The following is a 144,179-nucleotide window of genomic DNA, read 5'->3' as shown; positions in this document are numbered from 1 at the left end:
TCTTTCCTTGAATTCAAGGCCTATTTCATTTATTTGTCTAAGAGTTGAAGATTTGAAATGACTACTGAAAAAGTGAGGATGAAATTTTAAAATAATTTATTTCTTTATTTCCAGTTCTCACTGATTTCATTTCTCACATACACTCTAAGAATTAAAGGACAAAGTAGGAAATTAAAGTACATTAATAAAGACATAGCAGTGTCTACAACACACACCCACGTTATCACATCCTCTTGTTATGAGCTGTATGTTTCCCATGTTCAGGCTTCACTAGAAAAATTCCGTTTGAGTCTAAAAAAGTAAAATATCACTCTGTGGTCTAATAGATGGGTGAAAAGAATATTTTTTTGCATTCCCTGGGGACCGGCCAGGGTTACATACTGGTTGAGCCACAGCATCCAGGCTGCACAGGTGGCCCATGGAATCCTGGCAGGGAAAGGAGAGAAAGGGTGAGGTTGGGTGGGATGCCAGAAACCAGAGCGATGAGGTGAAGGGTTTCCAGGAAACCGCTCCCGAGGCCGGGAGTCCCCACATTCAGATGCCTGTGAGATTAATCCCAGTGAAGGCTTTTGCCCCCAGAGAAATCACAGCAGTTGAGAAATTCTCAGTATAATTGTATTAATATTTATAAAGCACTTACGCTTTGCCTGCCATTGTCCTCTCAGGCCCCGTTTCCAACCCCGGATTGGGTGGACACTCTAGTTCAACTGCGAATGGTAATGAGAAGTCAGGCGCCTTGGGAAGTCGCCAGGCTGGAGTTAGGAAGTGACGCGAGCCTAACCGCTGCAGGATCTGGCCGCAGAAACGCCCCACTGCAAAAGACAATCCCTAGTTTCCTCTTGTCCGGGGCCCCAGCCCTCTGGCTGCAGGTCAGCTCTGAGGTGGGGGCTGGAAGTCGGGTTTGGGGCGAGCAGGAAGAAGGGACACGCCCAGGAGAGTGCCTGAGGGCGACGGAAGCTCTGCGCTCCCCGAGGCCAATGCTTCTAGATGCGTTTGGAGCGGCGACAGGCGCTGGGGGCCGTGGAGCAACGTGAAGGTGACTGGACGGCTCCACAGATGGACTGGAAGGGCCAGGGCCAGGGCGAGGGCGCAGGAGCGTTCGTCGGGCGAAGTGGAGTTCCCAGGGCTGCTGGCCGCTCTTTGCTGGATGTCTCGGAGCCCAGCACGTGTGACCCAGTTTGGCAACACCTATGCTGGACCCCTGGCCGCCCGGTGTGCCCAAGAGACCCCACCGGCCTCCCCCCGCCCAGTAAATCAGGGGACTGAGGGTCCCTGGTGAGAACTGGCACCGGCCACCCCGCCCCTGCGTCAGGTCCTTCCCCAAAAGCCAAAGTAAGAGAGAGAAAGGCGTTGGCATTTGGTATAATTTATTAAGTAAGCGAAAGAAAAATTCACAAATGTCTCTGAAGACGAATTCTTCCATGATTGCTAAACGGAGAGGTGTTATTGTAATAACATCTGTCGCAAGGGATCATCCAGTGAAGGATCTCAGCGGAGATGAGGGCTCCTGGGTCCAAAGGCGGCGGGAGAGGCAGCCCAGGGTCTTCCCGGCCACTGCGTGTAGGTCCGCGGCCAGCAGCTTTGGGACGTCCGGTGGTGTGTCTCCAGGCCAGGAGGAGGGCGATGCTCCGGAAGGGTCCCCGCGGTCAGAGGTCTCGGGTTCCAGATGTTGGGTCCCCGATGCCGCAAGACCCGCCCAGGGAAGCTTTGCGTGTGGGCGGCGGCCCCAGCTCCTGAGGGCGATTGTGGCTCCTGGCGGGTCGCGGGCGTCGTGTCCGGGGCGGGCGGCCCAGCGCCCAGCCTGCAGGTGCTCTGCGCTCGGGGTCCGTGTTTCGGGCAGTGTGGGTGCAGACGCCCGCAGGCGGTAGAAAGTTGTTCCCCATTGAAGTCCTCGTCGTCCCCAGAGAGCTGGCCCAGTGTAGGATAGAAAGGGAGCTGCCATTCCTCAGGGTCCGCTAAGCTCAAGATTTGCAGCATCTCTGGTTCCTGGGACTCCTCTGCGGAATCCCAGGCCTCGCGCATGCAGCGGGGAAAGTTCAGCTCCATCGCTTCAGCCCCTGAGAGGAGGAGAAGTTTTCAGGGATCCCTTCCTTGAGAATTTATACCTTCTCGTCCAACTTTTTAGTTGTCCAACCAGAGGATATTAGGATGGGTGGTGTCGTTTTTCTCAGGTTTCTAATTGGTTCAGAAGGCAGGACCTGAGGAGATTAAGGGAAAATCCAGTCATCTTTGATGAAGTTATTTAAGTTGATTTTGTAGATTGAGAGAATTAACGTTTTTGTGTTGTTTGTTTTTAAAGGAACAACAGGTACAGGGCTCTGTCAAGACAAGCTATTTTGGAAGGTTACTCCTTTATGAAAAGTATCTTGTGTGGCTGACACTTTTAGGTAACTGTAAGTTCATTGATTCTCAGGGCACTTCTGCTTGAAAAGTACCATCAGATTTTACCCAGATGATCAGAATGAAATGTTGGTCATCTTTGCATGAAATCACGCTGCTGGTCAGTGACAGAAGTCAGACTCCCATCCTGGTCTTCTGTTTGTCAATTTATAAGTTAAAATAGTTTCAGAATTTCAGCCAACATATAGGAGGGGAGGGGTCAGGTCTAGGGACCTAGATGTAGACTGTTTGGGTACAAGTTCTATTATTTCTGTATGACTCAGCTAGTTACCTAACCTCTCTTGTCCTCATATTTTTACCTGGATGATAGCTAAACGTTAACATTTTACAAAGTAGCTTGTATGATTAAATTGAATAACAAAGTCAAGTAATTAGATATCAGAAAACATGTTATTCATTTACAATTATTATTATTTTCATTGTCATTCTTAGTGATATGATCCTGGATATTAAACATAACATCAATGAATAGCAAACTCAAAATGTTGTCCTTTTGTGTGTATTTAATCTGAGTGGATTGCTTTTTCCTTCTGTGTCAGATCTATAGTGAAATTTCATCCCTTTACATCCTTCCTCAGATGTTTCAGACTTTCTGTTGGCAAACATGTCAGTGCATCCAAGCACAGATTTCCTCTATCAGTCATTTATCTTCAATGTAACAAAGTTAGTTTAATTCAAAGAGTTTTTAACAAGCATGTTTTGACAACCTGCCAGGAGCAAGGTGCTGTGATGGTGCTGTACATACAGAGCTGTAGAACTGGCTCCTGCTTTGGCAGAGCTGAATTTTAAGGGAAGAGCAAAGTCACAGGCAAGAGACCATGAAGACACAGCCAAATCTTGTTCCCTATGGTAGCTGATTCTCTGCCCGAAAGAAAACGCTAATGTTTGAGATGACTCCCACCAAAGCCAGTCTTTTTGCATGAGGTGAGGAAAAAAGACAATGGTAGGATAAATATGAGGAAAGGAAACAGAGAAAAGAAGGAAGACAATCAAAGTGAAAAAAAATGAGAAGTAAGGAAATAAAGAAAGTGGATGAAAGTGTGGACAACAGAAGAAGTAGAGGGTTGGAAGCTCTAGTCAGGCAGTGGTAAACTGAAGGGGTTTATTGGAGCAACATGGAATTTTTGCAGCTGACTTGGGAGAATCTAATAAAGACAGAAAGCTCTGCTGGCCAGGTTTAAGGGAAGGACAACAACACTATTCCTTTGAAGACATGGAGCTATTTAGCTCTGGTGGTGTAGAACCTTCCCAGAGAGTTGTTTGAACCCCCGTGTAATTTCCCCCAGAGAGGTTAGGGACAGCTAGCCTGTGTTATAGATGTATAGCAAGAAGCCACTACAGTGAGAACCAGCAATGTGGTCAGACTGTGGATGGTCAATATCAGTCACCAATGAAGTGGGGATCACCTGATTTCAGACAGTGTCTACCCATTATTACATGTAGTTGGGATGTCTTGATATCTCTTTTAATCTGTAAGAGTTCCCATTCTCTTTTATTTTTTCCCTTTCAATTTTTGCAGAAAATGGTATGTCAAGTACTATGTCCTACCTGTTTTTTAAAGTTTCATTCATAGATGACTTTTCTGAGCATCAAGAATGGGAAAGTTCCGCTGACCCTGTAAGCCAGCGTGAAGCAAACTAACCCTTCAATACTGGGCACGTGAAATAGCAAGATATCTACCAGGTAGCTATTTTCTCAAGACAGGAACGAGGTGATTTCAAGAAGGGAAGGCAGAAAGAGTATTTTATAGATTCCACAAATAATCATTGAAGTGGATGTGAAATAATGTATAGATGGACATCAGAATAAAATAAGTGCATTTCTTTTCCCACCTATAGCAAAAATAAGTTTTGGTCTATTGTTAGGGAAAAGGGTGTCATGAAAGAATATAGATAGATCTGTGAGAAGAGTTAACAGGGACATTTGTAGGCAGGGATTGCCTTCTGGTGAGAGAGTCAGGGACAGTCTTAGTGTGGGGAAAATATTCCCAGGGATCCTAAGTATATGGTTCAAGAAGTGGTTTCCTTTTCTTGGGGGTTAGGATTCCAGTTTGGGGGTGAGGATGCCTTGCCTGTTGACTGCCTGTATATTGATAATCTTTATGCTTTTGAGAAAGAAGTGAAACAAAAGGTAGGCTCCTGAAGGAGGAACCAGTTATGTCTTTCAGCCCTAGTAACACAAGTAGGTGACAGCTGTGGGTCCACGTGATTTAAGGGAGCAGTATGATCTGGAGAGTCTGGGAAACCTGGTTGGCACTTTTTGGTGTGTGAGGTCAGTAAATATTCTGATTCTATTTTTTTTTTTTTGGAAGATTTTTAATCACAGTTTCAATTTCAGTGCTTGTGATTGGTCTGTTCATATTTTCTATTTCTTCCTGATTCAGTCTTGGCAGGTTGTGCATTTCTAAGAATTTGTCCATTTCTTCCAGGTTGTCCATTTTATTGGCATAGAGTTGCTTATAGTAATCTCTCATGATCTTTTGTATTTCTGCAGTGTCAGTTGTTACTTCTCCTTTTTCATTTCTAATTCTATTGATTTGAGTCTTCTCCCTTTTTTTCTTGATGAGTCTGGCTAATGGTTTATCAATTTTGTTTATCTTCTCAAAGAACCAGCTTTTAGTTTTATTGATCTTTGCTATCGTTTCCTTCATTTCTTTTTCATTTATTTCTGATCTGATTTTTATGATTTCTTTCCTTCTGCTAACTTTGGGATGTTTTTGTTCTTCTTTCTCTAATTGCTTTAGGTGCAAGGTTAGGTTGTTTATTCGAGATAGTTCCTGTTTCTTAAGGTGGGATTGTATTGCCATAAACTTCCCTCTTAGAACTGCTTTTGCTGCATCCCATAGGTTTTGGGTCGTCGTCTCTCCATTGTCATTTGTTTCTAGGTATTTTTAAATTTCCTCTTTGATTTCTTCAGTGATCACTTCGTTATTAAGTAGTGTATTGTTTAGCCTCCATGTGTTTGTATGTTTTACAGCTCTTTTCCTGTAATTGATATCTAGTCTCATAGCATTGTGGTCGGAAAAGATACTTGATACAATTTCAATTTTCTTAAATTTACCAAGGCTTGATTTGTGACCCAAGATATGATCTATCCTGGAGAATGTTCCATGAGCACTTGAGAAAAATGTGTATTCTGTTGTTTTTGGATGGAATGTCCTATAAATATCAATTAAGTCCATCTTGTTTAATGTATCATTTAAAGCTTGTGTTTCCTTATTTATTTTCATTTTGGATGACCTGTCCATTGGTGAAAGTGGGGTGTTAAAGTCCCCTACTATGATTGTGTTACTGTCGATTTCTCCTTTTATGGCTGTTAATATTTCCCTTATGTATTGAGGTGCTCCTATGTTTGGTGCATAAATATTTACAATTGTTATATCTTCTTCTTGGATTGATCCCTTGATCATTATGTAGTGTCCTTCTTTGTCTCTTCTAGTAGTCTTTATTTTAAAGTCTATTTTGTCTGATATGAGAATTGCTACTCCAGGTTTCTTTTGGTTTCCATTTGCATGGAATATCTTTTTCCATCCCCTTACTTTCAGTCTGTATGTGTCTCTAGGTCTGAAGTGGGTCTCTTGTAGACAGCATATATATGGGTCTTGTTTTTGTATCCATTCAGCCAGTCTGTGTCTTTTGGTGGGAGCATTTAGTCCATTTACATTTAAGGTAATTATTGATATGTATGTTCCTATTCCCATTTTCTTAATTGTTTTGGGTTCGTTATTGTAGTTCTTTTCCTTCTGTTGTGTTTCTTGCCTAGAGAAGTTCCTTTAGCATTTGTTGTAAAGCTGGTTTGGTGTTGCTGAACTCTCTCAGCTTTTGCTTGTCTGTAAAGGTTTTAATTTCTCCATCAAATCTGAATGAGATCCTTGCTGGGTAGAGTAATCTTGGTTGCAGGTTTTTCTCCTTCATCACTTTAAGTATGTCCTGCCACTCCCTTCTGGCTTGTAGAGTTTCTGCTGAGAGATCAGCTGTTATCCTGATGGGGATTCCCTTGTGTGTTATTTGTTGTTTTTCCCTTGCTGCTTTTAATATGATTTCTTTGTGTTTAATTTTTGACAGTTTGATTAATATGTGTCTTGGTGTATTTCTCCTTGGATTTATTCTGTATGGGACTCTCTGTGCCTCCTGGACTTGATTAACTATTTCCTTTCCCATATTAGGGAAGTTTTCAACTATAATCTCTTCAAATATTTTCTCAGTCCCTTTCTTTTTCTCTTCTTCTTCTGGAACCCCTATAATTCGAATGTTGGTGCGTTTAATGTTGTCCCAGAGGTCTCTGAGACTGTCCTCTGTTCTTTTCATTCTTTTTTCTTTATTTTGCTGTGCAGCAGTTATTTCCACTATTTTATCTTCCACCTCACTTATCCGTTCCTCTGCCTCAGTTATTCTGCTATTGATCCCATCTAGAGTATTTTTTATTTCATTTATTGTGTTTTTAATCGATGCTTGATTCATCTTTAGTTCTTCTAGGTCCTTGTTAACTGTTTCTTGCATTTTGTCTATTCTATTTCCAAGATTTTGGATCATCTTTACCATCATTATTCTGAATTCTTTTTCAGATAGACTGCCTATTACCTCTTCATTTGTTAGGTCTGGTGGGTTTTTATCTTGCTCCTTCTCCTGCTGTGTGTTTTTGTGTCTTCTCATTTTGCTTATGTTACTGTGTTTGGGGTCTCCTTTTTGCAGGCTGCAGGTTCGTAGTTCCCGTTGTTTTTGCTGTCTGTCCCCTGTGGCTAAGGTTGGTTTAGTGGGTTGTGTAGGCTTCTTGGTGGAGGGGACTACTGCCTGTGTTCTGGTGGATGAGGCTGGATCTTGTCTTTCTGGTGGGCAGGTCCACGTCTGGTGGTGTGTTTTGGGGTGTTTGCGGACTTTTTATGAATTGAGGCAGCCTCTCTGCTAATGGGTGGCGTTGTGTTCCTGTCTTGCTAGTTGTTTGGCATAGGGTGTCCAGCACTGTAGCTTGCTGGTCGTTGAGTGAAGCTGGGTGCTGTTCTTGAGATGGAGATCTCTGGAAGATTTTCGCCGTTTGATATTATGTGGAGCTGGGAGGTCTCTTGTGGACCAGTGTCCTGTAGTTCGCTCTCCCACCTCAGAGGCACAGCACTGACTCCTGGCTACTCAATTTGGGATGATTTGTTGTCTATTCATGTATTCCACAGATGCAGGGTACATGGAGTTGATTGTGGAGCTTTAATCCGCTGCTTCTGAGGCTGCTGGGAGAGGTTTCCCTTTCTCTTCTTTGTTCGCACAGCTCCTGGGTCTCAGCTTTGGATTTGGCCCCGTCTCTGCGTGTAGGTCGCCGGAGGGCGTCTGTTCTTCGCTCAGACAGGACAGGGTTAAAGGAGCAGCCTCTTCGGGGACTCTGGCTCACTCAGGCCGGGCGGGAGGGAGGGGCACGGAGTGCGGGGCGAGCCTGCAGCGGCAGAGGTCGGCGTGACGTTGCACCAGCCCGAGGCGCGCCGTGTGTTCTCCCAGGGAAGCCGCCCCTGGATCCCGGGACCCCTGCAGTGGCAGGCTGCACAGGCTCCCGGAAGGGCGGTGTGGACAGTGACCTGCGCTCGCACACAGGCTTCTTGGCGGCGGCAGCAGCAGCCCCAGCGTCCCACGCCCGTCTCTGGGCTCCGCACTTTCAGCCGCGACTCGCGCCCGTCTCTGGAGCTCCTTTACGCGGCGCTGTTAATCCCCTCTCCTCGCGCACCAGGAAACCAAGAGGGAAGAAAAAGTCTCCTGCCTCTTCGGCAGCTCCAGAGTTTTTCCGGACTCCCTCCCGGCTAGCTGTGGCACATTAGCCCCCTTCAGGCTGAGTTCTCGCCGCCAGCCCCAGTCCTCTCCCTGCGCTCTGACCGAAGCCCGAGCCTCAGCTCCAGCGCCGCCCGCCCCGGCGGGGGAGCAGACAAGCCTCTCGGGCTGGTGAGTGCCGCTCGGCACCGCTCCTCTGTGCGGGAATCTCTCTGCTTTGCCCTACCCAGGTATGTGGGGAGTTTCTTGCCTTTTGGGAGGTCTGGGGTCTTCTGCCAGCGTTCAGTAGGTGTTCTGTAGGAGTTGTTCCACGTGTAGCTGTATTTCTGGTTTATCTGTGGGGAGGAAGGTGATCTCCGCGTCTTACTCTTCCGCCATCTTACCCGGAAGTTCTGTCTGATTCTATTTTGAACCGTAATTGTGCCCTGTAAGTGGAATTCTAAAGAGGTTCATCTTCTATAGTGAGTCATAGGGTACTTTCAGTAATGATAACTTTAAAAAGAAAATCAATATTTAGTTTAATTTTCTCTCTCTTGATGTGTAATTTCCTTCAGTTACCTCCATCCTTCTGTAAAAATCGATACAGCTGTTCAACCTTGTGTGATGATACCTGGTGGGATTAAAGAATGGGCAGTAGAGGAAATACATCCTGAAACAGTAACCCTTTTTTGGTACCAGTGCACAGAGAGCAAGCAGTGTGCTGTTAGGGTGACCGTGTCCTGGCGTCCAGGGGGAAAGAAGCAGTGATGCAAAGTTTTCTTATACAGGATCTGGGAATAGTGGAGTGGACCACTGTGAGGACTGTGATGTAATGGCTGTGTGAATGATCCAGGAAGAGACATGAGAAAATCCCTTTACACGTAGACTTGAGAAAGATAACAAGAAATTGGGAGGGAAATTGGCACCTGGAGTACATGTTCAGATCAAATTGTAAGTCCCAGTTGCATATTCCATGGTAGGGACTTCTGACTTGGCTTGGGTAAGATGCCAAGACCTAGACCATCAACCAATAGCCAGTTAGCAGAAAGGTTAAGCCTTAACTTGCCTACTTCTGCAGACATATGCATGGGGAAGTGGGGAGCAGTTGTTAAAATGGGAGAGGGTTTCCTGCAGATATATCATAATTAATTTTTTCCAATCCTTTACTGAAAAGCATATTTGTTTGGTACGCGGGCCTTTCACTGTTGGGGCCTCTCCCGTTGCGGAGCACAGGCTCCAGACACGCAGGCTCAGCGGCCATGGCTCACGGGCCCAGCCGCTCCGTGGCATGTGGGATCTTCCCGGACCGGGGCACAAACCCATGTCCCCTGCATCGGCAGGCAGACTCTCAACCACTGCGCCACCAGAGAAGCCCGCACATTTGTTTTTTAAACTATCATTCTTTGCTTGTAAGAAGTGGAATTCTGGGCCAAAGAGTATACATATTGAAATGCTTGATGTGTATCTGCATACAGTATTGCCTTTCCAAAGATCCTTTCAGATTCATTCCCAAAAGCTGTGTTGTGGGTTACTACTTTACCAACATTGGATAAAATGAAAATGTTTAATATAGGTCACTAAGGTAGTCAGAGTTATGTCGTGGTTTCACTTTGCATTTCGTTGATGTTAATGAGCCCTGACTTGAGTCCCTGCTCTCCTTTCAGGCACAGGCCCACCTGTACCACTTCCAGTCCTGACTCCACACACCCAAATCAATTCCACAGGTAGAAAATAAGGAAACAGGCTTTAATCATTGTGCACAATTGGAATACATAAGAAGCATCACGACTCTGAGTACGAGAAAGCTCCTTAAGATAGTATGGATTCCCTGAAGAGGGATTTCTAATTGAGAGAGCTGTCAGTAATCCAGGAAAGAGGGACAAATAAGGACTGGTGTGGCCCACAGAGTCCTCCAGGCTCATCCCAGAGCAAGGCGGGGCCCAGGGGAGAAGTCCAGCCAGGCAGGAGGAGGCCTCCACTGGGGTGACTCAGGCTCCAGGCCAGGCCATGGGTTGAAGGGGCGCCGTGGGCCGGACAGAAGGCTGCGACTCCTTTCCTTGCCGAGTTCCACAGGGTTTCAAGCCTCCACAGGGTTTCCGCAGCTTCGGGGTAGGGAATGGGGATCGTCCTGGGCTCCTGGAGGCCATCTGGCCGCGTGTCTGTCGGCCTCCGCTGCTGCGGGCATCTCCTGGCTGTTCAGGCCCGATTGTGCCCTGCGGTGTGTGGCTTCGGCCTCTTCTTGACGGGACTGTCGCTCCACCCCGGGTTAGCCGTTGGCTCCTGGACTTGTGGGTCTCGCCAGCGTTTGTGGCCGCTCTCCGCCTGGGGACGGTGTGCGTGTCCGGGGCAAGCGCGCCGCGGCAGCCCACATGCACAGTAGTGCGCGTCCTCGCAGAACTGGGGGCTTTGGCAGGAGGGGCGGCTCAGCGCAGGGAAGTTATCCAGGGCCCAGGCCCAGGCCTGTTCTCGGTTGAGGCCCGGTGGCATGTGGGGCTCTGGATGCGCCCTCCTCCAGGACGGCTCTTCCCACGTGTAGTATGCGTGCGGTTCCATGGCTTCAGCCTCCTTCCAGGCCAGACGCGTAGCGTGTCTAAGCAAAGGGGCGAATGATTTAGCCCCATGCTGAGTGTGCCTTTTATAGGGTCTGCCTAGTACAGGAGATCGGAAACCCCCGTCCAGATAAATGGGGATAGACACTCATTTGTCTTGCAAATTGCCTCGGAGCCTCGTGAGATTAAGGAGAAAACTGCATCTTGCTGGGAGGGGTTTGGAAATTCCGAGTGGTTTTGCTGATTGAGTTAAAGGAGAGGGATGGGAGGAGAGGAAGGTCCCTGAGGAGAGAGGCCCATTCCTGGTCGTTTCCATTCACTCTCTGCTTGGGAGGCACACCTAAGCAAAGTCACTGGGTTGGAGTGGGGACTGCAGCGATCACGCCCCTCCCGAATCCGAGAGCGCTCAGTCCATCCTATCAGGGCAGGGTGGCTGGTCTCCCCGGCCGCTAGTCCAGTGTCGTTATCCCCTTGGCTTCCACGCCAGCAATCTCACAGCAGGTCAGCTCGGCCAGTCGCTGGCAGGCACTGGGTAAGGGGGTTGCGGGGGGTCGGAGGGGTAAGGGACACTTGCTGGGATTTGGTTAGCGCCTGAGGAAGCCTGAACTTCTGGGCAAGTTCGGGAAGGGGGTGGGGGGAATGCGGTGGAGGCGGCGCCAGAGCCCTCTGCAGATGCCTGGAGGGCCCTGAGATGGACTCGGGGCCAAAAAGGGCCAGGGCCACGGAGGAGGGACGCTTCCCGGGCGAGTGGAGTCCTCGGGGCTGCGGGAGCCCCCTCTGCTGTTCTTGGAGGCCCAGCGTGTATCCGGGAATCACACGAAAGGCCACGCTCCACCACCCCCGGCTCCATGTGCACAGGCGACCCCAGCATCCGCCGGTGCCCAGTAAAGCCGGTGACCCAGGATCCCGCCCGGGAACCGGCAGCGGCCACCGCTGCCCGTGAGCCTCGTCTTCCCAAATAGACAAACCGGGGACTCACGGGAGGAATAACAGACTGTGACATCGTTTTTCGTCATCTTTACTGACTAGCGAAAGGAAAATTAAAGGAAAGGGCTCTGAAGACAGAGCTTCCATCCTTGTGGAGCAAAGGCAGAGACGATGCTGTAACATAATTTGTCCGCGGAGATGAGGGACTCAGCGCAAATCTCGGGGCTCCTGGCAGCCCTGGGTCTTCCGGGTCACTGCGCGTCGGATCCGCTGCCACCAGCCTTGGGACGTGCGGCGGGTCCCGGGGACAGGAGCCGGGCGATGCTCCATAGGGTCCCCGCCGTCAGCGTTCTCGGGCTCCGCTCGTCCGTCCGGGAAGCGGTGCCACCCGCCGAGGGAGGCTGTGGGGGCGGCGGCCGCCTCTCCTGGGGCGCCTCTGGGTCCGCGTGGGTCGCGGGCGTCTGGTCCGGGGCCGGTGGCTCTGCGTCCCGTCGCGAGGGCTTCGGCCTCCAGCAAAGTGTCTGTTTCGCGAACGGTCCCAGCGCAGAAGCCCGCCGCAGGGACTGGAAAGCATTTCCCAGTCGAAGTCTGGGCTGTCCCAGGAGAGCTCGCGCGGAGCGGGGTAGAAAGGGAGCGTCCAGGGCGCAGAGTCGACTGAGCTCGGGGCTGGCGGCGTCTGGGGCCCCGGCACTCACAGCCGGGAAAGGGCTGCGCCATCGCGTGGGTCTCACACCGGGCGATACCGAGTGTCTGGGATTCGGAAGCCCCCAGCCCGCGAGTTGTTTTGCTCCTCTGGCCTCCTGACCAGATAGGGGGAGTTTGGGTGGTGACATTAATCCTACAAGATAATTGCATCAGAAGACCTGATAATATATTAATACAAAAACCAGTCATCTTGGATAAAATTATTCATGGTCAAATCTCTTCAAGATACAGATTACGACTGAAAAGGAAAAGTATTAGCACACTGGAGGGGGAAAATGTTTGGGCGGACACTGGGGTGTAGAAAGCTCCAAATTGCTTTCTTGGAACAGAAACCAAAACCCAGATCTCCAAGCAGAAGAATGCTTTAGGGGGGAGAGAGGCGTGTGTCAGAGAAGGGGGCAGAATCCCAAAGGCGGATTTTCCAAGTGAAATAAGGGCAAGGGTGGTGACCCAATTCTCAACTTGAACTTTCACTCTCCTAATGTTGTCTTCTGGTAAATTGCTCAATTCAAAGGAATTAAGAGTGTGTTCAGACCAGTGTGATGGCAAGAAGCCCCAGAAATGGACTGCTTGGGTGCAGGGGCAGTTCCACCCCTCTCTGAATGAGTGACTCTTAGCAGATTATCTCCTCTCTCTAGGCCTCCTTTTGTCACCTCTGAAATGGAAGGCATTACAAGGCAGCTTTCATGAATGTATTCAATAATAAAAGTAAATAGGATTACCTGGCAGAAATTTATTTGCCCAATTATTATCATTATCATATTAACGATATCATCATGGATACAATTCCAATGTTAATGAGAATAAATGTTAGACACTGCCTTTTTTTTTTTTTTTTTTTTTGCCGTACGCGGGCCTCTCACTGTTGTGGCCTCTCCCGTTGCGGAGCACAGGCTCCGGATGCGCAGGCCCAGTGGCGATGGCTCACGGGCCCAGCCACTCCGCGGCATGTGGGATCTTCCCGGACTGGGGCACGAACCCGCATCCCCTGCATCGTCAGGTGGACTCTCAACCACTGCGCCACCAGGGAAGCCCTAAACACTGCCTTTTGAGGGGAGTTTTTTCCTTCTAAATGGATTTTTTCCTAGGCATATCATATCTATGGTGTATTGCACTGTAATGCATCCTTTTCAACCTGTTGAGAGAAGTATAAGTGGATACATTGTAGATTTCCTTGACTAGGAATTTATTTTACTATGATAAATTATAGTCATTCCTAAGACTTAGGAAGCACATTTTGATGTTCTTCCCTGTACCGGGTGCTGTGATTGGAGCCACACACAAAAAGATGAAAATCTGGGGACACAGGTTCAAGCCCTGGTCCGGGAAGATCCCACATCCCACATGCCACAGAGCAACTAAGCCCTTGTGCCACAACTACTGAGCCTGTGCTCTAGAGTCCGTGAGGCACAACTACTGAGCCCACGTGCCACAACTACTGAAGCCCACACGCCTAGCCTGTGCTCCGCAACAAGAGAAGCCACTGCAATGAGAAGCCCATGCACTGCAACGAAGAGTAGCCCCTGCTCGCCGCAACCAGGGAAAGCCTGCGCAGCAATGAGGAACCAATGCAGCCAAAAATAAATAAATAAATAAATAAAATAAATTTTAAAAAAAGATGAAAATCTGGCTACAGCTTTCAGTCCTTACATCTTAATGAGAGAGCAAAATGGCAGTCAAGAGACCATTCAAGAATACAGCAAAGGGACTTCCCTGGTGGCAAAGTGGTTAAGAATCCGCCTGCCGATGCAGGGGACACAGGTGTGCGCCCTGGTCCTGGAAGATGCTACATGCTGTGGAGCAACTAAGCCCTGCGACACGACTACTGAGCCTGCACTCTAGAGCCCGCAAGCCACAACTACTGATCCCGCGTGCCACAACTACTGAAACCTGCACACCTAGAGCCCGTGCTCTGCAATAAGAGAAGCCATCGCAATGAGAAGCCCAAGCACCACATGGAAGAGTAGCCCCTGCTTGCTGCAACTAGAGAAAGCCCGCGCTCAGCAACAAATACCCAACGCAGCCAAAAATAAATAAATAAATAAATAGATTAATTAATTAAGAAAAAAGAATACAGCCAAGTCCATGAGCATTGCCATAGCTGATTTGATGACCAGAAAGAAACATTCTAAATGTGATGCCTCCCTTCAAAGCCAGATTTTTTTTGTTCCCTGTCCTATACAGTAGGTCCTTGTTGAATATCAATTTTATGTATAGTAGTGTGCATATGGTAATCCCAAACTCCTAATTTATCCCTCCCCTCCAGGCTTTCCCCTTTAGTAACCATAAGTTTGTTTTTGAAGTCTGTGAGTCCGTTTCTGTTTTGTAAAGAAGTTCATTGTTATCATTTTTTTAGATTTCACATATAAGTGATATCATATGATATTTGTCTTTCTCTGACTTCACTTAGTATGATAATCTCTAGGTCCATCCATGTTGTTGCAAATAGCATTATTTCATTCATTTTTATGGTTGAGTAGTATTCCATTGTATATATATATACATCTTCTTTATCCATTCGTCTGTTGATGGACATTTAGGTTGCTTCCATGTCTTGGCTAGTGTAAACAGTGTTGCAGTGAACATAGGGGTGCATGTATATTTTCAAAGTATGGTTTTTCTCTGTACCTATGCCCAGGAGTGGGATTGCTGGGTCATAAGGTAGTTCTATTTTTAGTTTTTTAAGGAACCTCCATACTGTTCTCCATAGTGGCTGTACCAATTTACATTCCCACCAACAGTGTAGGAAGGTTCCCTTTTCTCCACACCCTCTCCAGCATTTATTGTTTGTAGACTTTTTGATGATGGCCATTCTGACCAATGTGAGGTGATACTTCAATGCAGTTTTGATTTGCATTTCTCTAATAATTAGTGATATTGAGCATCTTTTCATGTGTTTTTTGGCCATCTGTATGTCTTCTTTGGAGAAATGTCTATGTAGATTTGTCCATTTTTTGATTGGGTTGCTTGTTTGTTTTGTTTTGTTTTTGATATTGAACTGCATGAGCTGTTTGTATGTTTTGGAGATTAATCCCTTGTCGGCCGCTTCGTTTGTAAATACATTCTCCCATTCTGTGGGTTGTCTTTTCCTTTCGTTTATGGTTCCCTTTGCTGTGCAAAAGCTTTTAAGTTTAATTAGGTCCCATTTGTTTATTTTTGTTTTTATTTTCATTACTCTAGGAGGTGGATCCAAAAAGATATTGCTGCGATTTATGTTAAAGAGTGTTCTGCCTATGTTTTCCTTTAAGAGTTTTATAGTATCTGGTCTTACATTTAGGTCTTTAGTCCATTTTGAGTTTATTTTTGTGTATGGTGTTAGAGAATGTTCTAATTTCATTCTTTTACATGTTGCTGTCCAGTTTTCCTAGCACAATTTATTGAAGAGACTGTCTTTTCTCCATTGTATATTTTTGCCTCCTTTGTCATAGATTGATTGACCATAGGTGCATGGGTTTATTTCTGGGATTTCTATCTTGTTCCATTGATCTATATTTCTGTTTTTGAAAGCCAGATTTTTATTGTTAACTTCAGGGGGAAAAAGGTCATAGTAGAAATAATAAATGATAAGTAACAAAACAGAAAAATCAAACAACAGAACAGACAGTAAAGATGGCAGATGACTGAAAGCTCTAGCTAGTTGAAAGTTTTATGAGGGCAGTTTAGGACACTCGCAGCTGAGGTGAAGATTCGGACAAAGATACTCAGAATAGAAGAGCTCTGCCTTGGTGGATGGAGGATGAGGCCAACTCAGAATTGTTTGAACCTAGTCAAAGCTGAAATCCAAGGCAGAGGGGAGGCACAGCTAGTTTGTGGTGTGGGTGCACCCAGAAGAAGTTACTACAGTTGAGATCCAGCAATGGCGTTCGTCTGCAGATGCTCAGTATCAACAACCAACAAGGTGCAAAGTATATGACAATAATAGCAGGGCAGAAATGAAGAGGTATCTGGGCACTCTAATATGTGATTGTTATATGTCCTGAAAATATTCACGTAGTACACTACCAAAAATGGTTGTAAGGAAGGATAGTACACGGAAACAAGAAAAATTTCTATTCATTAGATTACAGACTGGGAGACCGTAATATCAAAGCCTAAAATTCAGAAGTACTTAATATCTATGTACAAGCAATGTCAGCTCTGCAAATCAAAATGATAAAGCAGGCAACACAGAGGAAAAATGTGAAAGAAGGTCGCAATAGGCAATCCATATTTGATCAACATAGAATGTCTAAAACTTAAATGGAGTCTGAAAATCATTATATGTAAGGTAAATATTAATTAAAACTATGAAAGCATCAAAAGCGCAAAAATTAGAAATGTAGATTATGCAAAGAGCTGGTGAGGATTTGCTGTGAACTGACCTCTCAAGAGGCCTGGTGTTACTATTAGTTCTGAAAAGCAATATGGCAGTATTTGTGGAAGTTATGTAGGCTTTTGTTCATTGTCCCTCTAAACCCCCTCCAGCATCTATATCCTAGAAAACATCTCATACAGGTCCCTAAAGTACACACATAATGGTGTTTATCTCAGTATTGTTTGTGATAAAGGGGAGTTGGAGGCATCAATGATGTGTATGTAAAATGCTGTGTATTCATCCTATAAAACATTCTGCAGCAGTTAGATAAAATAAACAAGTTTTATATATATAGCTACATTGATTAATCTTAAAATTATAATCATTAGTGAAAAATTAAACAGAAAGAGACATGTGTCAGCGTACCATTAAATACATTAAAATGCATTCATACACTCAATATAAATTATATATGGAGACACATAATTACATTTAAAATCCACTAATTCAATTAGTTATCTCTTGCTCTGTAACAAATGACTCCAAAATTTAGCAGCTTACCAAAAATATTTATTATCTCACGGTTTCTGAGAATCAGGAATCTGGAATAGCTTAGCTGGGTGGTCTTGCTCAGAGTTCCTCATGAAGGTGCAGTCTGAAGCTTTGCCTTGGGCTGGAGGATCACCTTCCAAGCTCCTTCTTGACTAGAGGTCTCAATTGCTTAACACAAGGGCCTCCCCACAGAGCTATTCATGATGTGGCAGCTGGCTGCCTCCAAAGGGGATGATCTAAGAGGGAGGAGATAGCATGGTAGAGTGATCAAAATGGAACCAGTAGCATCTTTTGTAACCCAATCTCAGGAGAGACATTATCATTTCTACCATATTCTATGGATCACACAGACCAACCCTGGAACAATGTGGGAGGGGACTGCACAAGGCTGTGAATACCAGGAGGCAGGGGTCATTGTTGGTCATCTTAGAGGCTGGCTACGAAGTCACTTTAAAGTTTAGTCCAAAGGAAGAAAATGTAGTTGCAACATAATTCTCAAGGGTGATAGATAATACCATTAATGCTGCAAAAACACCTATGAAGAAATTAAAAAACTATGCTCACTTTCCCCAAAATCAAAGAAGTGGAAAAAACAGGGATATACATAGTTTGCCTACCATAGATATTTTAAGTTGGTTATAACCACTGCTATTGAGAGTAGGGCAGTAGACATATAATTCAAGTAGGAAATTATGGCTGCTATATTTTGAAGAACATTAAATTATATAAGTTAAGTTTATTATGCACAGAACGTTATACAACATAAAAATTTCACTTCTAGCAATGTATTCCACCAAAAAACTCCATAGGATGGAGATTATTTGAGCCAAAACGTAAAAACAAGGAAATGTCTAATATAGGAAATTTGAAATAGAATATTTTTACACCCACCAAAAAGGTTATATGTAGTTGTTGAAAGAGAGAATTTCATTACATAGTCATTTAAAAAATTGGCCAGGATATTAAGAGGAGAGAGTTAGTTACATAATAATGTATATATCATGATTTCATATTAATATGTAACTAGGAAAAATACAAGTCCTCAATATCTTTTACGAAATATAGGGTAGATGTACTTTAGGATTCAGAATATAGAGGATTTTAGACAGATTAGAAGGTGATATCTTGAGATAATATAACTGCGACCATCCTGGTGTGGGGTAACATTCTTTAGCGTGTCATGGTGTGGAAAGAATGAGTATTCGTGCTAACTGGAGTAAAGAAAGAGCATAATATACATTCAACTAAGATCAGACCTGTTTTGATATCACATAGTTTGGGGGCCAAACTGTGATCTACAAAAAGTAGATTGTAAGATTATATTGTAGATTATATTGGACTTTAGAACTATTGCTAAGAAATTGTACTGCAATCTCTGTGTTATTGGCCAGGAGGATTGTAGAATACTGTCCTCTCTAAGTACATTCAGGGACTATGTATTCTCTTTTTATCTCCTCTCTCCCAGTGATTAGTTATTAGCTTGGAAAAAAGAAACAAATGGTAGAGTTAAAAGTAAAGATAGAATTTCTGTCAATCTTTTATCTACAACAATTTCTCTTTTTTATGTACACTTCTTAGAAATAAAGACCAAACAAAAAAATTGAAGTATTTAAGTAAAGGCACAGCAGTGTCTGCAACATACCCCAATTTCTCAAGTGGTATAATTTATGTTTCACAGGCTAACCCCAACTGAAGGACTCAGAATTGATTGAAATAATAAGAATATCGGCCTGTGGTCCAACAAATGGACACAGACAATGCTTTTTCAATGTTCCATGGAAAGGCCTGAGTAAGTTACAGCCTCAGCTCCAGTGAAGGTGGCCCAGAAAATCTCGCAACAGGAAATGATGGAAAGGGTGGTGTGGTATCTTAGAAAGTGAAGAGGTGAGGGGCAAAGGGTTTAGGAAATAACTCACAGGGGAGAAAGTGTAAACTTTCAAGAGCCACAGAACTAGTACTGGTGAAAATCTTACTCCCCAAAATTTCTAGAAGGGAGCAATTAGAATAAAATTCTAGTTAACATTTTTGAGTTTACATTGCGTTAGGTGTATGCCTAAGGGAGTGTGGCCATTAAACATTGATATGGTGGGTTCCATAATTATACTCCATTTTCTTAGGAGGAAAATAAAGCAGAAGGGATCAGCTCACTTCTAGAAGTCACTACTGAAATTCTGTGGGTTTTGGCAGGCAGAGGTAGAGAAGGGGGGTGAGAAGTGTCCAGTTATTGACAATTTCCATAGACTATAGAAAGCCGCTCCATGTTTCAGACAAGCCTAGACAAATTACTCTCACTAATTTTCTTCCTATATCAGAAAGGCATTGCCTGATTGTAGAGAATAGATTCCATGGGGTTAGATCATAATTCAAGATCACAAAGCTGCTAGTTCATGCTGTCACTGGACTGAGAACCTAGGTCTTCAAGCATATGTATCAGGCAGGGGAATTAGCAAAGGAATCATTATGTTAGGTTGGGAAAAGGAAAGTCTCATGACTACTTAGAATTGTAATTTTTCTATTTTTCTCTACACTAGATTACCTCAATCAAAGGAACATTCAAAATTGTTATGAATTTCAAATCTAAAGGGCCACTGCGTTGAGATGTCACATTTTCAAGAGTGTTTTTTGCTGATCACTATCCTCTTATGTAATTGTGTATATTCTATTCTTGTTTATTCCCCTTATATGCTTTCCCTTCTTCCACTGAAATTCTTGCCATGAATATTTTATTTAAAAAGTCTCTTCTTGTGTCAGTCTTGTAATATGTTATTTATTCTTTTGTGTGCTTATATTTTCAATTCATGTAAAAAGTATTAGGTTATACATGTGATTTTACTTATTATTTCCCACTCAGTTGCAAATTCCCAAGATCTTTACATGGACATTTGATCTGCTGCTTCCAAGTCTGGCACGTTAGCCTCTGATGTGTCTCTGCCACTCTACCTATCTGCCATCCCCAGTGGGTGCTCAGATAGCCACTTAGTCACCATCACCATGTATAATAGTCCCTTATAGGACCTGTGAGAAAATTTCTCCAGGATATGTACCCATGAGCAGAATTGTGCCATGGAAAATGCATAAACCTAATTTTACTGACTTTTGCCCGGTTGTTCTTTAGAATGAATGAAGGATTTACCCTCTAACAATAGGGATTTTGCGCATGAGGATTACTTGATGCGCACATTCCACACAAACACTTGGAATGACCCCAAATTCTAACATTTGCCAGGGGCTGCATAGTTCCTCAGAGAGCAGCTGTGGGTTGGTGGCCACAGATGCAGTATTTTCTGATTTCTGGCAGAGTCTCTCTTTGTGCATCAGCTTGCAGTGTGCTTCTGAGAGTTATTCTCCGATTTTCAGTCTAAAATCTCTGTTCAGCTTTCTTTTGGATTTTAAGTTATCTTTATATCCTAATAAATCCCTTTCTGCTTAAACTATTAAGCACATTCTTTTTTTGTTGCTAAACACCAGAAAAAGAAACAACAGTGACAAAACATTCAACTTTATACTTTTTAAAGCTTGTTGCAGGCTCTTTACCTTTTAACGACCTTGATAGAATGAATCTAGATTTTCCTCAGAAAATATTCAAGTATTCAGTTTTTTTCCCCCTGTTTTCAGGATATTTTGAGAATATTGGTTTGACATTGTTCATTTTATTTATTTATTTATTTATTTTTGAAGGCGAGTGGCCCCAAAATATGGGGTGGTTAGTTTTTTTTTTTTTAATTAATTAATTTTATTTTTGGCTGTGCTGGGTCTTCGTTGCTGTGCGTGTGCTTTTCTCTAGTTGCCGCGAGCGGGGGGCTACCCCTGGTAGCAGTGTGCAAGCTTCTCATTGTGGTGGCTTCTCTTGTCATGGAGCACTGGCTCTAGGCACGCGCTCTGCAGTAGTTGTGGTGCGCAGGCTCAGTAGTTGTGGCTCGCAGACTCTGGAGCTTAAGCTCAGTAGTTGTGGCACACGCGCTTAGTTGCTCTGCTGCATGTGGGATCTTCCTGGACCAGGGCTTGAACCCGTGTCCCCTGCATTGGCAGGTGGATTCTTTTTTTTTTTTTTTTTTTCTTTTTGCGGTATGCGGGCCTCTCACTGTTGTGGCCTCTCCCGTTGCGGAGCACAGGCTCCGGATGCGCAGGCCCAGCGGCCATGGCTCACGGGCCCAGCCGCTCCGCGGCATATGGGATCCTCCCAGACCGGGGCACGAACCCATATCCCCTGCATCGGCAGGCGGACTCTTAACCACTGCGCCACCAGGGAGGCCCGGCAGGTGGATTCTTAACCACTCTGCCACCAGGGAAGCCCCTGTTCATGATTTTTAGATGAGAAAAAGGGAAATGTAAAACAAAACCCCCAAATTCTTCTCAATATTTCATCTTAAAAATTTAGTTTTCTTTTCTTATAAGCCCTTCTATTAAGAATTAAATAAGTTATTTAGGGCTTCCCTCGTAGTGCAGTGGTTAAGACTCCACTCTTCCAACGCAGAGGGCGTGGGTTTGGGGAACTAAGATCCCACATGCTGCGCGGTTTGGCCAAAGAATTTTAAAAAATACATAAAAAATAGCTTTGATGATTTCATAAAATTATATAGGTAAGGTGATAGCTTCTGACACAATATAATTAATAACCTTAGTAAAGGTATAATTATTATTATTGATCAATACTATTATGATAGAAGGATAATCCCAATGAAGAACAAATGGCTTTAAAAAATATCCCTAGATAGATTTTTACATTCTTATATGGACCCACAGTAAAGTTGTAACAAGTATAGCCACCTTCCACTTAGCACCTTCCATGACCAAAGTTTACTCTCCAGTGTTATAAACTTTGCATAATCATTAATTTAACAAGCCTTAATTGAGAGCCTGCCTTTTGCCAGGTTTTATGAAAAGAGCTACACATACAAAGACAACTCAGGCCCGTTTCCCCTCTCCTGCCTGAAGCAGGTGCAGAATTCTGCAGCCTCAGGGCTGCAGCCTGAACCGCATCAGGGGCTGCGGGATTTCTCCTCGTGGGGAACGCTCGGAGCAGGCTGGAAGGCGGGTGCAGAGCTGAGCGAGGTCGTGAGCCTGGGATACACAGCGATCCGAGGGCTTAAGGGCCGGGGCCATTTCCTTTCGGGGCCCTTCATTTTCTACGTATTTTAAAAGTTTTCCGAATTTAAATCACCCGCATTTGGTCACTAATAACGAACAAGATTTGTCCGTACAGGTTTTATAGACTGTGAGGGAATGTTTTTCAATGAAAATTTACCCCCCCCCAGCCCTAAAGTAAGTAATTTCGTTGATTTATTCGTTTAGATGTTAAGGAGGAGAACAAAAAACTCAGTTAGATGGGAAAGTGCAAATCCTTAGCGCTCATCGTTTGCCTTTCATGTTAAGCCCTGACATGTATTTGCAAGTATTAGCTTGCATTTCAAATTTAAGTTTGCTTAAAATAAGACTAGTGACCCAACTGCGCAGCATTATTAGGTAATGATAAGAAACAAAAGACATTCACATTAAAAATGAGCAAGCGACTAGTAGCTATTAAAGGAAAAAAGCTTAAACCTAGCAGAAGAATGGGGGAACATAAAGAGAGTAGATCTTAACTATTTTCAACACACACACGACTTTGTGAGGTGAAAGATGTGTTAACTTGATTATGGTAATCATTTCACAATGTATACAGTATGTTAAATCATTATGTTGTACATCTTAAAAAATAAATTAAAAAAAAAAAAGAATGGGAGCACAGAAAGAAGTTTGAACCAGAGAGAGACACTTCCTCCAGATGAAACAAGTTTCCTCCCTGTTCTCTCCCCTGCTATCACCCAATCACTTCCGACAACACAAACACAATGCAACACAGCCTTGTCAATTATTCTAACAATTCCAACACCAATAATGTGATAACCCAAATCATTATTATTTGGGGGCAGTTTTTCAAATCTTAGGTCTATCCCACTAGAGAGAAATTGTAACATCACTGTCTTTTAAAGTCACTTGAAACAGTTCAGCTTTGTGTGGTTATGATGCCAACTTGTTACACATTTAGGATCTTTTTAATTCATTTTGGTTTCTATTTTAAGAATTATTTTACATAATTATAAACAATTTTTAAAGTATTCAAACTTTTCCCAAACCAAAATCTACAAATTATAGTCAGAGATGTTTAGCTTCTATCTACATGATATATATATGGAGAGAGAGAGCCTGGCTTCTTTGGCTACAATCCTTCCCCCATCTTTCGGGATTCCATAAGGGAGTTCTCACTACATCTTATTGGTAAAGGACATAATTTGTGATGGAAAACTGAAATTTCCTCCTCTTCCTTCCCACATTTCTTATTGATTTAGAGTGAGAAAACTAGAAGGGGGAAAATAAAGGTAGAGGGTGGCACAGGAGAAAAGGCATTCCCTCTCAGGAATAAAGCTACTTAATTTTGATTCATAATTGACAGCATTTGGATAAATGGATTCTACTCTTCTGGTTTCCTACCAATAGATGTGAAAAGATAAAGATTCTTTTTTTTTTTTTTTTTTTTGCTGTACGCGGGCCTCTCACTGTTGTGGCCTCTCCCGTTGCGGAGCACAGGCTCCGGACGCGCAGGCTCCGCGGCCATGGCTCATGGGCCCAGCCGCTCCGCGGCATGTGGGATCTTCCTGGACCAGGGCACGAACCCATGTCCCCTGCATCGGCAGGCGGACTCTCAACCACTGCGCCACCAGGGAAGCCCCCTAAAGATTCTTTTGATCTCCCATTGTTTACAGTTATTTTGAGGTTTGTGAAAAAATGTTTTAGAAAATAGAGAAAATACTTAAAACATGGCTGGGGTAGGAGATAGTGGTAACTCATAAAATCGGTTATTAATCACTCTAGAGATCATTGAACCTAAAATGTAAAGGCATGAGATCTAAACACGGTTTTCACTGCCTAAAATAAAACTCTTGGGACTTCCCTGGTGGTCCAGTGGTTAAGAATCTACCTTCCAATGCAGGGGATGTGGGTTCGATCCCTGGTCGGGGAACTAAGATACCACATGCTGCGGGGCAACTGAGCCCGTGCACCACAACTAAGACCCAACGCAGCCAAATAATAAAATTAAAAAAAAATTAAAACTCTTTATTTTCCAACATAATCAAAACCTCAGAGTCATTCAGAAATTTGAAACTGCAGTCTGACTGCTGTCTCGGGACCACAGTCTGGAAGATGAGTGTTTGTGACCGATTCATAGCAGACACAGTGCAGAACTTTGTTTATACCTAGATATTATCCACCTCCCCATGCCCAACTGCCACACTCAAAACACGTCCATTCATACCTCCCGAGGCGGACCTTTCCTTCTCTCCTTTGCACAGGTAAGTCAGGCTGCAACAGCCAGCAGGAGTGCCTGATTGGTTAATGGAAAACAGAAGAGGCTTTCCCCCTCCGCTTCCCGCCTTGTCCTCCTGTTGGGCCGGATGTAAGCTGGGATTTGTAGTCGGCCTTGCTGCTCAAAGTGCGGTCTGCAGAAGGAGCGCGGGCATCACCTGGGAGATGCACTGAATCCGCAGCTCGTTTTAAAGTCCCTGGCAGGTGATTCGTGTTCACGTTAGAGCTGAGAAGCACTCTACAAGACTGGGTGCTGAGAGTTTGGGAACCAGCTCTTTGTAAGAGGCCCCGGGGACGCAGAGGAGGATGCGGTCGTCCGACCCTCGGGCGCCGGCTGGAACGCGGATGGCGCCTCGCTGCTCAGCCCAGAACCACGGCTCCTGAGAGCTGTCGTTTGCCTCTTGCTGAGCAGCGGCCGAACTGCCCGCGTGATTCCAAGCCAGTTGAAGCCAGAGTCGGCTCCTAGAGAAGGGGACACCTCAGGCGACAAGTACCACGGTATCTCTCTCCTCTTTCCCCTCCTCTTCCCCTGGTTCTAAACGTGAGGACAGTTACCTTTGTGTTTTTGAGAATTACTGTGGGACTGCTAGTCTGTAATATTTTACGTACAAATGAAAATTGTTTGATTCTTGTTGGACAGATTGACTTAGAGGTTGAATCCAGAGGCAGATGGAAAGATCCTTATGAGTGGATAAAAAAAAAATGAGCATGGGGCTTCCCTGGTGGCGCAGTGGTTGAGAATCTGCCTGCCGCTGCAGGGGACACTGGTTCGTGCCCCGGTCCGGGAAGATCCCACATGCCGCGGAGCGGCTGGGCCCGTGAGCCATGGCTGCTGAGCCTGCACGTCTGGAGCCTGTGCCCCTCAACGGGAGAGGCCACAGCAGTGAGAGGCCCGCGTACTGAAAAAAGAGCATGAATGGACATTGAATTTTTGTCAAATGAGTTTTCCATATCTGTTGAGATTTTTTCTTTTATTCCTTTAATGCATGTTATATGGTCAATTTGAGTTATATTGGTCAATCTGTCCCTAAGATACACCCAATTTGGTCTTGATATTACATATATATATGTACATATCTATATGTCTGTATATATATCACACACATATATATGGCTGGTTTTAATTTCCTGATATTTTGTTTAAAATATTTGCATTATTTTTCATAAATGAAATTGGCTAGTGGTTTTCCTTTTTTGCAATATCCTTTTCAGTTTTTGTATCAAAGTTATTCTGGGCTTACAAAACGAGTGGGGAAATGTTCCCTTTCTCCAGTCTTTGGAAGCTTGTGCAAGTGTAGACTTATTTGTTCTTTTAAAAAGTTAGCTTCCTGGAGGGATGATATTGAGGGCAATCAATCCTGGTAAATAACAAGGCTTGGTTGGACCCCAGCCCCCAGATCTTGCTGGGGTAGGGATGGGTACATTCTGAACCATGAATGTCACCATGGTTAATTCTGTAATGTTATGAAACATCAAGAACCATGGTCTTGTAATACACTTTGTGGCTTAAATAGAATTCTTGCACAGTGAATTCAGTTTTTTTTCAATGAAAAGTTTTTTTCTCTACCAACAAGAATGAGTTATAATATAACTTTACTGATACTAGATAACTGTCAAAACTTAGAAAGTGTCGTACTTGGAAATTTTATGCAAATTCAGTATTTACTCTTTTCCTGAATACACTGTGTTTTTATCATAATAATCATAACACTAAAAAGCAACAATGTTTAAAACCAAGCCCTATAAACCAAGGCTCGAACCCGTGTGGCCTGCACTGGCAGGTGGATTCTGAACCACTGCACCACGAGGAAAGTCCAGTTCTGGCCTTTGGTAGCTTACTCTTTTGTCAACCACCATCCCTTGTAATTCATCTGGACTTACTGGAAAGGGACCCCGGTGCTTTCTCAATGTTTTTTTCTGGTGGCTCCATTGGGAGCAGAAGATGAAGTTCCCTAGATCCTTGGTATATACTACACCACTTTGTTGCTCATTCATTATCTCACCCTTTGAGCACCAAATCAAATCCTGGAAGGAACTTAGGAATTAGGTGAAGAACTGGAATAAGGTCAGGTTATTAGGACTGGGGCTCAAGTGATTGGGAACTTACCTTTGGCACTTATTATCCTCCATCAAGGAGCAGATGGGAGAGGGACCTGAGATGCAAGAGCAAATTGGGAGCTGAGATTGACGCTGGGCACCCATCCCTGGTCATCCTGACAGGTGGTGAGAGCTTAATTAAAACCATTGAAGTTGGGGAGGCCTGGGGTGGAGGAGGCAGTAAGGCACTGCAGCTGTCTTGGCTCCCAGCCCGTTTCCAACCTTGATGGCTTGAGGACAGAGGGAGAGAGTTAATCTTAGGGGGAGATGGAGGGGCTTCTGGGAGAACTAGCATAGATATAAATGGTAAAGAAAGAGAAAGGAGGTTGGGGAGCATTTCTACTGGAAGTACTGAGACTCAGGAATCACTCTATTTCCTTAGAGTGGTGTTTCTCAGCTCTAGCTGGGGCTGGAATCATCTGGGGAGCTTTTAAAACATTGATGCCCGGGCACCATGCTCCAAGATTCAATCATTGTTAGTGTGAGGACTGAGCACTGGTGTTGTCTTTAAAACTGCACAGGTGGTTCTAATGTGCAGCCAGAGTTGAGGACAAACAGCATTACCATCACCTGGAGCTCATTAGAAATGCAGAATCTTTGGTCCCAGATCTACTGGATCACAGTCTGCATTTAAACAAGGTCCTAAAGTGATTTGTATGGCCACTAAGTTTGAAATCATTGCCCCAAAGGGAAATGGTCTTTAGGCAAATGGAAACTGGCTAGAGATGGGGCTAGGCATGGTTTCCCTTCCAGGCCTAGCCTGTCTTCCCTTTTTAATAAATGATCCCTTTTAGCTTCTTTCTTCATCATCTTCTCCTCCTCTTAATGCTCCTCTTCTGTATTCCTTGAACCATTTGATAGATATGCCACCTTGTTCTGTTTATAGCCATCCCTTTCTGACCCCTGCTCCCCCCAAGTTCTTCCTGGCCTTGAATTCAGATGAGTGATATACCAGCATTGGGATACACCCAGTCCTTTGGTATCCACACCTACTCGGCAGAGAGGATCTCTATGGCTGGGTCATCAAGACTACATTTTGCTGTACATGGGTCTCTATGATCCCCTCCTGCCCCTGCAGAACTGTTTTATCACAAATATCTCATCCCCAGCCTCAGCTCAGCTGTGTGAATAGCCTGTTGTTCCCATTTCCTTTGTATCTACCATCTGCTGCTATTGCCTAAGCTTCTTTTTTAATCCCCAATTCATTCTCTCTCTCTCTCTAAATATATATGTGTGTATATATATTTTCTCTCTCTATATATAATATGTATTATATATATATATTTATATATATATATATATTTAATTCAGGATCCAATCCAGGATCCAAACCAAATCCATTGTATTTGGTTGTTTCAAATACTTTAATAGCTGCATAATATATTATTTTATGGATTATAAAATTATTTAATCATTTTCCCTAATGCTGGACTTATAGGTTGTTTCTTTTTTTAATATAAAAGAATTTTTATTTTATATTGAAGTATAGTTGATTAACAGTGTTGTGTTAGTTTCAGGTATACAGAAAAGTGATTCAGTTATACATATACGTGTATCTATTCTTTTTCAAATTCTTTTCCCATTTAGGTTATTACAGAATATTGAGCAGAGTTCCTTGTGCTATACAGTAGGTCCTTGTTGGTTATCTAATCTTTTTTTTTTTTTGGCCACACCATGCGGCCTGTGGAACTTCCCCTCCCGGGGAATGAACCCGCATCCTCTGTAGTTGAAGGGAGGAGTCTTAACCACTGGACCACCAGGGAAGTCCTGGTTATCTATTTTAAGTATAGCAGTGTGTACATGTCAATCCCAAACTCCCAATCTATCCCTCCCCGCCGCCCTTTCCCCCTGGTAACTATAAATTTGTTCTCTAAGTCTGTGAGTCTCTTTCTGTTTTGTAAATAAGTTCATTTGTATCTTTTTTTTTTTTAGATTCTGCATATAAGCAATATCATATGATATTTGTCTTTCTCTGTCTGACTTACTTCACTTAGTATGATAATCTCCAGGTCATTGTTTCTTAATCACAGCAAACTTTGAGAAATGTTTGTACAATGATTTTTTCACATTTCAAATTATTTCTTACAATTTATTGAAATTACTGGGTGTGAACATTTTTTAGAGCTCTTGATACCTATTTCCAAATTGTTCTCCAGAAAGGTTCTATTAATTTATAACCTCAATAGTATGTAATAATGCTTACCTCAGCTCAGGTTTGGGCAGCACTGCATAGTAGTATCTACAATTTTTTTTCTAATTTAATTGGCAACAAATGGTTTCTCTGATTTCTTACATGTTTAAAGATACTTGTATTTTACTTTTATTGATATATAGTTGATGTATAATATTAGTTAGTTTCAGGTATACTACATAGTGATTTGACATTTGCATTTTTATTTTTTTTTGTGTGATACGCGGGCCTCTCACTGTTGTGGCCTCTCCCGTTGCGGAGCACAGGCTCCGGACGCGCAGGCTCAGCGGCCATGGCTCATGGGCCCAGCTGCTCCGCGGCATGTGGGATCCTCCCGGACCGGGTCACGAACCCGTGTCCCCTGCATTGTCAGGCGGACTCTCAACCACTGCGCCACCAGGGAAGCCCCTTTTATTGACATATAGTTGATGTATAATATTAGTTTCAGGTGTACTACATAGTGATTTGACATTTGCATATATTTTGAAATGATCATCACAATAAGTCTAGTAACCATCTGACCCCATACAAAGTTATTGCAACATTACTTACCATATTCCTTATGCTTATATCACATATCCATGGTTTATTTATTTTATAACTGGAGGTTTGTACCTCTTAATCTCCTTCACCTATTTTGCTCCCCCATCTCCCCTCTGGCAAACACCTGTTTGTTCTCTGTATCTATGCAGCTGAGTCTGGTTTTGTTTTGTTTATATGTTTTGTTTTTTTAAATTCCACATATAAGTGAGATCATGCAGTATTTGTTTCTCTGTCTCTGACTTAGCATAACACCCTCTGGATCCATCCGTGTTGTTGAAAATGGCAAGATTTAATTTTTTAATCACCGAGTAATATTCCATATGTATATATATATATCACATCATCTTTATCTGTTTATCAGTGAACACTTAGGTTGCTTCCGTATCTTGGCTATTTTAAATAATACTGCAATGAACATTGGTTTGCTTATACCTTTTGGGTTTTTTTGCTTATATCTTTTGTTTTCCTCAGGTAAATGCCCAGAATCGAAATTGCTGGATCAGATGGTAACTATTTTTAATTTTTTTGCGGAACCTCCATACTGTTCTCTACAGTGGTTGCACTAATATACAATCTCACCAACAGTGCACAAGGGTTCCCTTTTTTCCACACCCTTGTCAACACTTATTTCTTGTCTTTTTGATGATTGACATTCTGACAGGTGTGAGTGGAATCTCACTGTGGTTTTGATTTGCATTTCCTTGGTGATTAGTGATGTTGAGCATTTTTTCCTGTGTCTGTTGGCCATTTATATATCTTTGGAAGAAAGTCTGTTCAGGCCCTCTGCCCATTTTTAAATTGGATTGTTGTTTGGATGTTGAGTGGTATGAGTTCTTTGTCTATTTTTGGATATTAACCCCTTGTCATATATATCATTTGCAAATAACTTCTCCCATTCATAGGTGGCCTTTTAATTTTGTTGATAGTTTCCTTCACTTTGCAGAAGCTTTTTGGTTTAATATAGTTCCATTTGTTTAATCTTGCTTTTATTTCCCTTGCCTGAGTAGATCCAAAAACATATTGCTAAGACTGATGTCAAAGAATATATTGCTAATAGGCTAGAGGGAGGATTCCAAATGTTGCTTGCCAGCACTGGTGGAGCTCCCCAGAATGGTTGCCACCAGCATCTCCATCCACAGGGGTAGTCCCTGTTGCCTCCTGGCTCTCCGGGAGGCTCTTCAAGATCAGCAAGTGGGTCTGACCCAGGCACCTTTCAAATTACTGCCTCTGCATGGGGACTTGGAACATGTGAGATTTTGTGTGCGCCCTTTAAGAGCAGAATCTGCTTCCTTAGCCATCCGGTTCTCCTGAATGTAAGCCCCACTGGTTTTCAAAGCTAGACCTTCTGGGGGACTTGTTAGTGCAGAACCCCTGGGCTGGGGAGCCTGATGTGGGGCTTTGTCCCCTCACTCCTTGGGGAAGAACTTTATGATTGTAATTATCCTCCTATTTGTGGGTTGCTGACCCAGGGGTGTGGGTCCTGACTATACCTCGTCTCTGTGCCTCCTATCCATCTCATTGTGGTTCCTTCTTTATATCTTTAGTTGGAAAAGTTTTTTCTATTAGCTTCAGGTTGTTCTCATAGATAGCAGCTCTGTAAGTAGATATGTTGGTGTGTCCATGGGAGGAGGTGAGTTCAGGGTCTTCCTACTGCACCATCTTGGGCCACCTCTCTCTCCTGTTGCCTAAGCTTCTAATTGCTGCCACTTTGTGGGGGTCTAAACTGCCTTCTTGGATTCCTTCTTCTAAATTCTTAGGTTAAAAAACATCTTTTCTTATTTCATCCTCAGTACACATCATAAAAAATGAGCCATTATAGAAGATTTCATGAGCATTCAGTATGGTCTTTTTGGTCTTTAAGCCAACCCCATGGGGTCCTGGTGTTTCTTGTCTGGCTCTCCAACTAGACTGGGAGTGTAAGGAGGATGGGGACCAGGCTGCACTCATTTCTTGGATAAAGTAGATACTGTATGTCTGTTAATCTCTATGTCTGTTAATTGAATTTGACTATGTTTAATGGACAGAATTAGTCCATTAGAAAAAAGGCGTGATCAATCTATACGCAAAATGGAGGAAAACTATATTTGTTTCCATCAATGTTTCTGAAAGCAGAGGATTAGAAATGATCAACATAAGAATTATAAAGTAATTTCACGGTATATTTGATTTAAAAAGTCAAAATTATCCTTTCACAGCAGGAACACACTAAAACTCTTAACAGCTACTCTTTTTGGGGGGGCATTTATTCTTCATTGATGCTAAGTTTCTACCTTAAGAAATAACAAGAGATACTTATTGGGCACTTTCTTTGTAGCTGGCATTTTGGAAAGCAATTTACCTGTTAACTCTCTGAGGCAGGTCCAGACTTACGATGGTATGACACAATTTTTTGACTTTATAAAGGTGCAAAAGTGATACACATTCTTTAGAAACCACATTTCAAATTTTGATCTTTTCCTGGGACAGCAGTATGCCACACGATACCCTCACAATGCTGGGCAGTGGCAGCACAGCTCCGAGTCATGCGATCACGTGGGTGAACCACCAATGCACTTACAACCATCCTGTACCCTTACAACCATTCTGTTTTTCACTTTCAGTACAGCATTCAATAGATTGCACCAGCTGTTCAACACTTTATTATAAAATAGGCTTTGTGTTATACGATTTTGCTCAACTGTAGGTCAATGTAAGCGTTTTGAGCACATTTAAAGTAGGCTGGGCTAGGCTACGATGTTTGGTAGGTGAGATGTATTAAGTGTATTTTTGACTTAGAGTATTTTCAACTTGCAATGGGTTTCTCAGAATGGAATCCCATTATAAGTTGAGGAAGATCTGGGATCCATACTTGCACTTGGATAGTTTGAATCCCAGAGCTCAGGATCTTGTAATTTTGCTCACTTAAAAAAAAAAACCTGTGCCCTTTTATTGGGATGTTCAAAAGTAGAAAATGAAAATAGGTAGATGTAAGTCCATCTTAGAGAGAGAGGGGTTAGTGTTTTACCACCTGCCTTTCTCTTACTTCTCCCCACTGCCCAACCTAAGTACCAGGCTGCTCCCTCTTCCTAGAATAAGGCTGCTTGGAGACTTGAATTCCACTCTTGCCCCAGCATTAACTAGTACTGTGAACTGAACTTCGTGCAAAAAATCAGACAAGTGCTACCTGGAAGAGATGCCATGAGAAGTAGACACCTTGAATAGTCTGGCGCAGACTTTACAGCATGATTAGAAGCTGTGAATAACTGCCCCCAAATGACCTTTCTTTTTACCAGGCCCTCTACTGAAGTTTTTTTTCCAACTCTGCTTCTGTTCCAGCCCATACTACAGTCAATTCAACTTTGAAAAATATCATCTAGGATGGTCCAATTTCCCACCATTCTGCTCTTTTTTGATTTCTGACACTTTAAGAGGCCTGGAACAAACTTCATTTTATCTCTTAGCGCAGACACACTGCTTCTTTAGGCCTGGAGACAAAGCTATGGCACAGCTGTGCTTTTCCTGTGGAAACCAGGCTTGGAATTCTGCAGTTGCGGAGGCAGAGGCTCAGGCGTCATTAGCCCTATCCCAGGAATCTTCTGGGCCAGTGGGCACTGCCTTATTACCCCAAGCTGGGTGATCCCCTTCAGCCACAGCCCCGAATTCTTCTTGGACGTACTCCACTGTTTTTGTGGGCTGTCATGGTGGGTGTTGACATTGTCCTTTGGTGACATTGATTTAAATATGCCAGAATTGATGGACTTGAGGGGGTAATTGGGCCATTCCATTATGGAATCATCCTTACTAGTTGCAATTCCTGGAGTTGCTTTCATAGGGAAAACCACAAGTAGAAAATTAAAAATCAAAATGTGGGTTACACTGTCCAAGATTTGTCTCCAGTACCCCTTTATATAGCTGAAAAACACTCATTTAAAACTATCCATCTTCTACTTATTCTTTTCCTCTAGCTCAATTTGCATAATGAAAGGCAAATCATTAAATAATGAATCTGCTAAATAGCTTGCTGGAAGCCAATTTACCATATTTACTTGCTTCTTTTAATCCTTTAGCTTACTGAGCAGTTTTCATTGACTATTCTTATCAACATTTTAAAGAATACTGAATTTGTGTCTGTCTCAACTGTTTTTAAATTTGAAATAAATTTACTGTCAGTAGATTTGAAATAAAAAATTCCTTGAAAAATATCAAAACTGACCCTTTAATGTTAAGTGCTAGTGGTACAAAATATAGAGAATGAGCTTGTTTTAAATATGTGTGTATTACACGCATTTCCACAAATATTCATATATATGAGACAAATATATGAAAATGTCAACCAACAGTGGTGTTAGTACCTGTTGAAATGATAGGTCATTTACTTTTTTCTTTAGTCTGTTTTCATTTTCCATGTTTTTCACAATGAGTACATATTATTTTTGTAATACTAAAAAGGGTTACCACAGGGATTAATATGCATTAAATATAACAAATAACTTCTGGAAATAGACCTGCAAATTCCAACTCTGCCTCTCACCAGCTGTAGGACTTTGGGTTAATTAAAATAATCTACCCTCTCCTAGCAGGTTTTCTTACTTGATACACATGGATAATAAATTTCTTCCTAGTGAGGATTAAATGATACCACCTGTAGGGACTCAGGCACATTCAATAATGATTCTTTCTTTCGTTTGCGAACCGACCTAGGAGTGCAACCCTTAATCTAAGGCTGTGTTGCTGTAACCGCGCCTTCCGCGCTGGAGAGGGGGCGGGCGTGGGGCCCCGGCGGCTGCTCCTGCGCCGGCCTGTGCCGCTGCCTCCTTTCGCTTCTGCACCTTGGTTGTTGGGGTGATGCTTTCTCCCCGCCGGCCTCGGAAGGATGAGGTGCAGTCTCTTCCCCAGGCTCCACGAGTTCTCGGTGGGTACAGGGGGGAGACCGGGTTCCTCAGCGGGTAACTGGGAGGCGGATGGCGCCCTCCACGCTCCCAGGGTGGCGGGGAAGGCATGCAGGGCGGGGGCTGGGGGCGCGGGGTGGGCTGCCCTGGACTGGAGCAGGAAGCCTCGGGGTCGGTGGGGGGGCCCGACGCTAAGAGGCCTATAAGGGCCGGAAAAGTTCCTCCTCCCAGAGGGCTCTAGCCACGAGCAGCTGGAACCGGGAGGTGATCGGGCCACGCTCAGGATTGGGCACGCCTAGGGCGCGCGGGTCGCGAAGCGGGCTGGGTCTCCGCCGCTCCAGCCCCTGCGCAGTCGGCGCCCCAGGGCAGCGCGTCTCCTGGTTTCTCCCGCTCTTCGTCCGTCCCCGGTCCCTTCGTCCGTCCCCGGTCCCTTCCGTTTACCACCCACCCAGATGGTTGGAGCCGCTGGCCTCTCTCCTCCAGGGGCCCACGGAAGCATTAGCAGCGCCGCAGGAAGACAGCGAGGGTTCCTGTCGCTTTGGGGCCGCCCGGGGGCTGCGCTGGCTCAGGGTGCGGGGGGCGAGGGTGGGGACGGGGTGGGCTCCGCGCTATTCCCGAAAGTCGCCGGGGATTGGCGGCCACGAGCGGCCACCTAGTGGACAGCGAGCGTCGGAGCACCGGCGGGCCTGAGCTAGGGTGAGCGGGTGAAGCCGGAGGGCAGAAGCTTCTCTAGAAAGGGGCAGCTTCTCGTGGGGGCGGCTTTCGGCAGAAATTAAGCTCAGCGAGAGGTTGGAATATTCACCTTCTTCCTTCCCCACCGTCTCCTTTATTCTCTTACAGTGCATGTTCCTTTCTCGGATCGCCCACATTGGCGTTTTCCATCCTCCCCCGAAAAGGATGCCGCGGGAAAGGAACATTCAGATCCTTTAACATTCATAGGTTGGAGTGTGAGGAAGTTTCACCTTGAAGCTAATGAGACTTTAACTTTCAGGGAGTGTAAAATTTGCAAAATTGAGATTTCCCCCCCACCCCGTCTTTCTTAAAGGACCCCTCCCCCCCACCGTTATATAAGCGTTCTGCTTCACAAAATCTTGATGCGCCTTTGGCTGGAGTCTTTGGAGCTAAGAGTGTATATGAAGGAGGATTTCAAAAGATGCGGCTGTAAAAGAGGTGCTGGGGCGAGAGAAAGAGAGAAGGAACTAGAATGCCCTGGTGGGGAAGGGAGTGGTTTTAGACTAAAACGCAAAGCTCAGGGTGACCCTGAGAAACCCCCGTGTGTTCTGCTTTCCTTTCTCTCTCATCCCTGCTTCCGGCCCTCCCTCGTGCTTGTAGTTAACAATACTGGTTTATACTTAAAATTTTGCTAAGCAAGATCTTACTTTGTGTCCTTGTCACATGCAAAAAATAAGGGAGTGAGAGGAAACTTTTGGAGGTGATATATTTGTGGCATAGATTGTGGTTTTACCAATGTACACTTATCTCCAAACTGATCAAGTTGCATATATTAAATATGTGTTGGTTTTTGTATGTCAATCATACATCAATTAAATGGTTTTTTAAAAAAGTTACATTCACTAGTCTAAAAACTTTCCATATCAGTAGTTTAAAATGTATATACTTGTACTGACAGAAATGAAATTTCAGAGACCATATTAATAGAACTTATTTCATTTAGAATTCTAGACCCAGGCAGCATCTTTTGGGAGGAGGGCAGGAGAGAGAATTATCTCCACAAGTACTAGTGTAGCAGTCTTATCTGTATTAATGTGTCATGAGCTGTGACTCCCCGTGTGGTAGACAGAATAATGGCCTCCAAAGATGTCCATGTCCTGATCCTCAGGGCCTGTGAATGTTACCTTACATGGCAAAAAGGGACTTTGTACATATGATTATATTAAGGATCTTGAGAATAGAACATCCTGGATTATCTGGTAGGCTCAATGTAATCACAAGAGTCCTCATAAGAGGAAGTTGAAAGGATCAGAGAGATCTGAAGATGCTTGCTGTTGGCCTTGACAATGGGGGAAGTGGTCATGAGCTAAGGAATGCAGGTGACCTCTAGAAACTGGAAAAAACAAATAAATGGATTCTCCCCTAGAGCCTCCAGGAGAAATGCAGCCCTATTGACACCTGGATTTAAGACTTCTGATCTCTAGAACCGTAAGGTGATAAATTTGTGTTGTTTTAAGCCACGAAGTTTGTGGTATTTTTTTGTCACAGCAGCAACTGGAAACTAATCTACCTGGTTTGTTCCTTGACGTCCTCTTCTCTCATAATTGTGTATCAGTCGTACCTTTGGCTGTTTCTAAGACTCTCGATAACTTCAACGCTTCCATACTCTCACTTTTAACATCTTACCTTCTGGCCATCTCCTACTGTTTTTCCAGCTCGTTTTTCTCAAGTACCTGAACTCCTACAGTTTCGACCCCACAAGGGCCTTTAATTTCTTAATTCTACACCATTTTACTTTCTCCCCTCATGTCTTCTCTTTACCCAACTTAAATTCCATGTTTAATTATTATATCTGCACTGTGTAAACCCTCAACATCTTTGCCCCTTTACCATCTTGTACTTTGTGAAACTATGACCCTGGTTGAGTTCATCTCTCTAATCATGCCTGTATCATGCCAAAAATGCCTAAAGAAAAACACACCACCATGCTCACTGACCTAACTTTAAATTCATGATTACCAACCTTTAAATTCATGATTACCAACTTCAAGTTCTCATCTTACTTGGCCTCTCTGTAGCATTTGACCCAGCTGTTTACTTTTTCCTCCTTGAAATATTTTCAGTTGGCTGAACATTTGTATACCAGCTTTCCCTGACCTTTCTGATGGCTCTTCAATTCAATATCCTCCGCTGATTCCTCTTTATCTACCTGCCAATGGGTTGAAACATATCAAATATGTGAAAATTCATAATGAGATTACAAAATAACTCATTGCACAAAATTGGAAGTTTTTAAACACACTAAATAATTATTAGGAAACCGGTAAATAAATGTTTATCCTGATTTTTCTTCACAAGCCAAATTTCAGGGTAAACATATAGGTGATAAGGAAGTGTTCCTTCTTTTATAAGAAGTCCAACTAGTAAAGGTGGAATGTTAAAATTACAATATTGCCATTTTGTAATTTTCAATAACGGATCTAGACAATATCAATCAACAGCTCCTAAAGCCATTAGGTGAAAGTCTAATGGGGAACTTTGGAATAAATGGGTTGGCCTGAAACCGCTAATCAATTTTAACTTTACCCAAAGGGGACAACTGGACAGCATGTACCTCTTGAAGTAATACAATAGGTGTATGCAGCACCATTTATTAGGCAGTCTTGCCAAAAAACTCAAACTCAAACCTGAGTTGAATCCAACTTCGGATCTAACTACTGACTTAGAAAGTGGCACCCTGGGAATGCAATTAGTCAAATGAAGAATGTGGAGTATTTCACAGGAAATTATAAGGGAATTTCTTTAGTAAATATCAACGTAAAAGAGTAAAAAGCTGTTACAGATCTAAAGAGAGGGATACAGAGAGTTAAGAAACACACTGTCTTAACCTGGGTTCCCTAGAAAGTAGAGGCTGAAGCAAGAATTAAGATGCCAACAGTTCATTTGGGTTGTGCAAGCTCTGGTGATTATGAGGGAAGAAAGGAAAGGGAAGACAATAAGCAAGGTGATGGGACGTTATCATTGCTGCCTCTGCCTTCACCAGGAGTGGGGAAGACACACAGCAGATGACCCAGCAGGTTGGGGGACTTGGCTTAGGACTTCTCTGGCTGGATTGTGGGGCTGACTGTAGACCAACACCTTGGATGGTCTGCCGAAGAAAGAATGATGTCTCCATTTCTCATTGGTCAAATTTTCCCTTTCAGGAAGCTAACTCTCTTGCACTGGGGTTGTTTCTTCCCAGTCTTCCAGGCTTTTTAGGATGTTAGATTCCATACTTGGTGGGCTTGTGTTTCACCCAAGACCCAAAGTGGCATGCCAACCAAGAAGGAGAAAGGAGGGTAGTTGAGGGCATCTAAGAAAATGCTTAAGCTTGTCTTAAAATTTTTCCCACTTAAGATCCACTCACACCTTCCCAATATATCCAGCTCCCAAACCACAATATGGGGATTCCCTTTTCTTCCTTGGGAACAAAGATGTCCTCACTCTTTGCCTGTAAGGAGAGGTTCGGGTCCAACTTGCCACAGATTCTTCTTCAAGGCAGCTGATCATGGTTTCCTGGAAGAGGAAGGAAATCAAGTAACCATTCCCCAGTTCTGTGGCTGCTTTCAAGGCAGTTGAACAGTTCCTCGATGTTGCCACCAGGTGGAGTCATTGGACCAGGCCGGATTCCTAATGCCCTGAGTTAGGATGGTGGATACATAGCAAGTGTACGTTACGAGATAACTGGTATAAGAAAACTTTGGAAAATGTTTCCAATTAAAAGTATACTAATTAGGGCTTCCCCGGTGGCGCAGTGGTTGAGAGTCCGCCTGCCGATGCAGGGCACACGAGTTCGTTCCCCGGTCCGGGAAGATCCCACGTGCCGCGGAACGGCTGGGCCCGTGAGCCATGGCCGCTGAGCCTGCGCGTCCGGAGCCTGTGCTCCGCAACGGGAGGGGCCACAGCAGTGAGAGGCCCGTGTACCGCAAAAAAAAAAAAAAAAAAAAAAGTGTACTAATTAGTAAAGTGTTATTAAGACAGTATCTACTTTCAAAATCTTTAGGTTTTGTGGTGGGGTGAGACAGGGACAAAACATTTTGAGTACAAATGATTTCATGTCATTTCAACAACATTTATTAGAAGATTAAGTGCCCTTCCTTGTGCTGGGCCTTGGAGCTACAAAGACAAGACAGATATCAAGACAGATGATTCCCTGCACTCATAAACCAGCAGGGAAGAAAACACAAAGGCGATTACAGTATATTCTGCTAAATATAAAGACAAAGATGTTAAATAGATGTTGGGGAAGATGGAGAAGGACCCAGCTTCAGGGAGAACACTCAAGGAAGATTCTCGGAGCAGATGACATCTGAACTGATTATCATTTAATTAAGGAGAACAGCGTGGGAAAGGCACAAAGTAACAGAGCAACGTGGATGGGTAGGTGACCTCCTATGATAAGTTCATCATTTTAGGGAGCATAAGGACCCAGGCTGGGAGTGGCAGAGGACAAAGATGGGGACTGAGGTGGAAGTCCACTTGCTAAGAGCCTTGTGTGCTCTATTAAGGAGCCGTGCCCATAGGGGCAGGCAGACAATGTTTCCAAGGAGGAAAGCAGGCTAACAGTTTACACGTTACGCCTGCAGGAAGGGGTCTTAGAAGGAATAGGTTCTCTTCCCTTTGTTCTCAAAACACACTGCCCTGTCTCTCTTTTTATCACTTTTATTAGGAAAGGAAACCCAGAGCAATATTTCTCCCCTCATTCATAGGCCCTAAAAAACTGTATGAGGGTGATGCTAAAAAGCAACTGATATCTGGCTCTGGAGCCAGGCAGGAAACGGGGACTAATGGGGAAGAGCAAACTGGAAACCCCCTGCTCTAAAAGCACAGTTCTTTGGGAAATTGTTGTCACAGAATAATTCAACACAAGTATTCTTGGACCCTTTTATTTTTTCCAGAAAGGCAGGATAGTCAGGGACTCTTCAGTTTGTGATGCCTTGCTTTAGTTGATGGGAACCACGGAAACATTTTAAGCAGAAGGGGGACATGGTCATGTTCACATCAGAAAAGTTATGGTGGTGTTTCTAAGGAGGGTGTATTGGAAGAGGCCATAGGAGAAGCATGGACAATTGTTAGGGGCTTATCGAAATAGTCTAGGAGACTGGTTATGCAGATTGGAATTTGGGCAATAGTGGTGAGAGTAGAGAAGAAGCCACAGGCGTATATAGCACATAAAATATTCAGGCCTTGGTGATGAACTGACGTAATTTGATATAATTGGGTTTATATCTACCAGCTTACTGTTTGTTTTTTATTTGGCCCATAGGTTTTTTTTTAAATTAATTTATTTATCTTATTTATTATTATTTTTTATTTATTAGTTTTGGCTGTGTTGGGTCTTCGTTGTTGCACGTGGGCCCCCTCCAGTTGCTGTGAGCAGGGGCCACTCCTTGCTGCAGCACGCCGTCCTGTCACAGTGGTGGCCTCCCCCATTGCAGAGCACGGGCTCCAGGTGCGCAGGCCTTAGCAGATGTGGTGCATGGGCTCAGCAGTTGTGGCTTGCGGGCTCCAGAGCACAGGTTCAGCAGTTTTGGTGCACGGGCCCAGCTGCTCCGCAGCATGTGGGATCCCCCTAGGGCTTGAACCCGTGTCCCCCACATTGGCAGGCAGACTCCCAACCACTGTGCCAGGGAAGCCCTGGCCCATAGGTTTTATGTTCCATATCTCTTCATTTCTTATATTCCTTTGGAATATCCAAATATTTTAATTTTTCCATTATTTTCTTTATTGACTTATTGGCTATATATTATATTATATTTTGGTTATTACAGATTATTGGTTATATATTATATTGTATATTGGTTATTACATACGTTATTTATATATTTTTAGTGATTACACTAGGGATGAAAACAAACTGGACTTATTTATTTAATATGATATATATTGATTTTACTGTTTTGCTTTTTTCTATTACCATCAATATCTAGGTCATCTGTGGGTTTAGTTCTATTATCTGTTTTTTTCCACTTAATTATAGATATTTTCTTGCCTTATTACATATCAGTTGATTGTGTACCAAATAGCACGGGAAAAAAAAAAAAGGTAAGTAGAGCCTCCACCAGAGAGGGTTCCCCTTCTCCTCTCTCAGGCAGAGGGAATGAGGGCTTATCAGGGTTTGAGGAAAACTGGAGCATGGCTGCAGTCTGTCTGTGCTCCGTGTTCTCAGAAGCGGCCATTCTGTCCTTTACATTAAGAGCCATGCTCGTCTCCATTTGCAGCCCTAAAGACTGAGGGAGACCCAGGTCTGTTCTTCAGAAGTTCCCACCCCTGCTCCAGCGCCCCCTGCTCTGTGCAGCTCCTGTCAGATGTCCTGAGGGAGAGAGTAGCCATGGGCTTGAGAATGGGCTTCCCTGCTCACGGGTCTCGTTGCCTAAATGGCATAAGTCATTCTGCCCTTTAGAAGCTTTCTGGCTGACTCCCCAGCCTCTCGTTCAGCCCCAGAACTTGGCAACTGTCACCTCGAAAGGAAAGCTTATGTATTTGAGGCACATCAAATTTTCCATTTGTCATTTTAGTCCTCCTATTTTCCCTGCAGAGGCCCTTGGCCTGAGCCAAGATTGAGTCTGTTTGCTCCACCTGGAATTAATAAATTTCCCTGTGGGGTGTGAGTGTGTGTGTGTTTTGAGGGTTGTGGCTGACACTTGTAAGCTCATCTCAGAACACTTCTTTTTTCTCTGGAATTTTAGCTCATGTAGTTTTCTTCGGTTCTCCAGCTCTGTGAATCCCCTGCAAATATTTTTATATTTCCAGCTTTTTCCAATTCTTACGGTGGAAACATTGGCCTGCAAGATTTACCATGCTCTGCTTAGAAGCACAGTTCTCCCATTAACTTGTAACATACTCACATTCTTTCCTTAAAAAATTACCCTGGACTGCATATCACCCTCTAACTTTCCCATTTCTCCTGTAATTCATAACCAGTTTTTTTAAATAGTTGTCTATATTTGCCCTCATCTTTTTTCTCCCTTTCCTAGTCACATTTCTACATTGCAGTCTGGCTTACACCCCCCCCAAACTTCTCAGAAAGTTCTATTTCCAGTGCCACCAAAATCCTTTCCTAGTCACTGTATCCAGCGTCTACTTTTCAGTCATTATCTTGCTTGACTTCTCAACAGCATTGGAAATAGTGAGCACTCTCTCTCTTTCTGGAAATGTCTTCTTTCCCTAGTGTCTGTGATATCACATTGTCATGCTTTTCTTTCTGCCCCACTAACTATCCTTTGTCATTCACTCATGTCGGGTTTCTGGTCTACTCCTTAAATTCTGGCATTCTTCAGGATAATGCCTTCAGTTCTTTTTAATCCCTCACTGTAGCAGAATAACTTTTTTTTAATAACATTATTTTTTTCTCCTTTTTACTCCATACATTTACTGCCAGTTAATCCAGACCAGGGCTGTCTAATGGAATTTTCTGAGATGGTGGAGGTATTCTGTGTCTGTGCAGGACAGTAGCCACCAGCCATACATGGAGAGTGAGCACTTGAAATGTGGGTAGTGTGACAGAGGAACTATATGTTAAAAAAATTTTTTTATATTATTTTTTGGCCGTGCCGTGCAGCTAGCGAGATCTTAGTTCCCCAACAAGGGATTGAACCTGGGCCACCTCAGTGAAAGCGCTGAGTCCTAACCACTGGACTGCCAGGGAACTCCCCGAGAGGAACTACGCTTTAAATTCTATTTAAGTCAGATTTAAATAGCCACATGTGGCTAGTGGTTACTATATTGGGCAGCCCAGATCTAGACCAGGAGGTATTCATTACTTTATGGAAGAGATATCTTATTAGAAAAATCAGAAAAGAGACTTTTGTGCCTTTGTGTGGGGAATCAGGGCATTGAAGAAGTCAGGGTAATTGGAAGGAAGATACGGGCTAGATATTACATCAGAAGGCAGAGGTTCCTGGCAGGGAGAGGCAGGGGACGTGGTGAGGAGGGGTCACTGGAGTTGGAGGTGAGGCGTCCGATCCAGCATCGGGAGTCACGTCAGTGCCTCATAACGGTCTGGTCTCCATTCGGGTTAGTTCACACCTTGGCTGTGCAGAGACACTCTGACGGCAGGCCTGTCTCTTGCATCCTCATTGACAGCAGCCAGCATGTCACCTGTGACTGTTCAGCAGCAGAGACACCATTCTGTGCCCTCATATTTTGCTCAGTAACAATCTGACTTACCCCCCACGTGGATAACATACAACAGCATATAACGTGGATGCCCAAAGTCGTAAGCCTTACTACTTAAAATATTAATGTAAGTTTAAAAACTGAAACCAAAATTTAAAAAAATTAGACTTGGGTTTGTTTTTATTTATTACTCTCTGGGACAGTCCCTCCGTGTTGAGTGGGCTTTTGTTTTCTCTTTGTGATCTGTTGCTAGTTTCCGGTGCAGATTGCTTTGCTTTGTTAAGAGTGTGGATGAACTCAAGTTGAAACATACCAGGTCCCCTTTCCTGCATGCCCCTTGCTACTGAGCTGGTTGCCTGACTGCTTCTTCTACTTCCTGTTTTTCTCTGAAAACGGTATGTGAAATCTTGGCTTTCGGCTGTTATTCAGAGACTGGTTTAATGCACATGTTACTGGAAATCCCCAAGTGAAATTTCAGGAAAAGGACTTAATATGTCTGAAAATCAGAGGGGGAGGTCAGTTCCTGAGATGGAGACTTGTCGCCTGGGAGTTCATTTCTCGTGGGACCTACCTTCCAAGTCCCCACCTTCACCTGCTGACAGTCTTCCAGTCAGTCACCTGCCCTCCATATATTCATTCACCTCACACTTACTGAGCACATACTAGGTGCCAGGCCCAGTTCTAGGTGCTGGGCATATAGAATTTCATAATTCAATATCTCTGTGCCCTCATGGAGCTTGCATTCTAGTAATGGAGAAAGAGCAATAAATAAATACTTTTCCTGACATATTATATATGTAAGAAGGAATATAAAAACATGTAAGTGGGTTGGAGAGTAAGGAGACAGAGTGGGTGGTGATTTAAGAGAGGAGTTAGGGACAGTCTCTTTGGGAAGGTGACATTTGAGCAGATTGGGACCGTGGGAGACTATGAAACCTGTGAATGTCTAGGGAGAAGGATGTTCCAGACAGAAAGGCCAACCAACACAAGAGTCAGCTTGGCTCGTTCTTTTCTTCTTTTTTTTTTTGGCCTTGTTTTTTTTTAAATTTATTTACTTATTTATTTTTGGCTGCTTTGGGTCTTCATTGCTGCGCACGGGCTTTTTCTAGTTGCAGTGAACGGGGGCTACTCTTTGTTGTGGTGCACAGGCTTCTCATTGCAGTGGCTTCTCTTGTTGCGGAGCATGGGCTCTAGGCACGTGGGCTTCAGTAGTTGTGGCGCATGGGCTTAGTTGCTCCGCGGCATGTGGGGTCTTCCTGGACCAGGGCTCGAACCTGTGTCCCCTGCATTGGCAGGTGGATTCTTAACCACTGCGCCACCAGGGAAGTCCCTTGGCTCGTTCTAGGAAAAGCAAGCAGGATAGTTTGGCCAAGCTGAAGGGAATGAGGCGGAGAATGAAAGGAGTTGCAGCTGGAGAAATAGGCAAGAGCCAGATGTTTTAGATCTTGTGGGGTGTGATAAGGTGTTTGGGGTTTATTTAAAGTATTATGAGAGGCCATCGAAGCAGGGGTGAGACAGATATGATTTATGTTTTAGGAAGAGCATTCTGGCTGCTTTCTGGAGACCTGACCACTGAGGAGTGAAAAAGGAATCAGGGAGTCCAGGTGTAGGACTATTGCGGTGACGTAGGTGGACAGTGGTGGTTGCTTTGGTCTAGATGGTGGCAGTGGAAGTGGTGAAAGGTGGTGGGTTTGAAAGTTTGAATCCAATTTGATGAATTGGATGTGGGCGGAAAGAGAAAAAGAGTCTCCTATATTTTGAGTCTGACAAAGCCGGGGAATGTTTATTGAAATGAGGAAGGCTGGAGGGAGGGCTGATGAGGGTGAGGCCCTCACCAAACATAGACAGCTAGAGATATGGCCAGGAATTTAGGGGAAAGACCGGGGATAAAGGTGTGGATTTGAGATTCTTGAGTGTCTAGATGTATTTAAAGTCCTGGATGTGAGTGAGACCATCCAAGGGGAGACAAGTATATACATAAGAGAGCTGAAGGCTGAGCCCTGAGATGTTGGAAGAAGGAGGAGGGGTCATATATGAAGAGTTTTCAAGAGAAGGGGGGTGATTATCTGCTTCAGCAATGCTTCAATAGGTCAATTAAGACCGAGACCACTGGTTTCTGGACAAGATCAAGTTCAGGGAAGTGGTAGGGGTGAACAATCAGTGTGCGTTGAAACCACAATGAGAAGTAAAGAAATTAAGATACAAGTGTAGACAACTCTATTGAACTGAGAAATGAAGCAGCCCTTGGAGGGGGATGAAGGGCCTAAGGAGGCATCTTCGCTTGCTAACGTTGAGAGATATTGCAGAATGGTTCTGCTTTCAGAATTCTTTTTTTTGTGTGTGTGGTACGCAGGCCTCTCACTGTTGTGGCCTCTCCCGTTGCGGAGCACAGGCTCCGGACGCGCAGGCTCAGCGGCCATGGCTCACGGGCCCAGCTGCTCCGCGGCATGTGGGATCTTCCCGGACCGGGGCACGAACCCGTGTCCCCTGCATCGGCAGGCGGACTCTCAACCACTGTGCCACCAGGGAAGCCCCAGAATTCATTTTTAAGAGCAAAGATACAGGGCTTGGAGGACAGAGCTTGCTCCCTGCTCCCAGCAGGGGCACTCAGAAGGGACTGACTTTTGCCTGAGAACTTCGCTTGGATAGAAGCAATGGAGCCCATTGACTGGGTCCAGCATAACAACTCTGCTGGGCAGATTGGGCTGGTCTTCAGATCCCCATTTTGTCCTGAAGTTTCACTGTGAACTTCTAATTGGGTGGCCTGATCATGCAGCCTTCAGGAGCTCCACATGTGTTCACCAGTTATTGGTGAAACTGAATCTAAGCAGCTGATGTGTCGTTTTTGAGATCTATGGACTATTTCAGGTAGTGGGGCTGTGTTCTGGGTAAGAGTTCAAGGGCAAAGGACACATCCACGTGCTTCCTTCTCAAGATGGGGTTAACAAGGGAGGATCTACTGGAGTTATTCTCTCTCTCTCTTTACCTTCTCTGCCCTGTTTGTGAAGGAGAGTCTCAAGCACACCCTCTGCATCTGCATTCCACAAGAAAAGTAAATTAACATGGACTGACCTCAGCTGAGGTACTAGCCATAAGAATCCCATTAGAGAGTGTGATTAAAGCATACGGATGAGAATAGAATATCCCAGTTATCTTATGTTTTAGTGGAAATTGTACTAAACTAAAACCATGGTATGACCTTGATCAAGTAAGTGTGTTATCATCTTTGGGCTAAGTTTCTTCACCTACCAAATGACATTTTGGGGAGGACAAGACAGTATTTAAAGTCACGCTTGCTTATCAGGCTGGAGCTCTGTGATGTATACATTTTGCGGTTGCGGTGTGAGTAGACCTGTGGTTCTCAACCTTGGCTGCACATTAGAATCATCCAGGGGAGCTTTAAAAATTCCTAAGCCTCCCCGGTGATCCCAGTATGCAGCAGGCAAAGTAGCAGGACCACTTTAGAGCCAGGATCACCAACACAGGCATCACTGGGCAGCTGGTTAGACACTTGGACCTACCGAATTAGAATTTGCATTTTATCAGGATTCCCACGTGATTTGCATGCACTGGAGGGTTGGAGAGGCTGCTTTAGGGCTTTGCTGACATCCACTAGAGACAGCAAATTTTAAGATTTCCCTGGAATGAATTGTTAAATCAAATCAAAACGCCAGATGTCACTCTAGTAAGTCAAGTTTGTGAAGAACCAGCTTTGTGAACCCGGAGAACAATACCCAAGAAATGCATGATCATTCCCTTATGAGTAAATCGTGACTACAAGAAACATACTAAACACATTCCTTTTACTAGAAAAGAATGAAAATTACTGGTGAAAGCACCTGACTTCTGTAAGTATATTCTAAGATTTAGCATTCTGCATGCAGATTTTCTTTCCAGTTTAATTTCTGGTATTGAAAAATACCAGAATTAAAAATAACTCGAGTGTTCCCAATGGGGGAGTGGTTAAATAAATTATTACTACATTCACTCAGTTGATTTTCAAGCAGGTACAATGAAGTTTTGGAAACATGAAAGAAGACCCATGTCAATGTTTAGTTAAGAAAAATGAAGAGCAAGGTATATACTTGTATACACAGTCTGATGACAACTATACAACAAAAACAAAAACAAGCTCAAAACTATGCAAGGAGAAAAGACTGAAAAGATACGCATCCAAACGTTAACAACAGTTTTCCATGAGTAGTAGACACTTTTCTATTTTCAAAATGTTTCTAAAATAAATATGTTCTTTTATAATTTAACCCACTCCCTTGAACAACCCAGAATTTGTAAATTTAAAAGAAAACCTCCTGCCCTCTGGTCTTCATGAATTGTCCACAGCACACTTACCTGAAACATTTTAATCTCCTGCCCCTTATCCTTAAATTTCATGGAAATCTGATAGAGGAAAACACAATTATATAACATGATGGCTACATTATAATATTTACAGCTTGTTTATGTGGCTCTGTGAGACTCATGCCACCATTTGAATTCTCTCCAGATCAGTTTCTGCCTCAGCAGTTCATAGTAATGGCTATCTTGTGTTATGTGATTCTCTGAGGCAGGCTAAGTAATTACTGCTCACGTGTACAGACGTAATTGCTGTTGAGGAAATGTAATTAAAAACAAAATCTTCTCTCAATCTAGAAAACCTCTCCACCAAGGTAGAAGAGAAAGAAAACAGTTTTATTATTGAATAAGCATTAAACCAGAATTCAGTGAGCATCCCAGGCAATCCACTAAGAGATTGCAAAGACAGAAGGAAATCTTACCCTCTTACATAGTCAAGTGGATACAACCTGTTACATAAATGTTTTCTAGCTAAACAATAACTAGTCCTGATTCACTTTGTTATACAGCAGAAACTAACCCAACATTGTAAAGCAATTATACTCCAATAAAGATGTTAAATTAAAAAAAAATAACACTAGTCCTCAGAAAGAGGAATTAACACCATTTGCCACACACAGTTCATCCTAAATTTACCTGGTAATTGGGATGACCATCTGTGTTAGCTAACTGGCTTTACCTAAAGGAGAAACAAACTTTATGACATGAAGTTTTATAATTTAAAGCAAGGCACCCACTCAAGTTGGGCTCCTAGCCTCTTACAGGGACTGGGGCCCTATCTTCCTTGATGTTTCCATTTCCAAGAGGTCCTTGAGAAAGACATTCCTAGGTCGGAAAACTGACAAGAGGCTTATTTAGCTTTTAAAAATTTGTACACATTACAAAGAGACAGAGAAAGAACTTACAATGATAAGTTTTCTAAGGTAAATGTTCTAAGAGAAGGGAAGGAGAAGATGTCTCTTCCCTTCTTTTCAACTGGGAAAATTAAGCTTCTTGTTATTTTTTTTATTGAAGTATAGCTAATTTACAATGTCGTGTTGGTTTCAAGTGTACAGAAAAGTGATTCAGTTTATATATATATATATATATATATATATGCACACATATATATTCTTATTTAGATTCTTTTCCATTATAGGTTATTACAAGATATTGAGTGTAGTTCCCTGTGCTATACAGTAGGTCCTTGTCATTTACCTATTTTTATATACAGTAGTGTGTATATGTTTATCCCAGTCTCCTAATTTATCTCCTCTCCACCCCCTTTGGTAACTGTAGGTTTGTTTTCTATATCTGTGAGTCTATTTCTGTTTTGTAAATAAGTTAATTTGTATCACTTTTTAAGATTTCACCTGTAAGTGATATCATATATTTGTCTGTCTTTGTCTGACTTACTTCACTTAGGTCCATCCATATTGCTGCAAATGGCATTTTCATTCTTTTTTTATGGCTGAGTAATATTCTATTGTATATATATGTGCCACGTCTTCTTTATCCATTCATCTGTTGATGGCCACTTAGGTTGCTTCCATGACCTGGCTATTGTAAATAGAGCTGCAATGAACATTGTGGTACATGACTCTTTTTAAATTATGGTTTTCTCAGGGTATATGCCCAGTAGTGGGATTGCTGGGTCATATGGTAGTTCTAGTTTTAGTTTTTTAAGGAACCTCCATACTGTTCTCCATAGTGGCTGTATCAATTTACATTCCCACCAACAGTGAAGGAGGGTTCCCTTTTCTCCACACCCTCTCCAGCATTTACTGTTTGTAGATTTTTTGATGATGGCCATTCTGACTGGTGTGAGGAGATACCTCATTGTAAGCCTCTTATTTTTAATTTGCTTTTGTCCTTACATTGCCCACAGCCTTAACTGGCCTTAGTGAGAACAGTCTGTTGAAGGCTCTTACTGTATATTGATAGGTAGCCTGCGCTTCACCCCTCCACCTGACTGACCCCTCCAAGAAATGGATTAAACCAGTGGAAGCCCTTCTGATACCTGATTATGGTTTCCCATCCCACTGGCTTTGAGTTTGATGAGTTTTACTTGCAAAGGTGAGTAGACCAGGGAAAAGTGAGGGGTAAATGGGTTTCGTCTCCAAAACTAGGGTGCTGCCTCTCTGCTCAGCCTCTCCCTAGCTTTCTTACCTCCATCTGAACCCAGGGATTCTTGGTACACTGCAGTCAGTTACCAACATTTTCCTTCCATAGAAGCCCAATCACTGTGCAGTTAACAATGTTTTCCATTTGTGTCACATTTTACGATTGAAGAAGCATGTTTACGTCTATAATTATTCTAAAGGTTACAACAACCCTACAATGTAAATGTTATAATCCTCATTTTCTATAAAATCTGCAGCATCCATTTATAGTTCAGATGTTGTATTTTAGAATTTTTTGTTTTATTTTCCATATATAACTTTAAACTTTACTTTCAAATTAAAATATTAAAGAAAATTTTAGAAAAAGGGAATGTTCTTCTAATACTTCACTAATTTGCCTAACAATGGAGCCATGAAGTAGCTTCCTCTGATTTGTGAATATAAAATACATATGCATAAAATCAGCAATTATCACTCGGTTATGTGATCTAAAAATACTGAGTGAGTAAACAGTGTTTAATGTTTACCACTCAGTATTACAGCCAAAGAAGATTAAACTTAGGCATCAAAATGAGAGGGAAATTCAACTCTAAGATGTGATAATCTCATCAGGACAAATTACACTTAAATGCTTCCCATCTAGAGTTCTAGAATTATTCCCAGATCAGTTTGTTGGGTTATAGTTTTCTTTCTAAAACAAAGTCAGTAGGACTTCATTTGGTTTTATCCAGAGTTATTTAACTGAATAGAATGCCGAGTTAAGAATTATTAAAATCTGGACATGCTCACAGAAGTAGGGAACAGTGGGTGGACTTTTGAAGACAGACGTCTCTTTAAAACTTCATTTAGGAATGTAACCCCCTGCACCCTCCTTCCTCAGGGTTAGAGTTATCCCCTTTGTTTTAGACAATCCAGTAACCATAACAGATGAATCCCCAAAAAACTCTTGTTTATTACCTATTTATGTATTAACATTTTTTATTAAGGTATGATAAACATGTAAAAATCCAAACATTTAATATATACAACTTGATGTGTTTGGGGATAAGTGTACATTTGTGGAACCATCACCATCAAGTCTATAAACATATGTATCACTTCCCAAAGTTTTCTCTTGCCCTGTTTATTATTATTATTATTGTTATTATCATCATCATCATCATCATTATTTTGGGGTGTGAGAATAATTTAAGATTTACCTTCTTAGCAAATTTTAAGCATACCATATAGTATTGTTAGCTGTAGGTACTATGCTGTTTAGTGGGTCTCAAGAACTTATTTATCTCATATAACTGGAACTCTGTACCCTTTGACCATCACCTCATTTCTCCTCCCCATCCCCACCCCCCCCCCCGGCAACCACCATTTTACTTTCTGCTTCTATGAACTTGACTATTTTGGATTCCACAAGTAAGTGAGATCATAGAGCATTTGTCTTTCTGTGTCTGGCTTGTTTCACTTAACATAACATCCTGCATGTCCATCCATGTTGTCACAGATGGCAGGATTTCTTTTTTTTTTTAAGGCTGAATAATGTTCCACATATGTGTAATATATACCACATTTTCTTTATTCATCTGTTGATGGACATTTAGGTTATATCCATATCTTGGTTATTTGGAATAATGCTGCAATGAACATGGGAGTGTATGTGTCTCTTCAATATCCTAATCTGAATTTCTTTACATAAATACCTAGAAGTGGGATTGCTGGATCATATAATACTTCTATTTTTCATTTTTTGTGGAACCTTCATTCTGTTTTCCATTGCTATAAACTTGTGTTTTAGAACTGCTTTTGCTGCATTCCATGAGTTTTCATGTGTTGTGCTTCCATTTTTGTTTGTCTCAAGATATTTTTTTCCTTTTCTTTTGATGTCTTCTTTGATCCATATGTTGTTCAGGAGTATGTTGTTTAATTTTCACAAATTTGTGAATTTTCCAATTTTCCTCCTGTGATTGATTTCTAGCTTCTCAGCATGGTGTTGAGGGAAGATACTTGATATGATTTCAATCTTAAATTTGTTAAGACTTGTTTTGTGGCCTCACACATATGATCTAGCTTAGAGAATGTACTGTGTTGCACTTGAGAAGAATGTGTATTCTGCTGCTGTTGGGTAAAATGTTCTTTATGTGTCTGTCAGGTCCATTCGGTCTGTAGTGTTGTCCAAGTCCACTGTTGCCTTATTGATTCTCTGTCCGGATGATCTATCCATTGTTGAAAGCGGGGTATTGAAGTTCCTTACTATTATTGTATTGCTGTGTATTTCTCTCTTCATTTCTGTTAATATTTGCTTCATACATTTAGGTGCTCCTATGTTGGGTACATATACAGTTACAATTGTTATGCCCTCTTGATGAATTGACCCCTTTATCATTATATAATGACCTTCTTTGTCTCCTGTGACAGTTTTTGACTTAAAGTCTATTTTGTCTGCTATAAGTATAGCTACCCCTCCTCTCTTCTGGTTACCGTTTGTGTAGAATATCTTTATCCATTTCTTTGCTTTCAGCCTATGTGTGTCCTTAAAGCTAAAGTCAGTCCCTTATAGGCACATATAGTTGGATCTTGTTTTTAAAATCCATTCAGCCATTCTATTCTTTTGGTTGGAGAATTTAATCCATTTGCATTTAAAGTAATTGTTGATAGGTAAGACTTACTATTGTCATTTTATTAATTATTTTCTGACTATTTGATAGTTCTTTTGTTCCTTTCTTCCTCTCTTGCTGTCTTCCTTTGTGATTTGATGATTTTTTTTTTCTGGTGGTATGCTTTTATTCCTTTCTCTATCTTTTGTTCAAATACTACAGGTTTTCCCTTTGTGATTTCCATGAAGCTTATCTAAAACATCTTATAGTTATAAGTCTTTTTTAAGCTGATAATGTTTATTTTTTAATAGAAATAATTTATAAACTGTAGAGAAAATCCTCAAATATCTTAAACTCCCCCTCTTCCTTCTTAAAGGAGTCAAAGAGGTCTGTGTGATGGCTGGTTGGTCATCCAAGCTGGAATTGGGAGGCCCCAGGCTCTCAGATAGACCAGGATAGCTGGAACTGTCTAATATCTCTTGAGTAGATATGTATGAGCCTAGATATTAGCTAATCGCTGGTCTTCATCTCCATCTTCATCTTAAAAAGGATGTCTCATCTTTGCTCCAAATCATGTGAGTTTTGCCCTTGATTAAAAGATGTGTCACTAGAGTCTATACAGTAGTTGCTCCATTTCTTGCCAACCTTAAAAGCTCTTCCTAAAGAAGGCAGATTCTTATTCAAGATGGCAAACTGAGGATATATGTTTGTCTCTTTTCATTGCTTCATTAAACTAATAGCCAACAAATAATTTTAAAAATCAAATAAATAAAAGTAAAGGGACTTCCCTGGTGGTGCAGTGGTTAAGAATCCACCTGCCAATGCAGGGGAGACGGGTTCAAGCCCTGGTCCGGGAAGATCCCACATGCTGTGGAGCAACTAAGCCTGTGCACCACAACTACTGAGTCTGCACTCTAGAGCCCGTGAGTCACAACTACTGAGCCCACGTGCCACAACTAGTGAAGCCCACATGTCTAGAGCCCGTGCTCCGCAACAAGAGAAGCCGCCGCAATGAGAAACCCGTGCACCACAACGAAGAGTAGCCCCCGCTCGCCGTAACTAGAGAAAGCCCGTGCCCAGCAATGAAGACCCAACGCAGCCATAAATAAATAAATAAATAAATAAATAAATAAATAAAAGATAAGCAACAAGCATATGTTAAAAAAAAAAGTAAAGATAATGGGATGGAGGTATCAACAGATGAGATATTTCAATTACTATTGCAAGTTGGGAAAGATAAGAGAGGAGGAATTTGCAACCCAAGGTGGGAAAATGCAGTGAAAGAGGGAGTTTTCTGCCATGGCAAACCCCCAAAAGTTGTGACCTTGTTAGCAGGTAGAGAAGGGGGTGCTGAAGCACAGTGTTTACTTAAAAGTCTGCCTATAAAAGCCTGTGCCCACTGGCTTCCCATTCCCTCTCTTATGTCTCCATTTGAGAGCATGTAGCTGTAATTTACGTCCTGAATAAAAACTGGGAGGTTTTTTCCCTAAAGAATTTGAGCATGCAAGGAAAACTGGGGGGCTACTAACATGTGTGTCAATGCTTTTCAGTTATGTTTTTCTTCTTCTTTTTCTTTTTTAAAAATTTTTATTGGAGTATAGTTGCTTTACAATATTGTGTTAGTTCCTACTGTACAGCAAAGTGAATCAGCTATATGTATACATATATCCCCTCGTTTTGGGGTTTCATTCTCATTTAGGTCACCACAGAGCATTGAGTAGAGTTCCTTGTGCTATACTGTAGGTTCTCATGAGTTATCTATTTTATACATAGTATCAGTAATGTATATATGTCAATCCCATCTCCCAATTCATCCCCCTGCCCCGCTTTCCCCCCTTGGTGTCAATACATTTGTTCTCTACCTCTGTGTCTTTATTTCTGCCTTGCAAACCGGTTCATCTGTACCATTTTTCTAGATTCCTCATATATGTGTTAATACACGATATTTGTCTTTCTCTGACTTAACTTCACATTGCATGACAGTCTCTAGGTCCATCCACATCTCTACAAATGACCCAATTTCGTTCCTTTTTATGGCTGAGTAATCAGTTATGTTTTTCTTCCTTCCTTCTAAAATCTTAATGGATAAACTCTGCTATATATACACAGAACTTTTACTCAGTCCTCCTATTCAAGAGAAAATTAGTGGTAAAATTATTTTGAAGTTATACTCTCATAGCCAGACAAAATATGAATCATTGTCAACAGAAACGAAGACTTTTCATACATTCAGTGGCTCAGAGATTTTTCTTATGCACTATTTCTGGAGAAGTTACTTGAGAATGTCCTAGAAGGAAATGGATATGAGAAGCATGTAGGCAGAATATGTGGGATATAAGGGAGACTGGAACTCTGGATCAACCAAGAGAGTATTTAGAAACTCTGTGGGGAATAAAAAGATCTACATCCTAAAGCCAAGGTCCAAATTTGAAGCAAACAAACAAACAAAAATGCTGATGATTTTTGAGGAATGAATAGCCTGTAAGAAGGGAGAAGCCATTAGATCTAAACTTCGGGATCATTTGGACATGAGAGAAGGAATTGCAATCCCAGGACATTGCTTGGCCCTGTAGTGATCAATATTACTTAGACATAACAATATAAGTGTTCCTTATTTGTTTTCAATTTTTAAAATCAACATGTAGACAAAACACAGATTTAAACATCGTGGAGATGGGCGTTGGTTAGGTCTGCTGCCTTGGTCAGCCCTTAGCAAGAAGTCCCTTGGGCAGCAGCAGAACTCTTGTGGGTTCTTAAAAAGAAGAAATCTGACCAGGACGGATAGTAAGTCTGTGTGACAGTCATGGGGAAGTTTTTTTGTCTTGTAGGGAAGGGGTGGAGTTAGGATATTAATGATGTGCTTCTGGCATTAGCAGGAAATAGAAGCCTGAGTGGGAGGAGATTCAAGACTCCTCTGATCTGGTGTGACCCTCATCCACGTTTTGAGAGATAAGAAAGGCCCTGGGGAGCTGGGTTCTCTCTCCCTTCTGCTGTATACTTTGCCCCAATAGCTGGACCGTACTCTTTATCAGAGACAAGAAAATGTTTACTATCACAATGAATACATGTCTGAGTATTTTATGTCTGCTGATTTACTAACCAATGGGGTATTTGATTCCTCACAATAAAAGTTTCAGGTCAAAAATTAAACATTATTAAGTTACAGTTGTCCTTTTAAGAAATGTACTCATTACACAAATAATACTTGTTCATTATAAAATTGGAAAATACGTGTAGAGGCAAAGAAATATTCACTTACACTCTAGTCCTGTAGGCTCAGTTGTTTCCACTGATGTTTGTTGATCATTATTATATGGAGAGCTTGTTAAGAATCCACACTTCTGGTCTCTAATCCAGAACTACTGAGTCGAAGTTCCCAAGTGTGAAGCCTGAGAATCTGTGTTTTAGAAATTCTGGTGCAGCAAGTTCATTGATTTTGTAGATTCTACCACTTTCTCTGTTTGCAAGTAATTTTATTTATTTTTATAAAAATTTGGGCTAATATTGTATATTACAACAGAACCCCAATCCCAGTTAAGCAAAAAGAGTTTACTGGCTCCTAACTGAAAATTCTAAGGTTGGTTCTGACTTGGAGAACTACTCAATCCAGGGCATCTGCTACCTTTGCCATCTTTAATTTTTTTGGAAGTTAAGGCCCTTCTCTCCCTTAATGCCTCTAGGAAGAAAAAGTCCAGGTGTCAAGGGAATGAGGAACTTAAACTTGGTCTGATTCACTTGTTTGGCCTACGTGGTTTGGAATCAGCACCACTTGAAACACGTGGAGTTGTTTTCCTATGAGAAAGGGATATTCTGTTAGTGGAAGAAGGAGGGGATGGACATGGGCTAATCAGACAAAAACAACATTTATGCAGTACACCGCACACTACACTACACAGGTTCTGCTTCCTGCTGCTTGCACCTCATATATACTCATCACTTTTCCATGTCATCAAGTATTCTTTGAAAATCTGATATTTGATTACCACTTAATATTCTACTTAACACTAACACTGTATTAGTTATCTATTGGTGCAGTACAAATTACCTCAGAATTTAGCAGCTTAAAACAACAAATTCATTGTCTCACACAGTGTCTGAATCTCAGGAACCTTTGAGTGGCTTAGCTGGGTAGTTCTGGCCCAGGGTCTGTCATGAGGTCGCAGTCAAGCTGTCAGCTGGAGCTGCAGCTCTCGAAACCTTGACTGGGATCGGAGACTCCTCTTCCAAGCTCACTCACATGGCCATCGGTTGTAGAGTGATCTAAAAGAGGAGAGAGAAAAGAGGGGAGGGGAGAGAGACCGAGAGACAGAGACAGGGAGACAGATAACGCACCCTTACCTGAACTCTCCCTCCTTCTCTATCTCACTCTCCCAGATCTCTGGTTCCTGCTTTCTGGCATCACCTCTCAGATGAACTCCTTGCACCAAGTGCTTAACTCAAGGTCTGATTTCAAGAGAATACTAAATACATCAGCAGGGTTTTATAATTATATAGCAATCATCCTGTTGAATTAACTGTGAAGTCCCAGAAAAGACCAAGGATGCTTTGCTATGCTATGAGATATGTGGGACATTGTATACATTCTTTGTCTTATTATGCTTTTGGATTAAGAACCATCATTTCCTTGTTTCCTTTACTTAACACATTACAACAGGCTACGTAATAGATGCTAATAGAAAACATTACCTCCCAGATAGGAGTTTTCTAAGCTATCTGTTTCAAAATTCACAAGGGTTTTCCTCCAAGAAAAAGAAAGTAGCTCAGATCCGCCATATGTAGCATCTTCTCTCTTGAGAAATCAAGGCCTCTAGCTCCTTTGGCAGGCAAGGTCATTAGGGAATGAGATACCGCCATTTAAACAAGAAGGGTTTACCCTGGTTGTGGTCCTCATTGGCCCAGACCTAGAGCATGCCAAAGCTACTACTCAGGACAATTTCCAGCTTGCTGATGTGTCAACAAAGTACAAAGAACAATCTGACGTCTCCTGGGCTGACCATGTACCAACCCTTACAACTTTATGTAGAATCCAATTGCTTGAGGAGTGACTTTAAAACAAATCTCAATTACCCTGGGCATACAGGAGAAGGGGAGGGAAGACATCTGTTCCATCAATGCCCTTTGTCCTCCTTGTACATGTCTTTACAAATTATGGCTGTACCTTACTTTATGCAATAGAAATCTACATGAAAAAATTCTGAGTTCATCAACATGTTATCATTGTTTAAAGTCACAATGCTTATCTCTAACGCAAATTGTACACATTAATTATGCACAGATTTTTGTATGTAAAAAATTTTTTTAAATCACTATAAAGATGGAGGAGGAGGAGGAGGATGTCCATTTACTCATGCAGAGACGGGATAGTTTCAGATTTAGATTTTATCCTCATTAAAATTCTCAACATTCGGAAAGGATGCTAGCCAGTCTCCCAGACAGCTGTCAGTTAAAATATTTGTGTCAGAGCTAAACTGAAAATACAGTTCCCAAGGGACTTGGTAGAACTGTAATGATAAATTTACTGTGACTCAATGTATATTGAAAGGTTAAGGTGAAATGCATATACAAACGCTAATTTTTAAGAGCTGAATATTTTGGTGAAGTGAGAAATCTATCATGTAAGGAAGCCCTCTAATTTCTGCTTGGATTTTTAAAATATTGGATTGCATGGTGAGTCACTGTTAGTACCTCTATTACTGAAATGAATTCACATAATTTTAGCTAAAAGCAAAAAAACCTTGGGAGTCTAGTATGTATAGCATTAGAGTAGGCAAGGGAAGATACAGTTTTTAAAAATATATATATTTATTTATTTATTTGACCGTGCCAGGTCTTAGTTGCTGCACGAGGGATCTTTGTTGCCACACGCGGGATCTTTATTGTGGTCTGCAGGATCTTTTAGTTGCAGCTTGCGGGATCTAGATCCTTGACTAGGGGTCGAACCTGGGCCCCCTGCATTGGGAGTGTTGAGTCGTACCGCTGGACCACCAGGGAAGTCCCAAAGATACGTTTGGTTTTTTTTTTTTGCATGGCTGATCAAAATTTATTTTTGTGTGTATGTGTGTATTTTTACATCTTTATTGGAGTATAATTGCTTTACAGTGGTGTGTTAGTTTCTGCTGTATAACAAAGTGAATCAGCTATACATATACATATATCCCCATATCTTCTCCCTCTTGTATCTCCCTCCCTCCCACCCTCCCTATCACACCCCTCTAGGTGATCACAAAGCACTGAGCTGATTTCCCTGTGCTATGCGGCTGCTTCCCACTAGCTATCTGTTTTACATTTCGTAGTGTATATATGTCCACGCCACTCTCTCACTTCGTCCCAGCTTCCCCTTCCCCCTCCCCCTATCCTCAAGTCCATTCTCTATGTCTGTGTCTTTATTCCTGCCCTGCCCCTAGAGTCTGTCATACAGAGTAAAGCAAGTCTGAAAGAGAAAAACAAATACTGTATGCTAACACATATATATGGAATCCAAAGATACATATTTTTTTGAAGTACAGTCTTAAAGAAATTTCTCAGACTTTTCTTTACTACTTTCAAGGAGTATCTGAAGACCCCAGATTAAGGCTCACTGGTTTAGATCACTTTTCTATTTCTTGGAAGTCTCTCTGGGTCATTTGGTGCCAATCAAGGCTAGGGCCCTGGTAATTCAAAATTATCACCCTCCCAGTGCCTATCTTGTAACCTAAGATCATAAAATAGTCTCAGAGAGAGGGCCCTGACCATTGGGAGATGAGTTCATAGTTGAGTCCATGCTGGAGGTAACTCTTTACCAGCGGATTCTGCAGAGAAAATGTTTGATTAGCATTTTTAGACTGAAGTTCCCCTTTGTGAGGTCAGAGTTGGCCTGTCTGCTGCTCCTGCCTATGCTGGGGCCTGATCATAAGCCGGCAGTAGATCATAAGGAAGCTTTACTTCAAGCCTGAGACAGATAAGTTTTAGTCTTTCTGCTTTTACACTCTCCCTTCCCCCATCTTCCCATGCTCCCACCCGCACCTCCAGCCCCGCCATGTACACACCACACAGGTATTCGGGCCTCTCTCCGGTAGAGTGAAGTAAGACATCAGAAGAGCCCTGAATGCAGTCCTCAGCTTCTTTCTCTCTCAACACACACACACTCACACTCTTTGTACTTAGGAGCAGGAATGGACCGAGGACATGGTTTGCTAAGCCCATGTCTACAAAGCGCTTTCTCATTTTTGACATCAAATGATTCCAGATGTAGATTATACCTTGAGAGGAGCTAAATATTAGAACAAATTGTGCTCCCTTCCTTTTTTGATCTTTCCTTTCTCATTGAAAGGGCTAAATGTTGAATTCACAATTTTTTTTTTTTTATTTTTTATTTTTTTTAAATAGATATTTATTGGAGTATAATTGTGTCACAATACTGTGTTAGTTTTTGTTGCACAACAAAGCGATTCAGCCATGTGCATACACATGTCCTCATATCCCCTCTTGAGCCTCCCTCCCATCCTCCCTATCCCACCCCTCTAGGTCATCGCAAAGCACAAACTCTGCAGGCCAGAAGGGATGAAAGAGAAAAACCTACAACCAAGATTACTCTACCCAGCAAGGATCTCACTCAGATTCAATGGAGAAGTCAAAAGCTTTTCAGCCAAGCAAAAGCTAATAGAATTCAGCACCACCAAACCAGCTTTACAACAAACACTAAAGAAACTTCTCTAAGTGGGAAACACAATTTTTAGAGTGAAGCCAGGTTATCTTTCTCTAGATCAAACACTCAGATTTTTAAGTAGTTGGCCTCGGTCCTTAAAATTTGAGTTTTTTTTCCTTCCAATCCTTCCTTTAAACAATATCCATAAGAAAGATTTTTTTTTGCATTTTGGGTAGTTAAATTTAGGACAATAATAATTCAAAAAATGTGTGAATGTATCTTGGTCAATAGGGCAGCAGCTGGAATTCCAGCATAAAACTCATCAGTGGGGCAGACACCATCTTGTTTCAGCAGCTTTTGTTTTGTTTTGCTAGCTCTATGGCTGTTGACAAAGAATCAGTTGCTGTAATTTGATACTGAATAATTTTCAGGGTTAATTTTCTTCCTCTTGTCTCTCATTTTTTTTTTTTTTTAAAGTTTGAAGTCATTGTAGGAGGATGATTAGACACATCATCCCAGGGAGGACGCCGCCGTCCCAGGGTTTCTGCTTCCATCCCAAGGACAGCTCTGCTGCACTGTGCCTGTCACTTTCGGTGTTCTTCCTACTGACCCTGAGTCCCCTATGTTACAAGGTCAAATGCTTGAGAAAGAACGTGATAAAACAGCCAAGAGAAACAAAGTTTTGAGCTCTCTGTTCTCTGGCCTTGGACCCAGTTCCCCTGTAGGATCTTGAGTTTAGCGGGCCTCAGAATTATCAAAGACGGTGAAGCTAACCAGCCTTTGCTTTCTCCTTCTCAGAAGAGTCTTCTCTCCCCAGATTCCTGACCCTCTAGCTTTCTCCAGGAATCTGAAGTTCAGTGACTGATCACAGCTTAATTAATGAGAGTAGTAAGCAGCACTGAGTATCTCTGGTGTTGCGCGCACGCACTCGCTATGTTAGATACTGTCTCATTTAATCCTCAAGGAAACCAGGGCAGATGATTACGTTGATTTACGGATGATGAGGCTGAGGTTCTGTGAGGCTCAGTGGCTTGTCTGAGATCGTTCAGCGATTAGAGCCTGGATTTGACTCCAGACTTTGAAGTGTGTTCCCTGCAGGACCCTGTGAGAATTACATTTCTCGGGGGCTGCAGGACAAGTACCCGCACGCAGCATAATTAAGAGTCGACCGAGATACTGCCTTCGATCCAGGCTGTGCCGTCACTTAGGTGTGTGACTGGGCACGTCTCCTAACTCTTAGAACACCAGCGTCCTCCTCTACAAGGTGAGGGGTTCAGCCACATCTCAGGCCCCTGCTGTGCCAAGGTTCTGGTGTCCCCCAAGTCTAGACACAGGGAGGAAGAAGGCATTGCATCAGTAAGCTCCTGGGCAGGGGGAGGATTAAGTAGTGGAGGGAAGGCTGACCAGGTTTTCCTGCATTCTTGAAGGCTTGGATGCAGGCTGGACTTGGATAACCTGCTCGTGTAGATGAATGGTGTGTGCCTGACGCAGGCTGGGGACAAGTCTGAGCGAATCTCCAGGGATCGTTGTCCTTTGGGCTCTAGTTGGTGGAGTGAGAGCTGGAGGCCCTGTTCTGAGCCCTCAGGGCACTCCCTCCCCATGTCCTTCTCCTCCCCTTTAGTGCACCTGGTCTTGACCTGAGGTCCCCAGAGGCCTCTGTACCCCTCATGTGGGAGTCGACAATGCCAGGGGCAGGGTGTAGGTGGGGAAGGAAGGAACTGATTGTGATCTGGGCTCCACCCAAATGGATTCCCCTACTTGCCATTGGGAGCCAGAGCCTTCTGCTACCTGGAAACTCATGTTCCTGTGCTAACAAGGTCCTCTTCCCACTCTTCCCAGTGGCAGTGCAAGGGACTTAGCTGTACCTGAGCTTTCTTTTTTTTTAATTAATTTATTTTTATTTTTGGCTGTGCTGGGTCTTTGTTGCTGGGCGTGGGCTTTCTCTAGTTGCAACGAGTGGGAGATACTCTTTGTTGCGGTGCATGGGCTTCTCATTGCAGTGGCTTCTCTTGTTGCGGAGCACGGGCTCTAGAGCGCGGGCTCAGTAGTTGTGGCGCACAGGCTTAGTTGCTCCGCGGCATGTGGGATCTTCCCGGCCCAGGGCTCGAACCCATGTCCCCTGCATTGGCAGGCAGATTCTTAACCACTGCGCCACCAGGAAGTCCTGTACCTAAGCTTTCTGCATCCATCCATATAACTCACCAAGAAGAACTTTTTCCCAAAGCCTGTGTCCCATGCCTACAGGTTACTCTCTGAACACCCAAGTAACAATAAAACTGTTACCAAACTAGGTTCATCTGCCCGATGTGCAACAAGCCAAACACTGAGATGCTGAGGTTTGCAGCAGAGAAAGGGTTTATTCATGAGACAGCCAAGTGGGAAAACGGGAAAACAAATCTCAAATCCGCCTCCCCGAAGACGAGGAGCTTGGGATATTTACGGGATAAAGCTGAGGTGTGGGGAGTGTGAGGGAAGGTGATTGGAAATTAGAAAAGGTGAGATAATCATTGTCCTCTGCAGGTGCAACTAAGCCACAGGCTTTTCTCATGGGCTACATGTTCAGAAAACGATGGTGTTAGCACCTTCTGAGGGTGAGTTTTGGGCCCTCTGATGTCAAAAGGTCATGGAACGGAGGCTCGTGAATGCCCAGTTGGAGGGTTGGTGGTCTTAACCAGTCCTAACTGGCTCGAGCTCAGATTGGACACAGTTGATTCCAAGTTCCTGAAAAACAATTTGGACAAACAAACATCTTATTGTTTAGGCTATGTGACCCTTGCAGTTTTTTGCAAGTTTTTTGTAGCGACAATTAAAGTGAGTTTGGTCAGTGAAGGCAGGTTACAGGTTTAATGGATTCTAACTGATAATTACCCTCCATTTCAAAGCTACCATTTGTTGAAGGTCTAAGTCCCAGGCATTTTAATAGCAGCCTTAGGTACGTTATCTAACTTGATTTATTCCTCACCACCCTGTGAGTCAACTAGCATTACCCCGTTTGCTTATGAGAAAACTGTTGCTCAGTGTTTGAGTTGCCCAGTTACCCAGCTAGTAAAAGGCAAATCGGTTTTCCTGATTGAAAGAAAAACATTGCCTTCCCAAGGCTATTTATCATGACCTTGCTTTCTTAGCTAAAAGTTAAAACACATTCTGATTAGATATAGTGTACAACGGGACCCTCTCATAGAATATCTGAGGTCATTATTTTCCCAAATGAACTGGGAGATGATCATATTCATACTCATATTTCACAGTGACCTCTTGTTCCATCTCCCACATGCCCCAGTTCAGTGGGTGGGTATCAGCCAGTCATTAGGAAGGAAACATGATGAAATAAGTCATCCCAGTCAGGCTGCTTTGTTGGTTGTGTTTTGTTTTCCTCTGTGGGGTGAACAGAGGAGGGTCTCAAATCATGGAGTAGCTCGAGAATTTTTTTGGTTTTCCTGTTACTGTTTTTAGGTGGAATGTCAGCATATGTGATTGCTAATTTGACAGACACTCTTTCTTTTCCTCTTTCTTCCTGAGCAAGGACCCAAAGGCCCAACTTCCCAGCAGATTCAAAGCCTACCTCTGTCTGCACTCTTTTTTTTTTTTTTTTTGCGGTACGTGGGCCTCTCACTGTTGTGGCCTCTCCCATTGCAGAGCACAGGCTCCGGATGCGCAGGCTCAGCGGCCATGGCTCACGGGCCCAGCCGCTCCACGGCATGTGGGATCTTCCCGGACCGGGGCATGAACCCGTGTCCACTGCATCGGCAGGCGGACTCTCAACCACTGCACCACCAAGGAAGCCCTGTCTGCACTCTTGTTAGTACAGCACCATGTGGTTGCCTGTTAACTTCTTTCTCCTCTTTAATAATAGACTCTGTAAAGGAAGGTGATTAACCCGAAAGGAACCTCGAGTTGGTGGGGTTTCTGGCTGAGAGGGTTTTCTGATTCCTCTGAAATCACACACCAGGTGGGCATACACCTGCTCCAGGAGTGAGTAAAGTGAGTCTTGGGCTTAAGGAGAGCCGGTGAGCTTCCCAGATGGGGAGGAGATGATAGACCCAGGGATGCTGAGACCTCTCCACCCCCACTCAGTTATCTTTTGGTTTATACCTGAGGCAGGTGGCCCAGGCCCTGAGGCGTCTTAAAGTAATAGCCTGATGGTCTGCTCACCAAGACTGCCGTCCCTGGACTGACTCCTGGTCTCTTACCGCTGCAGACTGAGACCTGTGCCCCTCCACTTCCCATGTTCAGCTCTGACCCCTGGGCTCCTGCCTCTGCTCTGCGGCCTGAGGAAGAGGAAGCGTGGGAAAAGGAAGGGTGATGCCCTGGAGGAAACAGAAGCTCTGCAGAGTCTAGGGGCTTAGGTGATTGGCTCAGCAGTTCTCACTGAGGTAGGGAGTGGACATTCTGAGGGTAGATTCTGCATCTTAAATATTTGGAAATCAGAGGGTAGAAGAAAGGGTACAGGAGAAAAGAAGAAATCCATCAGACCAATAGGATCTGGTAGAAGAGGTCCCAGCACTGCAATTAGGGGACCAGTGTCCCAGACCTAGTGAAGGGGGTGAGGAGGGTGACGATGAGGGTGCCCTCACGTCAGATGAAAGACTTTTTATTTTATACCAAGTTACTAACTTTAGATTTGTTAATCTTCCACTGCACAAAATACTCGAATTTTCTGTCATCTTTGCTGTTTGTTCATTTCTGGGCACCTTTTAACATGGTTGGGAGAAAGGGTGTGAACACATCACAGCCCCCATGTACAGGCATATTTATTCTTAATAAACCACCGAGACCAAACTCACGGGCACAGGCGACTTTGCCTTTGGTCAAGTCTCTGAAGCTGAGTTTCCTCCTAGGAAAGTGTGGGAGAAAATACCCACCTCATCTTTCACATACAGCTCTTGTGAGGATTCAGTGGGTTAACAGATTGTTCATTTATGGTTTTTTTCAACAGATATTTATCAAAAGCCCACTCTGTGCCCACCCTCCTCCAGAGTTTGGGGGTTCTCAGTGAACAAGATAGACGAGGACTCTGATGTCAAACCACTTACATTCCATAATGCATCTGTGGTTTTCAGTATTTTTTTAAAAAAATTTAAAAGTTAGGTGCAATTATAATCATACCTGGAAATCCACTATGTAAAATAAATAAAAAGGAATTAAGAGCAGGGACTTCCTCCAGCCCCAGTTTCCATTGAACTTTGGGAGCACTGTTTGAGAACTACTTCTAGAAATTTCTTCACACGCACTTAGCATGTGAGAACACAGTGACTCCCGATTTGGCAAATACTGTGTGGGTAGGTCCACCCAGACCCCCTATGGGCTAAGATGAGCAGCAGAGGGAGCCTTTACCCTGGGCCTGCAGGGCAAAGGGAGGGAGTAATCATCGGTGAGAGCTAGTGAGAGCCGCAGCCAAAGGAAAGGCTGCCCGTGGCCACTGTGGCTTCAGCAGAGGGATGTAGCTGCTGCCAGACGGAAGCCTGGTCGGAAGGGGCTCTATCGCTGCATCCTCCCTCCGTCCAGTCTCCTGCCAATGCGCTCCACGGGTGGAATCCATCCAGAAGCTGGAGGCAAGGAACCCCTCCTGATGCAGGCACAGAGCAGGGCGGGGCAAACAGACAACACCTGTGACAGTGCCCTGTGGTGTGCCCTGCGTGTGCGAGGTGCTGCAGATATGAAACAGGCGAGCCGCAGCCCCGTTCTAGAATGCAAGTCAGTAACTCCAGGGGAGCGTGATGAAGACTGGCGCTGGCTTAGAATCACGGTCTAGATGAAGATCAAATGACAGCTCAAAAAGAGTCTAGAAATGGGAATCCTTGCACATAATATGGCTTCTACGCAACAGTAGCCTCTGAACCAAAAACCTGATATTGATATGCGATACCGTTCTTGTCTTTTTTTTTTTTTCTGACAGGGTCCTCTCAGGGAGATGCAGACAGTGATCCTTAGATACTCAGCAACCTGGTCTCCTTGTCAGTAAAAACTGTTGTACTAATAGCATTAAAAGGTGTCCTCAATAACGTAGAAGTAAGGAGGAGGGGCATCCCCCCACTGCACCCCACCCGTGTGCCACAGCAGCTCATGACGTCCTGTTGGCTCAGAGGGGGCAGTGCAGCTGCAACTGTGCAACACGTGATAAACCACGAAGCAAGATAGTACATGACATCTGCTACTTAAATTGTGGAACCTAAGCCGCAGCTCAGTGGGTTTGGCACACGTGGGGTGGGCGTGTGTGTGTGTGTGTGTGTGTGGTGTGGTATGAGATTTTGAACACTGAAAACGAAGATAAACTATGTGGTTGTATGGATTCCCTCCTGCATTAGATGATTCCCTTCTCATCTCAGTGCGTCTCCATCATTATGGGAGTAGATGTGGAGGTGGGTGAGGTGGGGCTCCTGTCACCCCACCCAAGCATTGGTTGCCCCTGTCCTGCAGTGACTGTCAGAAGGCAGATCCCAAGAAGCCCAGGGGATCTGCCAGTTCCCTGACCCACTGTGGGAGCACCTGCCTAGCAAGAGTGGACAAGAAGTTTCATCCTAAATATTGTTGCTCATTCTCAAATTGAAACTCCACTGGTTTCAATTGCTATATTTAAAAAGGATAACCAACAAGGACCTACTGTACAGCACAGGGAACTCTGCTTAACGTTATGTGGCAGCCTGGATGGGAGGGGAGTCTGGGGGAGAATGGATACATGTATATGTATGGCTGAGTCCCTTTGCTGTGCACCTGAAACTATTGCAACATTGTTAATTGGATATAGTCCAATAGAAGATAAAAAGTTAAAAAAAAAACTCCACTGGGATTGTTAGGAAAAATTGAAATAAATTCTCAAATAGAGGGGTGAAAAGAATTGTTTTTGATCAGAAAAGATTTGTTGATTTTTTTAAATGCCAGCAAACATGTGGCCAAAGTATCCAAAAAAGACTCCAAGAGTCCATGATTCTGATGTGATTTTTGTAAGAATTTGAAACTAAGCCATTTTGTTGTGATAGGAAGATGGTTAACTGACCCTCTCTAAGTGTCTGTTCTTTAAGGAAAAGGGAGCTGACACCTATTTTGGTAACATCCCTCCGTGCCTGAGACCTTGGGAAGGTGGGGAGTTTTCAATGAACTTTGTTGGCTCCCTTTGCAAAGCAAAACCGGTCAGGGATGGCGTTTGCAAGTTCCTTTCTGAACAGCAAGTAAGACAAAAAGATCAGAAAGTTCAGTTTGGAACATAGACTGTGCTAATCTGACTTTGTTCTCAGAAGCTGCTGTGTTTCTGTTTACCTGGCTGTGCTTTTTTTTTTTTTTTTTTACAGTACGCAGGCCACTCACTGTTGTGGCCTCTCCCGTTGCGGAGCACAGGCTCCGGACATGCAGGCTCAGCGGCCATGGCTCACGGGCCCAGCCGCTCCGTGGCACGTGGGATCTTCCCGGACCGGGGAACGAACCGGTGTCCCCTGCATCGGCAGGCGGACTCTCAACCATTGCGCCACCAGGGAAGCCCCTGACTGTGGTTTTTAAATGTGCACAAGAGAAAAGTGATCCGGCTGGGAGGGGGGAGGGGAAAGGAACCCCAGGAGGTGGCAACAGTTGACACGGTTCAGCAGCTGAGCCAGCACGGCCAGGAGCATGAAGGTGACAGCGTGGGCTCTCGGGGCAGATGAAGGCTCTGCTCAGCTTCCGTCCCGGCTGTCCCGGCTGCCCCGTGTGAGGAGAGCTGTGGCTCCTTGTCACCAGGGACGTGACAGGAACGAGGTGCTCTGTGTTTCCAAGGAAGGAGTTCAGTGAACCCATCTGCAGTTTGTCTTCTGAGGTTCCTTATCAAGTAGTCAGAGGCGGCATGCTGAGAGTATGAGGCTTGCTGATTGTCTTTCCGTGACTGTGTAAATGGTACAAGTTTTCTGAAAACTGGAGGTTTCAAGGGCCAGTTTTATTAATGGAAAAACTGGCTGGAAGAATGCTTTTGGGGTTAAATGCCAAAACACAGCTTCCTTCTCTTTTCCGCTTTGAATGGAGTTGACCCATTTAGGTACTGAGGGTTGAAAAATGAGCCATTTGAAACTGCAGCTGGGCCTGCCAGAGAGGGAGGAAGGCTGGGAGCCCCTGGCTCTGGGTGCAGCTGCTGGGGGAGGGGGAGGGGGAGAAGCAGGGCCCTAGCATCTTCCTGCCCAGATTTTCTTCACATGGTAGTCCCACCGTTAGCACAGAGGAGGGAATACCCTCCTCGTCTTCCTGTTTCCCTCCACACACATCCACACCACAATGCTGCTTCATGATCCATGATGCCTGGGTGCTGCTCCACCATTAGTGTGTGCCTTGGGCAAGTTACGTAACTTTCTGTAAAAGTGAAGTCATAGTAGTCTTGAGGCATTCTGAGGATTCCTTGAGACAATCCATTGAAAGCTCTTAGAACTGTGTAGAAAACCGTAGGTTCTCAGCAAATGCCTATAGAAATCAGGGCTCCTGCTGCTGCTAAGCCCTTTTGATTTCCCCGAGGCCCTTTAATCACTGGCTTGAGGGTGAGGCGATCCTGGGTACAAACAGCTAACTGGGAAGTGGAGAAGAAGAATTTGTCAATAGAATCCTCTTCTTTCTGGAAGCTGGTGAGAAGGTCAGTGACAACAGCTGATTAGGAGACCATAGTAAGCATTGAGGATGTGGTGATAAGGGACCCTTGCTTCAATGTATGCTGTTGACCGTGCCACACAGAGGTGGTACTTAGGCCCACAGATCTGTAGAGGATGATAGGTAAGAAAGAAGTTAACTAGATGCAGAGAGAAGTACATATAATGAATAGCAGTAGACAGTGAGGGAGTAGCTATAGACGGTTAGGATTAGCACCAAAAATTGTGACTTGAGAAGACACGTTTTGGCTTGACCTGAGGCTGTAGAAATGACTTTACTTCCCCCAGTAGAACTGGGAACTGAACAGTGAAACTGGGAAGAGCAGTAGGACTTTGTAGGGAGAGTTTTGAGATGGAAAGTGTTAAGGCCAGAGATCAGGCAGAGGAAACATTGCTGTCACTTTCACCATCAATAGCAAATATTTGCTGAATCTCTAGACAATTTTTGTCTCATAAGCAACTCACACATGGGCTTTGAAACCAAACTGTTTACATGGAACAACCCTACTTGTATAGTGTGTTTACTATAATTTTTCAGATCATAGTGAAAGCTTTTATATTCTAAGTGACTGACTGAGGGGATATGCATGATGAATCTGCACCGAAGAGAAAGGCATAGGAGAAATAGGGTACAGGTTACAATGTTAGTGAGGTCCTGGCCCCCCAGCATGAAATTCTCCTTTAGCCCCTATGGCAAAGATAGTGCAATGTGTTCACCAAACTGTGTACATTCAATTCCGGAGCAAACAAGAAAATCACCTTTCCCACCAGATGCTCTTGCATCTAGCTGGGACCACAAGACTAGTTCTGGACAATAGAATATCAGTAGAAGTGATACAGCCACGAACGTTTCCTAGATCTTCTACGCTTCTTTTTCCTTTCCAGGAGGCAGAGCCACAGATGGAAGGAGCCTGGATCCCTGAGTTAAAGCTTAGAAGAAATCCACCTGGGAGAGCCGCCCAATCAACATCAGAATGTGAGTGGACTAGAAATAAAACAGCTGTGGCTTGATGAAATTTTAGGGTTGGTTGTTGTAGAAGCTCGTGCTAATGATCCTCAGACAGCAAAAATAACCAATATTGGAATCCTATTATTAGAGTAACCATGGTGTTTCGGAGCAATAATAATTTCTTTTGCCTTAAGATTTTGGGAGGTTCCTGTTAAAGTGCAAATATAGAAGTATAATATATTAAGTGATTGAAATTCATGATATTTGCTGCAGTCAGAGACACATGGAAAGGCATAGATTTGTTCATTTATTCAGTATTGAACAGGTGCCTACTATGTGCTAGGCAATGGCTAGATGCTAGAGGTACTAACAGTTTTTCTGATTGGTCGTTTGCGAAGGGCTTGTTTATTGGGATAGAGATTGTTTAGATCTAAATGAGAAACATCCACTCTCTGGGATGTCTCCTTCCTAGTTTTTGTTCCTCAGTCACACCCAGAAAGGGCAAGGGAAGAGTTCCAAACTATGAGCATCTGAGCTTACCCTTTGTGGCACAAGTGGAGACAACTCCCTGGTAGAGAGGCCCTGGCCTGGGAGCAGGGAGGAAAGGAAATTCTTGTGCACCCAGGTCAGTAGGAGAGGACTCATTTATGTTAAGATAGGCAAGATAGGAGCTGGAAGGACTTATAGGGAGCTTGGGATTCCTTGGAATTAGAATCTGTTAGAAGGTCTTGATGTCTAAAAATGATCATTGGTATTAAAATAAACAAACAAAAGCAGTGTGATTCTTTTCCACCTATAGATATATGTCCTTTGGAATTCTTTCAGCTTTCTTAGTATGGTGGAGATTCTGAATAATGGGGTGAGGGGCTGAAGCAGAATTCTAAAATATCGTGTGAGCAAATTCCATATTTATAGAAAGAGATAACAAAATCACCTAAGCATTGACATTTGTTTCACTTTTATGCATGAAGTCCTCCTTAAGAGAAGGATGAGTAGCCTCCTCTTAATTATCAAAGATGAGACTCGAAGGAGCTGATATCCTGAGAAAGGGGACAGAACCTTTTGTATCGGATGATACAAGCCCTTATACAAGCCCTTCGCTTGGTTTGCAGAGTTCCGGAGAAGGGGAGACCAATTACATAAAGAGATCAGGCCTTCCTATGAGGAAGAGATGGGAATGCCCTGGACCTGCTAAAGGTAGATTAGAGAAACCTTTAGGTTGAACTGGAGTCTGCTGACAGGGAAGGACAGCATGGACCCTAAAGCAGACCTAACCAGGAGGACAAGGGATTCAAGACTCAGTGCAGGGGTCTAAGGATTTTGGGTAAAGGCTGGTTTCAGGGCAGAGTGTGTTGAAGGCAGGAACCCCTCCTAGATGACACATTCACTCTGGCATGATTTCAAGCCTTTGCAGAAAAAATGGCTAAGCATCAAAGGGTGGAAGAGCTAAAACCTTGGAACTATAACCCAGAGCAGGGACAAGCAATCATTAGCTGGAGCAGGGCCAAGAGTGACAGTGGTGCTAGGCGGCTGATGACAACGCCCAGTTCCCTCTCTCCCTCTTTCATCGTTGGGTTCTTGGACGCTCCTTGTGCTCTTGGACAGTAAGCGGTGTGTATTGTGAAATTGTGAGAGGGGGAGCAAGCAGTGCTCGAGAGGCCATTCCAGACATGAAGGGTATGTGAAACTTGGAACAATTAAGTAAGAAAAAATCATCATCATATTTTCACTCACAGTAGTTTGCAGGTCATATAGACCATGTTGGCCTTCAGTATATCTAAATGAAGAATGGGATGGAAATCGAGCCCCTAAATACACACATGAAAGGAATATAGTATTTGTAGCTGTGGTGAAACAGATAATTTCATGGGCACAGAATTTATGGCTGCCTTTTGAGCCTGGTCTGGCCTGAACATGTGACCAAGATGAATAATACATTAGCAGAACAATGAGATCTGTTCACATATCCAAGCTAGTTTTGAGTTCTGCAGAAACAGAAATCAAACTATCATCATTGCAGTACTGACTTAAAGGAGAACAGCAATTCATTTAAAACAGGTTCTTCAAAACTGGTTAACATACAGACTTCTTTTAAGGGAAAATATTTTACAGATTTCCACCACTGACAAATTACCTTTACTAAAATGATCCGGTCTTTCTCCCTTTCTTTCTCTCCTTTCTTTTCTTCTTTTTTCTTGTGCTTGGGGCTCATTGAGATTCTCAAGTCTTGAGTTTCTGTTTTTTTAAATCAAATTTGGAAAAATTTCAACCATTATCTATTCCAATATTTTCTTCTATTACCACTCCACCCCAGTTAATCCAATAACATAAAATTAGGTTGCTTGAAGTTGTTCCACAGCTCACTGACACTCTGTTTTATTTTTTTCAGTTTTTCCCCTTTCCCAGGGATTACTGTCCTGCACAACCTGATGTCCAATGTCTGAAAATCATTGCTTTATATATTTTTACCCTGTGTTTTAGTAGTTTCCAGCAGGAGGGTACTGGTGCTGGCTACTCCATCTTGGCTGGAAGGTGAATGAACCATCAAGAGCCACTTTCAGGGCTTCCCTGGTGGCGCAGTGGTTGAGAGTCCGCCTGCCGATGCAGGGGACACAGGTTCGTGCCCAGGTCCGGGAAGATCCCACATGCCGCGGAGCGGCTGGGCCCGTGAGCCATGGCTGCTGAGCCTGCGCGTCCGGAGCCTGTGCTCCACAACGGGAGAGGCCACAACAGCGAGAGGCCCGCGTAAAGCAAAAAAAAAAAAAAGAGCCACTTTCAAAACCTCTCTCAAAAAAAAGGAAACCTTTCTCTCCCAGAAGCCTTCAGGAAACGTCTCCTTCAGGTTCATTAATCATTCATGGTCATGTGTTCACCCCCGTAACTCTTGCGGCACATGACTAGTTCTGTGCATACTGCTCACACAGTCCACCTGCTTCCAACCCTCCCTGGCCGCCCAAGTCCTGCCTTAGAGAAGCACAGTCTCCTCATCACAGACCCTGTGAGAATTTTGTGCACGGGGAGAAGCCTGGCTACTTGAAGGGTACCCGTGGGACCAGCAGTATGGATACCACCTGGAAGTTTGCTAGAAATGCAGAGTATCAGGTCCTACCCCAGCCCACTCAATCAGAATCTGTATTTTCATAAGATACCTGCATGATTCATGTGCACAAGAGAGTTTGAAAAGTGCTGTGGTTAGATCTCGGTGTCCTTTGTGACTTCTCAGAGTCCTCTCCAAGGTAATGGTTCTTTAACCCAACAGCAGGTGACCTGGGCAGTTTTGATCATTCCAGTGAGGTGTGTCTAACCATGTTAGCAACCTTATGGCTGTTGTTAAGGTTGTACTGTCAGCAAATGCGTCTTCCTCAAACTCTTCACAACTTGGATTCACAACTTGGGGTCATGCAGGAGGACTTACCTCTGAAGATCCCAGGAGCCTGGCTGCATTGGACAGGCACAGGCTAGACATGGATAGCCCGGGGGTGTGGCCTCGAATGCCAGAGGCATTGCACTTTGCTGTTCCACTGGAGTTAAATCAGGTGGCTATAAATCATGATATCTTCGTGGTTGATACTTTCAGGATCTTCACAGATAACATACTACTTCCTGTAACAGCTTAGGAATGTAGGCATTATCTTAGAGAATGATGATAGTGATGGGTCCAAAATTTGATTTTCAGCTTTCTCATTTATTAGTTGTAAGATATTGGGCAAGAAGACTGATTTCTCTAGCCCTCACTTTTTTGTAAATTGAAGGGATTAGACTGCTATTAAAGGACTCATATCCCATTAAAACAAACAAACCAACCAACTCTAGCCAGGCAGAGTTAGAGTGATACTCTCTTTACAACAGCTGTAAAGCTTGACTGTGTTCATGCAGAAGACACTTTGTATCAATTTATGAAAACTGCCTAATTAGACCATGAAAATGATAAACATAGACTGACAGAGACTTGGAAAGGACTTTGAAAGACTACTAAGATTATCCTTCCAGAAGCATCTAAGTGATAATCACAAAGGTCACTGTGACCTGGTGAGACAGGCTATAACTATGAGCCTGACTCACGTGCTTAAAGTCCAGATGCCTCACAGAGACACTTTGCTTACAGAAACAGAAAGGAACATATCATCTACTTCTGCTTCTGCAGGTGGTGAGGCCCTAGCTAGACAAATATGAGCTTCGCTGGTTCAGCTTCTTCATTTAGTGAAGGTTCAGTGATGGTGGCTTGATATGTGATTAAGCAAAACCTGTCAGTTAAAAGCACCAGAAGCCTCTTCTTTTTTAAAAAAAAAATTAATTGCAAAATATTTCAAAAATACAGAAAATAATAGATACTAACAAATCCTAACATTTTGTCCTATTTCCTTTAGATCCTTTTCTCTATAGAAATTAATTACACCTACAGTTAGTCACACCCATTCCTATGTTCACTCTAAAACCATGATTTTGAAGTTCCCTCCCTTTAAAATTAGAGATTCTAATTTGATAACAGTTACTCTTACATTAAAAAGAAACATACTCTAAAAAGTCAAAAATTGATATGTCTCCACTATTTCTGAACAAAATAATGACTTTAGAATTCTTTAATTTAAATCACCTTCCCCTTCTTCCATTTTTTAAGTATCTTAGTTTTACTTCATTTAAATTTCTCTCTTCAGTAGTCATTATTATCATTGTTATTTCAAATAGTGAATGAATATTTACCAAAGTATCAGTATTTACCAAGTTCTTTGATCCATACTGGTTTTCGCTCTCCACTCATCCCTTTTCTGTTAAATTTCCTCTTTCTAAAGTACATTCTTTAGTAGTTCTTTCAGGGACTGTTTGAAAACACACACACTCAAACTTTCTCTCTCCTCTTCAATGACATTAGCAGATATTTTCCCTCAGCACTTTCTGTTATTTTGTGGTCTTTGTTTTCTCCTGTTGAGAAGTCTGCTTTAGTCTAATTGTTACTTTGTAGGTAATCTGTTTTTTTTTTGTTCTGAGTACTAAAATTTTCTTATTATCAATGGTGTTCTGCAGTCTTACCTGGGTGAATCTAAGTGTGGCTTAGTTTTTACTTGTTTAGCTTAGTATTCATTGTGATTCTTAAATCTGAACATTTAAGTCTTTCATTGATTCTGGAAAATTCTTATTGACTATTGCCTCTCCCCCAGTAATTCTTTTCCTTCCTTTGTGACTTCTAGACATTGTCTGAACTCCTCTATCTCAGTAGTTAATTTTGTATACTTCCTGGAGAATACGGATTCTATCCAGTACAGACTCCCACTAATTGCTATCCCCAAGCTACAGATGTTTTAGTATATGTAATATATGCACCTCTTCTCATTTCTTTACCTCAGTTTAACTTAGGTATCAAGACACAGGTTTTGGTGTGAAAGTCAAGTTCATATTTGTGTTCCATTTTTACTAGGTGTTATTTAACAATTTCCAAACCTCAGTTTTAGATTTGAACAGAGGTGCTCAATGGAGATAAAAAGTATCTACTTCTTAACGTTGTTGTGAGGCTAAAATAAGATAACATGCGTAGTACTTAGGCTGGTGCCTGGCGTAGTAAGCATTTAATAAAATGGAATAATTAAAAAATTGTCATCATATCATCTGCTCAAGGAAAATGCCTACACCTGTGTTTGGTGTCCATCTCCTCTGCAATTTGCAATATTCTCTTTTTCTCTAGTATTTTCAGCTTCTTCACCTCTACTAGATCCCACCTCTCAGACTATAAAAATACCCAGGTTTCTTTACTTCCAAAATAACGAGTTCTGTCTCCATCCTGAGATCTCCCCCCAGTAACCACCCTTTTATCTTCCTTTCTCCAAAAGGACTTCTGCTACATTCTGCAAATTATCCTTCCCAAATCACTTTTCAACCAACTTTTTGTCTTTTTTCACAAGCTTAGCTGTGGGTTGTAAAATTCTGCATTTTTTTTAAGTCTCACTTTTGCACATAGTCAGCCACTTTAATTATGATGATAGTGATAATAACTGTTTTGAGCCTTTGCTTTTTTCTAGGCATCAGGCTAAGTGCTTCATTACCATTGTCCCATTTAATCCTCATAACAACACTTTGAGGCAGGAACAATTATTATTCCTATTCTACAGATGTTGAACTTGAGATTTAGAGAAACTGAACAACTCACTGGAGTCATGTTGCTAGTAAGTGAGGAGCTGGGACTTGAAGCCAAGGTTCCTTGAAACCAACTAATTTGAATCACTAGATGAAGCCAACTGTGATGCCTGCCCTACTTTTAGGATTCCAGCTACATCATCCAATCACAGTCCTTAGTGTTTAAGCCTGTCAGGTTTTCTGATATTTGTAGCCTGTAGTGTCCTGTAGTTGACCTAGGCTACCATGCTCTAAGTTCCTTAAGGGCCGGGTCTCTGGTTTGCTTCTTTATTTTTAATTTGTAGTACCTAGCACAATGACTGGAACACAGTAGGTATTTGAATTTATCTTGAATGAAAGAAGAAAGTTTTTATTCTTTACCATTTCAGCACATTTCATCAGAACTATTCCATTCATTTGAACATTTAATCCAATGATTCTTACTTGAGCAAAGAGGTGGCAGAGCCCTTCTGAGAAGAGGGGCTCATGTCTGGATCACCTGGGAGAACTTTTCAAACCTATTTAGTTTTCCACTGCCATTTTGATTCTCCCCTCTATGGGGCATGTTCTCCAAGTGTACTGACCGAGCCACTGAAAGAAATGTGTTATAACTCTCCTGTGTGTTAGGAGGACAAAAAACTTTAGAACCCCTGAAAATTGGGTATTGTGTATTCCTGTTTCCATGCACACAAATTTTATTGTTTCAAACAGATTGTAAGAGTTTATCAGGAATTCCTTCTTCATCTTGGAGAGGTTAGACTCATAGAAAGTAAGAACTAGAAGGGACCTAATATTATCTGATACGCTTTTCATATTTCAGTGGTAAGGAATCTGAGGCCTTGAGAATTTAAGCAATGCTCCCATAGTTGGATCCTTTGCAATGGCCAGCAAAGTGTTAGGCACATAAAAATGTGCTCAATAAATACTCATTATGTGGATGGAAAAATTAGAAATAAAAATCAGATTGACATCAAAGTTGTCCTGCTTTTCTACTATGCCTTGGAGCAAAAATGCTCTATTTTAATCACATCCAATCACAAATGCCCAGTCAGAAAACTATTAATTGGACCCTCCTGTCTCTGCTATTCTCTTTCATCCTTGAGTTCTTGGGGTATTGTTGTAAGATATACTGTATGATCTAGTGCTTATTGTTTTTAATATTTTTCTGCACATTTTTAATATCTTTCTGCATTTTGTCTTCTGCACATTAAATGCTCTGAGAGTATCTTACTTTGTATTGCTTTGTCTCCCTTCACCATGCCCAATCCTGGAACAGCTGGTATTCTAATAATGGTTAACTAAGTTATTTTTCATTCATCACTGATAGATTAACTGATGCCTAACGTCTGAGTAAAGTTGTTATACAGGTAACATTTACCTTTTTTGAATTGAATACTGTCATGTGACATAGTTTTAAAAGTTAATGAGTGAGTGAAGGTTAAATTCTCTTTTAAGTGTAACTGTAGCAGAAAACACATCGTGCTGACTTGTTCTTAGAGACTCAAAAGTACATATTTTGGGTGTAGCTTCCTGGTATTTACAAACACGTGATCTTGGTTTGCAAAGATTAGCACATTTGAGAACGATGTATTATTTACTTATTGCACAATCACAAATCCACAGCCTTGTGAATGTTAATATTTTCTGGGAATGATAATAGACTTTGGAAAGATAACAGCTGCAAAAATAGTCAGAAGTTATCCACAGTTTTGGAGCCTGAATTCTGTTGCACAGGAAAAGACCAACACAAAGAGTCCAGAGTGGCAATAAATTAGCCTGGGAGTCAGGAGATTAAGAGTTCTAGTTCTGCTCTGGTTCAAGCCAGCTGTGAGACCTTGGATAAGCCTATAAATCTTGCTGGGCCTATAGCTTCTCATCTCTGAAACCAGAGGCTTGAATTTCAGGTGATTGGTAATGTCTCTTCCAGTTCTAACATTCTCTGATTTATTTGAATCAACAACCATTGTGATAGGGAGAGCATGTAATGGTGTTAGCACTGGAAAGATGGGCTGTGGAATGGAGAGGAATAAACTCGTGCTGTTTTGATAGAAGCAGGTCTTAATCCTTCAACCTAAAAGTTTGAATTTCATAGCATCTGAACTGAATATTTATGTGGTTATTTCACTGTTTAAAATGATTTTGAAGTCCATAGACACGTCCAGCTAAACATTAAATGAGTGAGACCAAGTTATAACTGGATGAGTTTCATAGAGCTGGGAACTTTTCCACAATCCTCTATTAGTTGTTTTGTATTCCGGGACCACAAAGACCAAATCTTCATGGTCTCCATCACCAAAACTTTGTAATCATTTCTGCAAAGGTATCACCCAATTCAGCCAAAAAAGTCCACTTGATGTGGAGGGCAGTGTGTGGCTAAGAATAACTGTGGCTTTGTGAAGCCTAGTCTGGATGATGACTCACAAGACTTTTTTTTTTTGAGGTTGTGGTTGGTTGCTCTTTCTCTGCCTACCTCTGAGGTGGTCCTGGGTCAGTATCATGTGATGAGCGAGCTTGTGAGCTCTTTTAGTTAAAAGATATTAAGACATACTCTGGCTGAGAGATGGAGGTTTAGAGCAAGGATAAGCTACATATAGGAAGGACAAACTTATAAAGTGGCTCCACAGAATATTCATGGAAAACCAGGAACGGCTGGGGTGACAGGTTTCAGGGAAAGAAGAACAACAGGATTTGGGAGGCAGAAGAGCCAACAGAGATCTAACAGCTGAGCTACCTTGCTGAACCCTCAGCCCTGGAGTTTGTGCTCTTCGCTGGAGCCTTGCCATCATGTGACTCGGTCATGTTCTTATCTTTGCTTCTCTTTGTGTGTGGCCGCTTCTCCTCTCAAAACAACTTCCTGAGGCTGTTCTTATTTCCCAAGTCAAATTCCTGAGACAGAATTTACCCATCTAACTGATAATCAGCATCTTTGTTTTGGGCCGTGTGCAGAAAAGAGTTAACACAGCAGGCCTGAGACTGCTCTCTTTGGAAAGGCCTGCTTGCAAGATTGGCCTTTGGCTGGTATGTGGGTGTTTTCACCATTCTCAAAACTGATAAGGGTGGTTCTCTGTGCCTAGACTGTTTGTGCAATCAAGGATATTTATGCTGAGCACCTGCTTTCCTTCTGGGAGTCTGGAATTTTGATGCATGCTAGGCAGAGAGTGCAGATGTGACCAGCCCCCAATAAACATGTTGAATGCTCTGTCTGTACTGGGCTTTCCTGGAAGAAACATTGCACACATATTACTACATCCTTCATTGCTGGAGAAAGTAATGTGTTCAAGTGTGTCCCTTCATAAAAAGAGAGCATAGGAAGCCTGTGCCTGGATTTCTCTAGATTCTGCCTGTCTTTTTCCATTAGGATCTGACTGTGTATCCTTACTCCGTCACTGTAATAAATCTTAACCATGAGTCCAACTATGTGTTGAGTCCCATGAGTCCCTGTAGCAAATCTCTGAATATGGGGATTGCCTTGGGGATCCCAACACAGGCCACCTCAGAGGACCCAGGCCAACTTAGGTCTTGGCTGTCCTTGAGTTAAGAGTTCGACATTGGTCCCATTTCTTGCATATGGGGGAGGGAGGGTGGAGTTGTGCTTGGTCTCTCCAGCTTATGGAATGGTCTGAAGCAGTGGTTCTCAACCCAGGCTGCAAAACAGAATCTTCTGTGATGACCTAGAAATTAGACCCCATCCAGGATTAATCGGAACCCTGAAATTAGAATCTATGGGGTGAGCCTGGATAGTGGCATGTTTTAAAAGCTCTCCAGTGATTCTGATGTGCAGCCAGAGCTGGGACTGATGGCCTGGAGCAATTTTCCTCCACAGGGCTCCAAGTGGCAGTTTCCTTTGGAAGGTGACTGTAGGCTTGGGAGGCATTGTGATTCATCTGGCCAGCACAGTGCTCATTTTTCACATGAAGAAATGAAGACCCCGTGTCTTCAGACATCCCAAAAAAATGGGTGGAATTGCTTAGTTGTAAACAAGACTCTGGGAATTGTGTCATTTTAGGGGTTCTACTGAGGCATCTTTATAGCACAAAGTTTATGTTGGTGACCTTCTGTGCTTCCAAACTCTGGTAGAAAAACCAGCAGAAAAAAAGACATTAAAACATATATATATAGCCAGCTGCAGCAATATATTGCCATTGACACACAGTCCTGAATCTTGTCTTCCACAAAATCACTCTCTTATGAAATAAACAGTCACATGTGTTTCTCAGGGTGATTCCAAGATCCATGTTAAATTGTTTATCTTGATTAGAGAGATTCTCACTTTGTCTTTAGAAAAGCTGGTTGTCAGGAAAGCCCCAGTGGGTGGTGTTATAGTGATCCTTCCCTTCCAGTGCAGGGAGCCCCGCAGCTGACCTTGGAGTACAGCGGGGTGGGTTCCTCACAGCCTCCAGCGCCAAAGCTGCTGCACGAACAAGCTCCAGCTCCCTGGAGCAGCCTTCATTCTGTACATCCGCCTTAATGCAATGTCCTGCTCATGCTGGACGCCTGGCAAATATTTGTTGAGTTGCCCTGAGGTGATAATGGAACTACTGGAAGAAAGAACTGCTGCTGACAGGTGGGAGCTCGCCGCCCCCATCCCTGTTTTCCGTAGAGCCCAAGGCTGTTCCATAAAGTGCCACTTTATGGATAAAAGCAGTTCTTTTCTATATGGAAGCAGCCTTGGCCTGCATGTCCTTAGGAAATATCCTGATGCCAGGTTAGGATGTAGTCTTTTCTTCGTGATGGCTGTAGAGTATTTGTAAGAGACCTTGGGTACCTATGGCGCCATCCCATCCCCCTGCGCAGCTTCCGATGACCCTTGCACAGTTGGAGATAAACAGGACTTAACTTCAGCCTCCAGCCTCCGCTTTGGAATTGATATCTTTCTTACCCACACATGCTGTGTATTCTCTCAAGCTGTTTACCTTTCCCCTGCTTTAGGAAGGGGCTTGAAACTCATTCATTCTAAGAACTTTGGGTTTAAATACTGTCCTGAGTTTTTGCACTTTAAGAACCTCAGTGAGGAAAGATTCAGGGGGAGGAGGTCGCTTTTGGGGGTAGGGGTGGTACAGGGGCACTGAGGCGGTGACTTCCAGTACCCTTGGCAGTCCGGCTGGAGTCCCCTCCTGTAGGCTGTAGGCTGACTGCATCATGGGGTGGCCTGGCTCGGACTCAAGACATGTGGGCCTGGGGCATCCTGACCCTTAGCACCACTGCTAAGAGCACCAGCGGAGGAAACCCCTATTCTGCCACCACCATGTCGTCTCCAAAGCATTTCGTTTCGCCATTCCATTTTGTTTCCCTTTCTGCAAGTTAACCAAGGCATCTGGCAGCTGCAGTGCAGAGTCAGCAGGAACAGTTCTGTTTTCTCTTTGCTACTGGCACCGTCTCAAATTTGAACGAGTTCTCAATCCCCAACTGTGCTTTTGGAAGTCTTCCTAAACGCAAGGAGGCTGCTAAAAGACCAAGAGTCTTAAAGCGGCATGAAATTCTACACCAAGAGGCCTGAAGAAAGGCTATTCAAGTGAAAACACCATGAAACCAGAAAACGATATTCTTATATGTGGGGTGCTTAAATACCCAGAAACAGAACTTCATAAACAGCTAGTAATGAAACTATACTAAGCATGAAAAAAAAAAAAAGCAGACTGTAAAAATAGCATGTGCAGAATGACTTGTTATAGTAAAATACAGGCTATATAAAATATACAGACCATTTATTGTTTGTTTACTATGTGCCAGGCACTTTGTTAAGTGCTTATATACTGTACTTGATTATATATTGTACAACTGACAAAAACCCAGGAAGGCAGTTCTTATTATCCCCATTTTATAGATGAGAAAATGGAAGCTCATGAAGGTTCCAGCTTGCCCACACTTGACCAAAGTCCTGTGGGAAAAGTCCATGCTCCGTCAGAATATTTTGAACCATTACTATATATATCTGCAAGGATAAATCATTGGTGATAAATCATAATATTGGTTGATTAAGGATGAATGATTTTTATTTTCTTCATTTTGCTTATGTGTATTTTCTAATTTATCTCCAATAAACATCTTTTCTTAACAGAAATTTTTTTTAATGAATAACTTATACCAAATACCAAATAGTTTATAGGTGAGTTAAATATATTTACTGTGAAAGGATGATTAAAACGTTTTGGGAGAATTCTCTTTATTCCTTTCATGAAACTATAAAGACTTCTAGTTATTAGTTTGCTAAGGCTTCCATAACAACGTACCACACAGGCTGGGTGCCTTAAACAATAGAAATTTATTTTCCCACAGTTCTGGAAGCTAGAAGTCTGAGATCAGGGTATTGGCAGGGTTGGTTTCTTCTGAGGGTCATTGTCTTTGGCTAACAGATGGCAGTCTTCTTCCTGTGTCTTCACACGGTCTTTCCCCTGTGTGCGTGTGTCATAATCTCCTCTTCTTATAAGGACACCAGTCATACTGAATTACTACCCGTCACCCACATCACCTCATTTTACTTTAACTATCCCTTTAAAAGCCCTTTCTTCCAACACAGCCACATTCTGTGGTACTGGAGGTTAGGACTTCAACATATGAATTTTGGGGTTACACAGTTCAGCTTGTAATAACTTCCATGATAGAAATGTTTGACCTAAATAACTCAAGACATTAAATTAACATCAGTGATGAAAACAACATTAGCCGAAGTTTGAGGGTATCCTATGTCTTCTACTCAAATACTTCATTTGTGAAATAATATTTTTAGAGTAAACCTTATAAGACTTTTCCAAAGACTCCAAAAAGAGCCAAAGAAAGGTCTAATGATGATAATACAGATGTGCAATTGTCATACAATAGGAATTCAAACTCCTACAACAGTCATCATTAAATCATCTTTATTAGGGGTCTGAATTTGTGACTCCGAAATTTCTCTCTTCCACATTTCATGAGACATATGCATCATTTTAGCTAAATTTCTAGCCTCCAAGTGATGAGACATAAATCCTCAGGCTGCTGTATCTGAAAATGCCTTTTGTGCATTTTGTTTTCCCCGAGTCGTTTGCAGTGATGAATGGTTCATTCAAGCTTAGGAACAATGGAACAGTATAGCAATGACCTCAGAGATGGTACAAACTGAAGGGAAGAAATTCCACTCCCTGTCCCCATCTTTGACAAGATCAACAAATTGTGTATACCGTATTAGGACCAGGCAGAGGATGGGCTCTTTCTCCAGAGTCCCTGATGCTGGTGGTGACTGGCCAGAAAGGAAACCCTGAATGAATCTTGTTCTTTCTCCCCTGTGGCTTTTCCTCATGCCTTTTCCATTAGCTTGTAGACTCTCGGAGGTCTAGACCTGCTTCCTACCTTCCACCATCCACTTCACTCTCTGGCTTTTCCTATCGCCATCTCTGCCTGCCAGTTGAGTACTGTCTATCCAGCAAGGTCTGGCCAAGAACTTCTTTGGGAATTCACTTCTTTGGGAATGCCTTCCTGGACTGGACCTTCAGTATTGCTGCCTTTCTTAGATATTTGTAGACTTGTCTAGAACGTAGCTCCTTGAAGACAAGGAACTCTTCTTGTCCCTAATATGACTTTATCTTAGTAATGCTCAATAAATAGGTACTAAGAGAATGAATAAATGAGTGAGTCTCAGATAATGGGGACTTTGCTTTTGGCAAAGTTTCTGTATTAGAAATATATTGCTATATAACAAATGACCCCAAAACTTGGTCACTTAACATAACAAACATTTATTTTTTCGCAGTTTCTGGAGTTAGGAATCTGGGAACAGCTTATGTGAATACCTGTCCCTCAAGGTCTCTCTCAAGGTTGCAGTCAAAGTGACAGCTGGGGCTGTAGCCTCATCTGAAAGTTCAACGGGGGGGAGGATCTGGTTCCAAGCTGGCTCATGCAGTTGTTGGTAGGATTCATTTCTTTGCTGGCCATTGCACTGAGGGTCTCCCCCAGTTTCTTGCTACATGGACTTTTCCATAGGAAAGCTCGCAGCATATCAGCTGGCTTCCCTCAGAGCCAGCGAGCCAGTGAGAGAGGGAAGAAAGATGGAAACCAGAGTCTTTTTGTAACCTAACATTGGAAGTAACATCCCATTACTTTTGCCATATTTTATCCCTGTCCCACCAGCACTCAAGGGAAGGTAATTACACAAGGACATGAGATCCAGGAGGAAGGGATCACTGGGGCCTGCTTAGCAGCTGCCTGTCCCAGTTGCACTCTCAACAGGCATTTTTACTTGCTGCACTTGGTACTTTTCCCTCTAGGCAGTGAGTTTTAACCCCATAAAACAGGCTTCTGGGGAACCCAACTCCAGGCCAGGTTTATAAATGCAAAGTCTGAATGACAGTTGTTCCTTTCATTTAAGAAGGCCTCAGAAAGATCCAGACGTTTGCTCCTGCTCCTCTTTTATTTTCATGGCATTGACTGGGCTTTATTTTGAGTGATTGGCCTGGATTTTTCACTTTCTTTACTCTTTACAGAATTATAGGCCGAGCTATAATTCTGGGTTTCTTGTTGATACATTACCCTTGTAGGATTTCTCCCACCATGTCACTATGAAGGCCATTATGGTTTCAAATTGACCAAACTTTTAAAGTCCATCCAGAAACCAAAAGGAGAAAACTTTGATTTTGTAGAATGCCATTGCTTAATCTTGAATTTAGGTTGAGAGGATTTTTAGAGTTGGGGTAAGAAATACTTATGCTCCAAATATCAAATTCCGACCACCAGTTGTTAATTCAAAACTGAACAGGGTATGCCATATTAAACATGTAATATTCCATTAATGTAGACAGTTACAAAAAGGACCAAAAGTACTAGAACTGGACGTTGAAGACTTGGCTCGTAAACTTGCTGTGTGATGTTAGCAGAATCATTGAAACTTCTGCCTTGGAGTCCCTATATAAAGTGAAGCTAGTAATAATGACCTTACAGTATTTTTTTTAAGATCAACTAAAATAATTTATATCCACCAGCAGTTTAAAAAACTGCTTTCCGTCATCACAATTGTATAGTCTATTTTTAAAAGATGACAACAATGTTGACTTTTTTGATACATGAAAATAGTGGCATGAACTAATGTTTTTTATTTTTAAAATTTATTTTATTAAACTATAGTTGATTTACGTGTTAATTTCTTCTGTACAGCAAAGTGATTCAGTTATACACACACACACATATATATAGTTCCCTGTGCTATAGAGTAGGACCTTGCTGTTTATAATGTTAAGTTTTTAAAAAAGTTAATCAAAATATGGAGAGGCCCATGCTAATAATGGTTAAGAACAGTCTACAGAGCACAGCTTTCAAGTTTGAGCCAACTTTCTAGTTGTATAACTTTGGGCAAATTACTCAACCCCTCTAGGCTTCAATTTTTCTCACCTGTAAAATGGGTATAGTAATAGTAGCTTTCTCATATGATCAATAGAGGTTAAATAAGTCAGATATAAAGTGCGTAAAATGGTAACTGGTACATGGTAAGTTCTCAATAAAAATTAGTTTTCTTATGTGCATATGAATTACAACAATATGTGAGTGCAAGCCTTTAGGCAAACAATAGAAGTACATTTGGAGGGGCTATAGTTAGGCTATATGTCATTTGTGCTTTTTAATTTTCTGTAATATTAATAGCTAACATATATTATACACATGTAAAGGTAAGACATTATCTAATTCTCATGTCAATCTTGTGAAGTAGTTACTATTCCCATTTTCAGGGTGTAGAAACAGACAAAGAAGTTAAATTGTCATTTTAACAATAGCAGTGTAGAAGGGATGGAACCCAAACATTGGTTTGGACTCAAAATATGTGCTTTTAATGTATTTGCTATATTGCCTTGTATAATGATGCAATTTAGTAATATTAATGAACAAATTTTTATTGAGTGTTTGCTATATGCCAGCCACTTTCCTAGATACTGAGGCTACAGATGTAAACAAGACAGCCATGATCCCTGATTTTAGTGGGGAGACATAATAAACAAACACAAATAAATACCTAGAAAAATCCAAATATAGTATGAGCTGTCCCATGGATTAAAATAAGATGGCATGATGGGTAACTGGACAGCTATTTTATTTATTTATTTTTTGTATATATTTAAGTTTATTTTTAAAATTTATTTTATTGAAGTATAGTTGATTTACAATGTTGTGTTAATTTTCTGCTGTACAGCAAAGTGATTCACATATGTATATATACACACACATATATTCAGATATATATGTGTATATATATATATATATATATCTGCAGATATATATGTGTGTATATATATATCCTTTTTATATTTTTTCCATTATGGTTTATCACAGAATATTGAATATAGTTCCCTATGTGCTATACAGTAGGACCTTGTTGTTTATCCATTCTGTATATAAAATCTTACATCTGCTAACCCTAAACTCCCACTCCAACACCCCTGCCTTTGGCAACCACAAGTCTGTTCTCTATGTCTGAGTGTGTTTCTGTTTCATAGATAAGTTCATTTGTGTCATATTTTAGATTCCACATTTAAGTGATATCCTATGGTATTTGTCCTTCTCTGTCTGACTTCCTTCACTTAGTATGATAATCTCTAGGTCTATCCATGTTGCTTCAAATGGCATTATTTTGTTCTTTTTTGTGGCTGAGTACTATTCCATTGTATATATGTACCACTTCTTTATCCATTCATCTGTCAATGGATATTTAGGTTGTTCCCATGTCTTGGCTATTGTAAATAATGCTGCTGTGAATATAGGGGCGCATGTATCTTTTTGAGTTATAGTTTTGTCTGGATATAATATAAAATTTACCATTTTAACCATGTTTAAATGTACAGTTCAGTATTGTTAAGTATATTCACATTGTTGTGACCCACAACACATATTTTGCAGGAGTTTGCAGGATGGGAATTCTAACCTGATTGCTCACAACAAGGCCTTCAGTCGTGGGGACTCATATCTCAGAACTCATGAGACATTTGCCCTAGTGGCACCCTAGTGAAATCAAAGATGCTGGATATACCACTGCAAATCCCACTATGTAGCAGTGTGTGGCTACTTAATTGATGCTCAATTATTTAGAAACACATAAGTGAATGCAGGAATACAGCCAGTTTTTTTGCTAAGCAACGTTTACCATTGTATATAGACCCAGCTCTTGTGGTATCAGTATTGGACTAAATGATACTTTGTGTGTAGGTACAAAATGGCCAATATGCATCCTCCAAGGGCTTAGGAATGCCAGAGAAATTGATTGCAAGGCTGTTTGCTCTACTTTTCTTCAGAAAAAAAGGAACGTATTGTTTTCTTTCCCTATTGGCCTCTAACTGCTAGGCATAAATTTCTTCTCAGACTTTCCGGAAAACCTCGTCCTTGGACTAAGATCAAGAAAAGAAAACTCCAGGCTTTTCTTGGAGTAAATGCAAGTAAGATTTTGACTGAACTGTTCAACTCTAAGGAATGCTCTGTTGACTTTTATCAAAACACATGATTACCTGGCCTCAGGGCCTGAGGGGCTGGGCTCTGCCAGTGGAAACCCAGAAAGATAGGAGCCTGCTGAGAACCTGCCAGAAAGTCAGTTTTATATCTGTTTTCCCCCAGGCTGTCGCCAACGCACAAATTCCTTAATTTAAATACCTTTCTCTGACACAAACACAGAATCTTGCTAAGACTCTTGACTCCTTTTATCAGTCACTTCTTTACTTTTCATAGTGACCCTAAATTGCATTACTTTAGGAAAAACAACTCTCCCTTTTCTCAAGACAACAAACCACACATAGTAAGTAATTATGGTCACCAAGATGGCAAGGCGTGAGTTTTAAGTCTCACTTGAAAGCTAGGAGGGTAACTGTGAGTCTGGCAACAGCCTTACAACATTTTCAGTTGAGTTTGACCCATCTTCCACTTCCAAACTTTTCTGGCCACGTGGATCAGTGGCCTGTCCCAGGTCCTTGTTGAGCCCTTGGGCTCCTGCAAGAAGAGGGCTGATGGTTGAAAAGGCAGAGATTGGCCTTTAGAGAAGCTTTTCTGCGCTGTCTAGGCTGCACACTGCCCCTCTTGCTGCCTTCCAATCACTGTGCCCTAAAGTGATCTTTGAAAATCCAAATCTGATCATGTTACACACAAACTCCCACAGGTCTACTCAGCCTGGCATGGCCTGGCCCCCGTGCGCGTCTCCTGTTTCATCACTTACCCTCCGCTCCGGCTATCCAGACTCAGTTCCTTCCGTCCGCCGTGCTCCCTCCCATCGACGGTCTTTGCACTGCTCTTCTGTCTTCCTCCAGCTGCCTCTGTTCCACTCCTGTGCCTCGTTCGGACTGCAGCTCAGTTGCTGCCTCCTCAGGGAAGCCTTCGCCAGCCCTACGGACCAGCTCCTTTCCCTGTTTTCTACTCTCTGCTACTGAGCACATGACATTGGTTCTGCCATCCGACTATAAGCTCTGTAAGGGTAGGAATGGGTTTTCTTCTGCTTTTTTCTTTTTTGCTTGCTTGTATATCCAGTGCATAGGAACAATGTCAGCACTTGGATGCTCAATAACTGTTTGTTGAATGAACAAAAAACACATTGTAAGGACAGTGACCAAGATACTACAAACATGGTGTCTTCCCTTCTTGGGATTCCCTGGAATTTTTGACATACTTTAAAAAAAATGCCATTTCTGGATAGTAGAGGGAAACAAATCTTATTTAGGTGAACAGAGCTATAAAGAAAGCAAATTGCACCCAACGAACAAGTGACAGGAAACCAGGTATCTGGCTAATTATTTCTGGTCTTTTTTACTGGTCAGTTTCAAAGCAATTTAGCTTAATGAAACGTAGTAGATACTTACTGAGGAACTTTTATGTGCCAGGTGTTGGCATGGTGGCTGCAGAGGATACAAACTGAGTAAGACACACTTTTGGCCCTTAGGAGTTCATAATCTGGAAGGGTGACACAAAAAATAAACAAATAGCTGGAATAGAGGCAGAATATGGTTTTAACACCAAGAGCGGAAGGTGTCACAATAGTGCTGTGAAGGATCTAAGGAGGGAAGGATTTCCTGGTCTGCCAATTCCTGCATCTATCCCAGGATGGAGGGGTCACGCAGGCCAGCCTAGGCACGTGAAGAAGAGGCAAGACATGAAGAGGTCACTGTGGACAGTGCATTTTCTCTCCCAGCCTTAGGTCATTCATAGTCCAATTCCTGAGGTGAGGGTAGCTTGTTAAAATATTGTGTCATTTGATAAGAAAGACAGAAGGCTATGTGTCATTAGTTCTTTTTACAAAGTTGTTAGGCAACAGAAAACTGGCCATAGTGGCATAATCAAGTGGAGACCTATTTTTCCTCACATATAAGAAGTCCAGGAGTAGGCAGTCTGGGCTGATACGGGTGTTTGAGAAATCATCAGGTTTCCCCCGCTCCTTCTAGCTTCTTGCTCCAGGCTCTGGGTGTGGTTATCCCCATGGTACAAAAGGGCGGATCCACTGCAGGCTGATCATTGGCATCCCAGCAGAAAGATAATGAAAACAATGAATGCTAATAAATGGAAAGAAAAACTTCCCTAGGGATCCCCAGCTGACTTCAGGCTTCCCCTCCATCTCATTGGTTAGAACTGTGTCATACAGACACCCCAGTGGCAGGATTGGCAGAGAAATGGAGGCTTTCTTTGGTTTCTGTCTGTCAGTCTGAGCACAGAGTAGCCTAAGGACAGACCTGAAGGAGGAGGAAGGACCTGGATGTCGGGTCGGCAGCTAGTGGTGCCCCCATAGCTGGTGCTGCTACAATTCTCATTTTACACATGGAAAAACCCTAAGTATTGAGAATTAAGTCATAGTTGCCCAAGGCCACCTAGTTAATAAGTAGAGAAACTGGACCCAAACCCAGGCAATCTGATTCCAGAGCCTGAATTTTTAACCCTGTGCTAGGATTTGAACTGGGGAGTAGAGGGAAAGGGGCTGTGGGGCAGGGGGACGGTGCTGACAAAGTGGGGAGGACCAGGACCAGGTGAAGCCGGAAGGCTGGATAGGGGAGCCGCACCCAGGAGTGGTGGCAAATAAGGTGAGAGAAGTGGTGTGGCTTCATCCCGTCTGCCTGGTTAAGCCTTCAGGGTCATGAGCCTCGTCAGTCCTGAGATTGAAATAATGATGACATAAATAGGCAAGTGTTGGTAAGAAGTGAAAACCTTGTCCTGAAGGCAAAATCCAGGTCACTGAATATGACCAGGGTCAGTACATTGGGAGAGGCCAAATGTGAGCAGAGCCAGAACCCACAGTTTGTGGCAAATCCAAGGTTGAAGCTGGAACACGCCGAGAAGCTGCAGCCAAGGTTAGGTCCAGCCATGTTCTGAAGGTTCAGATGCCTCAACGGTCTTAGAGATACAGGAGCTGGAGGCCAGGGTCTGGGTCTGATGGTTTGGGGTCAGAGGGTTGAAGAACTGGAACCCTGGTATATTACATACCTAAGGCCTGATTCATTTTATGGCGGTATTTGTCCATTCCTGCACCTTTGCAACATTGTTGGCACGTTACTCAGCAGTAGCTTTCAGCAGCTCTAGTTAAACACAACATTCAAGAGGGTGTGATGACCCCAGACTATTACAGCACCAGAGCGCCACAGAGGAAAGTGTTTTCCATTGGAACTTATTACTTTCAAATATTAGCTTCACCTGTGTTATCTCCCAGGGTAACTGGAGTGGGAACCCAAAGAGAAAGGTAGAATTCAGAAGGAGGGAGCTGGGCAAAATGGTAACCTCATCAGCTTTAGACTGTGTACTTTTCTGTGCAGTTCCTGAGTGCAGAGCTTGTACCGCGAGAGTTCAGGTTCACGTGGGGAGACTTCACTTACAATGTGGGAGGCTCCATGAGAGAACGTGGAGGGGCGAGCTCTCTGAGGGGTGAGCTCTTCATTCTAGGAATGTTTGAGAAAAGGCTAGAAGACTGCTGAGGGGAGAGGTTTCAGAATTGTTCCTTGTATGGAGTGTGAGGATGGAGTTTGAGGATTTCAAATCTGCATTTGTATCACTGCACAGCCTGCTCCTCTGAAACTAATCTGATTTTTAGGCTCCACGTAGTAATCTGAGAGCGCTTCTGTCCTGAGTCAGGTGGCAACCAAACGGTAAGGAGGGGTTGCAGAGCCAGCTTCTGCCTAGTACAAGATTCTTCTTCCTCCAATTGAAAAACCTAGCAGTTAAAGTATTTTGGAAAATAGTTATGATGACTATTCTCCAGCAAACAAGAGAATGGAATTCAGCTACAGGTGCTATGCATTTATTTAAATGTACCAAGCCTCAGCATGTATGTGCCTAGCCTTAAAAAAACGTATATGGGGCTTCCCTGGTGGCGCAGTGGTTGAGAGTCCGCCTGCCGATGCAGGGGACACGGGTTCGTGCCCTGGTCCAGGAGGATCCCACATGCCGTGGAGCGGCTGGGCCCATGAGCCATGGCCGCTGAGCCTGCACGTCCGAAGCCTGTGCTCCGCAATGGGAGAGGCCACAACGGTGAGAGGCCCGCGTACCGCAAAAAAAAAAAAAAAAAAAAAAAAAAAAAAACTTAAAAAAAATATCGTATATGTATACACATATATACATCCATACACATTTATGGAGAAAAGTAAATTCATGTCTATTGTAGCAGTTAAGCCCTTGAACACTGGAACTGTTGAGCTTGAGTCCCAGCTCCTCTGCTTTCCAGATCTGAATCTGGGGAGAGTTACTTAACCTCCATTTGCTTCAGTTTTCTCAACTCTAAAGCAAGGGTAATAGGCTGTTGAGAGGATTACATGAGCTATTACCTAGAAAAGACTTAGGATAGTGACAGGCACATAATAAATGATAGCCATTCTATTATTGTAGACTTCTTAGCCATCATTACTGAAGACTTTTTAGCCACCACTACTATAGACTTCTTAGCCATCATTACTATAGACTTCTTAGAAAAAAGCACATAAGCACAAGAAGAACTAAAACACCCTTATACTAAAGGAGAACCACTGTTCATTCTATGTTCCCAGGCTTCTTTCACGTGCTCGCCTTCTGTTTACTGTCACTCTGGAGTCACACTCCAGTGTCCAGGGTTCCAGGGCACGTGGGCATGCACACACAGACGCATGCACACACAGGCATATACGCACACTCACACCTTTTTATGCTTCTTACAAAGATTAGACTGTGCTTTAATGGTTAAATAACCCTGCACAAGTATGCATTCAGGATTAAGCTATGCACTGAAAGATCAAAACTGACTTTAAAAGTTATTATGGAGTCATTTTTCAAAAAGAACAAATATTTTGCCATTTTTCCATTAATCCTCAAATTGAGGAAAGCGTGTGTCCTACTATTGGCTGCTTTGTTGAGTATATATTTGAGTTACCTAAACATGAAAGACCTTAGAACTGAAACATGCCTCATTTATACAACCCGTGTTTCATTTCAAAAGGGAAAGTGAGTGTATCACCAGCGGTAATTGTGAATTCCCAATGAATTGCCAATAGCGTTTCAAGGAGCTAACACGTCCCTTTTCCCACCTTGTTCGGCTTCTGCCTTCCTCACCTTCCTTCTCCATGTAGAGAAGTCAGGTGGGCCTCTGCTTACTTGTTTATCTTTGAGAGGGGTGATCTCTCCCTTCTCTGACAGTTTGTGATTCTAGGCTCCTAGAATGCGGTAAAGAACCATAGATACTGTTATACAGATCAGAAAGCTGGAACAGAGGGTGATAAAGTCCCAGTTTCCAGGGAGAACTAGGAGTGGGTTTGTCTCCTGTTTGCTCCCTGTCCTCCAGAAGGAACATTCTCTACCCAATTTCTTCACTTCATCACATGATGATTCCCACAGGCCCAGGGACCATATGCCTCATCAGTGAAAAACGTCACCCCATAAGTACATGGTAAATAATGTGTGATGATGACAACTTGGCTATTTATGTTCTCCACAGTTCTCAGTGCTAAGTTTCATCATCTGACCCTCTGGGCCTCATTTCCTTAGGCGCCGACCTTGCTGCAGCACTGAGTAACTGGGAATGGCCCCCTTCCCTCTCCGATAGCCATTTGCTTTATCCCAGGCCTTTCTGGAGACAAGGAAGATTTTATTGGGAGGACTTAAGGCACAGAGGAAGTGATTTTTGTGCCCTTCAAACTAAACCATATAGATGATTATTTACCTGTCTACAAAGATAGCTGGTTCCGAAAACAACTGCTTTATAAAAAAATTTTTTTAGAATGACATGACTGCTTGTACCAGCACTAGAGGGTTAATAATGGGGCAATAATGGAGGAGAATTTAGCGCTAAATATGAGTGCTGGCCTTTAACAGCTAGGATGGTTCCACGCTATCAGCATTACATTGAAAATAAGTTGTAGCAAAACCTAGTCTGAAAATTCTAAGGGAAACTGAGGTGTCATGCTTCTAGGTGGTGATTTAAAGATGTGAGAAAAGTAAAATCCTTTCTGCACTTAGCCTTATATTGCTAACAAACCAGAATTTAAAAGATGCATTCATGTATGTTGATACATAAAACAGCAAAGAAAAACAGAAGGAATACATTCCTTAATATACAAATAATGTTTGTAATAAATTGAAAAAGATTAATAGTAAAATAGACAAATGGCATGAACTGGCATTTCACAGATAAGAGAGTACAAATGGTCAATGCTAGGGGCTGAATTGTGTTCTCCCAAATTTGTATGTTGACGTCCTAACCCCAGTACCTCAGAATGTGACTGTATTTGGAGATGGGGCCTTGAAAGAGGTAGTTAAGGTCAAATGAGGTCATATGGATGGTTCTAGTGCGATATGACTGGTGTCCTCATAAGAAGTGGAGATTAGGAAAGAGGCACATATAGAGGAAGGCCACATGAAGACACAGAGAGAAAATGGCCATCTACAAGCCAAGGAGGGAGGCTTCAAATGAAACCAGCCCTGCTGACACCTTGATCTTGGACTTCTAGCCTCCAGAACTGTGAGGAAATAAATTTCTGTTATTTAAGCTGCCCAATGTGTGGTACTTTGTGATGGCAGCCCTAGCAAGCTAACACAATCAATAAACTTACAAATAATGAAATAAACTCAAATGAAACAATAATTTGACAGTGGAAATAAGTACTGCCATGTACTTTTGGGTGGGAGTATAATTTGGTATACTTGGAAGGGCAATTTGGTAATAGCATTCAAAATTTGAAATATGCATTCCCTTTCACCAGCAATTTTACTTCAAGCAGAAATTATATGTCATTCACAAAGATACATATAAAAATATGGTCAATTAAATTTTGAAAACTGGAAACAAAACCTACATTAAAAGGGAGTACATATTATGGACCATTCATAGAATGAAATAATGTGCCATTTTTTTTTTTTTTTTTTTTTTTTTGCGATACGCGGGCCTCTCACTGTTGTGGCCTCTCCCGTTTTGGAGCACAGGCTCCGGACGCGCAAGCTCCGCTCACGGGCCCAGCCGCTCTGTGGCGGCATATGGGATCCTCGCGGACCGGGGCACGAACCCGTGTCCCCTGCATCGGCAGGCGGACTCCCAACCACTGCGCCACCAGGGAAGCCCTAATGTGCCATTTTTAAAAAGAATGTGGTAACTTTGTACACGTTGACATGGAAAGATGTCTATGGCTTGGAAAGATGTCCATGATATATTATTAAATTAAAAATAGTTGTGAAACAGTATGTAGAGAATGACGATAATTATTTATACCCAGCACATACATACTTTTCTACCAGTATGGGATACAAATTAAGACCATGTTGCCTTCTTTGAAAAGTTGAATTATTTTTAATGAGCATTATACAAAACTACCTGGTCTGAAATTATTACACTTACTTGACTGTTCTTTCAGAAAATTCAAAATATTTGCTTTAAGATTCTATGATAAAACTTTTAATATTTGAGAAATCATCAACACAAGTCCTGGAAGACTTTTTGGTAATATGTAAAGTGAAGTGGCAAATTAAGACCACCAGAAAATTAACATTGGTTGTCTTGAAATATCCATCTAACTGAGATATTTCAGTTTTTGTATAGTTGAAATGTTTTATTTATTATCTTTTTGTATAGTTGAAATGTTTCAACTCTACAAAACTGGCCTCTTTGCAAAATGGATAGCATGGTAGACGCACAACAGATAGCGCTCTAAGTTTTAAGGAAAATGGGCATAAAAGGTTTTTAGCAGCTAGTCTAAGGCATTATTAGTGTTGAGAAGGAATTCATCAGACTGACCTGTGTTTTCGATGTCTAGGATATGTGAGGAAATGAATAATCACTTGAGCTGCATTGGCAATAAGAATTACTTTGGGCTGTATTTTGGAGAAACTGCAGACACAGGAGAAGCTCTGAAAACTGAGTAGAAGTTATTCTTTTGTAAGGGATATTTACATTTATAAGGGAAAACTCCTTCTGTAAGGGTATCTCCCTCTCTGTAACAGGAGGAGGAGGAGGATAACTGAATCTCTAGAAACTTATCAATGGAGAAGACAATGACCTAAATCTGTGTAATAACCTTACCCTCGTTTACTGTGCTTTCCCCAGTAGGCTCCCATAACCAGCTCCCAGCACCTTCTTTTGCCTTTAGCTGGAGGTGGTATTTAAGGTGGAGACTTGAGCCATTTCTGGGAGTTACTTAGTTTTTCTGAGTATCTCCTGTGTATACAGGAGGTACACATGTTATTAAACCTCTGTTTGTTTTCCTCTTGTTGCTCTATCTTGTACTACAGGGGGTGTCTCAGCCAAGAACCTAGAAGGGCAGAGGGAAATTATTTTTCCTCCCTTACACGTTGTCTAGAGGCTGTTTGATGCCCCCTTGCTTCTTGTATGTTGGTGCCAATTCTGTCCTGTGAGGAGCTGCAGGTGCTGGCTCTGGTTTAGACGTTTTTTTTTTAATTAAAAAAAAATTAATAACATCCTAATTCAAAGAAAAATTCTTCTGATGTCTGTTACTCTCTGAATGTGCTCAGTCCCGCATGAAATTTGGCACTCTATGTAGTTACCCCCTTAATTGCATTCCTGTTTGATATATCAGACAGTTCTCAGATCTGTAAACTTGAGAGCTTGAAGAAGAGCTCCCTTCAAAGCATATTTCATATGAATCTCAGAGGCTCACATTACTCCTTACCTGATCCAAACTGCTGGTCCATGCCTTCCTCTGGCCATTGTTTTTAGTTTGCTTGCTTACTTTGAAAACATCTTATTTTTTTCCTGGGTACCCCTTGCATACTCAACGGCTTACCTTTAAACATGGATGCTCAAACAGTCTTATACTGGGTACAATGTATAAGGTGAGGTCTAGGGCACCTTCTTGGACATGAAAGGGGAGGAAGAATAATTTAGATCAAAGGGTCCATTTCCCAAAATATTGGAAAAGTCTTCATTTCCCTTTGTATGTAAAACACCACCTAACAACCAAGTTAAGGGGGTTAATATTTTATATAGGCCCTTCATATGGTAATGACACTTTTTAATAATTTGAGACATCAATGTTCTACAAATGTTAATGGATCAATGTCATATTATCACCTGCTGTAGCTAACAGACTGATTTCTAAAATCACAGTTCATAGTCTTTTTCTCTTTTAAGTATATAATGAACTCACAGATTCTTAGGGCCCTATTCTCCATGGAAGTCACCCACGACCCCTAAGAACCCGAGAATGCTTATTAAAAACATGGATTAAATAGATGCATAAACCTTCTGGGGAAAAATGATAAGGATGTGGAAGAATGGGACAGTACGAAGAAAGATAGATTCTTTACTCCAGAGTTGGAAGTTGTGGGAGATGAGATCATTAGGATAAAGTTCAGTTTGATAGGATATAGTCAGTAATCTTTTTTTTTTTTTTTTTGGCGGTACGCGGGCCTCTCACTGTTGTGGCCTCTCCCGTTGTGGAGCACAGGCTCTGGACGCGCAGGCTCAGCGGCCATGGCTCACGGGCCCAGCCGCTCCGCGGCATGTGGGATCTTCCCGGACCGGGGCATGAACCCGTGTCCCCTGCATCGGCAGGCAGACTCTCAACCACTGCGCCACCAGGGAGGCTCCCTAGGGAAGCCCCCTACAGTCAGTAATCTTAAGGTTTATTGTATGGTGGTGCCTGGAACAGCCTATCAGGAGATTTTAATCATTCATAAAAATTGAAACAAAATATTTTTCTAGATAGCGCTATGATCAGATTTGCTGGGGACTTTGGAGGTAGAGTGTGAAGCCTAAGATAAAGTGCCTGTTGAACTTGTGCTAACCTATCCTGCTGGCCCTATCTCCAGGCTGGGTTAAAACGCTCCTCTTTTCATTTCCAAGGTTCCAACAGAACCTTGGCTTACAGCCATCCTAGACATTGTCTCACTTTCCAATGTGTTTTCACTGCTTACGTGTCTGTCTCTTCTATTAGATTTTCAGGTTCTTAAGAACAGGGAACTCAGCACTGTGCCTAGCATAAGCACCTAATAAATGTTTGATTTTGTTCAATGTAATGTAATTTGATTTAATAGTCAATACAGGTTTGTTTGAAAACTCTGATTTCTTAAGTAGGCTGACTAGACCCAGATTGTCCAGCACAGAAGAGGCTGTTAAGAATGGATTCCCTTCAAACCCTCCTCCACTGTTGGTGGGAATGTAGATTGGTGCAGCCACTATGCAAAACAGTATGGAGGTTTCTTAAAAAACTAAAAATAGAGTTACCATATGATCCAGCAATCCCACTACTGGGCATATATCCAGAAAAGGCAAATTTGAAAATATTGAAAATATAACTAATTTGAAAATATACACACACCCCAATGTTCATAGCAGCACTATTTATAATAGCCAAGACATGGAAGCAACCTAAGTGTCCATCAGCAGATGATTGGTTTAAGAAGATGTGGTGTATATTTACAATGGAATATTACTTGACTATAAAAAAGAATGAAATACTGCCATTTGTCATACTAAGTGAAGTAAGTCAGACAGAGAAAGACAAATATTATAGGATATCACTTATATGTGGAATATAAAAAATAATACAAATAAATCTACATACAAAGCAGAAACAGACTCACAGACATAGAAAACAAACATGTTTACCAAAGGGTAAAGAAGGGGAGGGATAAATTAGGAGTATGGGATTAACAGATACAAACAACTGTACATAAGTAGATAAGCAACAAGGATTTACTGTGTAACACTAGGAACTGTAGGACTCCCTGGTGGCGCAGTGGTTAAGAATCTGCCTGCCAGTGCAGGAGACACCAGTTTGATCCCTTGTCCGGGAAGATCCCACATGCCGGGGAGCAACTAAGCCAATGCGCCACAACTACTGAGCCTACTCGCTACAACTATTGACCCCATATGCTGCAACTACCGAAGGCCATGTGCCTAGAGCCCGTGTACCGCAACGAAGAGTAGCCCCCGCTCACCGCAGCTAGAGAAAGCTCGTGTGCAGCAACAAAGACCCAATGCAGACACAAAATAAATAGGTAAAATTTAAAAAAAATTGGGAACTCTATTCAATACCTTGTAATAACCTATAATGGAAAATAATCTAAAAAATATATATCTGAATCATTTTGCTGTACATCTGAAACTAACACAATGTTGTAAATCCACTATGCTTCAATTAAAAGAAACCCATGGATTCCCTTCAAATATTGCAAGCTCCCCATCGTCTCTTTTTGCCAGCTGAGGGTTTTAGATATACACTGGCCCAGACACAAACACTCCCAGGCACTTTGCTTTGGAGCTAGCTGCACACTTGGAGGGAATTCTCTGGCACAGGAGGCAGCTGCTAAGCCACATGTAAAGGAAGGTGGTGACGGTGAAATACTCAGTTTCCTGCTGCAGACAGACCCAACATGACTATTTACATTTGTGAAGAAAATGAACTATAGGGGGATTATCTGCTTCATACAAAATTTTTTCACACGGTTCTTTTAAAAACAAGTATGTATATATGCATTTTTCTTTTCCTGCAGAAAAACTAAGCATTTCACTAGATTCTCAAAGAGATCTGGGACCCCAAAATGTTAATACCTACTGCTTGGTGTGAGTAAATAGAATTTGGCTTTCAAATGTCAAGCTTTTCCGTTTTTGTTTTTTTAAAGAAAGTCGCTGCTTTATTCAATAGTGCTTTAAGTGGCAGAGGAATTTAGAACCAACCCACTTTATGGAGGCAAGTGTGGAAGGATTCTTTTTTTTTTTTTTTTTTGTCAGCGCCACACGGCATGTGGAATCTTAGTTCCCCAACCAGGGATGAACCCGTGTCCCCTGCATTGGGAGCGTGGAATCTTAACCACTGGACCACCAGGGAAGTCCAAGTTTCTACTTTGATAATTTCTTTACAGGAAAGGTAACATCAGAGCCTCTTTGTACTTTCTGCACCTTGTACAGCAGTACTCAGCCCACAGCAATCAATAGGGGTTTGTTTGGACAAAATATATCGGTAGTGAAAGTGAGGCTTACTTGAAAACCATCACCATCCAGGGCTGATGTCATTTGAAATTGCTGCTTGCCTTACCCATCATGCGTGTGCTCATTTGTAGCAGTTAGTGGAGAGAATGTATCCCTTTCTGAAAGGGTAGGAATTTTCCATTTTATTTGTACATTTTGAAATTTCCATATCCTTTTCCATGTTCAGCTACTATCACAGCTAACTTATTTGTATGGTACTTAAATTTGTAAAGAATTTACAATAGATTATTAAAAGTTTCTGTGGGATACCTAGGTCTTCCAGGGAGTGGGACTTCTGTGATGAGAAAAATGAGGCCTGGCATCTCTCAGATAGGCGGTCTCTTTCCTTATTCCTTTCCTTAAATGAAAAAGAAAAGAGCAGAAGTCCTGTGAGATCCCACAGAGATTCCAGTTTTAACCACTGCAAAATAATCTAAGCAGGTCTGTAACAGCAGGAGACGGGAAAGATTTGAACACCAGGTGACTTTTCTAACAAAGTTCACGCAATTTGGGTTAGGCTAGCACCTGACCGCTACAAAGTAAAAGAAAAAAATTTTTTTTTCTCTTTTTAAAAAGACAGCTTACCTCGCTGGCTCAGCAAATGTTTTTCCCTATTATAGTTTGGAAAAGAGCATAACTTGGAGGCCTTCTTTACCCTTAGCCCTTCCTCCCTCCCCCGACTGTACCATTAAATCCTAGCTACTGGGGTGACTAAAAAGGATAGGGAATAAATCAGTAATTGCAAAAACTCCCCCCGCCCCCATTTTGTGCATGCCAGCACTTGCTACTTTTTAAAAGTTGGTTGTAATAATCAGTCAGAGGTAGTCTCTGCTAGCCGGGTCACAGCCTGAGTGGGCATTGAACTTTGGACTATAGCTGAGGGGTGAGGTAGACAACAGGGACTATAAATATCCGAGTTTCTGGCTGTGGCTTTGTGGAGCTGCCCCAGCTGAGCAAGAGAAAGGAAGCAAGCTAGTCGGAAGGGGTTGTGTAAGTAGAAACTTTGTGTTTTCCAAACTTGATTCCTTGACAGTTTGGTAAGTGATTTGATTTTCGAGTCTTGATAAAATGTTTCTGTCCTTAGAATAGATTTGAAGAAAAGAGATGGGTAAAGAAAAGTAATACAAAAGAAAGAACAAAAGAGTCTAAACGCCGGGTGCAGTGGGGACACTAACAATTCTTGCTGATTTTTGCCCTGCTTTCTGCACAGCTGAGGATGAAGATGGGGGCAGAGGAGGCTGGAGAAATTGAATTCTTTTCCTCTGCAAAAAGTTGTGATGTTACATAGGCAATATTATATGTTCAAGCTTAAATATTTCCTACCGAAATGCAGAGTGAGAGCTCTAGGGGCAAAACAGCCTGTGGGTTTGAAGAGCAGAGACTGAGATATGGCCTTTCTATAGTGCTGTAGAAATGGCCAGGGATATTGTGAGCAGTTTCAAGGTTAAAAAAAAAAAAAAAAAAAAGAAGAAGAGAGAGCAGGTTTGGTCCACTGTGCGGAAATGATCATCCTTGAAAGAGTTAAAACCCATGTCAGAATCGGGTGGTCTGCGATTAAACGCAATGCTTTACAGTTTACGTGGTGATGGGTGCTTTCAGGAGAATGAGGGGGGACCCTCAGATGCAGGTCTGAAGGTCAGGGGAAGAGGGTGGAAAAAGTTTCTGCATGTTTTGCCTTTTGATGGGAAATTTTAAACAAATGTAGTAGCTCTGTATGTGGCCAATGAATCTAGGTTTGTGATTGAAAGTGGTGAGATTAGTGAAATTCATAACTACATTTTAACGGTTATTGCATCAGCTTCCAGTAAATCTAGTTTTGTTATTTATCTACATTATTTTATATAGTTGTCCGACAGCTGTAATTAATCAAAAGTTTATTATGTAAAAAGTGATTTTAAGGAAACAAAGTTGAACAGGCTATTGATTATAGTAACAGAGGAAAATCTGAAAGTGTGAACTCTGTAATCCACTCTGCCAATGGCTTCTGTTATTTTTTCATCAAAAAACTAAATGAGAGCAATGGGTGAGATAACCTTTTCATTTGTATTCACTCTTCAGCCAATTGGAATGGTATGCAAAGTAAGGGCGCCAAGCGCTGAGTTTATGCTGGGGTCTATAACTACTGAATTTATATTCTAGAAAGTAGGGAAGATCTAGCCATTCTAGTAAGAAACAAAATAGCTCGAATAATTTTGATGCTTTCTTTGTCATCTTAGGGCATTAAAAAAATCCAGATCCTGGCTACTATAGTTACTAAAGGTGACCCAGCTAAAAACGGTCAATATATTGCAGTAGCTAAGAGGTCATGTGTTGGAATTAGGAGAACCAGTTTGAATCCAGTTTCCCTGTGACTTAGTACCTGTGTGGACTTGGGCAAGATGCCTAAACTGTCACTTAGCCATAGTTTTCTCAACTGCAAAAGGAGATAATGGTCACATAGTTGTAAGGATTAACTGACATGATATTAAAAAAGTGCTTTATGCCACCTACAAATAGTTGTATAAATGCTCGATAAATGGTAGCTATAAGAAGGATAATTGTATCATCAGTATAAATACTATCCTAAAGAAATTCCCTAGATTTAGTCCAGATATATCCTCTCCTTTTTTTAAGTATTGGAATTTTAAAGATATTAGAATAGTTGGTATGGCCTTAATAAATTATTTAATTTATCCTGTCTTAACACCCCCCACCCCTTTATTTCTCTTCCTTTAGTTAGGCTCTTATCAAGATATTCTCTATAGCTAGGAATTTTTGGTGTCAAATAACGTGAAAGATAAGCAGGTTTTTTAAAGTTCTATCTATAGCTACCAGTGCATTAGAGCCCAAACCAATCTGATTTTAGCCTTTCTACTCCCCTCTTAACCCTGGGCTCACTCTAGGTAACTTACCGTTAGCTGCCCACCCTCCCCACTGCCCAAGTACTTTTACTTTTTTAATCCCAGATCAGTACCTGAAAATGTGCCAACTTCCTAGTTCTGGAATTTTGTCCTAATCTCTCTTCCTCAGACTCTTATATCAAAATGAGCCTGATTACTTTATCTGATTCACTTAGTGTGTCTTAATAAAAATTAAATCATGTTTGCATAAATGTGTGGATTTTTCTTTCTCTGCTCATCTCTGCTCTTTTTTCCACCACCTGTCTACAAATCATGTGTTTTATTTGTACCTCTCTGCAGAGAGCACTAGCCCTTGTTTTGGGAATATTTCTTGTCATGTATTTAATACTTGTACATTTCTTGTCTGAGTATTTCCTACTCAGAGGGGTCATCTTTTTTACCCAAGAATGTGCCATCTAGTCACAGGAACTTCCTGAATGCAGTGGTAGCCAATAAGTAGACTAATCGAGTGTAGATTCCAGTGAATCTTAAATGGTACAGGGGCCAGTGACTTGTAGTATTTCTTCCTGGTCTGGTGCTTTTTCATTGGTTGGTGTTTGTCTTGGATGTGATAGCAACATGTTGGCAGGCAGTAACATCTGAATCTCTTCACGTTGGTAGACTGCCCTCACTGCCACCTTCTTTCTTCCTGGGTTCTCCTTCCATGCTGTCTTTTCATTTCTGTGGAGAATCCCCTACTTACCCTTTCCTTTCTTAGATTGGTAGAGGATAGAGAGAAGCAGGCAGAACTTGGTGTGTCTCAAATAAAAATCAAATCATGTTTGCAGAATGTTACTTGGTTGTAGAGGCCACATTCTCAAAATTTCCCTAGACATGTATTTTCTCCTAGACATATATCTTCTACTAGAGAAGTACTTGGCTGCCTGTTCAGGCAGATCTCCATTGCATGCTTACTAAAGTATCTTGCTAAGCCAGATAGTTAAGAGGTCCTTTGACAGCTTCCCTGACTCTGGCTGATCTTTTCCCCTTTACAGGGAGATTTGGGGCTAAGAGGCCCAACACAGTGAGTCCAACAACATGGTGACAGAATCCACTGGCTAGATATTTGTACAAAGTAGAATTGTACCTGCTGGGTTTATAGAAATTCCTTGTTATGACTGTGAAGATGACAGAAAGGTTTTCTCTTTTACAGGACAGCCCCAGCAATGTGGAAAGGCCTGGGGCTGGCCCTGGCTCTTTGTCTCCTCCCCACAGGAGGAACAGAGGGCCAGGGGCAAAGCTCCTTTTGTAAGCAACCTCCAGCCTGGAGCATAAAGGATCAAGACCCCATGCTGAACTCCTATGGTTCAGTGACGGTGGTTGCTCTTCTTCAAGCCAGCTGATACCTGTGCATACTGCAGGCATCTAGGTAAGGTAGTCTTTCTGTGGTCTAGCATTTCTTAAGGGGATAGCTATTAAATACATACATACATAAAATAAAATAAAAAAGATATTTTTATTAAATTGCATTTTTGAAAAACTATAAAAGTTTGCCTAGAACATGTTAGAGGAAAGACAACTAGGAGGGTGTTTACAGTTGTTTTCCTGGGGCTATGGAAGCTTTTTCTTCTTTTTGTGTACCTGTATTTTATAGTACCCTACTAAATATGTATTACTTGTGTAATGAAAATGTTCAAAATTGTACTGTTGGAAATGGATTAGCTGTTTCAATATAGGAAGCAGAGACGAGAGCTTTGCTAGAGTAGAATGAACACTAGACTTGCCACCAAAGGTCTTGAGTCACTTAACAAATTTATAAATATATATTTGTTGGGTTATTTGCCAAATATTTATTGGGTACAATTCTCTGTAACTGCGAGATGGATTAAAAATATACACTTCATAAGATTAATTTGAGGACTAAATGAGCTGATGTTTGTGCAAGCGCTTGGCATCTTGTTTTAACTGAGCATAAGTGCTCAATAGATAATTAGAAAAACAAAAGTTTTAGTCTTTTAAAACAATGCAAAAAAGAGGTATGAGTTAAGTAAAAAATAACAGAAGAGTTTCATTTAGGAAAATAGAGTGAGGAAAAAGGGAGAAGTCACTAAAATAAAATTAAATGAAATTATTCCTTTTTTTGTATTTTTTCCAAATATTTTAGATTGGAAAACCTGCGAGTAAAACTGGAGAAAGAAGGATATTCGAACATCTCTTATGTTGTTGTTAATCATCAAGGAATCTCTTCTCGATTAAAATATGTGCATCTTAAAAATAAGGTTTCAGAGCATATTCCTGTTTACCAACAAGAAGAAAACCAAACAGATGTCTGGACTCTCTTAAATGGAACGAAAGATGACTTCCTCATATATGACAGGTGTGTACGCACATGTATACATATATGCATACACACCCACCCCCCAAATTAAAAGATATCTGCTTTGTATTTAATTTAATAAGTAATTTAAAATAACACATCTGCTTTTATTACCAAATACTCAGTTTCAAAGTGAGCCCGTTCAAATGTTTGGTTTTAGTATTTTTGAAATGACTTCTTTTCACACAAGGGAATTCACCACTCCAGTAGGGAAATAAAGAAAATTGACTATACTTTTTTCCCCTGTAAACTAGCATTCTGATTAAATAAAAAGAAGGATCAATTCGTACCTCACATACAGTTCTAACTTAAAAATTTTGCAGATGAATAACCATACTTTGCAGGCCACTTGCTTATCTCTAATCTAATTACTAAATTTTAAGTTTACATGCCTGCATTTCTGAACTATAAAATATGTTAATTATTTAGGTATAATCGGCATGAATCTGCTTTTGATTCCATGAATGAGTAAAACGTTTGTATTTTCAAGGAACCTCAACGCATACATTATTTGATATCACTGGGACTTCCTTGGTGGTGCAGTGGTTAAGAATCCGCCTGCCAGTGCAGGGGACATGGGTTCGAGCCCTGGTCCGGGAAGATCCCACATGCCGTGGAGCAACTAAGCCCGCGTGCCACAACTACTGAGCCTGCGCTCTAGAGCCCACAACCCACAACTACTGAGCCTGCGTGCCTTGAGCCTGTGCTCTGCAACAAGAGAAACCACTGCAATGAGAAGCCTGAGCACCACAAGGAAGAGTAGCCCTCACTGGTCGCAACTAGAGAAAGCCCGTGCTCAGCAACAAAGACCCAATACAGCCCAGAAATACATAAATAAATAAATAAATTTGACATCACCAACATTTCTAGTTGGTGCTGGATTTTTTTTTTTTTTTTTGGCTCTTCAGGAATGGTAAGCCAGACTCTGCCAAGGCCTAAGACCTACTTGGTCTTACTCTAAATATTTTTAATATTACATGTCATTCTTTTAGGATTGCAAACTTCTTATTCTGTTGCAAATTGTAACCCTTTGATAGTCATATAAAATTGTATATACAGGGTAAAATAGGGGTAAGAAGGACATTTCAACTCCACTATTTCTGAAAATGCCAAGTGTTGTATTTCCATTTCTTTCACTCTACTGAAATTTTTGTTGCATCAGATATTTTTTTAAATCAGTGGGCTACTGGCCAAGACTTGAGGATCTTTTTGTTATGCTGTGAATTCTTATTGTGTGGAATTTGTGCTGCTTTAGCAGTTATGAAAGGCTCGTGTGATTTGCAGAGCCCAGTTTATGATGTCAGTGGTTTGAGCATTGATAGAATTTACAAGTCAATTACAAAATTGTATTTGACCAAGTCACAATAACTAGACTGCATAGTTTTGACATTATTTGTTGTGACATATCGATTTCACATTTCAAAATCAGACTCACTATAGTCTTGTCATGACCTGACCTGGTATGCAGTGCCAGGGAGGTCGTTTGAGACCCCATTCAAGGAAATTTACTGAAGTTATGAAAAGGTCTTAGTTATAAGATCATTGAACCTACAATACCTATCCCAGATGGTGCATGAGTAGGATCATGATACAGAAAATATTGTAATGACTTTGTTATTTTTTTCAGATGTGGCCGCCTTGTATATCATCTTGGTTTGCCTTATTCCTTCCTAACTTTCTCATATGTAGAAGACTCCATTAAGACTGTTTACTGTGAAAGTAAATGTGGAAACTGCTCTCTCAAGGTATTTTTCTCAATTATTTTTACTTGGAGAAAAGAGGAAATCTTTCAAGAACTATTTAAATAAGTTAGTGTTTCATGACTAATTAGCTAGTCAATGTTTCTGTTGGTGTACTAAAAATAAACTACAACAGTAATTTTTATTAATATAATTACATATGCTTCCTTTTATATAACATATACTTTAAAACATCTTTTCAAGATCCGTATTGCTGCTTTTATCTAGAAGTTTAGAAAACAAAAAATCAACATAGATTACATATTTCTATTACCACTGAATGATATTGTATGAATATAAGTGCTTAAAGAATTCAGTCAACATAAAATACATTATTGCAATATTCTGAATGTGCTCATATAAGAGCATAGTGATAGCAAGGATTATCCATGGCATTACCTGAAGTGGAATTGGGGCCCAGATAACTACTTAATTTACCAAGAATGTAAAACTGTCAGCTTTTCTGTGAAGCCCTTACACAGTGCACTTGGAATTACTGCATTTATTTCACAATGGAATAACTTTTTTACTCATTACTGATATTTCTCTCTTAACAACCATGAGAATATTTATTCCTTGTCATGAGAGACACTATATTTACAAGTGGTTTATAAAAAAGATACTCAAGGAATTGATTTTAACTTATATTAACTAAACTTCTTTTCCTCTCAAATTGAGAAGGAAAATCATTCCAAACAGTGTTTCCTTGACAGAGCAAGTGGGCAAAATTCGAACTCAGGTTTAAAAAATAATTTTGAATTTTTATTTCTAAAATAAAGGAAGCTCTGCTTCCTTTATATTTTTCCCAACTCTAAAGAAAGCCATTCAGATTTTAATGAATCACTTAAGTTGTTAAGAAGCTCAACAGTTTAATTACTCTAGTTATGTCATTTTTCACATTTTAATCTTCATAATAATACCGTGAGGGTTATTTTACTGCTTTTACAGATGAGGAGACTGAAGTAATGCAAATAAAGTATTAACTCAATGTCTAACTTATACTAAGTGCTTAATGAATGTTAGCAATATTGATTCCTCATATTTTGGGACTTTTTTTCAGTATTTTGCATTTTCACAAATGCCTAATAGTTGTAAATATACCTAGGTATGTTGAAACAAAGGTAGAAACAATTCTCATAACATGTGTAAAGTTTACAAACATCTGTAAATAGAAATAATATATTGTATTATCTGATATGTCAAATCAAATTGGAGTTTTTCTATTTCATTGCATCCTAGATGCCACCAATTATATGACACATTATTTATGTGTTATTAAAAACTGCTGTCAGAGTAGGATACAATACTATAACGCTATCAATAGTAGGATGCATTCCAATTTAAAGATATTAAAATGTGAAAAAAATACATTGTACAATCAATGAAATATAGTAATTGGTTTTTTGGAACCAATACATATATCAAATTGTTTATGTTTTTAATTAAACACTATTAAGTTCTCAAAAGTAATTCAGAAACAACCAAACAATGTACCATTTATTAGTTGTATGCTAAAATCCAGTGGAATTTATAAGTTTTCAAAACCTTCAAAATACCAAATCATATCACTTAGTGAGTGTTTGAATTTCATATATGTTACCTTTACAAATCATTTTTTCATGCATTCCTGCTAAATCTATAAATTTGTTGGTAAGTGATTTATAAATTTATTCCAGACACTGGAAGATGAAGGCTTCTGTAAGAATGTATCTTCGGCTACTGAGGAAAAAACAACCGAGGCTCCACAGCCTCATCACCATCACCATCATCATCACCATCTTGAGAACGGTCATCTTTCAGAGTATCCAAAACCAGAAGCACCAGATAACCCTGAGCATCCCCCTCCTTCAGGTCTTCATCACCACCATAGGCACAGGGGTCACCAAAGACAGGGTCACTCAGAGAACTGAGATACATTACAACTTTCTGTTCCACAAAAGAAGCTCTGACGAAGTGGATGCATAAATCAGTTACTCTGAAAATTTCCCAAAGATTCAGAATCAGCTCTGAGTAGCTGATGATGACACTGCCGACATCTGATATTTGAAAAAACAGGGTCTGCAGTCACCTGACAGTGTAAAGAAAACCTCCCCTCTTTATGTAGCTGACAGGGCCTTCTGGCAGAGGAGCACGTCACTGAATCTTGACAGTGACGTTTGCCTCCAGCTGCCTGCTGGGCAAGTCAGCAGCTCAACCCTACAGAAGCCAGCACCAAATGAAGCTGAAAAAAGAAGGCAGAAATGTGAAAATGACCTTCAAATTAAATATTTAAAATCGGATATACTGCCTAAGTCAGTCTAGACAATTACATTTCCAGCATTTTTATAAGCTACCTAATTAATAGTGATCCAAAAATAGGAATTGGATTTGTGTAAACATGGAGAAATTGGCTTCCACATTTTAAAATTTAAGTCAAAAACTTTTTACCCCCAACCATATTTTTATTACAGGGCAACTGAAAGGTGGTTGCAGCATTTGGTTAATATGTTTTTCTTTTTCTTTCTCCAGCATTCTACTTGCATTAATGAGAACAGAAACATAAACTATGACCTAGGGGTTTCTGTCTGATAGTCGGCAACTTAGAATGGAGGAAGAACAACAGAGACATGTTTTCCATTTTTTTCTTTACTTATTTCTCAAACAATATTATCTTTGTCTTTTTAATCTTACGTTTTTAACAAATTAAACCTTTAAAGAAAGAAGTATTTCTGTCTTCTCAGATCCAGAAATACTCATACATGAATATTTTGCTATGATTACATTTTAGATATCCATTTAGACTCATATCTTGATTTTTACTATCACATATGAATGAAGTCTTTATATCTTGCTTTCTTTGTCTAGCATTGTATCATACTCTTTAAAATTTAAGATTGCCAGTCTTGAAAGATAGATGGGAAACGATAAAAGAATGTTGTCTATCTCTTGATTGCTTAGAAAGTATTTCCATAGTCAATGATGGTTCAATAGGTAAACTAAGTCCTATAAACCTGAACTTTTTTATGGTTAATACTATTAAGCAAAAATGCAGAACACGATTGGCAAAAGTGTGCATATGTTTAAATAAACTCAATGAAGTTTAAAGCTGTCTTTTTGTTTTCATTGTAATTACTTAGGTAGTATGTTATATTGACAATAGAAGTGAATTTTCAATTGCTTTTAAAGAAATTAAATAGCAACTAATGAATTTACTTCCATACTCAAAACCGTCTACGCTTAAAATAAGAATCTTTGCCAGCAAGTTTAAATTGAGAATCTTTGCTAACAGAGAGGCGTTGCTCTAAATCGTGAATGGTATTACGAAGAACTGCAATCTCCTTGTTTTTTTCTTCTTGAAGATGCTGAAGCTTCTAAATAGAGCAGAAAAATTTTGTTATTGCAGTTCATAAATAATAAGATTAAGTACAAGGAACAACAAAACAACAGCAAAAACTATGCTTCTGGTTTAAGTAGAAGCAGGTATTTAAAAAGATACCATATTTTGAAAGGTCTATAATTTTGCTTTTGTGGGATTTAATGGGGTAAAACTGGTACAAGGATACAAAAACACACATTAGCACCATTTGTTTTAGTTTGTTCCCTTCTCCCTATATAGCTTGAAATTATAAACCATAAATAAAGGAGTTGAACAAGAAGTAATCTGCTATCTGAGTACCTAAATAACTTCAGAATAGTAAGTCAGTCTTAGTTCAAAGTACATTATAGAATTCCTTAGATGGTCCAAAGAGTCAGAGGACTTCTCTAATGTTTTAATTTACTACTAAGATTTACTAGTTTAAATTGAAAGAGACTTATAAAGATTATTAAAAATCTAATATCTTTCTGATTGTGTGATATATTTTAAGGAAAACTGTTAAGTATGTTGTTAGTAAACATAACCTTTATGGAAACACACTAAGAGAATTAATTTTTTTAAGCAACAGCTGTGGAAGAAAAACTCACATACCCTTCTGTAGATACTGTGTGGCGAAACAGTAGAATCTGGATATGATTTTGATTTAGTTTGAACTCTTGCTAGTTTGGCATCAAACTGAATCAAGTTTAAAAAGAAAGTTGAGAACATTCTAGTTAAACAATTAGAAACAAATGTTTCTATAAATATAAGTATAATCCATTGTATCCTTAGACATATAATCTGTAATTCAAGTGTATTCACTGTATAACAGAAGATAGAAAAGTCTTTAAGAAAGAACAAGGGGGGCTTCCCTGGTGGCGCAGTGGTTGAGAATCTGCCTGCTAATGCAGGGGACACAGGTTTGAGCCCTGGGCTGGGAGGATCCCACATGCCGCGGAGCAACTAGGCCCGTGAGCCACAACGACTGAGCCTGCGCGTCTGGAGCCTGTGCTCCACAACAAGAGAGGCCGCGATAGTGAGAGGCCCGCGCGCTGCGATGAAGAGTGGCCCCCGCTTGCCACAACTAGAGAAAGCCCTAGCACAGAAGCGAAGACCCAACACAGCAAAAATAAATAAATAAATAAATAAATAAATATTAAAAAAAACATCTTTATAAAAAAAAAAAAAAAGAAAGAACAAGGAATACCCAAAGAAGATTAACTCTGGCTGCATTTTAAAATTACCTGGGGAGATTTTTTTAAAGAACCAAATACCTGGACACTACCTTAGAAATTCTGGGGTGGGGTCAGCAATATTTTTTTCTCAAGACATCAGTTGATTCTATCATGGAGGATTAAGAATCTAGTTAATTAGGGTTGAGAATCTAGTTAACTTAAAGATAGGTAAAAATATTTTCATGTTACTATGAGTGTTCTTTGTAAAGAGTATGTAGTATAATCAACAGTCATGGGAGAAAAACATATACCCTTCTGCAGAAACTTTTAAGCTAAATAGTAGAATTTGGATATGATTTTATTGATTTAGTTTGAACTCTTGCTGGTTTGGCATTAAAGTGAATTGGGTTAAAAAAATTCTCATGGGCCGTTGTTACAGTCATATTTTTTGCAAAATCTTCCATTATAATTTTTCCTTCAGGTTGAATTTAATGTAGCCTCACTGTGAACTAAGAATAAACTCTGTGAGATTGTGTTCTGGTTTGGGGAGAGAAATGGATAGTTATAATGAAGATAAATAGCAGAGTTCTGTATATCAAACAACAAACTTGGGCTAGGCCAGTGACAGGGCCAGGATGGCAAACAAAATGCACATTCCCAATCAGTGGATTAGAAGTTGATGGCCAATCTTGAAACACAGTCTATTGTATCTCAGTTGGCCATCCATCCCTCACTGTGGTTTGTGGGTACACTTGACCAGAAGGCAGGAACAGCATCAAAGAGCCTCAAAAGTCAACATCAGTCCCCTTTTGCTCAATAATTATAGAATCTTCAACACTGTATCTCACCAAGCACCTCAGGATACCAAACTTTAAAGAACATGAAAATTAGGTTATCTTAACTAAGTAGGTGAATTCTAACAATGTAAGGTAAAGTGGGAGTCAAGCTGAGGGAAGAATGATGGAAAGGGAGATTAGAAGGATCTAGACAAAAATGTAAAGGGCAAATATATTGTCAAAATATCAATGTCTTTGAGATTCTGACATCTGATTAAACAACCAACTGAGAAGGCTTTTGACCCAAGAACCGGAACCTCAGCCTTTGAGATGCCCTATTTAAAGTCCCTTTTAAAAAATCTGGTTTGTCTGCCTCTATATTTCTACATATTTATTGGGAACAAATTAGTCTCTTTTTATTTTAAATAAAGAAAAAGAAATTTCCAGTTAGTTCACCAGGGTTCCACAATTTCTGCTGAGGAGAGAGTAATGTTAAGGATTAGAAACACTCTTCCCACAGCTGGAATGGTAGTCCTAAAAAGTCTGCATAGACTCAGCTGTAAAATGCAGGTAATAGGAGTTATCTGTCTCTGCTGTCAGAGGAAAATACCCTCTGGAAACCAGGACCTTTTGAATGACTGAAGAGTCCCACCTTGAGGCCAAGTGCTGAAAGGCAGTGTAGCTAACAGTTGTACTGCACAAGGTTTAAGCATTGCATGTGATAGATGAAGAATGAGCATGTGTGAAGCCCTCTCACAGGGTTGTTTCTAATCCTGAAATTTATCTCACTCTGATGACAAATAACCAAAGTATGGCCTAGACTAAGGGGTGCATCCTCAAATCTAGCAGAGCCTTAAATACTTACCTCTAGCTGTAGTTTGATTATTTCACTTTGTTTTTCCTTTTCTTGAGTTCTTAACTTTGCATTTAACTCTGAAATTTCCACCTCCTTTTTCTCTATCAGTTCTTTATTCTTTTCTTCACTTAATTCAACTGCATAAAAACATAAATTCATCTTAACATTTCAAAAATCTTAAAAGATTTTTTTTGAATTTTAAACAATCTACAAGAAAGTGGAATTTATTAATAAAAACATGTATTTTAGAAACTGTACATGCAGGGTAGCTTTTATATATATATATATATATATATATATATTTTTTTTTTTTTTTTTTTTTTGCGGTATGCGGGCCTCCCACTGCTGTGGCCTCTCCCGTTGCGGAGCACAGGCTCCGGACGCGCAGGCCCAGCGGCCATGGCTCACGGGCCCAGCCGCTCCGCGGCATGTGGGATCTCCCCGGATCGGGGTGGATCAGGGCATGAACCCGTGTCCGCTGCATCAGCAGGTGGACTCTCAACCACTGCACCACCAGGGAAGCCCGCTTTTATAGATTTTTAACAAGCTCCTGAAAAATGCTTGCGACGCAAAGGTTGCCCATTGAATGCTTTTGAATGAATAAACTAATTTGTACTCAAATATCTAGAGAATAATATTCTGTAAATGCCTAGAGAATAAATAGGAGATTTAATGGTTAAAGAGGGACAAAAATCCTGGGTTCCTAGTTATAGAAGGCCTCAAATTACAGGATGACTCTAGAACTACATCAGCTTTTTCTGGCTCCCTTACCATTTCCCTTCATAAGCATTTTGTCCAATAAATTTCTTTGACTTTCTACTCCCATCTTGTCGGCTCCTTGGAGGACCTGAGCTAGCACAAGAAAACAGGTACGATGGGGCACTTACTGCTTTGTAAGAAATGAGGAAGCCATCATTAGTGGTATATGGAGTACTGGTAGTTCCTAGTACACAACGGGGGTCTGATTGCTGAAGCTTTTACCGGAAGTAATCTGGGGGAAATGTCCTGGTGGAGGTGAATGCCTTGCAGGTGTAATTGTTCAGGCATTTGAAAGATAGAGGGAAACGATGCCCACAAAGACAGTAGAGTTGGAGAGTTACTGCTAAATTAAATTGACATCCTACTGAGGGATAATGAGAAACAGCTGTTAACAAGAATTTAAAGATTTAAAGAATAGGTGTGGCTAATTATTAGAGAAATGCAAATCATAACTACAATGAGGTATCACCTCACACTGGTTAGAATGAGCATCATCAGAAAATCTACAAACAACAAATGCTGGAGAGGGTGTGGAGAAAAGGGAACCCTCTTGCACTGTTGGTGGGAATGTAAATTGATACAGCCACTATGGAGAACAGTATGGAGGTTCCTTAAAAAATGAAAAGAAGAATTACCATATGACCCAGGAATCGCACTACTGGGCATATACCCAGAGAAAACCATAATTCAAAAAGACACATGCGGGCTTCCCTGGTGGCGCAGTGGTTGAGAGTCCGCCTGCCGATGCAGGGGACACGGGTTCGTGCCCCGGTCTCGGAAGATCCCACATGCCGCGGAGCGGCTTGGCCCATGAGCCATGACCATTGAGCCTGCGTGTCCGGAGCCTGTGCTCCGCAACGGGAGAGGCCACAACAGTGAGAGGCCCACATACCGCAAAAAAAAAAAAAAAAAAAAAGACACATGCACCCCAGTGCTCATTGCAGCACTACTTACAATAGCCAGGTCATGGAAACAACCTAAATGCCCACTGACAGACGAATGGATAAAGAAGATATGGTACATATATACAATGGTATATTACTCAGCCATAAAAAGGAATGAAATTGGGGCATTTGCAGAGATGTGGATGGACCTAGAGACTGTCATACAGAGTGAAGTAAGTCAGAAAGAGAAAAACAAATGTCGTATACTAATGCATATATGTGGAATCTAGAAAAATGGTACAAATGAATGGGTTTGTAAGGCAGAAATAGAGACACATATGTAGAGAACAAACGTATGGACACCAAGGGTGGGGGGGGATGGTGGTGGTGGGATGAATTGGGAGATTGGGATTGACATATATACACTAATATGTATAAAATAGGTCACTAATAAGAACCTGCTGTATAAAAAAAATTAAGTTCAAAAAAGAAAAAAAAAGAAAAGGAAAACAAAACAAAAAGAATAGGTGTGAGAGCCAGAGGGACTCTTTGGTAGCTTACAAACAGGCTCTCACCAACTCTAGTGGAAGAGCAGGTAGAGCTGAGCAACAGAAAATCTAATCATTAAAGTTGCAGAACTCCAGAGATGTTGAAATGTTCAGCCAAAACAGGTCTGCTATGCTAAATTAGGGTCCTAGTTGGGAACACCTAAGATCCTGAAAAATAGGACAGGAACATCTGGATAAACACCTGTGAGGATGCTGGCTGTGACAACTCCCCTAAATCCTTGGAAATTGCAGACCTACTTTTTCCTATTAAGAACTAGCACTAACCTAGCTGATGAAAGATGCTGCAGAAGCTCCTCTCAGAAGATGCCCTTCCCTCCTCTTTTGGCTGCTAGGCCAATAACTAGGGTTAAAGTGCAGTATAACCTGGTTGGGGGAGTGCTGGGGCTGATAAGGGGGGAAAGTGATTATACCCCAGAGAGCGGCAAGAATTAGCTAGGTTGTATTGGAAAGAGCCATGTGAATACCCTTGAGAATGCACTTTGAGGGTGCTGGATAGAAGAAGACTAAAAGTAAGACTAGGTAAGCAAGAATTCATTGACTTGAAGATACTTTTTAGGAACAGGGGACATAATACCCTAGCAAGGACCTAGGATATGGGACAAACTCTGGTAGAGCAGCCTTAGACCTCTAGAGAAAGCACTGGCTAAAGCTGAGTGAAGTGGGAACACCTGAGATGCCTTGGCAGATAGTAGAGAAAGGCATAAGGAGGCTCTCAAAAGTTGGCGTGCTTGAGTGGATATGTTATGTGAGGCAAGATAACTCAGCAAAAGATCATGTTCCTTAGGAGGGCCCAGAAGACACACTATTAACCAAGACCACAAGGAATGTGCTGGTGAGAGAAAAACCAGCACCACCAAGATCAATGGTCGCTCTCATCTGCAAGCTCGGGCTGACAGAAGAGGTGGTTATAAAGTTGGGCTCATTAATACCTATGGGGATGGTGTCCCCCCTCCCCCACCAAGTTGTAGAAGCCAGATGATGGTGCTTAACTGCCAAAAACCAGGAGGCCACAATTATCATAATGAGCAGGAAGGTCAGAGAGCGGCCAAAGGGGCTTGATTTTCGAGAGTTGAAGAGTTAGTTAATAGATGAGCAGCCAAGCTGCTGAACACCTAGTACAAAAGAATCCAAATGGAGGAACAGGAGGCTGAGGGTACATGCCCCAGTTAAAAATTATTATCCTTTGCTCGGTTCCCCAATCTGAACCACGTTTTTGGTCTAGAACCTGCTGGCTGAAAAGACATGGTTAGGTCCCTAGGAGGAAGAACATTTCAACAATCCCTCTTCTAGGTTTCTCCTGAGGAAGAAACATCCACAAGAACCATGGAGAACCTGCTACCTGAACTCCTGTGGAGAAGTAGGTATGTGTAGTATAAGAAGGGGACAGTTGTGGCCATGAAAATGCATCTTTCAGATCTTCAACTTCAGGGAACATAATTGGCTCGTTGTCTTCATGACCGTGTTTATGCTGAGGTCATGATTCCCAAGAGCTGCTCCTAGCCAGTGACTGAACTTGGCAGGGACACTAAGGCAGACTTGTTCCTGAGAGTTGTAGAACTTGGTTGATGGGCAAATTTGGCCCAACTTTGCTGAAACTTTCTTGTAAGTGTGTCACAGACTAAGACTTCTCCTGCCCAACACACCTTCCTTTCTTCTCTTCTTCACAGAGGTTAAACCTATATCATAAACCCACAGCTAACCCCATCTCCCCCAGTTCCCTCCCTATCTACCCTCACAAATGTTTGCCTTAACAAACCTCTTGAATGTCTAATTCTGTCTAGGCATCTGCTTCTCAGAGAACCCAAAGAAACTGCAAAACTCTTTTCTAAAATGACTGTATAATTTTGTAGTCCCACTAGTAATGTATGAGGGTTCCAATAGCTCCACATCCTCACCAACACTTGGTATTGATAGTTTTATAGAATATTTTAGCAGTTCTAAAAGGTGCAATGTGGTATCTCATTGTGGTTTTAATTTGCATTTCCCTACTAACCAATTATGTTGAACGTGTTTTCATGTGCTTACTTTCCATCCGTATTTCTCTGGGGAAGTGTCCAAATATTTTGCCCATTTCCTTACTGGGTTGTTTGACTTCTTATTGAGTTATAAGAGTTCTTCATAGATTTTGGACATAAGTCCTTTATCAGCTATGCATTTGTAAGTATTATCTCCCTGTCTGTGGCCTGTCTTTTCATTTTCTTAACAGTGTTGAAGGACAGAAGTTAATAGTTTTGAAGAAGTTCAATTTAGAACTTTTTTCCTTTATTTTTTGTACTTTTTGTTTCTTTCTAAGAAATTGTGACTAACTCAGGGTCACAAAGGTTATCTTCTATGCTTTCTTCTACTTGTCTTATAGATGTAGGTTTACATTCAGACTTATAATCCATTTCAAGTTAATTTTTTTTTTTTGCGATACGCGGGCCTCTCACTGTTGTGGCCTCTCCCGTTCGGAGCACAGGCTCCAGATGTGCAGGCTCAGCGGCCATGGCTTACGGGCCTAGCTGCTCTGTGGCATATGGGATCTTCCCTGACAGGGGCACGAACCCGTGTCCCCTGCATCGGCAGGCAGACTCTCAACCACTGCGCCACCAGGGAAGCCCTTTTTCAAGTTAATTTTTGCATATGGTGTGCATCTAGGCTCATTAAGAAAGTTTTTAATACCTTTATGAAACCAGTTAACTCTCAACATAATTTCATGAGACTTTGCTGAAGGAAGAATATTTCATTAGTGAAATTATATTCAATATGCTGAGTATATAAATATCAAAGTTAACTATACATTTTATATTAATTTTACAATGATATTAACTATTTCACATTAAATAATGTTAAGTGCAAACTCCATGAGTCCAATTTCTAAATGTTATAATTTATATCACATAAATATATAGAAAGGAACAAAAACTAAATTCAAATGTGTCAAGGCAATGTTTATTCAGAATACTGGCAATTACTGAAAAAAAGTTTATATATCTGTGTAAATTGTTTTATGGTATCTTAGAATTCAGTAAATTAAAAATAAATAACTTACCTTTTTTCTGCATATCTTGATAAAGTTTTGTTATTTCTGCCTTATGTCCCTCCTCCTTGATTTTCATTTCACTCATAAGTTTGGCAATACTATTCTTATATTCCTAAAGATTAAAATATACATTCATCCTTCAATTTGAGTATGTGTAGACAACTTTTGATTAATTAGAAAGATGAAATTTTCAAAGTTTATATTAATTTTTTGGTATATAATCATATCTAGAGGGGAAAGATATTGTTCATTGTTTGAATGATCAGCTTTGAGAAGGACCAATTTCTGGTCCAAGTAGATAGAGACCATCTAGAGACAATGATTTTTTATCTTTGTCTCTGAATTCTCATCACTATATTCACAGCATATCATAGATGCTCAAAATACTTTGTTTAATTGTATGAATAAATGCCGTGACAGCATTAAAATATGTCAAAAAAGCGCCAAAGCTATATATCTATATATCTATATATCTATATCTATATATATATTTTTTGCGGTATGCGGGCCTCTCACTGTTGTGGCCTCTCCTGTTGCGGAGCACAGGCTCTGGACGCGCAGGCTCAGTGGCCATGGCTCACGGGCCCAGCCGCTCCGCGGCATGTAGGGATCCTCCCGGACCAGGGCATGAACCCATGTCCCCTGCATTGGCAGGCGGACTCTCAACCACTGCGCCACCAGGGAAGCCCCAAAGCTATATTTTAAAGCCAACTTTAGGCACTGTTTAATGGCCTGTGAGCTTACCCTAATGTAGGATGAATCCCTTTGAATGTTGGCTGAATTTCTGTTTCTGAAAATTATATAAACATTCCTAATTCCCAGAAGGAGGTTAAGCATTACCTATGGTAAGGGTTAGTTTTATGGGGAGACTAAAGAAGGATGAATTTGGGGTTTGAGAAGTGCTCAACAGCCTCCTGAGGTTAGTGTCTTAGGTTGTTGAAGCACAGAAGTGATTTATTATGCTAATATGGGGAGTGGCATTGAGAGAGGTGTTGAGAGAGAAATCCTCCAAAGACAAAATTTACAATTTTTCCAGAGGTATGTTTCCACATAGAGAAACCACTCACAGGCAGGAGAAAAGGAAAGCAGGGAGAATAAAAGTGAGGTGGTATAGTAAGAAAGAGACAACGATCAAGGCAAGAGGCCCAGAAAAATCTCTAAATACCATAAAAGCAGGGACTTTGTTTTTACTCACTGTTGTATTCCTAACTCCTAGTGTATATCCCTTGATACATATATTTTGAATGAATGAGAGTGCAAATAAGAATTAAGTCAGAGGTTCTTAGCCTAGACCCAGTGAATAGCTCCTCTAGATTATCAAAAATTCAAGAGGATATAGTCAGGAGTCCTACTTGGGCTACTTTTTTTGCCAGGCAACTTGCATGAATGGCTGAACATATCCAACCATTGCCTTTGATTAAAGCTGGGCAGGTGACTAAAGGGGTGAATCTCATAAACTGCTATCTTTCCTATGTTTGTATCTAGATTTCTAGATGGACAACTATAGAGTGCCTTTCATAAACTACTCCTGACTCAGATGGTTGCATTAAACAGTTGCTGCCCTGGGAAACCACAAGAGACAAATCTATGTATCTTTTCCCCATCGACTTTGCCACCTGAAATGTTGCCATTAATTTGGTAAGACCCAGGATTTTCACTGCAGCCTCGAGGCATAAGGCTATCCTAAATGTCTGGGCTGGGGCCAGGCTGTATCTCATTAGGTTCTTCTCCCCTAGTTTAGCCTGTGCCAGCCCCAAGGAGTCCAATCCTTTCTTCTTTTTAAGAGGACAAAGTTCCAACAAGCTATTCTTGGTTGCCTTCTTTTCATTTGCTTTCTGGGAACTTTAAATTCCAAGGGACAGCTTCTGGTTATATTTTTGTTCTTATAAAACTTAATAATTCTTAACATATTTCATAAATATGGCCGTTAAGTAACTCCTAAGTTTGTTTTTAGGGAGTGGTTCTCCATACGTTTTGGATGTGCCTGGAGGTTTTGTACTAGAGAACTTTTATTGGATTGAGGTAATCCTTTTTTTTTTTTTTTTTTTTTTTTTGCGGTACGCGGGCCTCTCACTGCTGTGGCCTCTCCCGTTGCGGAGCACAGGCTCTGGACGCGCAGGCGCAGCGGCCGTGGCCCACGGGACCAGCCGCTCCGCGGCATGTGGGATCCTCCCGGACCGGGGCACGAACCCGCGTCCCCTGCATCGGCAGGCGGACTCTCAACCACTGCGCCACCAGGGAAGCCCTGAGGTAATCTTTAGTTTGCTTTGGACAGCAATTAGTAAGTTCAGAATCTTGGATCACGGCCTTTTCTCTGTAATTCCCATCCCTCTGAAAATTCATAGTATTCTAGATAAAGCAGTATTCTATGACTTGACATTTTAAAAGAGAAAAGAGGCAAAAATTTTCCCCCTTTCGCTCTTTCACCCTGACTTCACATTTATTGTTGAATTCTAGAGGCAAGATATGAAAATGATGGAAAAATAAAGGAAACAGAGGAAAGGAAAAATAAAGGATGGGATATAATCCAGAGATATTTAAATTATTTCAAAATTGGTGATGAGAAGCTAAATTTTCCAGAGCACAGTCAGATGCTATTCATTACTCCTGAGTATTACCCAGAAGCCCTGGAAGGGTTACAGAATTAGCCTGTATTTCTTCAAAGGCTCCTCAAGTGAAGAACCAGATTGAAATAGAGATGATCCTTCAAGTTGAAGTTCTAAGCTGGATACAGATCCAAGTTGAGTTTTGGAAATCCTAGGTCTGCCAGAGTTTGACATATTGGCTCTCAGGAGATGAGAAAAAATTAGCATAATAAACTTCCCAAAGGGCAGAGGGGGGGGAACTTACATTTACTGAGGACATTTTATGTTCTAGGTACTGTGTTTTATGTTCTATAATTGCCATCATGGCACTGTTCTTATAGGAGAGAAGAAAACGTAGCAGAGGGTATGTTGGCCTTTGGGAGAAAATTAATTGGTGATCCACATAAAACTCTGTTTTCATTCAGATGGTACAATAAAATTGCAATAAATTACTCAAATCATAAATATTGAAGACTCACTCACTTTATTATAAAAAAGTTTTAAAGTGCTAATTGAGTATATTCTATAGTAAAAAGTCTATTAAAATAATTTTAAAATATATGGCAAAATTATTGCATCCCTTTTTGTTAGAAAGAAAAAGTAATGCAAGTGATATGTTAGTGCATTATAGTCTGTAAAAAGCCGAGTCCTCAAAACTTGTATTTTCTAAAAAAATTTTATTTATTAAAAATTCTGGCACTTCCATATATATTTACTCTAAAATTTTTGGCTGTCTTTATTAATGAAAAAAACTACTTTTTTTTTTCTAATTTGGGAAGACAATGCTCCACAGGGATCTGATTGAATATGAAGACACACAAACTCACCTGTTCATGAGTTTTTAACTTTTCTTTCATAAGATCAGCATTTCTTTTTAGCTGTTCATTTTCACCTGTGTAAAAAACATCAATGAATATCCTAATATATAGAACTTTTAAAGTAATATGGGAATATGTTTAACATTTCAAGTTTCCATTCATGTATGTATTCAACACATGCATACAGCATCAACTACACACTAGGCTCTGTGCATGACGCTGGGAATGTTGAAACAAAAAAAATTATTTCTCCTCAAAGAACTTACAGCCTAGTGGTGAGACAGATGTGTAAATAGTTATGATATGCTATGATAATTGCTCTGTAATGGCAGTGTGTCTGAAATATGGTGGGGAGCTGTGGAAGAAAAGCTTATGTCAGCTTGAAGTCAGGAAAGAATTTGTAGAAGAGGAACCACTTGAGCTGAGACTTAAATGATAAGTTGGAGGAATGTGTTCCAGATACAGAAAACTGCACAGAAGACTTTGGGCTTGAGTGAATATAGCACATTTGGGAAAATTACAGTTCAAATACAGTATTGTTGGAGTGTAAATTGTAAGGAGAATGTGTTAAATAGGTTGGAGATGTAGCCTAATAGGAGGTAGACATATTCTATATGAATAGCTTTGAATTTTATTTTATAAGTTACAGAATCATCAAAGAATTTTGAACAGTGAAGTGAAATGATTAGTTACATGTTAAAAAGATTATCTGGCAGTGCAGAGGGTGAATGGGGGTGGGGGTTGACCCCAGAGGAATGGATATCAGTAACAATAGATCAAGTAAGAAATAACAGGAGCCTAAATTAGGTCACTGGCAGTAGGAGACAAAAGGAAAATAAAGATAACTATTTAGATGATAGAATTAACAGGAGACTTAGTGACTGATTGGATAGCAGAGGCAAAAGAGAAAAGGGAACATTTGCCTTCTAGGTTTCTGATTTGAGTGGTTGAAAACTGTTCATTGGTTTGGGAAAAATTAAAAGGGGAAGATATTTAGGAGTGAAATGATGAATCTAGATCTTTACCACACCAAATTTGAAATGCTTGAGGTATCCAGGAGAATATTTCTCATAGGCTGAGAAACATTTAGAGGTGGCCAAAGGAAGACTATCCTATAAAGAAGACTAAGAAGAAGTGTCCAGAGATGCACGTGAGGGTGTTACTAAGAAAAGAGAGTTTAAGGGGGTTATAATCAATGGCGATAAATGCAGTAAAAAGATAAAATGAACGAACTTTGATTCTGAAAACTTTGGGAGATGTTCAATTGTTCTAAGTTGAAGACTAGGTGAAGGCAAGGAAATGGAGATAGTGAGTGCAGACTATTCCCTTGAGATTCGATTGTAAAAGGAAAGAGTGAGGGTAATTTGAGGGAATAAACCCAAAGTCAAGAAAACTTTGTCTTGTTTGTTGAAAAGATGGGAGAGATCTGAGTTGTTTAAGTGCTGAGAAGAATGGCCAATAGAAAGAGGGAAGTGAAAGAGAGAAAAGAAGAGACAACTGAAGATACAACATCCCAGAAGACAGAGGTGAAGAGAGATGAGAGTTAAACCCATGTGGAGAATTAAACTTTGGATAAGAAGAAGGATTTTCTTTTTTCTAAGCCAATGAGGAAGGAAGTAAGGATATGCCTGTGTATGAATACATTGGAGGAAGTGCAGTGGGAAGAAGGGGTGGTAGATGACAGGAAATGAGGTAGTTTATACCTGACAGCTTTCATTTTTTCTGTGATATAGAAAGTAAAGTAGGTTGAAAGAGAAAGAAACATTTAAAGTTGGGGGCTTAAAGGATGAAAATTTAAAAAGCTAAGATAAATTAAGGGTATAAGTGATACTGGGACTCAAAAATTAAAAGGAGTCTGCAGTGTATGATTTTTCACCAATAGCCTTCAGTAGCTGTAGCAATGCAAGTAAAACAGTGTATGGTTGGATTGATCTGTATTTGAGGATTAGTATAGTTTGTATTGCAGAATGGGTGAGGGAAACAAAACTACTGTCAAAAGAGAAGATGAGTGATATCCTAAGCTAGAAAGAAAGGGAGGTTTTAGTTTTCAACAACATTATTAAGAACCACAGTTGTATTTATATAATGCCTTTCCATGTAAAACTTAAATAAGAAAAATGAAATTAATTAAAATGTAGTTTTGCATCTTTAATTTGTCCTACTGTTTCACACCTATCATAACTGACATTTTTTGTATATAACCAAAATGTTTCTCTTGATGAAGGATGATAGAGAAGGAGTGGTGCTTCACAGTTTTCTGTATTCACTCTTGTTAACCTCTAGGTGTTTTTAGGAAAATCAGATAGATCAGGAAAGAGCCAATCCTGGTATAGTGCGTGGTGAGAGTTCAAAATAGAGTCAGGATCTCTACCTGAGCCAGACATTAAAGGTGTTCAGAGCTAAAATTAGGCCAGAAGTAGGATTGGAGCCAGGACTGGAACTGGGAATCAGTGTGAGATAGAGGTCAGGACTTGAGTTCAGTGCCCAACTGGGATCAGTGACAGGACTGAATGAGACATTAGACCTGGATAACAACAATTCCAAGTTCTATATTATCCATACTCTGTTTGTCATATTCACAAAGTAACTTGCTGGGATATTGATTGGGATCACTTTGAATCTATAGAACAAGTTGGAAAGAACTGACATCTTGACAATATTGAATCTTCCTATCCATGAACATGGACTATCTCTTTATTTATTTAGTTCTTCTTTGACTTACTGTATCAAAGTTTTGTAGTTTTTCTTATATATATCTTATACATATTTTGTTAGATTTATACCTAAGTATTTCATTTTGGGAGGTGCTAATGTAAATAGTATCATGTTTTATTTTTATTTTTTAATTTTTAAAAAAATTTCTTTATTTTATTTATTTTTGGCTGTGTTGGGTCTTCGTTGCTGTGCATGGGCTTTCTCTAGTTGTGGCAAGTGGGGGCTGCTCTTCGTTGTGGTGTGCGGGCTTCTCATTGTGGTGGCTTCTCTTGTTGCAGAGCATGGGCTCTAGGAGCTCAGGCTTCAGTAGTTGTGGCTCAGAGCCTCTAGAGCGCAGGCTCAGTAGTTGCAGTGCATGGGCTTAGTTGCTCCATGGTATGTGGGATCTTTCCAGACCAGGGCTTGAACCCATGTCCCCTGCACTGGCAGGCGGATTCTTAACCACTGCAGCACCAGAGAAGCTCCAAATATTGTGTTTTAAATTTCAAATTCCACTTGTTCATTGTTAGTATACAGGAAAACAATTGACTTTTGTATATTAATCTTGTATAGCTCAACCTTGCTATAATCACTTAGTTCTAGAAGTTTTGTTTTGTTGAATATTTTAGATTTTCCATGTAGATAATGATGTCATTTTTGAAAAAAAGTTTTATTTCTTCCTTCCCAATCTGTATGTCTTTTATTTCCTTTTCTTGTCTTAGTGTATTAGCTAGAACTTCCAACACAATGGTGAAAAGGAGTGGTAAGAGAGGATTTCCTTGCCTTGTTCCTAATCTTAGTGGGAAAGCCTCTAGTGCCTCACCATTCAGTATAAAGAGATTGTGCTAACTAGGCAACAAATATCTCTTGTATCTATTGGAATTGCTGAAGTATCCATCACTGAAAAATGAAAGAAAAGGTATTCGATGTTTTCCAATTTATAAAAGCATACTTGCTTCTTTTATTAAGTGAAGCAACTGTAAAGGGAAGCTAATCATCTCTATATACCTCCCCTATCCACTCACCTCACTGAAGCTATCAATGTTAACAGCCTGGTCTGTATCCCTTCTCTATTTTTCTCCCAGTTTATACAATTATATATAAACATACCACACATTTGTACTGGTTTTATTTGTTTTTAACAGTATAAAATTGTACCATATATATTACTTTGCAAAAAAAACTTATTTCTTAAAAATGGACATTCCGTCAAGTCTATAATTTTTCTTTGCATTTTTGTACATACATTTTAATAATTTTATGTAAATAGGGTCGTATCATACATGCTGAGATACTTTTAGGGAACTCTTCCATTCTCTTTCTTTCTGCCTTCTTCTTCTCCCTCTTTTTTTCCCATTGCCTCCACACCCCTGCTGTAATTGTGTAACCTTCTGTGTTTTTCTCCATGTTCTTAACTTCTGGATCATACATATGCACACACATACACATTTCCATATTTTTATTCATATCTTTTGCCCATTTAAAAATTCTCTTTATCTCTGCTGATCAATTTGTAGAGCTCTCTGTATTGCAGATATAAACTACATTGGTATTTGAAAACACTTTTTCAAATAAATTATTGGCTTTTTGACTTTTGTGTGACAAATAACATGCAAAGTTCTTTTTACATTGTTGTCTGTGCTTTTGTTACATTGATGTTAAGAAAGTCTGTTAGGTCTTTTTTTTCTTTATATAGTATCTGAGGTTCCCAGATTGGTTAAGATGATATCCCTCAGCTCCAGGTTGTACATTTTTCCTGGATTTTCTTTTAAGTTTTTATTGTTGTTTTTACACTAAAGTTTTTTTTAATCCATCTGGAATTTATTTTTGATGTGGTGGGAAAGCTTTCCAGATGGTAAGCTAGTTAGGCCCGTGCTGTACTTTAAAATGCCATTCTTTTTCCAATAAATTGAAATATTCCTTGTGTCATACATTACACTAGCAAATATTGGAGTCTATTTCTAGAATCTATTTCATTCTTTCCAAAGATGTATTTTTCACAGTTATGTTGAAAGAAGTATTTCTACACTTTTCAAACTACTTTTAATTTAAGCAATACTTTTTTCTTAAGAAGTAGCTGATCATGGATTAGCCTACTTTCTCAGATAATTCTCTTATAGAATAGCACTAAATATGTGCTATTGCCCCTTTTTAAACATTCTGATCAATGATCAGTTTTGACTAAATCATTTTGTTTAGTACAATTTTGTATAGTAAAGTTGCACTGTACATAACAATGTGTTCCTTAAAACTTACCCTGTTAGAGTATAAAGTCCTAAATAAAGTCAAGTTATTCAGACTCAGTTTAGATAGGAAAAAAGCAATATTAAGTTATAAGAAATTATCTAGAGATAACTGGCAAAAATAAGTTTAAATTCTACTGAATTTGGAGGTGCTCCATATTTGCAGTTGATTTCATGTGTCTCTCTCTTTTCTCTTTTTTTTTTACTGCCTATGTGTTTAAATTCTTGAAATTCAATTGATCTGGGACTAGTTATATGGTGATAATTCTCCTCTAATGGAGAAAAAACTCCAAGTCTTTTTTTTTTTTTTTGCCCTGGTATTAGTAGTCACTGGTCATAAATCAAAAGGCATAATGTCACCATCTTTCATATAATGAGTTACTGAAGTTTCTTTCCTAAACCAGTATATAGAATAATATACAATAATACAAGAAATATTCCTATCATTTGATATATTGTGATGAATCATACTCTATTTCTATGTTAATATCCTGAACTCCAAACACGTATTACTTCAAAGATAGGATGAATTTATTCTTTGAGGTATAAAGACTAAAGTTGAAGAGTAGAGGATAGGGTAATCAAGTAACAAGAAAAAAAAGTCCATAGTATAAAGGGCTGCCAACACGCGTGCATAACCTGCATGATGGGCTCTTGCCTCTCTCCACTCTGATAGACAGCATATCAGATGCACTTCACTAAATATTGTTTAATGACTTTCCTTCTTGGTGTCAGGTTAGCAGTAATAAAAGGAAGAGCTTCTTTGGTCCTTGACAATGAGAACATCTCAGACAATATATTTAACATGATCATCCAATCACTCATGAGAATGAGAGGCTCACGTTTTCCCTTAAGCTATGAAATTCCAATGGTATTGCCATAAAGGTTTAATACCTTGATAAGAGGGACCAGCCACTATGTCATATATAACTGGTAGGATGTTAGGAGGGAATAGACCGGCCAACATAAATAACAAAATCTAAAAAGTAGTGACAAACAGATGAAATGTTCTAAACTAATAGTCTCCAAACTCTTGTAATTGTATGCCCTTTTAATAAAAATAATGAGCATGGGCTTCCTTGGTGGTGCAGTGGTTAAGAATCCGCCTGCCAATGCAGGGGACACAGGTTCGAGCCCTGGTCCAGGAAGATCCCACATACCATGGAGCAACTAAGCCCGTGCACCACAACTACTGAGCCTGTGCTCTAGAGCCCGCAAGCCACAACTACTGAGCCCGTGTGCCACAACTACTGAAGCCCACTCACCTAGAGCCTGTGCTCTGCAGCAAGAGAAGCCACCACAATGAAAAGCTCGTGCACTGCAACAAAGAGTAGCCCCGCTTGCCACAACTAGAGAAAGCCCACATGCAGCAACGAAGACCCAATGCAGCCAAAAACAAATAAATAAATTTATAAAAAAAAAGATGAGCGTGTACATCCCAATTCATGTTTAGTTATTTATAACTTATATATATGTGTATATATATATATATATATACTATTTTCTAATTGTATATAATTCTTAAAACAGATAAAATAGTAAAAAAGGTGAACTAAAGAGGAAAAATGTTAATTTGTTCTAATATTATTTAAAGTACTGTTATAAAACTTTAAAATTATTGAATCATTATTATTGTTTACATTTTAGTGAAACAATGGAAATGAAAATGCATCAATAGTTTTTACAATGTTGATTTAACTCTTCAAAGTCTGGTTTTCTTATTCAGATTTTTTTTTTTTTTTTTTTTTTTTTTTTTGCGGTACGCGGGCCTCTCACTGTTGTGGCCTCTCCCCGTTGCGGAGCACAGGCTCCGGATGTGCAGGCTCAGCGGCCATGGCTCACGGGCCTAGCCGCTCTGTGGCATGTGGGATCTTCCCGGACCGGGGCACGAACCCGTGTCCCCTGCATCGGCAGGCGGACTCTCAACCACTGCGCCAACAGGGAAGCCATATGCAGATTGTTTTGATACTTGGTTTTAATGGAACAAACTCATCACTGGCTGCACTTACTAAATCCCAATACAGTCATCCCTGAGTATCCTTGGGGGATTGGTTCCAGGACTCCCTGTGGGTACCAAAATTCATGGATATTCAAATCTCTTATATAAAATGGCATAATATTTGCATATAACCTATGCATATCCTTCTGTATATTTTTTATCTCTAGATTACTTATAATGCCTAATACAATGTAAATGCTATGTAAATAATTATAAATACAATGTAAATGCTATGTAAATAGCTACTAGCCCTTGGCAAATTCAAGTTTTGCTTTTTTGGAACTTTCTGAATTTTTTTTCAAGTATTTTCTACCTAGGTTTGTTGAACGTATGGATGCAGGGCCTGCAGATACGGAGGACCTACTGTATTCATTTTTCAATCCCAAACACCAATTATGCAAAAGTGATTGTTTTTGAAATTTTGTCAAAATCCATCTTCTTTGGTGTTGTTCTTATAAGCCTCTCTAAAGATTTTTTAAAACAAACAAACAAACATTTAATGAAAGGGTTCAAAATCACTGAGAATCATTGAAAAATTTTTATTGAATTTAGCATTTCTATGCCAAATTTAATATGTAGGTGAGAATACTTAAAGTTGACACACTTTCAGCTCCCAAATCACTTAATGATAGAACCATTTCCAAATATTCATTTGAAAACAGTCTTGCTATAGATTAATTTTCTCCCAAAGGCAGTTACTTGGCCACCATTGGCTGACATTTCATCAGGTATGATAGATTTTCATAATTTTTAACTTTTTAATATGTCTGATGAACTTGTACAAGGGTAGCAAGTAACAGCTCTGCTACTTTCTTATTCTTGACTTGTGTTTGTGTTATTAGCATTATTGTCAAATGTGTTTTATTTCTTAAAGCTACTGTCTATTTTGAAAGGATTAGTTTGATCGTAAGTAGCTAATATAATATATAAACCCTCTTAACCAGGTACATGTAAACAGTACTACATGTCAATACACTGAAACTGGAGAAAAAATAAAGATGCAACTGTTTAGTTTTAGAACTCCCACTCTCCTTGGGAGAAGAGGAATCTTGTGCATTATAAATGATGCATAACTGACATACAGAAAGAGTAAGGAATAACATTCCACTATTAAATTTTCATCAAATTATTTGCCTTGATTTTTAGATAAAAATAAATGAAAATAGGAATTTCATTGTTTTCTTTCTGCATCTCAATGGATCATCTTTTACACAGCCCATAAGCCCCTACTGAAAAGATTGATGGATGAGAGTAAAGGGAGGTATCATTTCTCTTACAGTGGTAGAAGAAACTCTTAAGCCTAGAGGGTAATTGATTCACTAGTTCAATAATACTGTCAAGAAACCATGTCTTTTTAGTCTTTTCTTCCTGCTATCCTCAAGCTGTCATAATTTTCAAGCTGAAAGCAAAGAGTCTGCAACAATTTCAGGCATTATATGCAGACTTATCAACAACTAGAAGAAAACATTTTTTTGGAAGAGAGGAAAATTACTCCAGAAACCCTCTGTTGGAGTTGGGGTGTAATTAGCTTCCACTGAGGCATATGATTGTGTGGATGAAGAATGGATGTCAGAAAAAAAATCACGTTTTTATTAAGAAGAGGAAATACTTTCGGGGGAGGCAGACATTTGTAACCACTGTAGCCTAGGTAAGCAAATTAACCATACATCTTGACAATCAAATGGATGAAAGAGAAGAAAGACAGGTAGTTCACATCTATCACTTTGCCCAAACCAAGGCCTGTAGAAACACTGGAAAAATGAAATCAATGAATCGCTGTTTCTTCCTGAGAGACACCATAGGATATCTATTTTCAGAAATGGGTTATTAAAAAATTTGTACTACCATATCTGTGAAAAGATGGTGCTCTTGACCGTTGGTTGATATTTGATTCCCTCTTACAAAGAAATAACATTTAACATATTCATTATTGAATTATAATTGACTTTCTGGGACTTCAAAGTATTTAACATTAATTTCTGGTAGATGTTTTATTTAATTTCTGGAAAGCGTTAAATACCATTTGAATCCTGTAAAGGATTTTGAACATAGACAGTTTTTAAAAAGTGCAGGTAGGCATTGTATTTAGTCAGAGAAGGGAAAAGTTGTTCTGAGCCATCAGCATTGAGATGGGCAAATGAAAGCCCAAACCAGGTGTGGTATGGGGATCGAATGCTGGGAAAAAATGAGCCGAATGCTAGAACCAAGTGAAGTGAAAATCTAATGGACAAGTGGCGATCAGACGTCTGCAGGAATTAACCAAAAGAAAGGATAGTGGAGATGGTATGGTCCCCTATCTATCACCCTTCTTGATCTCCAGAACAGCTTTAGTGATGTATTAATATGGAAATGAGTCCTTTATGTACTGCAGATGCTGTTTGACAATGTAAGTGGGAAGTCTTCTTATACAATTTCTATATTTGTTTCATCAACACTTGAGGAAATATTTTAAGGGAAAGCAATGGGGAAAAAGTAAGAACTAATAATAATTCTTAAGAAAAGATACATCTCAATTAGAATATTATAAAGACTATAAGGAATAACACGTCAAATCAAATAAATAGCATATAAGATCACCACTGTATCTCACCTACATATGTAAAGTTGTTTCTTTGTGATAAAAGCAGAGGACTAAGATGAAAAACTCCTGTTTGATGTGAGTTTTATGTTGGAAGGGACGTTGGAGGCAATTTAGTCTAAACTCCAATATAGAAGAGGAAAATCCCACTAACACTGCATTGTAGCTAAATCAGAACAGGACAAAACACTAGGTTGCTTCATTTTGTAAATGGTAGGCCTATTGATTGGGTTAGCATGACTAACAAAAATAAGATAAGCTGAATGTGTTGGCTTCATGTACACAAACATAGCCTTAGTTTATGACAAAAATTAAAATGTAAACTAAACTATCACTGAAGTTTGAATAGAATACTCATCATGTGATTACTAGTAATACCCATCCTTCAAAACTGAACACAGGGTTATTAGACAAAGAATACTACTGAGAATAAATATACATCTAACCTTTCAAAAGTAATAGAATTATTATAATCAATTATAAAACCCTGATGTCCTTGTCACGATATGACTGAATTGTTCTGTTCAGCATGGTATTTCTTATTTCACAATAATTTAGGAAGTATTATTAAGTAGTAAGGAGTGTTGCCCTTAGATGATGAACTTAACTAGACCAGATTAAGAGAAATTTATGGTCAGAGATGTAATAACTTTCTATTTTCTTTTTTTTTAACATCTTTATTGGAGTATAATTGCTTCACAATGGTGTGTTAGTTTCTGCTTCATAACAAAGTGAATCAGCTATACATATACATATATCCCCATATCTCCTCCCTCTTGTGTCTCCCTCCCACCCTCCCTATCCCACTCCTCTAGGTGGTCACAAAGCACCGAGCTCATCTCCCTGTGCCATGCGGCTGCTTCCCACTAGCTATCTATTTTACATTTGGTAGTGTATATATGTCCATGCCACTCTCTCACTTTGTCACAGCTTACCTTTCCCCCTCCCCATATCCTCAAGTCCATTCTCTAGTAGGTCTGTGTCTTTATTCCTGTCTTACCCCTAGGTTCTTCATGACATTATTTTTTCTTAGATTCCACATGTATGTGTTAGCATATGGTATTTGTTTTTCTCTTTCTGACTTACTTCACTCTGTATGACAGACTCTAGGTCCATCGCCCCACTACAAATAACTCAATTTTGTTTCTTTTTATGTCTGAGTAATATTCCATTGTATATATGTGCCACATCTTCTTTATCCATTCATCCGATGATGGACACTTAGATTGCTTCCATGTCCTGGCAATTGTAAATAGAGCTGCAATGAACATTTTGGTACATGACTCTTTTTGAATTATGGTTTTCTCAGGGTATATGCCCAGTAGTGGGATTGCTGGGTCATATGGTAGTTCTGTTTTTAGTTTTTTGAGGAAGCTCCATATTGTTCTCCATAGTGGCTGTATCAATTTACATTCCCACCAACAGTGCAAGAGTGTTCCCTTTTCTCCACACCCTCTCCAGCATTTATTGTTTCTAGGTTTTTTGATGATGGCCATTCTGACTGGTGTGAGGTGATATCTCATTGTAGTTTTGATTTGCATTTCTCTAATGATTAACGATGTTGAGCATTCTGTTATGTGTTTGTTGGCAATCTGTATATCTTCTTTGGAGAAATGTCTATTTAGGTCTTCTGCCCATTTTTGGATTTGTTTGTTTGTTTTTTTGATATTGAGCTGCACGAGCTGCTTGTAAATTTTGCAGATTAATCCTTTGTCAGTTGCTTCATTTGCAAATATTTCCCCCCATTCTGAGGGTTGTCTTTTCATTTTGTTTATGAAAACTCTCTATTCTTAAAGATGCCTAAATATATCATATTTTTTTAGATTTTACTTTTTTTTCTAACTTACCTTTCAAATTATGTTGATATTCAATGGTCTGTTGTAGCCCTTTTATCATATTATGAAGAGTAGCACATTCTAAAACATAAAAGATAAATTTATTTGAATATTATTTGCTTTCATTTTGGAATTATTATCTCAAAGTTGAGATACTTAAAATAATATTTAATTGATAATTATAAGACCTAATAAAGCAACCAGATATCTCAAAATAAATTATATAATAAATACTTTTTAATCACTCTTTAAGAACTCTTTAAGTCAAATGCACTCCAGGATTTAGTAATGAGTTTTCTAAGGCACGATAAACCCAGTATGTAGGGATTCCCCACCATGTGACTTAGCAACATCTGCCCTAGAAGTAAGGCACATTTGGACATGTCTGGAGAACTATGAGTTGTGTATCCAAGTGAATTTTCCATAAAAGAACATTCTAAGGAAAGAGAGTCAAGGAACATTAAGTTCTGTTCAAAAATAGAGCTGATGAGAAGGTGTCATTTGGGAGAAGATAATGCTTTTCTTCCTCACTGTCCTCTAACCTGTCCTCTTTGCCTGAGTCCTAGAGCAACGGAGTAGCAATAAAAGGAGTAAAAACTTAATGTGCTGAGTTATAAGGCATCAGCAACTTTGGTGCCAATGTCTTCTTGCATAATGGGAGATGGAACCTCCTTTGCAAGCATTAATGCCCTGACATGTGCATATAAGCTTTCAGTATATCCTTGGTTATCACCAGCAACAGCTGATGATAGCAACAGTGGTGAAAACTTCTATAACTTAAATCAGTCCACTTGGCTGTAAGCTCTAGGATAGCAGGGACTATTTTCTTTTTTGTTTACTATTTCTCCCTAGTACTTAGAACAGTTGTAGTCCATAATAGTCTTTCCATAAATATTTGTTAAGTGATTGATTGATTGACAGGCAATATCATAGTAAGAAAGGAATAAGTGGAGAAACTGTGGTGTGAAAATAATATTGTATTGATATTCAAAGTGCTTTGCAAATATTAAATCATTTAACCCTCTTAACCCTATGACATTGGTCCTAGTATATGCCTCATTTTACATATGAGGAAATTGATATGCAGAAGTTTAGCAAATTATCTAAAGTTATAAATAGTAGATGGTAGAACTACAACATGAACTCCAGCAGTCCAGCACCAAAGTCAATGATTCTAACTACTTTACTACCACCAAGAAGACCAGCGCAAGACCACTTCTTCAGAGTAATTTGAGTAGGTGGGAGGCCCTGGAAAGAGGCCAAGAACAGAGCCAGAGACAGACTCTGTGATAGTTATTGCTATCACATTTTTACTATAAATTTGAGAAACCCAGGTTGTACTAGTTTAAGTTTAGAATTATACTAGCTAAATATATAATGATGAAAACTTCATAAAGAATAACAATATTTTTATTTTATTTATTTATTTATTTATTTTTTGCGGTACGCGGGCCTCTCACCGTTGTGGCCTCTCCCGTTGTGGAGCACAGGCTCCGGACGCGCAGGCTCAGCGGCCATGGCTCACGGGCCCAGCCGCTCCGTGGCATGTGGGATCTTCCCGGACTGGGGCACGAACCCGCGTCCCCTGCATCGGCAGGCGGACTCTCAACCACTGCGCCACCAGGGAAGCCCAAGAATAACAATATTTTTAAAGAGAAAGATTAGGGCAATTTCATTCTTATGTGTTTGGCTTAACAGCTAATAAATATTGAACCTTAAGCCCTTTCTTTTTGTTTTAGAGGCCCACGGCCAATATTCAGGCACTATGCATTAGTGTGATACACTGACTAGTTTCCATTTTAGTTGGGTATCTGTTTTGATGGTTAAATATTAAATACCACATTTGTGTCTAACAATAAAAATTGTCTAGGTATAATAAAGTACTATTATTGAATGTTTACCCTGCCAGGCATTACACTAAGTACATTATAAACATCATAATCAGTATTCCATCTGATACTGAGAAGTTGGTATAATTATTGTGATTTTGCAAAGGGAGGAAGTCACCCATAGAGGTCTGGTTACTTAACAAAGATTCCACAGTATATGGAAGGTCTAGCTTTGAACATAGGTTTTTCTCATTTCAAATCCTGTGCTCTTAATTCACTACTTCCTCAGGAATTGTAGGATATGCTGATGAAACCATGAAATTTGGAATCAGAGGAACCAGATTAGAGTTTTCTTTACTTTGTAGCTATGACACTCTGGGTAAGCTACTATTCTCATATATTAGACTGTTCCGACAAACAAATGAAAAAAATATACTTTCTAAATTCACTCACAAATATTCAACATTGTTGTTGTTACTATTTCTCTCCTCTGTGTCCCATAACAATTTGTATATATTGCTTTTCTCCATTGTTCACATTACATTTTAGTTATTTGTGGTTTCTCCCACTAAATAGTGAACTCTTTCAGGTAAGGATATTTATTTTGATATTCCTTGCTTCTAAAGTGGTAACTATTTCATAGGTGTTCAATAGTTTTTGTATTTATTAACTAAGTGAAAGAACCAGTACTGTGAGGGGAGAATTCAAAACTTCACCTTTCAGTTAGAGGTCCTGCACTCAGTCTCCATGTACTTTTTTCAACTACACTAATAGAAATGAAAGTATTTTGTAGAAGTTAAAATCTTTATGCAAGTATAAGGTTCTACTCCTCCCCATTCCCCCTCTACTTTCCCCACAACCAACTCAGACAAAGTTCCCACCATCATCCATTTTTTTTCTCTTGCAGTTTCCCAGTAATAGAATGATGGTTAAGTGACAACTGACATTACCTGCTTCATGTATCGTACTGTATTAGCTGCTACAATTAAAAATGGAGGCATAGATCCTGCCATCACTTGTCTTTGTGCCTTTAAAAGCATGAATCCAGCATTTATGAAATATGGTACCTCAGTAATCAGCAAATTGAAAACAGAGCCCTGAAACTGAAAGTATTCTGAATGTTCCCAAAATGTGTATTTTCAAATTTAGAACACAAGGTGGCTCTCTCAACACACTCTTTTTTTTAAAAAAAAAAAAAACAAAGGAAACTGGCTCAATAAGGAATTCTTCAAAAGGTATCAATAGAATACCATTCATTATTTTAGAATAATAGCTTTTAATTCTCTTTGCAAATCTTTACCTGCATTATCATTTCTGTTGGACTTTACAGTGTAATTTGAAGTATACTATCCTATCCAATTCTTAAAAACTAGAGCTCAGAATATTAAGCTACTGCTCATACTGTATAATTTAGTAAATCAGTAATTATTTTGAGGTCACATTTAGGCTCAATCATTAACAAGCAATTTGGGCATTAATATCTATTTCATAAAGCAGTTGTAAATATTAAATACAATTATGTATGAAAAGGTTTTTTTTTAATAGTATATGATCCTCAATATCAATATTATACCATCTTGAGCTGGCAAAGACATTGTTTATCTGGTATCAAGTGAAGAAAATAAAATATCAAGATATCATTCTTTATTGTTGAACAAGTCCAATCATTATATGTAGTTTGTTCTTCCTAAGTGAATTAGTACACATTTTGCTTTCTAAGATATCATTCTCACTTGTTCTTTCACTTCTACTGCATATTATTCAGCAAAAAGGCCATTAGATTTAGAATAAGTATAACTGGATTTTAAAGAAGTATTTGATTATGTTTTTCAAGTAATACATACACATGAAACACAAGTTTAGTGAAAAGTGACTATCTCGCCAATCTCTGCCCCAAAACTAACCAGTTTCCCTCCCCTCAAAGCAAGCACTCTTACTGGGACATTGTTTATCTTTCCAGAGATATACAAATATGTAGGGGAGAGGGTGTTTGTGTGTGCATTAAGATATATTTTTATAAAAATTATAACATACTGTTGTGTACATTGTTGTTTTCATTTACTATATGTGGGAGTTTATGTTATATCATATAAAGGTACTTCATTTTTTATCAGTTACATAGTATTTCATTAAATAAACATACCATAATTTATTTAACCAGATAACCACTGATAGATGTCACTCTTGGAAAGGCTTTCTCAGTTCTTAAAAACAAACCCCCCTATATTCTCTTCCAGTTTTCTTTTTGTGTGTGTGGCTTCCTTTTTTGACCTTTAATTAACTTTATTTTTTAGAACAGTTTTAGATGTACAGAAAAATTGGGAAGATATTACAGAGAGTTGCCAAATATTCTATACCTGGTTTCCCCTATTATTAACATCTTACTTTAGTACAGTATGTTTGCTATAATTAATGAACCAATGTTGATATACTATTATTAACTAAAATCTATGCTTTATTCTGATTTTCTTAATTTTTACCTAATGTCCTTTTTCTGTTCTACGATTCCATCCACAATACTACATTACATTTAGATGTCATGTCTTCCTTGGGTCCTCTTTGCTGTGATAGTTTCTCAGAGTTTTCTTGTTTTTGATGACCTTAACAGTTTTGCACAGTACTGGCCAGGTATTTTGTAGCATGTTCCTCTATGTGAATCTGTCTGATGCTTATCTCATGATTAGATGAGGTTATGGGGGGGAAGAACATAGAGGTAAAGTGCCATTTTCATCACATCATAGCAAAGGTACATACTATCAACATTACACCAAGTTGACCTTGATTACTTGCCTTAGGTCGTGTATGTCAGATTTTTCCACTATATTTCTCTACCGCCTCCTTTTCCATTCTGTATGTTTCCCTATAGTGAAGAAAGTCACTATACACAGCCCACACCTGATGAGTGGGGTGTTATGATATACTTCCTTGAGGCCAAGTCACTTACATAAGTTATTTGGAATTCTGCAGAGATTTATCTTTTCACCCCCATTTATTTATTTATTTAATCATTTATTTTTATCAGTATGTACTCATGGATATTTATTATATACTTTGGGTTATAATCCAATACTACTTTATCTATTTTGTTGCTCAAATTGTTCCAGCTTTGGTCATTGAGAACTTTTTCGCTTGGGTTCTTTATCCCTTTAACATACCCCTATCATTGTGGAGTTTTTTTTCTTTTTGAGCATTTTCTTATTTTCTGGTACTACAAGATGCTTTGGGCTCATCTTATATATTTCTTGTGCCAGTCTTAGAATCAACCATTTCTTCAAGGAGCCCTGGTTCCTTTTATTATAAGACGGTATTAGAAACCAAGATCTTGGTGCTAGGTTCGTTTGTTCCTACTGATTTTATGCCCTCTCAGTTGACGTAGTGAGGAATTATATGTATACAGCTTCTTCTTCTTTTTTTCTTTTTCTGATGCCCAACTCTTTATTAGTAAGGACCCTCAGTCTGGCAAAGGGAAGGCTGGGATGGACAGGACTAGCATCTGTCTAGGGGGATCTTGCTGGTTATCAGGTGGCTTCTGCACTCAGGTGTAGAGGAAATACCTTATGGATGAGACCCCCACAGAGGGCAGCACTGTGACTGGCAAGCAGCAGAGGTAGGAGGGGACAGCCTGGGACAGCAGGGCTTCCATGCTGGGCACAGACGCACCTTTGGGGAACTTCCCTAACTTCCAGGCAACATCATTGCAGCACACAGAGCCCAGGTGATGAGCTTGGAATCTGTTGAAAATAGTGGTTGTCGTGGGCTAGGGCAAGGCCTTCCACAGGAAGGCGCAGAGCAGGTGCATCTGCGTGCCATTCATCACACACTTCTGGAAAAACGTGACCATCTCTGATGGGCTTGAGGGAATTCAGGCTCTCTTGGTACTTGGTGTTCTCCTGATGCCTGGAACTGATTGCATGGAAAGCCCAGCACTACCAGGCCTGGGGCAAAGTTGCCACTGCAGCTGGTTCATCTGAGTGCAGTCTCAGACCTTTGTGCCACAGAGCAATGCCGCTTTCTCAATGAGTAGCACCGTGCCAGGCTGGGTGCCCAGGCTCCCAGGCTCCCTGAGGGCTAACAGGTGCACAGAGAAGGTGTAGAGCAAGGAGAGGCAGTGGGGATGGCGGCTGCTGGGAGCTGAGCTGAGCGCATGGCGTGGATGTCCGAGAAGCGAGGGGAGAGCTTCAGACTAGGACAGCCATTTTTAACACTAATATTTTGACCCATCTGACATTTCTTCTGGTGTAATTATAAGGCAGGGATTCAACTGTACTTTTTCCATGTGTTTGAAGGCCTGGACTGAGCCTTGGATTTGCCATTTCTTTTTTTTTTTTTTTAAGATTTTTTTGATGTAGACCATTTTTTAAAAAGTCTATTGAATTTGTTACAATATTGCTTCTGTTTTATATTTTTGGTTTTTTGGCTGTGAGGCATGTGGGATCTTAGCTCCCCGACCGAGGATTGAACCTGCATCCCCTGTGTTGGAAGGTGAAGTCTTAACCACTGGACCGCCAAATCCAGGGAAGTCGCTGGATTCGACAATTCTTAGCTGACTGGACTCAGACAGATTACCTTCTTTTGTTTATATTTCTTCATTACCGAGGTGGAATAGTAATACCAGTCCTATCTGTCTTTCAGGTTTATATTAAGGATAAAATGAAATGATAGTCTGGAAAGTTCTATGTGAATTTAAAATATTTTACAAATGTAAAATCACTGTTACAGCAAAAAGCACACTCATTAGAATTACTATTTCTGTAGGCAGCAAAAAAACTAACCTTCTTTAATTGCAACCTCCTTTGTTTGCATTACTTTCAATAAAGAGTTAGCTTTTTCCAACTGCATATCCAGTATATTGTTCTTTCCACTGTTTTCTATCATCCTCTATAGAAGAAACAGAATACATATTATCACTAAATCAATGCTGCTATTTTGATTTTTTTTTTACCTAAGTATATGAAGACTAATGAAAATACAAACCATTTAATACCTGAGAGTCTAATAATTAAGCCTGGCATATATTTTTAAATAAGCCAACTTTCTAATTTATCTTTAGTTTAAAGAGTAACATGGTAAAAAGTTAAAACAGATGAACACTTATGAAAAGTTATAAAAAGTAAAAATATGATCTAATTTGAACCTCCTTCTTTCCAACTATTCAACCTCCAGTCCTTCGATTAACAATTCCTTATAAATATTTCCAAAATGTTTTATGACTATACAACTATAGGAAAGGGTCATATTTACTCTGTTCTGTACCTTGGATGTTCCACTTAGTACTATTTTCTTGGAGATGATGTCACATAAGCACATAAAGGTCTACCTCATTCTTTTTAACAGCTGCATTGTTTCATTTATGAATATAATTTATTTAAATAGTTCCCTATTGAGGAAACCTTGTGCTGTTCCCACTATTTTGCTATTATAGACAATGAATAAATATTCTTGAACATATCTCTTTGATATCTTTGTGAACAGTGTAATAGCTGCCATGTATCCTTCAAGCACCTTCAAAAATCATCAATTCATGACCTGTCCTGTATCATCTATACCTCTACCCAATCCCTAGTCTCACCACTTTTGAATTTATCTCAAAGCAACTCCTTGACATTATATTATTCCATCCATAAATATTATCATTTATATGCATCTCTAAGAGATGACTCAAAAATACAATCACAATATCATTATAACATCAAAAAATGAACAATATTTCTTATTTAAAATGTCTAAGAATATAAGAGCTAATTCCAAATTAATCTTCAAATACTTTGTACAAATTCCTCTCCCACCAAAGTGCTTATTTCCTTCTCTTTCTCTTTTACTTTGGTCAGAATCACTTGGTTAAGAAAACCAAAGTTCATCATTGAAAAAAAAAAGCTCATGTTATCTCAAAATACCCATCGTCACGAAAATTCTTTCATTATGGCAATACTACATTGTACAGAGGAAAAGAAGGAATAGAGAAGGATGATAAGAAAAGGAGAGAAAATAGAAGTAGGTATTATTCCCGCTCCTATTCCTGTTTCACAAATCCACCTCCCAAGTCTTTAATTTATCCATCTACATTTCTCAACTCCTATTCCTGTTTCACAAATCCACCTCCCAAGTCTTTAATTTATCCATCTACATTTCTCAACAGCTATTCCTACTCTTCTCCCAGACAGAGGAGGAGAGAAAAACCCCAATATATACTTGTGGGTGTGGTCTACCATGTAATTTGTCCAGAGTTGGGGAGGGAGACTTTAAACAAGTCTGCTTTTAGGCAAAAGAGAAGAAAAAGGGAACAAATAAAATAGGAAAGACTAAAAAATTAAGAGTTAGTCATAATGGCAAGAGATTGAGGATTGAGTCTACTTCAATTCTTACTAAACCATTCTCGAATTTATGGACATCCTGGGTACTTACACATGTATTTCCCCTTTAAGTTTAGCAAAAGTGTATCAATTATTCATTCCCTTGCCCCCAAAACATTTTGATGTATTAGTATAAACGAGCCAAAACCACATGTTTTAAATACAGATTTTAAAAATGAGAGAGAGGGGCTTAGCAAAATGCATTTCCATTATTTTTACCTTGCTTATTTTTTTGTACTTTTTTTTTCTTCCCAACTCCCTCCATTGGCAAAATCTGTTCCACTTTTCCTTATATTCTACAACTGTTTGATATCATTACGTACCTTTTCTATCTGTGAGAAGTCATTTATAAGTTTGTCAATATTCACATTGCTAATCTTTTTCATACATCCTTCACTGCTTTGATTCATATCTAAACTAATGAAGAGTAGATAGTGTTAAAACAAACAAACAAACAATATACAAAGCATATAATAGTGGTAATAGCTCAAATACTAAAGTTTCTGTACTCCACTCATGGAGTACCTACTTGAGCTCCATTGCACTCAGAGAATTTTTATTATACCCCCAGTATTAACCATGGTCAAATGAATTAAGGCTTCTTCACTCCTCTCCACACCCACACCAGCCAAGTTTTCTCTAAACCAATCTAAAATTAGTGCAATGATATGTGCATATGTAGAAATTATTTGTCCCTATTACACAAAAATCAAATTGTGCCACTGTTCAACACTCATCTCTTTGCCATCAGTATGGCTGTACTTAAAATCTGATGCATTACTAAATCTGATGCATGACTTTTAAATATAGGTATTCTCAATTTTAGATGTTTATAATATTTAATTATCATGCCACAAATATTTTTGGCTGCATTTCTTGGTAGTCTGCCTCTTGCTAGGAATTGAACTGTGTCGCCTCCAAATTCTTATGTTGATGCTCTAAACTCCAGTGTGACTGTATTTGGAGATAGAATCTTTAGGAGATAATTAAGATTAATTAAGGATAATTAAGGAATGAAGTCATAAAGGTGGGACCCTAATCTAATAGGACAGTAGCCTTATAAGAAGAGGAAGAGAGAGAGTGCTCTTGTTCTTTCTCCACATGTTCACACTGAGGATAGGTCTTGTAAGCACACAGTGAGATGGTGGTTGTCTGAAACCCAAGGAGAGAGCCCTCGTGAGATATCAAGCCTGCTGGCACCTTAATTTTGGACTTCCCAGCTTCCAGAACTATGAGAAAATAAATTTCTCTTGTTTAAGCCACTCAACCTATAGTATTTTGTTATAGCAGCCTGAGTAGACAATACAATTATTGAATATTTTTCATATTTTGTATGGTAAACTGTTTGGTAAATAAAGGACATAGGGAAATTAATATGCTCAAAGCAATTGCTAAGTATTTCTATTCTCTTATTTTGTATAAGAATACTTTGGGGTATAGCCAACTAACTGTTGAAGTGAAGAATGAGTTTCAGTTTTAGTTCTATGGAACCAATCACAAGAAATTCTGCAGAATTCCAGAGGTAAACTCATTTAGTTAGGATGGAGAAATTGACTTTTGAAAAACAGTAAGCATTTACATTTGAGGGTGGGAGAGTGTCTAGAAGAATCAGGATTAATATAATGTAAAAGTATGAAATACTTGTCTTTAGACTTTTCTCTAGCAAAGAGGAAGGAGAAAATACAAATTTGAAATTTAGGTAATCTAGACTGAGGAAAGGGCATGTGCCAATGCCTGGTGTGTGAAAGTGGCAGTGACAAGTAGTCCAAAGTAAAGGTAAGTAAAATTCCTAAGGTAATTACTCAAAGTAATTTCGGGGATATAGTGTTTAAAATGAGGTACACCAAAACATAGATATTGCTTGACAATTTGTTACTTCATAAAGAAATCCAATTTCCTTCCTCTTTTTATATTGCATTAACAACTATTTGTGGTTTTCAATCTGAATTTTAGCCGTGTATTTTCAGTTTATTGAATTATTATCCTCTGTATCACATATACTAGTAAAACTCTTCAATAGTTAAAACTTGACCCTTAAGACAGGAGACTAACTGTAATAGCAACCCATGATAAATGCAGTAGAATTCCTTTTGGGGTAAAGTTTAGAAATCATTATGATTTGATATACTCTTTTTGAACTGTATACTGTTTTGATCTATAGGATAATCTGAAGTAGTTAATGATGCAAAATCCTCTCTCTCAACTTTTTTTTTTTTAGTTCTTAACATTTTATTTTATTTTATTTTACCCCCCATCTACACTGTCCTTGGCAACCACAAATCTGTTCTTTATGTCTGTGAGTCTGTTTTTGTTTTCTAGATAGGTTCATTTATGCTATATTTTAGATTCCACATACAAGTGATATCATATGGTATTTATCTTTCTCTTTCTGACTTCCTTCACTTAGTATGATAATCTCTAGTTGCATCCATGTTGCTGCAAATGGCATTATTTGGTTCTTTTGTATGGCTGAGTAGTATTCCATTGCATATATGTTCCACATCTTCTTTATCCATTCATCTGTTGATGGACATTTAGGTTGTTTCCATGTTTTGGCTATTGTAAATAGTGCTGCAATGAACATAGGGGTGCCTGTGTCTTTTTGAATTATAGTTTTGTCTGGGTATATGCCCAGGAGTGGGATTGCTAGATCATATGGTAATTCTGTTTTTAGTTTTCTGAGGAACCTCCACACTGTTTTCCATAGTGGCTGCACCAACTTACATCCCCTCCAACAGTGTAGGAGCGTTCCCTTTTCTCCACATCCTCTTCAGCATTTGTTACTTGTAGACTTTTTTTTTTTTTTTTTTTTTTTTGCGGTACGTGGGCCTCTCACTGCTGTGGCCTCTCCCGTTGCGGAGCATAGGCTCCGGATGTGCAGGCTCAGCGGCCATGGCTCACGGGCCTAGCCGCTCTCTGTGCAGTTCCTAACATTGTACTATTATTATTATCTTTAAATTTATTTAAATTATTTATTTTTGGCTGTGTTGGGTCTTTGTTGCACACTTGCGGCGAGCGGGGGCTTCCCTTGCGCAGCTGGGGCTCTAGGCACACAGGCTTCAGTAGTTGTGACGCACGGGCTTAATTGCTCCGCTGCATGTGGGATCTTCCCGGAACAGGGCTCGAATCAGTGTCCCCTGCATTAGCAGGCGGATTCTTAACCGCTGCGCCACCAGGGAAGTCCTGTAGTTCCTAACATTTTAAATGAAAAAGGTTTTACTAGGGTTTTGTCTCAGAACGCGGCTCCTGAACTAAACTCATTTTAATTTGAGCTTGATTTTCTCCCAACTCCTCCCCGCTAATGAGACCCTTGAGGTGTTTTTAAACCATCACTAATATTATAAAACCATCCTTATAAAATCATCACTAACATTCCACTGGCTGTTATCACATGCTATTCCTTTTGTCACACTGGCCAAGCCATCTGATTGTTTCTAAGTGTCTTCATTGCCCCTCCTCCGATGTACGAAGGACAAGTTCAAGATCTTTTCAGCCGGGCCTCCCTGGTGGCGCAGTGGTTGAGAGTCCGCCTGCCGATGCAGGGGATACGGGTTCGTGCCCCGGTCTGGGAGGATCCCATATGCCGCGGAGCGGCTGGGCCCGTGAGCCATGGCCGCTGAGCCTGCGCATCCGGAGCCTGTGCTCCGCAACGGGAGAGGCCACAACAGTGAGAGGCCCGCGTACGGCAAAAAAAAAAAAAAAAAAAAAGATCTTTTCAGCCTGTATGGTCTTCTTGCCCAGTGAACTAGGTGACAAGCTGGTGATTCAGGGATCGTCAAATTCTTGGTTTGAAGCAAGGGACTGACTTGTGACCTCCACAGCCCCAGATTCAACCATCCACACAGTGGGTGGCAGCCCCATTTCCTTCCGTGCCCTTCTCCTGTGTCGCCGCCTTGCCCTCGCCCCTACCCTGCTCAGGCCGGCACGCGGCAGCCCAACGACAGGCTTGCGTTATCTCCCCACCCCCGCTCCTTGCCACCCTGCATGAATTCAGTCGTGAGGCCCGGGGATTCCAGTTTCCTCCACTCGCATCCTGCTGTGCTTAGGAGTCCAACTCTATAGCAGGACCAGCAGCCTCAGGCGTGGGAGAAATGGCTGGGTCAGAACTCTGTTCTGACCCAGGAGGCTGTGAGGAGGTGTTAAATAAAGAATATTCACGGAAAAGGGAATTCCGAACCCTCCCACGAAAGGTCTGGAGCGTACCTGCTGTCTCCCACAGTTCCCTCAGGCTCCACCCCGCGGCTTCCT

General features: G+C 40.9%; 3 protein-coding genes across 3 annotated transcripts; 1 reads left to right on the top strand and 2 right to left on the bottom strand.

Annotated features, from left to right (window-relative positions):
- Positions 1 to 1,488: 1,488 nt before the first annotated feature.
- LOC132486741 (annexin-2 receptor-like) lies at positions 1,489 to 2,046 on the bottom strand. The gene has a single exon (XM_060094322.1). It carries the CDS (start codon positions 2,044 to 2,046, stop codon positions 1,489 to 1,491), a length of 558 nt encoding a protein of 185 aa, XP_059950305.1.
- Positions 2,047 to 69,168: 67,122 nt separating this feature from the next.
- Positions 69,169 to 108,709, top strand: SELENOP (selenoprotein P). Its single transcript, XM_060091667.1, is given in 5 exon segments — positions 69,169 to 69,259; positions 102,723 to 102,938; positions 103,674 to 103,886; positions 105,514 to 105,631; positions 107,302 to 108,709. Coding segments are annotated over 5 exon segments (1,137 nt in total). The 5' UTR covers positions 69,169 to 69,257; the 3' UTR covers positions 107,890 to 108,709.
- A 116-nt stretch (positions 108,710 to 108,825) lies between these two features.
- On the bottom strand, positions 108,826 to 140,341 carry CCDC152 (coiled-coil domain containing 152). The gene is made up of 7 exons (XM_060091666.1): positions 140,255 to 140,341; positions 138,354 to 138,459; positions 120,413 to 120,477; positions 117,010 to 117,112; positions 111,776 to 111,903; positions 109,572 to 109,655; positions 108,826 to 108,975 (listed from the first exon to the last, which is right to left on the bottom strand). Exons 1-7 carry the CDS (start codon positions 140,339 to 140,341, stop codon positions 108,826 to 108,828), a joined length of 723 nt encoding a protein of 240 aa, XP_059947649.1.
- Positions 140,342 to 144,179: the final 3,838 nt, after the last annotated feature.

This window comes from Mesoplodon densirostris, chromosome 3 (genome assembly GCF_025265405.1).
Source record: "Mesoplodon densirostris isolate mMesDen1 chromosome 3, mMesDen1 primary haplotype, whole genome shotgun sequence".
NCBI classification, from domain to species: Eukaryota; Metazoa; Chordata; class Mammalia; order Artiodactyla; family Ziphiidae; genus Mesoplodon; species Mesoplodon densirostris.
The sequence above is the reverse complement of the archived record's forward strand: the minus strand, read 5'-3'. Positions and strand labels throughout refer to the sequence as shown.

Bases quoted from the DNA above. Each gene is read 5' to 3' on its own strand.
- LOC132486741 (XM_060094322.1), bottom strand. From the start codon at position 2,046: ATGGAGCTGAACTTTCCCCGCTGCATGCGCGAGGCCTGGGATTCCGCA.
- CCDC152 (XM_060091666.1), bottom strand. From the start codon at position 140,341: ATGAATCAAAGCAGTGAAGGATGTATGAAAAAGATTAGCAATGTGAAT. The intron at 120,478-138,353 runs GTTAGTTTTTTT...TTTTTTACACAG, and splicing joins GGAGGTTGCAATTAAAGAAG to GTGAAAATGAACAGCTAAAA. The intron at 117,113-120,412 runs GTGAGTTTGTGT...TTTAATCTTTAG, and splicing joins AGTTAAAAACTCATGAACAG to GAATATAAGAATAGTATTGC.